Consider the following 113,993-nt stretch of genomic DNA (forward strand, 5'->3'; position numbering starts at 1 on the left):
TCGAATTCAATTTTCATCTCTCTCAACCGACTGTCCATCGAAGTGACCAAAGCAACGGAGTGGACATGCCAAAGTCCATAAGGATATAACAACAGAGTATTAAATTGTTGTTAAAAAAACGAAATGATTAACAAAACAATTGTAAACTTTTTTACAATTTGATTAACATTAATGGTAATTTAATTGCTACTGATCAACAATTATTGACATTGATATGGTTAACATGTAATCGTGTCCATCATTATCAATTACGTGATGACCAATCTAATTATTAACTAACTGTAAATTTAATTCATTCAATAATCTAAACAATTGGTTAATGATTAACTGATTGTCTTATCCATCAAATATCAATTAAAGTTAAACACTTAACAATCATGCTAAGAATTTACAATTAATGATCTAACCAATTGAGATTATAATTTATTGTAAACAAAAATTATCCATTAAAAGCAAATGTTAATTTCTCATAAATTTAATTATCCATAAATTAGATTGAGGAACAATTAATAATCCTCTAAATGGATTAGCGTTGATCGAGAAACTTTCAGGTTAATCAACAGTCGCACTTTTATTATGATAATAATTGAAAATCTCTCAACAATCAATAATATCGATTGACAATCAGTTAAATTAATCGTGAGTTTATGATTAGAAATGAGATTAAAAGTTAACAATCAATTTAATCAAATATTAACTGGTCACAATTGAAGGACTAGGAAAAGATGAAAGAGTTGACCCCTTGACCATTGGTCTAAACCCTTTTGTTGTTGATTGTCCATTGTTAATCTAATCACCATTCGTAAACAATTAAAACCAAAGTGATTAAAATCATTTCATTAATCTTTTCAATTTGCGCGAAAAACTTAATTGTCACCTCAACATTTATCTCTTATTAGTTGTATTAATATTTTTACCGATCAATGAATTTTAAATAAACTTGACAATTGAAATATTGTTACATTTGAATGTAATTTTAAACATCATGTTTTAATCTAATTGTAAATAGATGAAGGAAAAACTGTTAACAACAATTAATGGACCCAAAAGATGAAAATGAAATGACTCTTTTTGGATAATTTAATGAACCATATCCAAAGGGAGGATTAGGAGGAGATGAATTGACAATAGTCAACGTGTGTTTATATGTTGTTATCATTTCCTTTTCCCTTTCGATTGTTACAATTTGATTGTTCGTGTCCATTATTCACCATCGACTTTATGACAATTTATATTTACGCATCTAGAACTCGGGTGGGAGGTTTACCCTCCCTCTCTCTCTTAGTGGTAGGCCCAACAAGCTATTGTCCACATTGACATTGATTCAACAACAAGGAGATAGAGAGAGAGACTTTCCCTTCAGAATTTTTTACTAATCAAACTTAATCACAATAATAACGAGAGAGCATAAATCCAATTCCCTAATCCACAATAATTACGAGATTGGACAATATCATTGTCACCATAATATGATAATAATACATGAAGTAATTGACAAGGGAAATGATGGCGAAGATGAAAAAATGATCAACAGGACCACTTTTCGCCTCACTTGGAGGCGAAACTGTCAACCAACAACAGTTAGAACTTTATTCTAATATTATATAACCGAATTTACATCCAATTCTGTACAATTCAAATTCGATTTTTGATTTTCTATCCAATCTCAATTCATCTTTCCAAAGCTCGATCGTCGTAATGTCCACTGGTCACTCTTGGTCATCTCATTGATTAGATGATATTTACTTTTGTTGGTAAATAATGATTATCATTATCATCGTTATAATGATTAATAATGACGATTTAATAATAATCCTGACCTTATATCGGTGACATGTTGATCTATTGATAATTGTAACTTGGTAGCTAATCATTAGGATTGTTAAGTTATCATTAATTTTGTTTTTGTTAACCAATCAAACTTGCTAATAATAATAATCCAACTAATCACAATTAGAACCGCAATTGTAACAGTTAATCAACATGAACAACAAGATGACTTGTTGATTATTATCATTCAGTTTTCTTGGTACTGGTCAACTCCAAGTTTAATTGTGATCTTTTTTTACTCATTTGATATCAAATTTTTGTCTTCAATCATTTAATTGTTGATTTAATGATAATGTGAAAAGTTAATTGTCAATTTAAATCTTGAATTTCTTTTTATGTAAACATTGAATTGATTTTTTTGCTTCTTCTGCTTATTATCATTTGGATGGAAATCAATCAAATGCTTAAATTGTTGGCGTTTCTTTTTTTTCTTACATAATCATGATTAAGATTTAATTTGAAAAGTTGGTTAATTGTGTTGATGTTTCAAGGATAGAATAAGATAATCAAGAGTATTAATTAATTGTCACATTTAAATTCACTTGTTGCTTTAAGATTTACAGGATTACCTTGGAAGTAGATTGAGTTTTTTTCTTCCTTTTTTTTGTGTTGACAATTTTTCGTAGCAATTAACTAACTAATTGCTGATTGTGATTCCAAAATGGGGATAATCACATACAAACACACTAATCTACGTCATTTTTGTCAATTTTAATTGCTGCTTCTTTTGGCATTTAGTTTAGATTAGTTTGTTTTTCTCTCGGTGAAAATTTTGGTTCCAGTTTTTTGTTGATTTTCATTGAAATGTGATCCTTGATGTTACAAGAAATCAAATTTATCCCTTTCACCATCAACAGATACTTTGTTTCAGAATGTAAACAATAACAATTAAATGGTGATAAATGAATTGATTACAATTATCACTTGTAAACATCGGGCTTATAATAACTTAATGGTTGTTAACTGTTACAATCATTACGAAGGGTAATTGACATGGTAATGAGAAATCAGAGTTATCAACACTCATTGGAAGATGAATCTTGGAATTTGTTGGATGATGATGATGATGATGCTTATTTAGCTTCGTCTTGACAGTAGTTGTAACATTCAAATTAATTCTAGTTAAACACAAGGTAAAAATTGTCAAGAAATTTAAGAGATGAGAAGGAGGATGAGAAGATGATGATTCTTAAAGTTGCTATGTTATAAATACTCATCAACGTTGGAAAAGTTTAGCTTCTTAAAATAGACAATGAATTATGAATATTTAAAGTGGTGGAAAAGTTGGTTAGAATAATTTTAAATTCTAAATTCGTATCAACGATTCTCGCTAATTAGATGATTTTTCCTTCAGCTTTTCGCAATTCACCTTTGGTTTAACTTCTTTTTTCATGGTAATTATGTTGATTCAGGTGATGATAATCATGGTGATGAACACTGGCTACCATGGGACACACACTAGTCTCTCTCTCTCTCATTTTTATATACACTGAATCAATTAGCTAAATAATTCATTGAAGTAAAATAATTAACCACCATGAAGTAACCTTTAAATAGGAAGGAAACTAATTAACTTGAGTTTCCTTTCTATATCTTTTCTTGGATCTTCTTCTCCTATTCTTATAATGGTCTTCATATTTATCATATTTCTTCATCTTCTTGAGCTTTTTCCTCTTTATCTCCGTTTTCTTGTTCATCAGTTTTCAATTTACTGATCATTGATGATCATCATGATGACTGTTGCAAAAATGAGAAAAAAAAGTAAACATAGAGTTAATAGTATGTAAATTAATTGTCTGTTGACTTTAGAAAAAAAAATTTACTCACCTTAATAATTTAAATAAGGTAATGCAACAAGATTACCTAATCATTTTTTCTGTTCAGAATCAATCAATTGGTGATCGTGATTCACCCTTTACAAGTTCAATTAATTTGAACATTTTCTAAACTCAGTTGTAGATAATTGCATCAATATTGATTGTTGGTCATCATCATTAGCACTTCTCCGGTCAATTCTTGACTGTATTCCCTTTAAGGTTGATCTTTTTTTATAATCAAAATCTCATCCGCCAACTCTCAATGTGTATCGAGATTATTAGTATTACAATTATTATCATCATGATTGTTATTATTTGAACAATCAGTTGATGGCCAATAAAGGAGCCAAGAAGAAGATGAGAGAAAGAGAGAGAGAGAAAAAAACAAATTTCCAATTTGTGATGAGGTTTAATTGTTGTTGCTGTTGAAAGACTAATTGACCTGGTTAAGAAGACGATCCGTGATTTTCCCTTTGATGGTCCATCATTTATATGTATATAATATTAGTATTTTCTCTTGGCCTTTCTCTATTAGATGTTGATCATATTGATGATGAAGAAATGATGAGAAGATGATCTAAAGAAAAGGAGAGAGAAATAAAAAGATTTCAGTTATAAGTGACCTGCACCAATTAAGCCAATCAACCAATGAAACTGGTTGGCTCTTTTAAGAAATGAATTGGTCTATTGTCATTAAATACAATTAACAAATTGTAACAAACAAAAGACTTTCTTTGGAAAAGTGATATCAGTTGACATACATTAAGATCCATCAACAGATGAAGGAAAAAAAAATCCAATCTAAAGATAGTGAGAGAAAGAGACAAGTTGATGTTAAATGTAATGTTTGATGTAAACATTTAGAGATTTGATCAACAGACAATTATAATCATCAATATTGATTAAAATAACAATACCTCGGCAAGAAGGTCAAGTTTAAAAGGGATCACATTGATATAATCTATTAATTTGAATTACATATTCTAAATAGAATTTTTTGTTTCTTCTATTCTCCTTACATGTTTTCTTTTCTCTTGTTACCAAAATGGATGTTCTTTTGTTTATCTTCTTGTATGGATCTGTAATTTAATATAGACAATAATCAAACGTTCAATCGATCAATTAATATAATCTTACCATTTAAAAGAAAAAATAACAGAAATCAAAAAGAAAATAAATGAGATAATTAACAATCAACTAATAATAACCGTTAATAGAAAAAGATAATGAGACAACAAAAAAAACAATCACCAAGGCCTAAAGATAAATCCAGACAAACATCAAGCTGCCAATCAGGTAACCAGGTAAGAAGAGATAAGATAAGAAAGTTAATCAATTAGAAATAATCAATGTGAACAAGAAATAAATTGTTTACTTACCATTTAATTAACAAACGTAATCACAATCAATTAATTACTTTCACATGAAGAGATTAACTAACATTTGGCTCCAATTTTTCTTCAAAATTCGAAAAACTAGTGACATCTATCGACCGATATTCTAACCATAATTCAAGAGTTTCGATTAATTAAGATAATCGAATGACCTTAATTAAGAGCAATTAATTATTCTATTAGATGAATAATCTTAGAACAATTTGAAGTGATTAATACAATAAATCAATAACATTGGAATTAGTGATGAAACATTTGATCAATTCCAATTTTTCCAATTGTTAAGACTAATTAATTATCTTAATTAGTTCAACCATCCAAATAATTGATGGAAAGGTTAATTCAATTGTTAATTATATTCTAATTTGATTTGATTTGATTGATTTTTTACTTTTACAATATTGATTAGAAGTGAGGGAATTAATTATGATCAATATTTTGGTGAATAATTTTTGATTGAAAAGAAGAATTTAAATTGTTGAATTGATCTAAATTTTTCTTCCATTAAAATGTTACAATTAAAATGAGAAAATGTTTTCAAAAAAGGAGAAAACAATTACGATTGGAAAACTAATAAGGAGATGATTAGTGGTTTTGTCGATCTCGCAAATCAGATGATCAACTTCGTGATTGGAATAATCAACTAATTGTTTGTTGAGAACGAAAAATCAGTTAATTATTAATGTTACTTAATTTTGTTTCTTTCACCATTACGATCAATTGAAATTCAACCAGAGTTTCCCAAAGGAATTACATTCATAAGATTCAAGAAGTAATTTCCATGAACATGGTTACAAGAAGATTATTCAATTTCCATAATTACTGAAACTGGGAATTAATCATCATCATCATCATCTCATCTTCCTCTTTCTCCTCTTTCTTTTCATCCTCTTTCTTTTCTCTCCTCTAAATAAGCAGAAAGTGTTTACCATTTGTTGGTTTGTCTCTCAATCCATGTAACCTTTTTTGTTGTTTTCTTTTCTTTTTCGCAATTAAATCAATTGAAACAAATTCTAATCATTAATCAAACTCTTTCCTTCACCATCTTAACCATTGATGTAACCATCAAATTCTGATTAAATTCTTTGACTGTGATAACAATTAATTCTGATCAATCATCATTCTCATCATTTCGGTTACATGATAACCTTTTGTTGTGGTTGTTGTTTTGGAGATTAAATTATCTCCAGTTAATCCGTCCGTTAATCTAGTTCATTTTTCTGTCTAATTGTCGATTAATTAAGTGTCCCCAGTGTTTGGAGAATCGAGTGACATCAAATCAATGGCTTTTTAATTCTTCCAATCGGAGAAACAATTGATTTCCAAATGAAATTGCATTTTCCATTTTGATTGGAAAAAAGAAGAAAAAAAAATTCTCTTCTCTATATCATCTTGATACATAATATATTCTAAATGAAAGTCATTCGAGTGATTCGTTCATTTGGTCATCTTGGTTGCCATTCACATCTATTTTCAAGACAATTACTAAATTGTGGACATAAGTTGATTTCTGTTAATCAATCTGCTTACTATAAGACTGGATCTTTTTTAACTGAGCCCAATGGGGTGAAGACTTTTGTTGATCTTCTTGGTTCTCGGGAACAGCAAATGTTGATGCAAGAATTGTCGAAACGTCGGGAATTGATCTTACCTGTAAACGGGGATTCTCAGCCCGAAAACAAAGTGATTCCACCGAATTTTAAACAAATGAGTCAAATTGCCTTCCATCAATCATTACCTTTCATTGGTTTCGGTTTTCTTGACAATGCAATCATGATATTGGCCGGTGAATATATTGATACAACTCTTGGAGTTACTTTAGGTAATATCATTTGTTTGCTTTTTTTTATATAAAAGTCTTTCATTTAATTGTTGACATTGTGGAATGATTTTGATTGTCAAAATTTACATGAATGAGAATTGAAGATGAGATTCTATTTTGTTTTCTCCTTCAATAATGTTAAATATATTGAATGATATGACCAGCAAGATGTACATTTGTTTGTGTACAAATGTGTTTATATATATTTACAATTAGTTGATTGTTGATTGTGGATTGTTTTCTCTTCCTTTTCTTTCATTTGTTGATTGTTCTCCAGGTATTTCAACCATGGCTGCTGCTGGACTTGGAAATGCTATTTCTGATGTTGCTGGAATAGGATCTGCCTGGTATGTTGAAACACTGGCCAATAAAATCGGTGTTGCTTATCCTAAATTAACTCCAGCTCAGACTGATATGATGCGAACTCGATTAAGCGTTCAAATTGGACGAGCGGTTGGTATTTTGATTGGTTGTATTCTTGGTATGTCTCCATTATTATTTTACTCCTCAAATGGTAATAACTCAAGAGAATCAAAGGAAAATCTTGACTCCACCAATCAAAAAGTAGAAGATAAACCAAATTAATGAGATGCAAAGTCACCAGAAGAAACTGTTGGATGTTCATGAAAGGAATCAAATTATTTTAAAATCATCTATTTGCAGCTTGTAATTATTTTAAACAAAATCTCATTTGCTGGATGAATATGAGAACGAAATTAATGAAACCAAAGACAAAACCAATCGCAAAGCATCAAAACACCAATTGAAATGATTTATTCCATCACTCGCCCAAATTTTACCGTTAATCAAGGTGACAATAGGCCATCCACCCAATACCTCATATGAAATTCCTTGGAGGATAATCATCATCTCATCATCATTTCCTTGTGAAAATTAATATTATAATTATTCTATATCGTAACAAATCAACATGCACATCAATTATTAACAATTAAGACCATCCGCTTACTGCGTCCAATTCATCGCCTGTTAATTAACCATTTCCACAATTAGACGTATCCTTTTATTGTATTAATTTGCTTTAATTTGGTTCACTTTTATTAATAGTTACGATTCCTCGTCTTCAGCTTCTTCCAGTACATTTCCTTTGTTCTTTAGAGCTAAAATAGGAGGAAAAAAAATTAGTATTATTATTAGCTGATCATTATAATTGTTATCATATCAAATTAATTCTCAATTTATTATTCATTCATTATTATTGTTGTCAAAATTATGATTATATTGGTTAGATTAGAAGGTATTAGATTAATGATACGAAAATCACATCTATGAGAGTGTATTAATTAATGTGTACTTATCATTATGCTAATTGTTATTACTATAAATGACTATCATCATCCTCATCAATCAATAATATGCATTTTTAACTCTTGACTTTCTCTATTGTATTTCAATGTCAAACTTACATTTAAAAGCGTCCGGATGTTGTTGATAGTATTTCTGATTAATAAATTTAGTTCTTTGATGAATATAATCTAAATCCTCTCTCATTTGTTTCAATACACGACCAAATCTGCGAATCTCTTTCATTGCCATCTCGTAACGAGCCGCTGAAAGGGCATTACAATTAACCAGCATTTCGTTTGTCTTTTCAAATCTCGCCAATCTAAAAGAAATAGGAAAAAGAAACGATAATTAAACGAAGTTCAAACGTCAATAGATGCCAATCTAATCATCAACTGATTCATTGAATTAATTAAAATACCGTTGAATCATTGTAAATAGAGTAGAGAGAAACCTTGAATTGTTAACATTAATTGTAATGTGATAAAATTGTGAAGAGAAAGAAAAATTTTCTATTACATTTGTACAACATGTTGAACTTGAGTTTTTGATCTAGTTAATTTTTCCTTATCTTTGTTAAGCAATTAAATGTTATCCAATCATAATGATGGTAATTATTACTACGGATACGTTGACAAAGTTAAATATCAAGACACTAATCAATGAGTGGGAGTAATTAAAATTACATCACTAAAGTGCTGAGGTGCAACCAGATAGATAAAAGAGGAAAGAGCAGATTAAGAGGAAATATCCACGTCTTTAGAAAATAAAAATCAGGGCCATGGTGAAAGTAATTAGAATAAAACATATTGTTACAATTTAATCTTATAGATTAACCATTTACCAGATTAAAGGGATAAAAAAAATGATTAAGGTGAAGAGCAAAAAGGAGAGAAATATAAAAGAATAACCTATCTCTCATTTAATGAACACTAAATGTTCATTAGCTAGAGAAATAATAAAATGATTTATTATAACCATAGAATAAAATTAATCAAAACCTAATTGTAGAATTTGGTAGTTAATTAAATGACAATAAAAAGATGAAAGTAAAGGACGAAGACAAAGATATTGAAGCGAATGAAAAAAACAAAATGTCTACTTACTGATGTCTTTGTACACGATTGATTTCATTTAAATCTCTTTGGTCAATTAGATTTAACAGTTTACCGATGAAATCTTTTTTTCCATCAGTTAATTGTTCACTGGATTGTTCTTGTGAATTTTTATCATCCGATGGCAAATCCATGATAATTAACTCACAATAAGAAATTAAATTAACAGTCACTTTTTAAAATCTCTTTTTTAGTGTTGACAAATTTGGAGAGAAAAGAAAATTGAAAAGAAGCGCCAAAAACAAATGGAATTAAAATATTCTTTTTGAGGAAAATTTTAATTGTGACAATTGGATTGCGAATTTTGGTGAATTAGTTGATTTTTTGGTCTATTTGTTTTTCTGCGAATTTTTTGTTTGTTTGTTTCGATTTTTTGTTTGTTTGTTTGTTGGACGGTAAATATAATGAACGAAAATATTTGATTCTCATTTAGATAAATTTATTAAATTAAGATTTTATTTTTAGCGTATGTGGATGAGAGAGTGTGTATAAGTGTTGGGGGAGAATTGCCGAACATAGAGAGACTTGGAACAAAAATTTTGTTAAGTCTTTTAAGTTGTTACATATGTTTTGTTTGTTTTACTGTAAATCTGTACTCTGCTGATTATTACTGTTATTGTTTTAACCCACCATCCATGATGAAAGCAAAAAATATCTAATTTAAAAGATGATTAGAAAACGAGTAAACCCTTAATTTCATCGTATAATACTAATACGAAAGCTCCACCGGTTCCTCTTAATACATTTGAAAAAGCTCCTCTGAAGAAAGCTTTTCCTCCCTCCGATTTGTAGATCTTTCCCCAACAATGGGCAGTGCTCTTGTATGCTCGTTCTGCAGGAGGTAAACCACTTTGCATCATCATTCGTCGACGAACAGTGTCAAATGGATAAGAAATTATACCAGAGACTGTAGTTACAGCTTGGGCAATAAGCCATGAGATGACAATTGGGGTCTTCTTTGGGTCAGGTAACATGCCCTTGGCAGTATCGAAGAAACCAAAGTAAGCAGCTCTAATTTATTGGAAACAAACAAAATAATTTTCATTAAAACAATTGATAATTAAAGGGGAAGAGAAAAAAGAAAGAGAGAGAAAAAGAAAGAAAAAAAACTTACCGGTAGATAATAATACCTTGTACAGAGACACCAAAACCTCTGTAAAGACCCAAGTAACCATCAGATTTAAAGGTCTTTCCAATACAATCAACCAATCCTTTGTATTGTCGAGCTTCATTACCTTTACCTACATCAGCAGCTAATCGAGTTCGAGCAAAGTCAAGTGGATACACAAAACATAAAGATGTGGCACCAGCAGCTCCACCCGAAGCTAAATTACCGGCAAAGTATCTCCAGAATTGTTTATTCTTGTCTACACCACCAAGGAAAACTTGCTTGTATTTATCTTTAAAAGCAAAGTTTAGAGCTTGAGTTGGAAAATATCGGATAACATTGGCCAAATTTCCTCTCCAGAAACTAATGAAACCTTGTTCCTTTGGAATTCGAATAGCGGCATCAACAATACCTACAAAATTTTTAAAACAAAATATTAAAACAAATAAATTAACATCAAGGAATTAATAAAATTGAAAGGAAAAAGTAAATCCCTTCATTTCTACATGAGGATAAAGAGTAAAAGCTAAGAGGAAAGAGCAACGTAATGGTCTTCTAATTACCAGCCCTAACAACCTCATATCATTTTATTCTAGTAACATCCTGTTATCATGCATCTACCTTGACGTAGACTCAACCAGTTATTGGAAAAGTCTGACAGTCACAACTATACGAATTATATAAAAATGATAAAATTTGAAAAAACTTACAAATTAACAGAGGTCAAATTAATAAATTAACAGATTATACAACAAATCAAATCTAATGATTATTAGAGTAAAAAATGAGGAGTGATACAACTCAAGGTCATAGTAACCTCAGTTTAACCTATTGATGAATCTACCCTTTGATCCAAATTGTAATGTTAAAAATAGCAAAATTTATCGACTAGAATATGGAATAATATCACAAAGGTTAAAAGCTTAAAAAGGTGAAGGTTATTCTTCAATGATAAGAACAGAATCAGAATTGTCTAGACAAGAGCAAGAGAGAAAAAGAAACACAAAGGGGACAAGAAGAAGAAAAAAAGAGATGACACGTATTAACAAAGAGAAAGCAAATAGATAAAATTATTTCTTAATTGTTAAAAAAAAGGTAAAAGAGAAGTTAATTAGAGTAACAATTAACTACTTACCCTTGTATCGTTGAGATTCAGCAATTTGTTTAGATGAATGTTGAACCTGAAGAAGAAGCTTAATTCTTTCAATTGGAGCTACAGCAGTTTTGGAAATGGCAGCAGAAATACCACCAGCCAAGAAATCCTTGGCGAATCCGGACATATCGAACGACATTGCGACTAATTGTTCTTTAATTGGACCTAAATTAACAATTAATGAGAAATTAGAAAAGGGAAAGAGCAAAAATGAAACCAATTGTTTCCTCTCTCAACAAACTCAAACTGAATAAATGTTAATTCAGTTAAAAGGAAGAGACTCACAGGAAGTTGATCGACAGCGAATTCTGGTGACAAGAAACGAAACTCAAATTCTAAATTCTATTTGATTTTTTGTTCTATTCTCTTTGTTGAATTGGGAAACAAATCTCAAGGTTTAACACTCGTTGGCTTAAATTCAAAGATAATTAACTAAACCTTGAATTAGCTCTTCATTTATTAATTTCTTATTCCGTTATCTTTACTCTGGAACAATTTTCATCTTTATCTTCATCTTTTTCATCTTCTATTATTTGTTAATCTTTCTTGGCTTTTCCATTTCTCATTTGGAGGATCCGCTTTTTTTTTCTCTTCCTTTTTGTTTCTCTCTTTTAATCTTAATGTTAACCAGATGATGTGATGTGACATGAATGGGTTATCTTGCCAAAAATTAGAAATGGTTCCCCTCAAGTTCATTGAGGATTGTTCCAATTATTCAAGAGTCATTCAAAGTTATACTCAATAGTAGGAATCAAATGTGTTACTTGTATTTATATATTTTTCTAGGTATCATTTGGAAATCAATGTTAATCATGGAACGAGTGAAGAGTAAAATATTTGCTCTCTTTTTTTCTCTAACTAAATGAAGGTAAACTCAATTAGGTGATGTTCTTAATATCAATGGTGAAAAGAACAAATTTACAGGTAAATATGAGAAGATAATCAGTGAATCATGGACTAAATATCACTTCAGTTGAACCAGTCGCTTTGGGAGCAAGAAATGTTCAAAATTACTACTTGATGGATTAACCGATTGCGGAAATGAAGTGATTGTTTCAAAGTGTCAAATTGGTTCAATTGTTTGCACCCTTAGGTTAGGGTAGGTTAGATTGGTTAACAATTGTAAGAATTAATTGTGTAACTTACTTGGTGTTTCTCTGCTAACCAAATATCTCGGATCGCATAAAATGTAGACCTTGGAATGTTGAAATACAAGATGATCTTATCTTCAGGTAAGTAATTCTCGTAAGCGGTAATAATTGACCTTCTCTTGGCACTTGTTATTAGCGAATAAGGTGATTGACAACTATGGTGACGAGTTAACAGGTTAAGAAAATGATCAACCATGATTAACTTGAACAGAATCAAATCAACAGTTGTAAAGAGTAAGTAGTTGTTACCACTTCTCTAGTTAAGAGTAGTTATCACTGGTTAAGAAAAGAAACACAATCAGATGATTTTGCTCTTTCCAACAGGAGAACCTCAACGGATACCAATTAATTGCTTGTTGGAACAATTTAAACAGTGGAGAAACAATTTAATCAAAGTTACTCTGTCTAAGAACGAAGTTGGAATAACATCTAATTGTTTGAACGCTACGGTTTTTATTTGTTTCTTTTCTACCAGTCAACATTTAATTGTTTCTTTTTCAAATTAATCCGATTGTAAACAATCCAGTAAATCCTGAGAAAAGAAACAATTAACAATCCAATGGCCAATCAACGATCTTAAATAAACAATGTCGACGTTTCTAGACATTGTTTTACTTTTTAAGATCTACTGGTAATTAGAGATTTAAGAATATGGGAAGTTCAAAGTGTTAATTACCTTTCGAAGTTTAAATTATCCCAGCCAATCAGAGATTCTCATTAAATAGAACAGTTTTTTTTCCTTCTCAAATCGAGTTAATTGTTCTCTTCATGGAATCACAATTGTTTTCAACTATTTACAAGGTAAAAAGATGATTATGATTATCTGATGATTAAATTTTGTAATTCGAGAAGTTGAAATGAAGGAAAAACATTACATTTAATTTCTGATCTTTTAGTTAATTTATTAAATATTATTTCACTTTTAAAGTATTTTGGATGTTTTTAAATAGTTGTGTATGTGTGTATAAGTTTAAGTGAATTGAAACATGGTAATTCTAAGAGAATAAACTTCCATAACTAATAAACAATGTTAAAGGTGAATTGGAATCTGATTTTAAAAGGTTAATTGTTTCGTTTCTTTATGTATGGTTTGCAATCTTTAAACGTTTTTCTTTCGGTTTAAAGCTGGAACACATATTCTTCTTTAATCTGCTGATTGTTACTATTAACCCACCATCCATGATGAAAGCAAAAAATACCTAATTTAAAAGATGATTAGAAAACGAGTAAACCCTTAATTTCATCGTATAATACTAATACGAAAGCTCCACCGGTTCCTCTTAATACATTTGAAAAAGCTCCTCTGAAGAAAGCTTTTCCTCCCTCCGATTTGTAGATCTTTCCCCAACAATGGGCAGTGCTCTTGTATGCTCGTTCTGCAGGAGGTAAACCACTTTGCATCATCATTCGTCGACGAACAGTGTCAAATGGATAAGAAATTATACCAGAGACTGTAGTTACAGCTTGGGCAATAAGCCATGAGATGACAATTGGGGTCTTCTTTGGGTCAGGTAACATGCCCTTGGCAGTATCGAAGAAACCAAAGTAAGCAGCTCTAATTTATTGGAAACAAACAAAATAATTTTCATTAAAACAATTGATAATTAAAGGGGAAGAGAAAAAGAAAGAAAGAGAGAGAGAGAGAGAGAGAGAAAGAGAGAGAAAAAGAAAAAAAGAAAAAAACTTACCGGTAGATAATAATACCTTGTACAGAGACACCAAAACCTCTGTAAAGACCCAAGTAACCATCAGATTTAAAGGTCTTTCCAATACAATCAACCAATCCTTTGTATTGTCGAGCTTCATTACCTTTACCTACATCAGCGGCTAATCGAGTTCGAGCAAAGTCAAGTGGATACACAAAACATAAAGATGTGGCACCAGCAGCTCCACCCGAAGCTAAATTACCGGCAAAGTATCTCCAGAATTGTTTATTCTTGTCTACACCACCAAGGAAAACTTGCTTGTATTTATCTTTAAAAGCAAAGTTTAGAGCTTGAGTTGGAAAATATCGGATAACATTGGCCAAATTTCCTCTCCAGAAACTAATGAAACCTTGTTCCTTTGGAATTCGAATAGCGGCATCAACAATACCTACAAAATTTTTAAAAAAAAAATATTAAAACAAATAAATTAACATCAATCAATTAATAAATAGTAAAATTGAAGTGAATTACAATTTCTTAACCCATTTGATACAACCTTAATTTGGGCATTACCCAAAATCTTGATACTCGGCAATTTAAATTTTTATCTAGGTTTAAATTTTCTTCCTTCTATTCTCTTTAATTCACCTGAAAACACTAAATTACCTAAAAATATTTACAATAAATATTTAATTCTAATTATGTAATATAAATATAGCTCAATAAAAAATTGACCATTCAAGGTCACAGTAACCTCCAATTTAACCTAGACAAAAGCAAAGAGATGGTGAATAAGCAGAGTGAAGGGATAATATTACCCAGCAACCAAAAAAAAAATAATTAACTAAGACTGTAATAATTAGAAGAGAAAGGGTCAGAGTAAAGGTCAAGTAACAATTAACTTACCCTTGTATCGTTGAGATTCAGCAATTTGTTTAGATGAATGCTGAACCTGAAGAAGAAGCTTAATTCTTTCAATTGGAGCTACAGCGGTTTTGGAAATGGCAGCAGAAATACCACCAGCCAAGAAATCCTTGGCGAATCCGGACATATCGAACGACATTGCGACTAATTAATTGAAATACCTAATTCACCGAGAAGAAAAAGGAAAAGGAAAATTAAATTACAACCGGAGAGAGTTGAATTTGACAAGACCAAATGATTAGGAACAATTTATTTTATTCAACAGAAAAAACCTCAACGTCTCTGTAAAGGTTAAGTGGCTCCATCTTATTAATAGAATAGAAAATCAGAAAAAGAGAACAAATTTTTGTTCGAATTGTTCACTTGGCTTGTTTTCTTCACCAAATAATTAACCAAGTTCTTACCTTTCGAAGACAACAAGATAATTAGATAAAAACAATTAGATTTAGTTAATTTAATTCTTGATTAAAAATTAATAATTAAAAATCAAGTTGAGTTGATTCAATCTCCATCTTTCGGTCAACAATTGAACAATTTTTTCTTCTACAAATAAGTGTCGCCATCTCGTAGAATCGATTGTCTATAAAAATCAAATTCGTTCACGATTAAGTTTTAATCTCAAACAATTAGTTAAGTTTATTGTTTAATTTGTATTTAATCAGCTTTATTTAAGTTTTAAAAGTTCGGTTTTGTTAAGGAAAATGCAATAAAATGAATAATTGTTCATGTAAATCTTTTAGAGTTCAAGGTAAGGTTCAGGTCTTTTGGTAGTCAAGCAAAAAAACAATTAAAATCATCAAAAATATCGGGAATATCAAACTACCAAGGTTAAAGGTAATAAAGTTTATCTTGAAGATCATCACTTGGTTTACTTTGGACATATTGACCCATAAGAAAGGCCAATTTATGAGCGTACTGGGGAAAAGAAGAGAGGAAAAAAATGAGATTAATTATTGATATCGATTGATAAAGTAATTAGATTTGGTTAATTTTCTTACCTGACACGGAGCAGGGACTCTAATTGTCGCTGGAAAGTTATAGTAAAGATGAGTTAATTTGTAGGATAATCTTTGAAGTTTATCTGGTCCAAGGCCACATTCGTCAATAAGTGAAATGTAATGTGTCGGGGTAACGGTTCCTTGGTGAACATGTTGAGATACCAAATAAAAGTCATAAAATTGTCGTCGGGTGACCGTGTGATCGATAACTGACCCAGGCGGTGGATTGGTCATGTTACGTCCAGATAAATGCATAAGTTTAACGTTGACTCGTTTTTGGACTACAACAAGAGTGATCTTTGGCATTTCTAATTTTAATTCTGGTAAAGACTCAATTAAACCTTTAATCGATTCACCCATTTGTGGAATCTCGTAATCACGAACTGTCGCTAAATCCCCATCACCAACACCATCACGATAGATGAAAATTTTGCCAGGCATATACTTATTAATATCCATGTATCTACGAATGGCAGCGACAATCGCACCTCCAAAAGTGTTGACAATTTCCTCACGTCGATTTTGAAAGTAACAACGGGAATACCATTGGGTCGCATTTTTATTCATCGATGAAACAACCCCAACAACTGAACGCGCTTTATTGGACGGATCGTGATAGGAATCAAGGCCAACGTACATGGTAGCCGCTAATGGCATTGCAACGGACCATAATTGACCACCTTGTTTACAAGCGATTTGCATGGCGATGTTGATGCAAACTGATCTAAATTTGTTTGGTGTTAAAGTGGCCACTCGAACCACTTGGGAAGGTATTCCCAGGTCAATGCAGCAAAGTTGTTTAATTGCCGCGTATCGATCCTCTCGTTGTGAAGATCCTGGAGTCATGACCACAATTAACTCAGCGCTTTTATCAACCTCTCTAAGTGTCTGTTTGTATGTGTTGGCGTGGTCATCTCGAAGTTCAGTTTTTCGAGGATTGTCAAAAGAGAAACCCAATTTTCGAGCAACTTGTTGTAACATTTTCAAAAATTCATCGGCTTTAGCTCGATCTCGAGCATTGTAAATGAAGTACCAACGTTTTATCGGTTTAGATGCCAAAATGACAGCGTCTTTAATTTTCATTCCCCATTCTGCTTTATCACCCGCTGAATGTTCAACACCATTACCAAAGGTCAGCTTTTCATATCCAAATTTACGAGCGTAAGTTTCAAATGGCCTGGCATCAATTTCCATACCCCAATCGGTGAGAATTTTTCTCGAGGCTTCACAAGAATTTGCATGCTGAATAAAATCAACTAATCGTTTATATTTAGCCTCAGGCGATATCTTCGTATGTGTAGCCAAATCTTTCATAACCCGATGGTCAGAACGAATATCATCAGTAAGTCCAGTTAAATATGACAACTCAGGTACCAAACAAATAAGAGGTGATTCCTCCTTTAGACAAAACAATTAAACAAAAAGAAACAGACATAATTAGAAATCTATTATTAATCAATCATAAATCAATGAGTCAAGGTAAGTTTATGATATCTGCTCATTAAATGACTTAATAGTAGAAGCAAAGTAAATTATGATTGGAGAGAAAAAGCTATTAGATTAAAGGTCATCGTGGTTAATTAATCTCAACAACAGAGATAATTAAGTCAGAAAGAGAAGAGAGAGAGAGAGAGAGAGAGAGAGAGAGAGAAGAGAGAGAGAGAGAGAGAGAGGATAACAATTAACTTCGTAAACAAAAGATATTGAAAGAAAACATTCTTGAGATCAAGTTGATTGTTATAATTAACTGATTGTAGAACGAGATACTTACGGTTTGATTTCGCCTTGGTTTTGGTCTATGGAGGAGTAAAGGTTGTTTTCCATCTTTGATATCGACGCCCCAATGTTGTCGGAAATAATCAATGAAAGTGATCTCTTGACCTTCTTTCATGGTGAATTTGGATGAAGGGGTTCGAGTAAAGTCAATGTCGTCGATTCGATAGGCACGGTTATTATATCGAGTTAGAACAATCGCTCCGACGAGTAACTTGTTTGCTCTTATAGCAAATTTCGAAGGATCGTCTTGGAAGAGTTCGTGTAACATTTCACGGGCCGTTTTCTTACGAAGAACCCGATGGGCAGTGTCCACGTTAAGCATAAGTCCACCATCGTACTCTTGGATCGCACAAACATAACCAGGCCAGACTTCTAGTTTATGGGCTGGAACATCAATCTTACCGGTGGGATTATAATGGTGCATGTTTAGTTCAACCAATTGCATCGCTCTCATCACCTTGTTGAATAGATTGTTGTAGAAATTAACTAATTCTTCAGTCGGAGGCACTTTAACATGAGTGATGGTTAGAATGACGGGAATTTCGACCGCTGGATTAACGGTGGAAATGATGCAAGGCTCTTCTTCCAATCTGTGAGGAAGGAAAAGATTAGTTCCAGTGAAGTTGGAAATAGTTCCAATCTTTTCTTGAACTTCAGGAGAATTTAGAATTTTTCTTCGCAAGGTTATTGAATCGATATTCGGCTCGAAGAAAACTGCGTACAGGTGAATTTTTTTCTTGGATTTCACATTAATCTTCATATAATTTACAGCGACTTTAAATTTCTCTCCATCCTGGCCAACAACTTTGTTCTCAATTGGTCTCAAAGCCGAAGGAACTGGTGGACCAGCGATGGATTCGGTTGTAGTTGAAGAGACCGAGGGAACTGGTGATCGAGATCCTCCTGATGCTGGTGAAGAATCACCCGTTTCACTTGCCGCCGAAGATTGAGCTAAACTTGACTTCGGACTTGATTTCGGACTTGATTTACTGCTGTCACTAGTCTGAGTCGATGAATCTTCACTTTCCGATGGTTCAGGAGATTGGGATCTCGGAGTATCAGGTGGAGTCTTTTTGATGAGAAATCTATTAAATTTACCACGAATTTTAATATTCCGTTCTGGACTATCACCTCGAGATCCAGACGGAGACGAAGGCGCAGCAGGGGAATTGGAACCATGTGAATCGGTGTCAGAAGCTGAAGCAACAGATTGTTGTTCCGATGGAGGGTTAGAGGCTTCTGACTGACCGGAAGCAGGAGTTGACACCTCGGAGTCCGAAGTAGATTCAACCTCTTGTTTGGAGGTCGATGCTTGGGGTGGACTTCCTAGTCCTTGTTTCGCCTCTTCCTCTTCTCGGGCTTGTCTTTGCTGCTCAATTTTCAGCCGCTGAAGTGTCTGAAGGAGTAACTGTTTGCCCCCTCGGCCACCGGGTTTTCCTCGTCCAGCCATAGATGAGAAATGACACTTAACGAATATAATCAAAGTCCGATGGTAGAAAAAAAATGGAATCAAAATGGAAAAACAGGCGAAATCAAAAGAGATAATATAAAATCCGAAAGTACGAAGATTAAAAATAAAGGTAATGTTAACAAGTTCAAAAAAAGCTAAAAATAAAATGCAAATTTAATCAAGTGAATCTATTTATAGAAAATCAGTGGTGCCATCTACAAAAAGATAACAAATAAAAACAATGATTGATGAGAGATAAAAACAATTAGCAACAATTAATCAATTGGCTGAGCCATTTTAAGCGTTTCCATTTGAGAAAAGTTTTGTTCTTGCTGGTCAGAAGTTGGTAGTTGATTGGATGGAAGTGGTAGATTAAATGGATTGGAGTTAATGTTTGACAAATCATGATTGAATAAAAAATTAAGAGGAAACATATTGGTGAAATTGTTGATTGGATTAAAAGTAGGAAATTTAGTTTGATTCAATTGATCAATGGTCACTTTTGCTGGTACCAATAAACCGGGAAGAATTGAATGAACTAAACCTGACCCATTGGCCAAAAATTGATTATAACCAGGAATTGCAAACCAGGCGACATTATCACGATCCATTTCATCATTGATTGTCTCATCGGGTGAATTGTTGAATATGTTGAAAATACTTGACCATAGTGAACCGGAAGACTTTGCATCGGTCATGTTGGGCCGAGAAAAGAGTAAAGTGGGTAAATCCGTGAAATCAACTATTCTAACTGCACTAGGCCAAGGTTCGGTTGGGGCTGATTCGGAAGGTGAACGATCAGAACGATGACTTGGTGGAAATAAACCGCCACCAACTCTTCCCCCTTGACCAAATCTATTTAATCCACTTGATGATCCAGTTAATCCAGCTAATTGCGCTAGAGTATCAAGTCCAAAAATACCAAGAGTAGCAGATGATTGATCAACAACCACTGAAAAGATAAAAAGAGTTGAAATAAACAATTTAAATTGATGAGACATAATTAACAAAATACAAAATAGAGTGTAAAAAGTAAGTGTATAACAGAAGTGGATTCAAGATTGTCTTGAGTAAACAGTAATCGTTAATCAAACACATCCATGGATTAAATAAGCAAAGAAACCACTCACCAATTAAGCTATTGCTTTTCCTACATGTTTACAGAGGGAGAGAGAGAGAGAGAGAGTAAAAAAAGAGGGAGAGAGAAATTAAATCACAATTGACCTTTGAAATGGTCAAAAAAAAAATATCCCATGGGGAGAAAAATTTTTCATCTCAATTTGTACTCCAATCCAGATAAAGTTGCAAGGGTGAATTAGCGAAATGGAGGTTAAAAATGAAGGAAAATCAGATGGGAATAGATTTCCCTTTGGTCAATCTCGTGATGAAAGAACAATCAGCAAAAAAAAAACCATTGACATTGGTCACAATCTATAAAAAAGAAAAGAACAAAAAATACAAAAGAGAACAAAAAATCACAAGAGAAAAGAAAATGATTGATAAAAAGAAGATGATGATTGGATGTTCAACTTTAAACAGAGATTAAGATGGAAATTCTTTCGATAACCTTGAAAATCACTACAATTCTACAAAAAAAACTGTTCACTAATTAATCTAATTGTTACATTAATTCTAATTAACAAAAGGTAAGTTAATTAATTACCACTAATTATGTAACTCTAATTATGTAACAAGAAAAGCGATCAAAATTAACCGGTTACTTTGCGTTGTCATGGTAACCAAATGAATCCAACCCAATTCATCTTGGTTACCGGTTGTTATTCAGTTGGAGTTTAGTCATCGTTCATTGCTGAACATTCAGTGTTTTATCTCGTAACTTTTATTTCTCAGAATTTTGTATAACTTTTTCTGAAATAACATTTCTTTCACTTTGTTGATTCTCTCAGAGAATTTTGTTTTCAACTCATCGAGGAACAAAAGTAAAAGAGAAGACTTTCAACATATTGTGTAGATAGAACCTTTTAAATTCGCTTCTTTTTGTTTGTTCTATTCTCTTTTTTGGTTTCTTTTGTTTTTTGTTCGAATTTCTTTTTTTTATTTGTGTCTTTTGTCTTTATCTTAATTTCTTTCGTTTTTTTTCTTCTTCGATGTCGGAAACAAATTTGGCTCAATCATCTCGATTTCAAGTTGCCAAAGTGACCGGTGGTGGTGGTGATCTTAAAAATGAAGATGGTCAACCTGGTGAGGAAATTGCTCTCAATGGTTACGATCATACAAATGGACATGATGCCGATTATGATGATAAATACAATCATGAAGATGATGATGATGAAGAATATGATGAGAATGGTGATCGTGTAACCTCTTCACCGACTCATTTTAATCATCAAAGTTCAGTGGATTATAACAACACCCATACAGTTTATGACACTAAAAATTTGAAAAGCTTTCGACATTATACCAGGGAAGCTCTACCAAGGGTCGACCATTACAGAGACATGAATTCGGTTCATGGACATATGACTCGGCCAACATTGGATGAACTTCATGGCTGTGAAATTTCATCATTTCATGATTCAACCAAGGTATCTAATCATTTAACCGCCTTAATTTTTTTACTTACTTTTCCCTTTCTTTTTAAAAAATTTCATCTCTTTTCATCACCGTGAGAAAAGTATCAACCCCAAAGGTGTGGTATTTTCATATAGATACACTTAATATCATTACTATCGATGTTAATAATTTCTTATTGATTATATTAACCATCCCAATGTTAATACATGTATTAATATTTATACTTTCATCTTTTACCTTTGATTCCGAAGAGAAAATCATTTTTTCTCTCTCTCTACATTAATCATCATCATCTACACATCATCACCATGGGTTAGGCAATTTAAATGTATCATTGGTTTCACATTGCATTTTAACCATTACATTTGAATTGAGAGAGAAATTAAATTCAAGTAATTTCCACTTTATCTCCCACAATTTCATCATCATCAGGATGGGTCTTGATAAGATGATGAGAAATCAATGTAATTGTAAATGATTCACATAGAGTTCAGGTCAACGACTACTAATCCATAGGTTAAGAATAAGAAGAAAAAAATTATTCTTTTACTAACATTAGATCTACGTGATGAATGATTTTCACAGTTTGTTAATATAATATTTATATTAAATCAACATGATTATGATGATGATGATAATCATCATTCTTGTGCTATTACTTTAAAAAAACCTTCAAGTGGGCAGTGAATAGTTGGTGATCATTATTTTCATTTCCATGGAAAATCAAACACCATGAAACTGTGTTTACTTTTCTCGTATTCAATGATTATGATGCTTATGATGATGACGATTTTTGAATAATTGTCTTTTCATGTTTATCAATTGTCTAGTAATTACTTAGAACCTAATATTTACTCTGATCACCAAAACCGATTGATGTTTAATCATGAACATAATATTCATCATAATGTTTCTCTCTCTCTCTCTCTCTCTCTCTCTCTCTCTCTCTCTCTCTCTCTCTCTCTTTATCTTTTCCGTTTCCGTTACACATTATTTTCTCAAAATAATACATTCTCAGGTTCAAGATCCTTAGCCAATCCAAAAATAGTAAACCTATGAATAGATTATTATTTCTAGTTAATTGTTGTCCTTATTTAACTGAATTAAGAGAGAAGCAATTTCACCAATCACTCGAACAGATTTCCTATCACTTCAAGAAAGCAATTAATTAATCTATTAATACATTATCATGTATCATTTGAATTGTCTCCTTTGCATTTTGTTTTCGTCGTTACCCTTAGGTTATTATTGTCAATTGATTGTAACAATTAAAAAGTAATGTAAAAACATTTTAAATCATTTTAATTACTCTTAATTGTTAATATAATCAATAATTTAGAGGCCTCGTTAACTCTTTAATATTTTCTCATCTTCCTATGCAAATAATTAATTTTCCTGTTGATTAATTTAGTTTATTAACTACTTGTTATTACAATTAACTTGTTGATGATGAGAATTTCTTGTTGATTTTAGTCAAAACTCGTTCTGTTTTTTTATAGTTATTCATCAATGATCATCATTAACCATCACCATCATTCAATTAACTTAATGATTTGTTTTACTTTCACTTGATTGTTGATTAAAATCTTAAATGATTCAAAAAAAGGTTAAGCTAATTGATAAATGGCAATGACTTGTATTGAGCTATTGAGTTGATTTTCCAGGTCTTCCCAGGCCATTGCCATTGATTGATTAGCTTGATAATGAACTTATAGCTTCTAATTTCATCTTAACTAATCACAATTAGTGCCTGATTTAAACCATAATAATTGTTAATTTGCTTACATCTGATTACAATAATCGAAACTTATGTTTAACTTTCTCTCTCAATCAATTATGTCTTTTCATCACTAATCATTAAATGATTGTATCTCTCACTAGTTAATCACCCATCACATCCTGATATTATTACAAAAACTTGTTTAACCTTGGCTAATTGTTATGATTAATAATTAACAATTTACTATCAAATTTCAACTCTCTAGTGAGGATTGTACTAGTAAAAATTGAAAGAAAACATTTCCATTCATTGTTTACTCAAACTTTCACATAAATCTTAATAGTAATTTTGGTTTCAGATCAATAAATTGTTAATCACTCGCAAAAGATAATCATGTTAAGATGATTATTTAATCATAATATTTTAAGTGTAAACATGGTTAATGTAAAGAAAATATGAAATTGGAAAAGGGAAAAAGCTTGAGAAAGCAAAAAAACCAATGGTAAAAAACTTATTCATTGAACATGAACCATTGTTTTGAAGGCCATTACGAACATTATCATGATTAAGATGATGAATATGATGATGAATATGATGAAGATAATAATTTTTTCTCTTTTTTCATCCTTCTATTCTAGCGGAAAGACCGGAAATCATTGATTTCACCGGATCCTGGAGAATCGGCTGTTAAATTTGGTTGGGTTAAAGGAGTTTTGGTTAGTTGATTGTTTCATTATCCAAATCATGATTAATAAACTTTTTCTTAATCGATTTGATCATCGTCAATGATTTTATTGTTGCGGTTTTATGACATTAAGGTTAAAAGTTTATTACCTGGACACTCATTCAATCACTAATAGTCACTGATTGACATTCATTCATCCACTATGATAATCTCTCTCTCTCTCTCTCTCTCTCTCTCTCTCTCTCTCTCTCTCTCTCTCTCTCTTCTCAGGTACGATGTCTAGTAAATATCTGGGGAGTTATGTTGTTTCTCCGTCTCTCATGGGTAAGTCTCGAAAATTGTTTCATGTTTTTGTTTACAATCATTAACAATTTCTCCATATTTCTAACATAATTAAATCTCTATGTTACCTCTTACCACGCACACACAATATTTAGATTCAATTTCCTTCCTCCCTGTATCTCTCTCACTTACTCACTCTCCTCCTCCCACTTCCACCTCTTTCTACCCTTTTCTCCATTAACTTTTTGGATTCAATTTTATCATTTTTTCCTCTGTCATTTATTGATTTAGGTTGTCTCTCAAGCAGGAATAGGTTATGCTAGTTTAATTGTCCTCACTGCCTCACTGGTCACTGTTATCACAACTCTTTCAATGTCCGCCATTTGCACCAATGGTGAAGTTCGTGGTGGTGGATCTTATTACATGATATCCCGTAGTTTAGGTCCAGAATTTGGCGGTTCCATTGGAGTTATATTTTCAATAGCAAATGCTGTAGCTGTTGCCATGTATGCAATTGGTTTTGCAGAAACAGTTTCAACCTTGTTAAAGGTAAATTTCATCTTATTCATAAATTTTCATCTTAATCACATTTCAATCAGCATGTGTACTACAAATTAATCAACAAATTCAATGTTATCCAGTCATCTGTTTGCGTAAGAAAACATTGAATGTTTATCATGACAATTTTGTTTATAAACAAAATTGTTGACAAATTGAGATGGGGGGATGACAGAAATTAACATTTACTCGTAAATTGTAAATTAAATCATCAGTGTCATTGATCAGTTGATCAAAATTAACATTAATAACGATCTCATTTCGTCCTAATGGCAATTTAAAGCATCAAACTTGTGACCGATAAGATTGAAACCTTGACTGAATTTGGCATCAAATTAGAGTAATTGATCAGCAAATTAACAGTTTAACGATAATCTATGTTTTGATTGTCATTATTATTATGGAAAAGTAAACAATATGAGCAATTACAATCACAATTACTCTCTTAACATGAGTGTCAACAATTAGCTTGACATTCATTTAAACTGTCAACGTACATGTATCATTTTTTTTACTTGATTTTTAATCAACTAGATTCAGACAAGTTCTTTCATCCCAGTCTGTCATTTAATTAATTATCTGTTATTTTTTTAATCATTTAGGACAATGAGATTATATTATTTGCTGATGATATAAACAATACCCGCTTGATTGGCTGTCTAACGGTTCTCGTTTTATTGGGCATCGCACTGATAGGTACAGAATGGGAAGCTAAGGTAATCAAATTTAATTATTAATTTAATTGTGCTACCAATTTATCTTACTATATAAATAGACCCAAATTTGTCTGCTATTCATCCTACTCGCGGCAATGGCCAATTTTGTCCTCGGATCATTTATCCCACCCGACGAGCAAAAACGTGAACGAGGATTTGTCGGCTATTCGAGTAAGTGACCACTTGATGTTAATTAAAATTAACCAGTAATTCATTAATTAAGTTTAATCTCTTCACTTTCAAGCATTGATTAGATTTATGCTCTTATTAGATACAATCTATTGATTGTGTTAATAATTAATTTATGGATTATTTTATTTGTTCAAATCCTACAATTTATGGTTAACCTTTTTATTACTTTTTTTTGCTTAATTATTTTGCAATAAGATTGCAACAAATTGATTGCAATCCTAGCAATTAGCTGAGACTATTAACTTTACTAATCACAATTAAGTTTATTGACCTAGTCCATCAACTTAAAACTTGATTGAGTTTTTGTCCTAAGCAACTTACATGTATAAGTTAATTATCATGGTACATGTAGTTTTAATTAATTCAATTTTTCTAACGCCTTAATTTTTGATAACTATTAGTATTGGGTAATTAAATTTGTAATTGTTATTCAAATTAGCTTATTGATTAACTTTTTGCAATTTTAAATGAGTGGATGAAAATTAAACTAATCACCATCTAAAGTAAATCAATCAATTACAAAAAATTAACTATTGTCATAGTTATAATTGTAATAATTGTCTTGATGATGTTTATGAAACTATTTCCATATATTGAGTTAATTGTTCCGTAAATTGCATCAGTTGATTTGTTTTTCTTTGTAAATTGTTAACAATTGACGTTTTCAAACAATTTATTTTGACTCTTAATCATTAGATATGAAGGTTAAAACCATATGATTCTGTTAATTGTAAAACACTTAAAGTATATCATATAAACGATGTGATTGTCTTTTAAGGTCATAAATTGTTACAATTAATCAACTGATCGAGCAATTGTTTCTTAAAAGTACCAATTAAATGTTGGTTAATGATAAATCGTTAAAAATCAATACTTGAACTCTAACTTAATTATTCTTGTAAACTAATTGATTTTCTAATTTGATTGTTGATCATCAGATGAACTGGTAATCAAAAACTTTGGTCCTGATTTTCGAGGTGAAACTTTCTTCTCAATATTTGCCATCTTCTTCCCGGCGGCAACTGGAATTCTTGCTGGTGCTAACATCTCTGGTGATCTTAAGGTAATAAATCAATTTCACTGAATAATTAGATGATAATTATTTCCCCATTTAATTGCGATTTAGGATCCCCAACAAGCTATTCCTCTTGGTACCATGTTAGGGATCGTCATAACATCAGCATCTTACCTTGGCTTTGCCTGGATCTTTGGTATAACAAGTGAACGGGAGGTTTTATCAGCCAATGGAACGGCAATTTTATTTGATGGTAAACCTCAAGGACTTCACCATAATTACAATATGATGGCACTTATATCTTTGTACAGTCCACTTATCACGGCGGGAACATGGGCTGCAGCGCTTTCCTCAGCTTTGGCAAGTTTAATCAGTGCACCAAAAGTTTTCCAAGCTCTTTGTAAAGACAGACTATTCCCTTTTATTCATTACTTTGGCAAAGGCCATGGTAAAAATAACGAACCTCGTCGTGGTTATATCTTAGCTTTTCTTATTGCCCTCGCTGGTTGTGCTCTTGGTGATCTAAACGTAATCGCACCAATCATTTCGAACTTTTTCCTATCAGCTTATTGTCTTATCAATTTTTCCTGTTTCCATGTTTCGTATGCTAAATCATTGGGTTTCCGACCTTCTTTCCGTTTCTACAATATGTGGATCTCACTGATCGGTGCGATTCTGTGTCTCGTAGTTATGTTTATCATCAATTGGTCTGCATCTCTGATCACCTTCATCTTATGCTTTGCTTTATATTTTGTGGTTCTCTACCGTAAACCAGGTAATTACAACTATTATAATCATCAGAATAAGTTTAATCCGACAAATCAAACAAAAAAATGATCAATATTATTAATAGACCATTTGAAAAGTATCAAGTGACAAAACTATCGTGTTGAATTACATCAAAATGGAAACCATGGTGAAGACAAATTACTCTGAACAGTGAAACTATTAATATAAAGATTAGAGTCATTAAATTGTTTTCGATTGTTGTTAAAGATTAAGACGATAATTTTGATCAAAGACGATCACAATTGTCTAATAATAATCGTTGTGAAAATAGTTGAGCTAAATTCAGTTCTCATAGACAATAGACTTTTTTGTTGTAAATTTATCTTGAACACGAGACTTTCTACCTTTAAAGTTTACTTCCCTGATCCTCGTCATTATCATCCTAATCATCACAGACAATCAATAAATTGTTGATTGAATGTCTATTAATATGTTACATGTTAATACTGACAGTTTTTGTCTTGTTTGTTGATATAATCTGTCGATTCTGTTAAAATATTTTGTTTTCCTTATTGTTATCATTGTAAATTGAACATTCTCTTTGATTTGATTATCTAATTTGATTCAATTAACATTCATTGATTATCTTGATTTGATTTAGATGTCAACTGGGGCTCATCAACTCAAGCAGCTACTTACAGATCAGCTCTTCAAACAGCCTACAAACTTAACCTTATTCCGAATCACATAAAAACTTATAGGTAATTGCAGATAATCAGTCGATCCAATTAAATAATAATTCTAATTGTTTGAATCTCTATTTTCAGGCCACAAATTTTAGTTCTAACTGGAAATGCTTATGCCCGACCTCCTCTTGTTGACTTCAGTTACCAAATAATCAAAGATATCGGACTTATGATCTGTGGTCATATTGTTCAGGTAATAACCAGGATGACAATGATTAATTGACTCGTAAATTAACTAGATTTAATTACTTGATGATTAGCCTCGATTGAATCAAAAATCACGGGAAAATTTAACACATCAAAGCAACGATTGGCTCTCGAAACGTAAAATCAAATCATTTTACACTTTGAGCGATGATACATCCTTTGTATCAGGAGCTAAATCAATGATCCAGGTAACATTTAATCAATCAAATTTCCCATAAAATATTTATTAACCAATCGATCATTTAATTACAATTTATATTAGTGCACGGGAATCGGAAAGCTAAGGCCAAATACTGTCATGCTTGGTTATAAAAACGATTGGCAAGACTGCAATAAACAAGAGTTATTTGAATACTTTTCTGTAATTCAGTAAGTTGAATGATTTTCTTTTTCTTGATTAACTAATTACAATTTAATCTTAATGATGATTTATTTTTCTCAGTGAGGCTTTCGATAAACACATGGCTTTATGTATTCTACGACTTGAGAAGGGATTAGATCATTCAAGATATGGAAGATTATCTCATGCTGTTGATAATAATATCGATGAAGATAAACCATTGAAAGCAATTAAAGTTGATAAGAAAATTAAGCCAAATGATGTTGAGAAAGGTGAAAGTTTACTCGCAGCCTATGATTCAGTTACATCTCAAAGTAAGTGAATCATGTTAAGAACACAATTTACTATTAAACAATTAATCATTGAAGGTTATGATGATCAATTGATTGAAATTTTGTTCCTCTTGTAGCCAACAGTGGCGATAGCTCGGACGATGAATCACCTTTGGCTACTAATTATGATGATCAGAAAGGTGATATTAAATCAGCTCTTTCTGGTGATCGGGATAATGATGAACAATCAGTTATTTCGAAAACTATCCTATCAACAATCAATCAATTCCAACGAAAACAGAAAAAGTCAACAATTGATGTTTGGTGGCTCTACGATGACGGTGGACTTACAATGTTGATGCCTTACATTTTATCCACTCGGAAACAATGGTTGGTTTTTTTTGTTTCTTCTTTGAATTGAAACTCAGGGAAAGAAAAAAAATCATTTCGAACAATAAAATCTATTGATTGAATTTAATTCAAAAGATATATCATCAAGATGACATTAGAATTATGGATCAATAGAGTTGATTGTTCTCATCAATAGTAATTTTTTTCTTTCTCTTCTTATGATTTTTTTTTCTTATTCTAATTGTTTTGATTTGATGTTTGTATTAATATTTTTTTGTAATTTCTTTTCTAGGTCTGGATGTAAACTTCGGGTTTTCGCATTAGCCAATAAAAAAGATGATCTTAATCAAGAACAGCGTAACATGGCTGCTCTTTTGAACAAATTTCGAATTGAATATTCTGATGTTACCGTTATATCGGATATTGTTCGTCCACCAGCAGAGAAAAATCGTCAAGCATTTAACGAGATGATCTCCAAATGGCGGACAAAAGATCTAGATGAAGAGCCGATAAAAATGAACGACTCTGGGAACGACGTTAGCAGCGGCGGGGACATTGATGGAATCAATGTTTCGATATCCGATTCTGAATATTTAGCCTTAAAAAACAAATCGTATCGTCATATTAGACTGAGAGAGCTTCTTGTTCAACATTCAATGGATGCATCTCTCATCGTTATGTAAGTAGTAGTATAATAACAATCAGTTGATTACAATTAACAAATTGACTTATTTTCATAGGACTCTTCCAATGCCTCGCAAGGGAACCTGTTCAGCCGCTCTTTATATGGCCTGGTTGGAAACACTAACAGCCGATATGCCGCCTTTCCTCTTAGTCCGAGGAAATCAAACAAGTGTCCTTACATTTTACTCTTAAGACTTAATTTTCATGTAATTGAAACTGAATTGAGAGTGGAAAAGGCTCAGATTCAGCTACCTGTAGACTCCTTTTGTTTCTCTGTTTACATTTTGTTTTTTTGTTCGTCATTTATTTTAGTCCTTTTCCCTCTTTCTCCTTCTCATCTTCCTTTTTTCTTCATCCAAGTATCTCCTCAATTCTTTGGCAAAGAGAGATACGTTTACTCTCTTTTATCTTCCATTCTGACTTTTATCATCATCATTTCTAATTTGAACTGGGCTTTTATTTTTTCTTCTTTATTTAACTTTCATAAATCTTTCATCTCTTTCTTATTAGTCATCTTTTCCCACCTTATCTCTTCCACATCATCCAAGTTAACCACCTACACACCAATGTTTTCAGAATGAACAAACTAATGGCCTGAAAAAGGAAACCACCCTCAATCAGGGCGATTATTGTAATAGAAAAACAAATGAACAGCTCGATGTGAACAATTTCCCACTCCTTTGCCTTATCATCCTGAAGATGATTCAATTATCATCAGAATGAGCCTTCCAAATCCAATTGGCCGTCGTCACCACCGTAAAAACCTTCCAATGATTCCGGAATCAATTTTCTTTTCTATTTTCTTCACGTATAACCAGATTTTCACCTTGACCATTAAGTGGACCAATTAACTCTGATTCGTAGGATAGAATAAGCTGATTAATATAAAATTTCAATTTTTTACTCTTTCTACAACCTTCTTATCATCATCACATCATCTTCTTCCCTCTTGTGGGTTAAATTTGGGGTTAAATTGACAATTTAATTAGCGATCAAAACAAAGGACAACAATTTCATCACCAAACTTGTTAACGCACCAAAATTAACTTATATCTTCATTATCAACGATACTCTTAATCAGTAGTAGATCTGATTTTATAATTAGATTATAATTATTATTATCTAAACGTAAATTAAGCTTTAATCATTGATTTGATTCTTCCTACTATTCAAAACAAACAATAACCACACTCAACTAATAATAACAAATTAAATGCATTCAATGAATCAGCATTTGTAAACAACAACAACAATTTAAATACGAAAATTTAGCGCGTAATCAATTGAACAATTAACAAATTATCTTTCAATTGTAATTGCAAATGATGCATATAAAAAGTTGACTGAAAATGATTAAAAAGATTTTCTTTATTCAAAATAGAAAAGAAAAAGTTGAATCATCGACAATCAGTTAATTGTTGATCATTTATCCTTCATTAAAGCTGCAATGTAAATCCAAACAGATAATAAATTACAAGGATAAGGATGAAGATAAACAGCCAAAGCAAAATCGACCTTTCGATCAGTAATCAAATGCAGTCCCGTCGCATAAACGGCCTCCGTTACCGCCTTCTCACTTGTATACGGCATATTCAATGGAAACCCGATCATCTAATTGAAACAATTAACAGTTAATTAGTTGTAAGAAAGTTGAAAGAATCTCTGATTACCTTATGAACAGTTAGAATATCTTGAAGCTCTTGAATTAAATCATTCTGTTGAAGTCTCCCGAGCTTTTTTTCCAACCTGTAGGGTTAATTGTTGATGGAAAAAGAGATTAAGTGATTAAGTTAACGATTTAAATTGTGGAATTACCTTGGAAGGATTTTGCGAATTTGTTGAATTGCAGTTCGATTGAAAAAAGTTCGAGATTTTTTCCTCCATTTCATTAAACTTTCACGAAGATTTTTCTCTAAATTGTTTTGTAATTGTTTTATGAATTCTTCGTCAATTGGTTCGTAATCAAGAATCTCGGACTGTGTAGGGATTAAGAAGATGGATTAAAATAAGGTGGAAATTGTTAATTTCTAATTAATTACTTGGATTGAAATCAGTCCTGGGCTGGGAAATTTACGATTGAATAAAGGTCTCCAACAACTGGATTTAGTTACATCATAAATCAATCGATTGGGATGATCTTGTTTCTGGATATTTGCATAGACCTGGATTAAGATTAAGAGATTAAAAGATTAGCTGTAAAAGGATTTTAATCTACTTACATTTTCGGAAGTGAATATGGTTCCAATTGCGTTGAGAGGAATGTAACTGTCACGAATATTATATTTCTCCCCTGAAATCGGGTTCCAAATGGACGGTTCTTGACCAGTGTATTCCCAGACGATTACATAAGCCGTTAATCCTTCCGGTATTCCAAATCCAAGGATAACTCCGGCTCTTTTGCCGAGATAGAGGAAATAGTTACACAATAAGATCGCGTGTTCCTCTTCATCGCCGATCAGCATTTCGAGAAACGAGTCACAAGGAATCCAAATGTCCTCAGTTCCAGGAAGTGCCAGATTATCAGGTATCGAAGGGATTAGTGATACAAATCGCGCTAATCGGTACATGGCCTCATCAGCGAGAGAGATGTTGGTTAATAGGCTTTCGGGAGGTTTAATTGGTCTAATATAACGAGTGATTAAGACGAATTGTGCTTCGAGGTCAATTGCGAATGCACGAATCGCTCTTGAAGGAAATTCCGAGCGACAAGTTAATTCCCACTTTCTACCATGAACTAATATCTTCTCAGGCTCTTTTGAGTCACACTGAACAATTGAAAGAAAGATAAATCAATTAATCGTTACGATTACTGAACTTTAATCAACTTACTTTGAGTGTTAATGGTTCTGGAAGTTGTAATGTCGGATCAATGGTTAGAAATAGTGTCAGGTAAGTGTTTGGTGCTGACGATGATTCCGAGGACGAAAGATGTTGATTCAATTTGTAGAAACGAGAATCGTACTCGTAGCCTAACAGAACGGGCGGAGTGTTCAATTTAAAGGTACCTTCGATTTTCGAGTTGAGATATAGAGTTGAAAATGGAATCTTTAATGACCCTAACCAGCGTCGTTCTAGTCGCTGGACTTGGAGCGAATCGGAGTCAATTGGAATCTCATCGAATAAATTTAGATAAACCCAATCGTTAATTGTTGTTAAACTTGAAGGACTAAAATCATCATTCGGTGCTCTAGATTTTCAAAGGCAAATTGTTGGTGATTAGTTGATTTTTAATTAGGAGTTTCAGTTAAATTATTAGAAACAAATCGATTATAAAATTGTTCATTGTTTAACCTACTTTAAATTTAATGAAAGTGTCTCATTCCAAGTTGGTTGAGCTCCGTAGGCAGTGTTGGTCCGGTCAATTTGCCGCTGGAAAACAACTTCGACAAATGGACTTACACGACTTTCGTAGGTCAAATCTAGACGATTGAAAGAGATTCATTAAGAATTGGATTTTAAATTGGATTAAATTTTCCTTATAAATCATTTCTTTCTAATTTAATGATCTATGATTTATGATTTAATGATTTAATGATTGATTTGATTCTAATTGAATTGGGATCGAATCGAATCGAATCAATTAAATTGGAATTGAATTAAAGGCCATTTGTTTACCTCCAAATTCAGAATTAACTTTGTTCTGAATTGTTGTCGGTGATTCGGCCAACTGTTGGTTCTCAATTCTAACGGGGACATTGAACGCGTGCATAATTGTTATGATCAGTTTGACTTGACCATTTCCGGCCAAAGGTCCAGAGATTTTCTTCCGCTCTTTTCGAGTTGGATGAAGAGGTCGACGGGAATGTGATGGCAAGAAAAAGTGGAATCCAAAGCTCCTGTGAAGGGAAAAGAAGAAACAATTAACTAATTGTAATTTCCATTTAGAGAAACTCTCAGATCATAACTTACAATCCATGAGAATCTGGTTCAGCGACGATATCGTCCCAAGTTCGAGGCCGGTCGATACAACCTTCCGATTGATTGACCAATTTACTTCGAATTTTAATCAAAATTTTGAGCGCTTTGTCTCGTTTTGCTTCAATTCCTTTCGACAGTCGAATCGATGAATCTTTAACTCCAATCGAATCATCGAATATAGTTAATGGTATTTCTCGTTCTAAAAGTGGAACTGAAAGTCCAGTGAATTTATCGTGTTTACTTGCTCGAAGTTGGATCAACTTGAATCGAGGATTATTTTCAATTTCTGATTCATCAACGAATTGAAAGCTTTTCATCAATAAGGTTGAACTTTTCATTCCATTAACGGACATTTGACCATTCGATTGGTCATTTTTCTTCATCAATTGTTCATATCGATTGATTGTTTTGAACATTTCAATATTATCGGGATCATTTGGGTCTAAAAGTAAAGAATTGGTCTTCTCCTTGATTCTGTTAATTTCATCGATCGACAGACAGTCTAACTTAACATCAATTTCCTTTGAAACTGTTTCCGGTGCCAAGATTGTCCCAGAATCATCAATTGACCAAGCGCAATTGTAAAACAATTGACCACAACAATCAGTGAAAAGCTGCTGCTCTTGGGATGTTAATTGTTGATCAGATTTTTGATTAACTTGAAAATTTTCCTCAATTAAGTTTAAAGTTTCTTCTTGAGGTAAAGTGACCGCATCAGGCCAAGGCAAGGAACCGCTGGTCAATCGGGTCACTTTTGCTCCTCCCTTTTTCTCCCACAAATGGAAGGTCATCTCTTTGGGCTCCTCCGTAAGGTCAACAGTGAATCTTTGATCCCAAGTGACCACAAAATTAGGATCGGGTTCTTGTTCAATTGTTTTACTACGATGGATCCCGTTCAATTTGATCTCAAGAAAATACTTCAATCGTTTCATTGTTGACCTGCGTTTCTGTTCATAGGCTGGACAATCAGGACCAGCTGATAGTTGATTGTCAAAGGTTAACTTTATCTCGGTGAACTTTGGCTCACCAGGTACGCGGCCATCTAATAGATAGGTTTGATCGGCGATTCGTTGTCTCAGTTCATCTTCACCCGTTGGCTTATCGGGTGGTTTTGGTTTCACATGTTCGATTGAACCTTTCGAATTGAGTCCATTTTCTTTTCCCATAACAATTATCTCATCGTTCGGACGCTCATCGTCTTGATCACTTTTTGGCGATCGTCGGTTTGACCTTTGCCAACTTTTCCATGACCTTAGATCACGTCGATAATCAGCTAATAACTTTTCATAAGTCTCTTTGATTATTGTCCATTGTGACTGAAAATCTTCATCGACTAAATTGTTCCAATTGATTTTCTCTTCTTCTTCGGACAATTGGTTTGCTTCTTCCTTGTAGGTCAGTTTAACGGTCGTCGAAGAAAACCTTGAATTCGCCTTTTCTCTGTCAACTCTTCCCACGTACTCAACAGTTCGAGTAAAATTGACCTGAAGGAAGAAAGTGCCACCCGACGAGAAGCAAATGTTTCACTTAATTGTCGACGATAATTGTTCAACCTGATCCATCGTTGGTTAGATTGCAGATCGACCTCAGATTGTGATCCGTGAACTGAATCAATTGATTCAGTGGTCGTATTGATTAGCGACACTTTGAGTGAGTTAATTTTACGATTTAACAGAGTAATTGTTTCGTCGTTAATCATTTGATCATATTTACGATATAATTTCAACAATTTAGAAGTCAAAAAGTTTTCATCTCCAAAAGCCCAGTGACCAGAAAACTGTATCGAGTTTAAATTGAATATTAGTCGGTACTTGATCGCTTTACCTTTTTTATGGGTCTTGATAAAGTCACTTTTGGACATTATCGGTTGAACGGAGTATAAATTGTCGTCAGTTAATGATGATGAATTGACAATTTTAATTGTATCAAATAAATTTATCCAAATGGTGAAATATTTCCAAAGGAAATCAAAGAGAGTTTGAAATTTCCCCTGGAACCAAGATAGGCCAGAATCGCGATAAAATCGTTGGTACAATTTGTTGATGTTTTTCTGTGACATCGTTTTAGGACCAGGATTACAATAGAGTCCATCGCCTCGAGGATTATAACCTTCACCTCGGCCGAATCGAACGTGATCAGGTACAGGATCGGTCGATGTTTCTATCAACAGCCGATCTTCAGTCTCCTTTCTAACGGAACGTGATCTTATTTCAACTTCGGCTCTTTCACATATGTGAAGATCTTCCGTCGATGCGAACAAATGTTTGACCAATAATTTACCGCTTCCAAAGTCTTCGTTCAGGTCATCTGAATCCTCGTCTTTCAATTCTTCCTCTTCTTGATCAACTTGATTCTGGCCATCGGGAATCGACGATGAAAGTGATCCCGTTGAAGGGTCAGTTGTAAGTATAGATTTTGTCTTGACCGATTCTGGTGATGATTTGAAAGAAGAAGTGAAAAAGTTGTAACTTTCATCGGGTGAAGGATAAACCAAATGATTAGCGGCCAATTTTGACCTTGGGTCAAGCAGAATGGCCAAAGATGTCTGCCAATCTTTACGACCCTTTAATCGTGATTCAATTAAATTGGTTAAATCATTAACATCGTCTGAATGTTTTCCAGAAAATGGACTTGATCTATCAACCGATTCTTTGACAGTCTTGATTCGTGATCTGATTCGAGTCCGAAAAGCGGCCGATATTGTCTGATCGAGCAACGGTGTCCCAGTCCGACTTCCGCCTCCAAATGTTGCAGTACTTGACCTTGAAGCTGTGGGCGAATCTCCGTCACCACTGATTGTTGAATGATGATCAATCCTAAGAGGTTCAATTGATTCAGTTTCATTGTAATAATAATCATCGGTAGATGATAATTTCTTGGTTGAATTGGTCACTTGCGCTTGTCGTCTTGGTGCCGATTTTGACCTGGAACTGGTGTAATCATTGGTTGGAATTGTTGGTAAATCGTCAATTTGATCGGTAAAATTTTCGATCTGAATTGAATCCTCATTGTTATCCAATTTATGGCGATTACTAAATATTGATTCCGAGTTTGATTCCTCTGAAAACATTGTCACCAAATGAATACATTCATCGGGTAAATTTGGAACAATAGAAAATACAATTTAATGGTTGATAAAAATACAATCAGAATTAAAAATAAATAGATTTGAGTAATCAACTATATTCCTTTTCAGATCTTGAAACTATTAATATTTTCTTGTGTATACAATTAAGATTTCAAGTTGTAACAACAAAAGTTGTCATGGTGACCTTTGTAAATGTTTTCCTTTCCTCAGATTGACATTTTCCTGATAAATTCAACGCAATTTAAGGTTAATCAACAGTTGGACCAATACTTTCAGCGGTACTCAGATCATTTGTATTGCTAAATTGATGAAGTAAAATCCAGACGACGATTTTATTGAGAAAACCACCAAAACTAAATTGTAGAGTGAAAATAATGTAAGCACAAAGAAAACCAACAACAACGTCGAGAATATGATGTCTTCCCAAGAATATTCTTGATAAACAAACCGAACCAGCCCATATCCAAACCAATAGTGATGAAAACGAATCGCTGTTTAATAAAAGGGCAACATAAATCGCTCTGGAAGCATGACCTGAGGGCATCGAGTGTTTATCCACCGAGGCGACAATCATTTGATCTTCTTGATTGGCATAACTTGGTCTACGTCTTCTAGTAAGAGCTTTAGTCACCGCAATGGTTATCAAATCGAGTAACAAACCAGCCAACAATTGGGCCAACAGTTTACTATTAGGCCAAATATAGATCGCAATGATTACCCCGACAAACCAAGGGATTCCGTGGCAGGACCACTCAAGGGCCGATAAAATGAACCGACAATTTTGTCCTTTGGGCCACAATTTAAACATTCGATAGCTCAACGAGATGTCAATAGATTTTAATCTCTCCATAATTGAAAGAATAATTTAAAAGTAACACAATAAAATTAAAACAAATCGTTCAAAAGAAGCAATCAATTGAAATTAAGACAAAACAATTGAAACAAAATCAAAAATGAAAAGAAAAATTTCAAATCAGATGTTCGGTTGCTAAGCAACCAGCGGATTCGGTTATTAAAATGTAAACAGAGTTTATTTTTTCAATTAACTGTCCCACTAATTTAATTGCTCCAGTTTGTTAATACTTTTAATTTTGATTCTTATTGATAAATTTAATTAGTTTTCTATTCTTCTAACTGTCTTGGTTGATGGATTCAAATCTGTAATCTATTACATCAAAATCCACCGGTAAGTTACTTTTGTTTTTGTCAATTTCTATTCCAAAAAAAAAGCTGAAAAAATTGTTCCTAGTTGATTGGATTAACTGTTATATTGTTGATTTTAATTGCAGGTGTGATCAGTGAACATTTATCAGTTAGTTGAGCTTTCAAGTTGCTTCCTGATTTTTAAATTGAGAGATTAATCGATGAGGTTAATCCTCTTGTAATTCTGTTCTGTTGTTAACCTTTAATTTGGTTGTTTTTTTTCTCGGTGATTAAGTTTACAGATTTGATCGTTGATTAAAATGCATTCGAATGTTAAATTGATTGTCTACCATTGTCTTGGAATCGTGCTTTCTACTGTGGCTTTATTCATTTTGAGTCCTATGGATAAAACGGCTTCTCCCGTTGAACGAACCTCATTAGTTGCTTGTTTCCTGTTAATCTTTGAACCAATTAAGGTTCTTGCTGTTGGATTTATTGGTTATAAAGGAAGAGAACGAGATAAATCACCATTGGCAGTTCTATGGGATAAGGTGAATTTCTGAATCAATTCAATGCAAACAGAGTAATAAGTTAATCCAATAAAAAGTTATTCTTTAATTTTCTTTTCTATTCTATTTCCAGAGTTATGTATCCAAGAACCTGAGTCATCTTGCCCTTAGCCTTTTGTGCTTAACAATAACCGTTACTTTTGTGATTCTATCATTAGGAGGACCATTGGTCAAGTAAAAGAATCTGTTAATATTTAATCCACTATATTTAACTAATAGAATTTACTTTTGTTTTTTTATATTCTAGTGACTTGGATCAGACCTTTTTCTTGGCTTTATCCATCACATTCATCTCTGTCTTACCAATATTGGTAACTGAATCTTCATCATCTTCATTATCTTTATCATCATTTTTAGTGAGAGTCATCAATTTCCTCTTCTCTTCATCAACTAAATTAAGTCAATGGGACTCTAGTTTTGCCATGAATCTTAAACTGATCTCGTTATTTTCCTGGTTTGGAGCTTTTCTCCTTAAATTAGATTGGATTGTACCTTGGAAAATTTATCCAATTACATCTTTAATGGCCTCTCTTTATGGTTACCTGGTCGCAAGTCTTGTTAATATTGTTCTCATCTCAGTTAGATTCTAATCAATATCATCTTAGAGTTGATAGTTAAACTATATTTTATCTTAATTTGATGCAACAATTATGATTATAAATTATCAACCAAAATGATAGACAAAAATGTGTAGGCCAAACCAAAATTGATCAATCATATTTTGGTAGTTTTTACACATTCATTCATCGAAATGTAGTAACTATTAATCCAATATTCTCATTGTCCCTCTTGATTGACAATCATAACAATCAACAACTAACACACTGTAAATGATGATAACAGCAGCAGCAATTAACGAACTCAAAGGAAAACAAAAATCAAACAAACCAACTGACCAACTCTAAAAGTAATCACGGAAAAGGAAGCAATAAATCAGCTAAGGAAAAAAGTGGATTAACAAACGTCCTTAACAATAATTATTGTTAATTGGTAATCAAATTGGATGACCACGCAACAATCAACAAATGATGAACACGGTACTGGTCATTTTATCATCGCCGACGCAATTTACCTTCAAACAAATTACAAAACAATCGAGATATGAAAGTCTATTAATTAAGCCAAATGATGGAGATGGTTAAAAGGGTCATTAATTAAGACTCTTGAAGGTAAATACATTTTTTTATTGGTCAATTATTGTGGTCAGTTAAGAGACTAGTACACAAATAGTATCTTCGATGGCCCTGTCTCCCTCTCTCACTTGCTCTTCCTCTGTCCATCATTTTTACCTGTCAGGTTAAAGTGAAAGTGGGCAAGGTAAGGGTGGACATTAGACCCTTTGGACGTCATAGACAAGAGATGAGGATGATAATGATGATGAGGATGATTAAAACGAATGCAGATTCTCCTGTTGAATCACTAAATAAGTTTTGCTTATATTAAGTTAATCAAACGTGAGAGTTGACACTTATTATCAATTGACCAACTTGACCAATCAAAAAATCAACAAAGTTTTTCTTTCGATCCCATTGTCAATACTAATTAGTTAATTTTTCTCTTTTTATATTCCTACTAAATTATCATCGCCTGTTAATTATGGTCAATCAAATTAAAACTATCACCTCGTGTTTACCATTTCTGTTGATCCTTCAAACTTGGTTTCTAGTAAATGTATCAGGTTAGTATAAAGTTTAATTATTTCAATTGAAAAATCAATAATATTTTAATTGATACCATTTACTGATCCATTGATTTGAAAAAATAGATGTTAATTGCTCATGTGATTTAATCAAATATTGACTTTTTCTCTCTTAATGTATTTACTCATTAATAATGGTAAATATTTTCTTTAATTTTTAATTGTTTCTTTAATTGTTGTTCTAATCCAGGCAATAAAGTACATCTATCGGATGGAGCACTGAAATTAATCATTAGGAGCTACGTTAATGATTTATTATCAAAGTATCAACCGGATGACAATTTAAAAGCTCACCTTCATCAGATGAGGTAAATATAATTGCGTTTCCACAATTAGTGATTAAATTTGATTAACTAGTTTCCCGATCCATTTCCAATTTCAGTAATCACGTTGCTAATCATCCGGCTTTGTACCAGAAACGTTTATACATCGGACCCGAAGCACCAACAGTTGATCCAGAATTGGTTAGTTTATTAATCAATATTCAATAATTGATTTTTTTTTCCTTAAATATTGCCAATTAATTGATCGGTTATTTATCTCATCCAGGAAGATGATCATTCGCGATCGATGATGAGTAAACGAAAAGTCCCTAAAGAGGAAAGTCCAACGGAGCAATTTCCCTCTGAGGAAATTTGTCCAACTAATCGTCAGTGGGAACAATTAAATAAGACTCACGATCTTTATGATAATGAAGTTGAAGTGATGCAAGAAGAGGGAATGACTCAATTCATTTATACTTATCGATGCTCCTCGAAAACAGGTAAATAAAACAAAAACATTTCGAAACAATTAACTGATTGTTTACCTTTTTTCAGCTTCATCTTGTGTCGGAATCTCACCTTTATACAACTCCGAGTGTACGGAGCGTAATGGTTGGGTTTATATGCTGTACAAGAAACCGGAGGACGAAGCACCTCAGTGGGGCTACGTGGCCGCTCCTCATCATTGTGCTTGTAAAATTCAGCCCAAAATTGAAGTAACTGTACCATCCAGTGAACGCTAATATCGTTGATCGTGTTGGTTGTCGCAAATCACATGCACTGATTACAATTAATTCCTGTTAAATTGCTTAAATCCTCATGTTCATCACTTGCTGTTTGATTTCCAACCAAATTAACTAAACATAATCATCGTCATCATTTCATTCATCTGATTTTAATCATCATAAGCAGTTGGGAAACAATTCCAACGACAATAATCAACAAATCAATATCTTAACAGTCCAACGTTTATTAAGCTCAATTTGGGCTCAATAATCATAATTGAACAATTTATGTGACAACCTAAAAGAAAGACCTAATTACCAAATCAACACAGACAATCAACAATCAATCAGAAATCACCAAAGTCTCAAAACGATGTATTAATAATAATAATTTTCTCATCTCTCTCTTTCTCTCTGACTTAATTGTAACAATCAAACAGAACTCTAAATACTATTATTTCTAATCAACAACATAATAATCAAATATGAAGATGTGATTAACAAATCAAATCGTAATTGTTAATCACTTTCATTTATAAATCAATCTAATTGCAATGAACAAAAACAAATTAAATGAAAATGCAATCAACAAATATTGAAATGATTGATAATTTTAATAACTGATTGTGATTAACTTTGATGATGTTTATTATCATTGAACTGGTATATTTATAAATGACAATTAAATGAGCTTGTGCTCAATTGTTGCCATGACAACGTGCTGAACTTGCTCAGCATTGAGGTTATTTGGGATGAAGATAATTTTAACTCCCACTGAGAAAACTGGGAGTGAGAGAGAGAGAGAGAGAGAGAGAGAGAGAGAGAGAGAGAGAGAGAAATAGACAAGAAGATAATTTATCTTTCAATTACTCTGTCTTTTCATCTGTCTACAGAAACCTTATCATCCTTTATCATGAAGATGATAAGTTTCATCATCAACTCAGTTGAACTTAAAGTAACGTCAATGTAACAAGAGGAGGAAAACCGGTAAACTGATTTGATTGTTTAGATTTATAACCAAACTTATCTTTTTAATTGTTTAAAGTTAAATCAGTTGTAATTAAATTTGTGCTCCTCATCAGTGAAAACAAATCATCGTTAAAATCAACAACAATTTCAGTGAGAAAAACAATTAGTGATCAACAATTAAATTTAATGTTTTCATTTGCAAGCAAAAGGTAAACATATGATTGAATTGTAATTTATTTTCTGATTTGTTTTAATTAAAATGTAATTGTAATCGTTATTTATAAAATGATTTCAATTAATTGTTATCAAATCCTTGGGATTATCAACTAATCAGCAATTTAAACGTTACAATCAAGAAGTAAAAACAAAGATACTAATTGATTATCTTTTTCCATTGATACAATTAGTTAACTATCTCACTGCCCAACAATTAAATTGGACCAATGACAATTTACTGTGACAATTTAAATGTTCAACTTGAACGATTGTAATTGTATAATCATGTTAATCAATTAATCTTTTGATTAATTATCGACAACAACTTTAATACGTCAACTCGTTAATCTGAATATCATAATAATAAAAGTTTGATTTACTAATAGTAAACAATAAGGAAAAAGATAATCAAAAAGCAACTAATCTAACATCTTCATCTTCATCCTCATCCTCCTCATCCTCATCATCCTCATCCTCATCATCTTTAGCATCCTCCTCTTGATCCTCATCTCAAAAATAAACAACCAATCAACTAGTGAAAATCATACAACCATAAATCATTTCAGTCTGGAATCGACTCACTAATATTACAATCATCAGATTTTAATACAAAACTCAACTTTTCATCCTTCCTCATCATCCTCATCATCATCACCATCATCATCAAAAACAACAATTGATTAATCTCGTTCTTGTAAATGGCAAAAATTGATTACAATTTAAAAGTGAACATCAACAAATCAAATTGTTAACCAACAAAAAGATTGACCCTCAAAAACAAACTGAACAATCAAATGAACTTTAAAACAGCAAAATCAACAATCTAACCAATTTAATAAATTAATTTCTCTCATTAAGTCAACAATCAAACGGAACAATTAAGAAAAAAGGCCTTAATTATCAGTTGGAAATCGATGAAACCAAAAAGGGATCTTTGAATCTTCGTTCGGGACAATACAATCATCGCCTTCGAGTGAGTGTTCAGTGTGTTTGTGATTCTCTGTGTTCTGCCAAATGACCACTTCAACTACGATTGACCAACACCATTGTGATTGTTAATTGTTGGTCGGCTTGGTCAGCCCACGATATGAATAATATCCATGTTTCTCAAGCGAGCGATGAGGTATTATAGAGTATGGATCTATTCTTGTAATTTAGCTTTATTCACTTCGACATTGGTGTTTATCATACTCTCTCTATGGATCGCCAGTGATTTTCACTTGTCGCTATTTCCAAGTGTCACCTTTTACCAGCCATCGTTCATCTATGCCTACATGGCGCTCACCCTTCAATCGGGTATCCTCCAGGTAAGAAGATCAATTAATTGCTCTCACAATTAACCTTCAAATTGTGAACCATTCGGTTCCTCGATTAACCCGGTTGGTCTTATAATTACATCTCGACTCATCCAAGGGTCAGTTCCTTATGAACAATCAATCAATTGGTCAAATTGAAACATTTCCCTTTGACTAATTGTCTCAATTTAAATGAATTAACTGTAAATTGTTTCAATATAATTTATATGGTTTGATGATTTACTATTACATTGATTTGGTTTCTCTATCATTGACTTTTTTTATTTGATTGTTGACTGAAAGCAATCAAGTTAAACAATTTGTTTGATACATTTACTTGATTAATTGATGACATTTTAAATTGTTATTATTATTATCATTGGTTAATTGGGATTGAATTGATTATTGTTGGCTTTAAACCAAATTCATTGATTTAATAACAAATTAAAAGTTTTACTCTTTGATTGTGATCAACAATTCATTAATCATACTTTTCATCATCATGTTGAAAATAGTTATCATCAGTTAATCATGATGATAATCAGCATTATTTTCAATTCCAATGTTGTCTAAATTTTGTCAATTTGCCATTGAATTTATTTTTAATCAACGACAATTAGCTAATCATTGACAAATATTTTTTCCTTGGAAAAATTTATTTTCCCCAATAATCACATAAGAATAACTTTTAATTCAATTGCCGATTATTAATCTACTATATTAACAGTTAATTGTTTACAATAATCTTACATTGTAGTTAACTAAATGATTTGTTATTTTCCAATCCTCATGAGAGGTTAATTGTAACAATCAACATTGGAAAGGGTTGAAAATTATACCAACATGATCACTATCACCACAATTAGATGATTATTATTACTTGTAAAGCTATTATTAAATTGCTATCATTAACTAAATTGATTGTATAACCTTAATTGTAAATGTTATCTTTACTCTCAATGGTAATTAGTTAATTGTTACACATTGAGCTTATGTTTTATTATGTATCATTAAATATCAACTGTAATATTATATTGTGATTACTTTTGATTGTTAGGATTGAAAAAAAACTTCACAACTCAGATCATAACAATCAATTGATTGGCGATGATGAAAAACCTAAAAATAAATCAATCAGCAATCAATAAATTGCTATTATTAGTTTTCTAACATGAAACAATCAAATGTTACCCTTTGATTGGTGAATGTTAAACTGATATTAATGATTGTTGTTGATTGGTAATGATTAAGATAATCATGTAACTGAATAAGAACCATGTTAATCTTAAATTGTTGGTGAAAGTTGTTAAATTGTTTGAATTGATTTGTTGCTAATTAGAAAAAAATTTTTGCTCGATAATCACAATGAGTTTTTTTTTATCGTTGTTCTTATGCCAGGATTAGTTGATCATATTTTTTGTTTTCTTTCAACTTTTCATCCTCATCTTCTTCCTGTAATCTCATCTTCATCCTCATCCTCATCATCACCATCTTCATCTTCATCTTCATCCTGAGGATGAGAATTCAGGATGAGGCAAGAAGAGAATAGAAAAAAATAATATTCTTTTTGTTTTATTTTCTTTCTCTCTCTCCAAAAGTAAAACGATCTTCGTTCATGAGGAAACAGAGAAGAAGATGAGGAAGAGAAGACAAAGAAGACTAATATAGATTGTATAGTAATTCATCTTTCTCTGGGTCATCAGACATCCTCCTCCATCATCATCATCATCATCATCATCTTCATCACCATGACTCTTATCCACACCTTTCTCCTTCCTCCAAACCATAGATCAACCCAAAGTGACTTGCACCGTCTCTCCCACCTTCAAATTGACATGATAACTATTCCTGTCCCTCCTTTCATCATCACCATCCTCATCCTCATCCTCATCATCCTAATCCTCATCTTCACCTTTTTAGCATCTTTCCACTCCCCCACCACCAGCAATGTCTTTAAATGTTTAAGAAAAAAACATTTTCCTCTCCACGATCAAGATGAACCAAAATGATGATTCTAAAAAAAGGTGACATTTACCTTTGTATATGTTTACTATTCCAGGATGATGAATGATAAACAGATCAATATCTCCATCATCTTCATCCTCATCCTCATCATCATCATATTATCATCTTTCAATACGTTTCATCCTTATAAAATGCTTAAGGTGGGAATTGAGATGCAGAAATATATAAATATGAAATGATGAAACTCAATACTTTGCAAATCAATATCATCAAATCATTTCCATTGCTTATATTTAATAAAATCTAAATTGTTTTCAATTTGATTGTAACAATTTAGACATATTGATTGTTGATGATTTCGTTTTAAATTTTGCATTAAATTATTGACTTTTCTTTTGGCTATTAACAGTTATAATTATAATATAAAACTAATGATTAGTTTAATAACAGTTGAATATTAATTACGAGACAATAATAATATGTAATTAGGTTAATTGTTTTTACGTTCACTTTTAATTGTGATAATTTATTTCATCTTATAATGAATTCACTTAAATTATTAACATTTTTCTTGTAATATAATTATCAAGGTTAATTGTGACCAAAAATAAATATCTAATTGTTATAATTAACTGGAATATATAATTAAAAGATATCACTTATCTTGCTAATCAATGAGATATTTATTTTCTTATATTGATTCAATTAGATTGTTAATTAAACACTTATATTATTATTTGTACTAACAATCAACCTTTAATTAAGTTGTCAAGGGTAACCAGACAATTTGATTATCAATTAACTGATTATTTCAGCTTAAAATTAACCCAAATTTAAATTGTTTCTCAAAGTGCTAATCAAATTAAAAGTAAATCAATAAGAGTAAGAAAAAGTGATGAGATGAGAATCAAATTAACTAACAATCTAAAATTGACAGAATATGAGAATGAAAGTTATAACAATTAATAGAAATGGTCAAGAATCAAGATGAGGGTCAAGAGATGAAGATGACCAATGGTAATCAATGGATAGTCGATGGTCAAATGGTTAATCATCAAGTCACGAGTCGTTAACAATCAGCAGAAATAAAGTTAAATCAAACTTATTGTTTACTTTTTTTCTCATTGATATTTTCACCATCTTCGTCCATTAATATCAAATGTTTATCCTTTTTCATATTAAAACTAACAGAATGTAACTTATCATCATCATCATCATCATCATCATCATGATCATCATCATGGTTCCAGGAAAATGATAATAGATCCTGAAAAGAAAAGGAAGAAAAAAAAATTGTATAGATATAAAAATGAACTTCTATTGGTCATCTCATTGTAAAGGGTCAGTTACTAATATCTATTAGATTATTGATGCTGGAAAGATGAGGATGAAGATGAGGATGATGATAATGATGAAGAATAAATTTTTGGACCATCTGAAGATTTATCATCACCATGCAAAGCCATCAGTCATCCCTGATGAGTTAACATTCATGATACTGATTTTTTTCCCATGAAAAAGGATAAAAGTTAAGAGATTGACTTTTCCACTTTTTCCTCTTCTTCCTTCATCACTTTGACCATTGCCCAGTATATTTTTATGGTCACATCTACACACAGATTAAACTGATAGAACTTTTTTCTCTCTTCCTTTTCATCCTCATCATCTTCAGTTTAATATCAACATTGATCAACAATAACCAACAACCTTCAACTCTTGATGACAGTTAACCGTTTGAATGGTAACCCATTATTTTTATATTCAGTCTGTGACTTTTTTTTACTTCATATTGATAACAGTTCCCTTGGAGACTCTGATAATCAATGATGATGACGTTGGATGATGATAATAATAGTAAATGATGAGGAAGATGATGGAAGATGATAATCAAATTTGTAACTTTGTTAACGTTTGCAAAAGATGCTAATACTTTGCAATCCCATTATAATTTACTATTCAATAAGTTCACATGATTGGATTTTTTTTCTTCCTTTTTCTTATTCAATTATTAACCAATTAAATTGTGAATGTAACAATTAACTGTTTACCTGTTGTCGGGCATTAATCAATAAATTCATTGTTGAGAAGAAGAAGAAAAAAAAAGTTAACAATCAATAATCAAATGTAATGAGAAGAGGGATTAAGATTAAGATTTGGTGACGGGAAAAATGATTATAAAGGTGAGAAGATGATGAGGAAGACAAAGGTTAAGAAGATGAAGATGAGCAGGAGGATGAATAGAAAATAAATCCTTCATCATTTGTTTGAACCTTCAGGGAGTGAATTCAGGGAACGATATATAATCTGTTATGTTGAATGAGATTAAAATTGTCTCTGGAACATTTTATTACCTTTAGATTAGGTTTTAATTAGCTTATTGATTGTCATTCTTACCTTGACAATCAGGTATTTTTTTAAGCCTCGACTCATATGAAGTTACCTTTACCTGAGACTTTTATTGATCCCGTTTAAGAATTGAACCGAAATTTCAATTACGATTAACCTTTGATGCAAAAGTAGTGATTGAAATTCAGATTAACCAGTTAATTAATTTTACTATCGAAATTGTCTATTCAATTGTGAATTTTTCTGTTGGTTTTCAGGAGATTTTCATGATTAGATGAATTCTTATTCCATCTGAGTTGATAATCACTTTTTTCTTCTGTTTATTCAGTGGACAGAATTGGAATTAGAATTGGAATAGTTTCTCATCTAATTGTTTACACTTTTTTTTCTTCTTTTTTTGTTTGGGTGTGGGTAAGAAAATCTCTCTCTCGGTGTGCAAGAGAAAGAGAGAGAAAATTGATCTGAAAGTTCTGACAGAATTGAGGTTAATCGAAATTCAGTTGAGGAGCAACTTTAACCTTTATCATTTTTATCAATCATTTTTAGAACTTTTCAGTTCGAAGAGAAAAATGAAACCAGAATACGAAAAGAGAGACAAGTGAAACCTAGAAAGTTGTTTGTCTAAAATTTCGTGGTTCCTATGATTTCGTTATCATCATGTTGATGATAATCATGATGATCATGATGATGAGCATAATCTCAGTAACAATAACAACAAAACTATCAAATGATTTTCAATGATTGTTCATCTTCAAGGATCAAAAATGTGTGTGAAAAAAATACTTTCACCATGGGATCAGTTTTCCTCTTTCAATAACAATAATCATCTTTATCTTCATCATCAACAACATGATCAGAATCATCATCACCCAGTCTACATGAGGTTTTCCACCAAAAGGGAAAAATTATTATTAGAAAAGCTTTTCAATTCCAAGAATCAGAATCAAATGATGATCTCAGGGCGAAGATAGTTGATTTGTTCAATATCAATTCATTCAGGAGATTCAGTTAACTGATAATCAATTTTGATTACATTTTAACTGTAAATTGTAGCAATCATATAATTTACCGTTATTCATATTCATTGGATCACCAATAATGAGAAAATATCATTCCCATTGTCAGGGTGAATTTTTCAGGTTCCATTGAGAAGGTGATGAATTACTCTGAACAAATTGAAATTCATCATGAAATATATTAATAAATTCAATTGTCATGACAACTCATTTCCAGATGACTTATCATTTAAATGTAAACAATATCAGCGCCATGATAATTGATGAAATTCAGTAATTGAGTAAAACTGAATTGCATGTTAATCATTATCATGATGGAGGTAAAAAAATTTCTTCCTGTAAATGACTTTGATTATCTGATTAAATTTGATAATCTAATATACAATTAACATGAGAATGACAATGATTTATTATAACAATCAGTTAAATCAACTTGAACATCTAACTGATTGTCAGAATTTACGTTTTCTTTGAAATAAATAATAAGAGAGAGGAAAAAAATTCTCATCAATAGTTTAAGTTTATCTTTCGAGAGAAAATTGTGAAGACAGAATTTCAGAATTATCTCTTCATGATGATCATTATTATTACTATTCAATTTAATTTCTCTTCTTTCTTGTCATCATCATCATCATCTTGTTTTACATCATCATCAAGAAGATTGAAAAGTCTCAAGAGGAATCATCTACATGAGAATCTTGAGTTTCATCTGTTGTTATTATCTCCATGAATTGGAACCAGAATTTTATCCTGAACCGAAAACAACTCAAGTTGTTCTCTCTCTCTAAAAAAAGGTAGCATGATTATCATGAAGATGATGATAAACAAGGATGATAAATGAAAATAGAATGACAAAAGTAAAGAGGAAATGAAATGATAAACAATAACAAGCAAAATGTAATCAGTTTATAATCAGAATAAATTGTTTCATTTCATCAACTGAAATGGATCATAAATCAATAGTTAATTGTGACCAGAGAAAGTTAATTAAAATAATCAATTTGGATTTAAATAAATGTTACCATCGGATTACAATTGAATTTGATAAACATTCAATTTAATTGTAATCAAAATCTGATGGAAAATTAAATCTAATAATAAATTGATTGAATTTTGTTTCTCTGCTAAATGATTAAACATGAAAGTATTAATAAATTAATCAATTGGGATTCCAATTGAATTGTTATATTTTTTTTCAAGGTAACAATTTAAACCTATTTTGATTATTTTTCTCGTGAATTTTAAATTGTCATCATGATAAACAATTTAATCAATATTCAGAATTTTAAAATTGCACCTGAATATTTATCATGAATAATACAAAATGTTAAATTAATTTCTGAATAATAATGATAATACATTTTGATTACATGTTAACCAGATTGTTAATTGTTGATTAACAATTAACTGAGAGTAAGATGATTAATTTGCTGATGATGACCATTGTGATCAAGATGATTGTTACAATTTCTAAATCACTTGATTCATCATCTTCTTTAATCATCTTTTTCTCATCATTAAGAAATAATAATAATTTTCTTTCTGATATTATCATGGATTTTCAATGGTTTCAATCAATTTTTCATGATAAGCATAATAAATTATCAAGAGATTGACAGGAAAATGAGTTTTTCAAATGATTATCAGGATTGTGATGTTAATATATTGATCATGATCATCATGTTAATCATAGTATCATTAAGATATTATCTCTAACCAGAATATTACATTCAACTTCAATTGCATACAACAAATTCATCATGTATTTATAATGATTATCATGACGATCATCTTCATGATGATCATCATGAGGATTTCAATGAATTGAAATGATATTAAAGCTCCACAATTGAGAAAATATTATTATTCTGAAATGTAGTTCATTGAAATCCTGATTATGATTTACATTTTTTCCCTTCATTTGATCAATGATTGAATGTCAAATGTTTGTTCATCTAATGGGAAATTGGGTTAACCATGAAAAGTACATCCAATCATTACCATAAATCACAATTTAAATTATCGTCAGTATTGTTATCCTTAAGACTCACTGGTAACACTTGATTGCCTCGGGCTTTTAAATTACTTCTTCCATTAATCAGATCAATCCATGTGATTTTTAATATAATTTTTTCTCCTTTTAAATTTACCACAATTTAACTGCAACATATTTCAGCTTCTTAATCATTATATTAAAATTCGTATGGTTTATTGTTGATTTTAACGTTCATCAATCCAAGCATTTTGAAAGATTCAATCCCAGTCACAATCTCTTTTGATAGATATAAACTATTAGTTGATCATTATGATAATTAATAGATAATATATTGATTTGATTGTGTGTGTGTATACGTTGATTTGTTGATCAAGTTCATTGTTTATTAATAGTTGTCTTAGTTTACTATTAATATTTTTCCCACTTGCACCGAGTTGATTGATTGATTGTAGGTGTAAGTTTATTGTGTTGGTTAGTTAATTGTTGTTGGTCTATTTTTGATTTTTTCACTTCCATTTTGGTAAATTGTTACATTTTCTCTCTATTGTATTACTCATGATCACTGAAAGTTTGATTAATTGTTGAAATAGTGAAGAAAAAAATAATAATTAATAATTCATTGATCATCGTCTACCAACATTATAATCATGATTATTGTTGAGATTGTCTATTTGATCACTTTGATTTTGTATTTAGATACTTTGAGTTAATTGTTGTCTTCATCATCTCATTTGATTTTATGTTTTTCGGATTAACAATTGTATTAGATGTTAACATAATGTTGTTGGTTGATTGAACCTGATTAATGGTTGACAGACCGACGATCATATCAACATCCATTTCTGAGATAATACAGTTTGCTTATCAAATTTCATCCCAATCGATGATGATGATTATTGTTATTGACTGATGATGATGAAGATGGCGAAGCAGAAAACAATGAGATGGTGATGATAATGATCCCAAGAACAGGAAGAAACCATTCACAATGATGGATAAGTTGATGAGAAGAAGATGATGAATAGTAAAAGATTCATGGAGATGAAAATAAAACTTTCACTATTGATTGTTGGTCCAATGAAAACTGATTATCTTCAATTGAATGAGAAGAGAGAAAAAAATTTCTCTTCATCTTTCCATTACTTTGGATGAGTAAACAGAGGATGAATGTTGAAGGATGATGATGATATCTTTTCCATGGGGATATATTGATGAATGATTAAATGTTAACTTGATTTGCAAAAAAAAATACACAAAAACTATTTAAACAAGTAATCAACTGAATTAAGGAAGATATTGTAAGGCCTGGGAAAAGGCATAAAAGTTGTGGATTAAATTTAGAAATTCGAAGAAAAGGTAAACGAATGGTCATCAAGATTGGGATTAAGATTGAATCATTGTATCTTTAAGGACATAAATGAGATAAAATAGTAAGCGCAAGGTTAAAGATTGACCCCATAAATTACTCTCATTAAAGTCAGACTTGTCAGATTTTATGATAATTTATCGTCAGACCCTGAACTGACGGTCATTAATGTCAGACCCTAACCCTGAGTTATGACCTTTATCAGAGTAACCATCTGCCGTGACCTTAAGTGCATGTTCCCTTCCCCTTCCTTTGTTTGGTTTGAGGATAAAGAGAGAGAGAAAGAGTTCAGATTGAAAATAGATCAACATCAGTTTGTTTGACTCAAATTTGGTTTCAGTTTTAAGTCTATTTTGTGCTTTGTTTTTTCAGTTTAATTAAAGTTTGGTTTAAATAGACTAACGTTTTATATTTTCTTTCTCACCTTAATCACCTTAAATCATTTAATCATTTGTTTTCTTTCAACATTAATTTTGTGACAAAATGGAGGTCCCACCGAGAGCTTTCAATTGAAAGCCTCCAGAACTTGTGCTTCATTTAGTTATTTTAATTATTAGTGAAATTTTGTGCTCTTCCTCTTTATACGTGGAGTTCGTGATCATCATTTGTGAAAACAACTTTTGTTATGTCAAGTTATGTGTTAATTAAAATTTTGGTCTGACAACAGACTAAAAAGTGCCACACCCTGAGTTTCTTTGTGTTTTTATCCACTAATTAATTTAAAAATTCTGTTCGATTTGTGAACTTTGGGTAAAACTATCATCGAAAAATCATAAACTGATCAACAATCACCTCTAATTAATCTTTTGTGAACAATTAAGATACTCGGTCTGACTAAGTGAGTCTGACTGGAAAGTCTGACAATATCCAATCGAAATATCTCAACCTTGTGAAAAGAAAAACAATTAACTAATTTTTTTTTTTCTGAATCATTGAGTAAACAAACAGGTTTTCCACGACTAATCGTTTATGATACGATCAAAATCTCTAGATTTTTTAAGCGTTAACTCAATAAAAGATTCACTTGAACGGCTGTTCATCATGAGTGATCATGAAATAAAAGACATCAAACCCAATGTGGTCGCTGTACCAAGGGGTCCAAAGATTGAATATTTCGATGGAAGTATTTCTTCTCAAGTTTTAAAGTTTATTGACAAATTCGAATCTTTGGCCAAATTTTATAATTGGTCTGAGAGTGAGAAACTATCCAGAATCGGTTTATATCTTGAGGATTCAGCTCAGTCCTGGTATAAACAAGAAATTCTAAGCCGGTCTGATGATAAAATAACCTGGTCTGAGTTTGTGGAGACATTTAAAGAAACCTTTTTGCCTTCATCATATGACGATTTTTTGATTGATCAACTCAATAATCGAAAACAAGAACCTCAAGAACCAGTAACCAGGTACATCATCGATGTTAAAGAGTTATGTTTAAAGATCAATAATAAGATGGAAGAAACTGAGATTCTAAGACACTTATTCAAAGGTGTTCGGTCAAGTTTAAAATCATCTCTTTATGCTGCTAAGCCTCAGACCGTCAGTGAATTTCGCGAACATGCGAAAAACCTGGAAAAAGGTTGTCAGACCCAGGGATCGTCTGACGAAATCGCTGAATTGAGAAAGCTCATCCAGGAATTATTGATTAAGAATAACAACAAAAATTATTCAACTCCTAAACACCAGGTTTATCACGCTATGGTGGCTCAACCAGCAGAACGAACGACTGACAATAAGCCAATTTGTTATTATTGTAAGAAACCCGGCCATTTTAAAGCTAATTGCCCAAAACTTTTGGCTAAACATCAACAACAAGGTCAAAATAATGGTGGATTTCTTCCACCTGTTCAACAGCCTTATCCTATCAACCCTTATCCAGTTAACTCTAATTTCCCGAATGGTCTCAATCAGTTTTATCCCCGTCAGACCACATATCAATATCGATTCCCTCCTCGAGCGGTCATTGCTAATAACCCCGGTCTGTACTATGGTCAACAAAGGTTCGTTCCACCTCAACAGTTTCAAGCTAATTATCCACCTCTTCCACCCCCGATAGCCCTAAATCCTCCACCCCAATCAAGTTCAAGTGGAAGTTCGTCAGACCAACCGACTGCTCCTAATTCACGAGTTAATAATGTGAATGGTGAGTCTGATTTATATGTATTCACCGATGCTTGGATTGATGATAAACCAGTTAAATGTATCATTGATTCTGGATCAGCGGTATCAATCGCTAAACTTTCCTCAGTGCCAAAACCGCAACTGATTCGTCACTACGAAGGGCCTCGAGTCCTTTCCGCTAGTGGTCATCATCTTCCTATTCTGGGAAAAACCAGAAGTTTAGTTAAAGTGACTGGTGTTCCGATTTCTTTATGGACAAATTTACTCGTCGTTTCGGACGATTTCAACTATCCTCTACTCTTGGGTAACAACTTTAATCGACCCGCCGGAGTCAAACTGGACCTTGGAAAAATGCAGATCCACCAAACCAATATCACCATGGAAGATAAGTCTGACAATAACTTTTTAGTTAACTTTAATAATTGTTCACCCTCTTTGGGTTATCAACAAGAAAATGATGAGGGATTAGTTCCTCTTGATGTAAATCAATGTATTGTACAAACTGAAACCAATTTTAGGTGTTTAGGTCTGAGACTTGAAACAATTGGTGAAGAGGGTGAAAGTTTTTATTCTCTTGTACCCTCAAACTTACAATATAACCCAGTTGACCCTCTCCCGCATGTATCCAATCCAAGTATTAATCATTTGGAAACTCAGGTTGGTAATCAAGATGATCAGTCTGACAACTATTTATCGTCAGACCATGGTCAAGAAAATGAATTTCCGAGAGAGAAAAAATCTCAAGATATTGAGAAAGAAAATTTAAATACTTTGATATTAGATCATTTGAATGAGGAAGAAAAAGATCAAATGTTTACTCTTCTTCAAGATTTTCTCCCAACTTTGGCTTTCAGCCCTGAAAATTTAGGCCATTGTACTTTGTTTCCTCACTCAATTGATACTGGTGATCATCCACCGATTCGTAGTAATCCTTACCCTCGGTCTGAAGCTGAAAGAAAAGAGATCAATCGTCAGATCGATGAAATGATTGAACAAGGAGTCGTTCGAACTTCTTTTTCACCCTGGGCAAGTCCCATTGTATTAGTTGGTAAACCAGATGGAAGTAAGAGAATGTGTGTTGACCTTAGAAAGGTAAATTCAATTACGAAAAAAGATGTTTATCCTATGCCCAATATTGAAGTAATTTTATCATCTTTAAGAAAATGTTCTTATTTTACTGCTCTCGATTTAAATTCTGGTTATTGGCAATTAATTGTAAAACCGGATGATTGTCAAAAAACGGCATTTATCACTCAGGATGGGTTATATGAATTTATTCGTATGCCCTTTGGTCTCACCAATGCCCCTGCGACGTTCCAGAGAACGATGGACGTTGTATTAGCCGGTCTAAAATATAATCAGTGTTTAGTTTACTTAGATGATGTCATCATCTTTGGAGAGAGTTTCAACCAGTTATTAGAGAGAACCAGAAATGTTTTAAGTGCCCTTCAGACCGCCGGTCTGACCATCAAGGTGAAAAAATGTAAGTGGGCAGTAAGAGAAATGATCTTTTTAGGTCATGTTATTAGTGAAAAAGGGATCAGGACTGACCCAGAAAAAGTTCAAGACATTAAAAATTATCTTGCTCCGAAAGATATAACTGGAATTAGAAGTTTCATCGGTATGTCAGGTTATTATCGGAAGTTTATCCCTCGATTCAGTGAAATCGCTGAACCAATCACTCGCCTGACTCGTAAAGATACAAAATTTATTTGGGGTGAAGCTCAAGATTTAGCTTTTAATAAAATCAAAGAACTTCTGATTTCTGATCCAGTTCTGACTCATTTTAACCCGTCAGACCCAATTGAGATTCATTGTGATGCCTCAGGTATCGGTATCGGTGCTGTCCTTATGCACAAAATTGATAAGGAAGAAAGACCAGTTTGGTACGTGAGCCGACTCTTACACGATGCCGAGACTAGATATTCAACCACTGAAAAAGAGTGTTTGGCGATCGTTTTCGCCTTAGAAAAATTGAGGCAATTTATCTCAGGCCTTCATTTTACTGTATATACTGACCATCGGGCCCTCTGTTGGCTAAAGACCAAACAGAAACTTCCTGATCGGCTCCTCAAGTGGGCCATTCAACTCGAACAATATTCGTTCGATATTGTATATAAAACAGGGAAAACTAATGTTGTAGCTGATTATTTATCCCGGAACCCTGTCAGACCAATGGGACAATTTGTCGAACCATTGGAAAAATACGAAATTAATTTACTCAGCCATGATGATAAAGATATTATCAGCAAACAACGAAAAGATCCCGAATTAAATAAACTAATTAACGCTCTAAATAACCCCGAGGATAATCCCTTGATCCTTTGTCCAAATTTTATCATTAAAGATGAAAAGTTATATAAATTAATTGGAAAAGAGTCAGGCCCCGGTTTAGTTTTATGTGTACCTAAGAAGATGGTAAAGGAAATCGTAGCCTCTTTTCATGATGACCCGATCTCAGGTCATTTAGGTTTTGATAAAACTTACAATAAAGTTAAGAGTCGTTATTGGTGGTCTGACCTACGGTCTGACGTTAAAGATTATGTTGACACGTGTCGTCATTGTCAAGGCAAGAAAGCCGAAACTAAAGCAGCCGCTGGACTTTTGTGTCCAATTAAAGTTGGCGGGCCTTTCGAGATGATAGGCATGGACCTATTAGGACCATTTCCCGTCTCCGGGAAAGGTAATCGTAATATAATTGTAGCCACCGATTATCTAACGAGATGGGCTGAATGTAAAGCCTTACCTAACGGCTCATCACAAGAGGTAGCGACTTTCTTTGCCGAGTCAATTGTTTGTCGTTATGGTGCTCCAAGGAAAGTTTTGACCGACCGAGGGAAGTGTTTTGAAAGTCAGTTCATGGAGAAAATCTATCAAATTTTTGCTTCCAAACACACTAGAACCACAGCCTATCATCCCGCCACCAACGGTCTGACGGAAAGATTTAACAAAACTTTGGCCACCATGTTATCAATGTTTGTCAATTCATCACATTCCGATTGGGACGATTATTTACCTTATGTATGTTTTGCTTACAACACCTCGACTCAGGCCTCAACTAAATATTCCCCATTCTTTTTACTACATGGATTCGAAGCAACGCTGCCTTCGGAAGTCGATCCCGCAACAATGGGTTGTGATAATGCGAGTCAATATGCTGAATTGGTGGAAACGATGTTGAAAGAGAAACGAGAACTCGCTCGAACCAATATTGAGCACAGTCAGGCCGCCAATAAATTACGTTATGATGCTCGACATCGACCTGTCATTTATCAACCTGGAGATAAAGTAATGGTTTATACTCCAAGGCGAAAAGTCGGGAGATCTGAAAAACTCTTACACTTTTTCTATGGTCCATATGTTGTAATTAACCGATGCGGTATAAACACTTACCGAGTTCGAGAAGATAATAATTCAGGTCGGTCAGATATTGTCCATGTTACTCGAATGAAACCCTATCGAGAACGATCATTGTCTCTTAATTCAGATGATGAAAGTGATGTTCAGAATTGGGATTTCATCTCATTTCCAATTGATGAGCCTCTAGAGGAAGATCTAGAATTACAATGGGATCCTAATTCGATTCCACCCGAGCCCGAAATGAATTGGTCTGACTTAGAACCTGTCAGACCCAGCCGGTCTGACGCCCAGATTCCTCTAGAAAGTGAGTCTGATGACGAAACTTTGTATCGCTTCCCGTCACCTGTCCCATCATTAAGTCCCCCACCCGTTGCTCAAGAGATTCGAAGATCTCAGAGAGTCCGAAAACCCCCAAATCGTTTAACTTATTTACTCCATTTATCATTATTATTCTTTATGTTTTTGTTATCATGTGAAGGTGCTTTCATCAAGGCCAATCCTTTAATTTGGCGACCGGCAACCACTCCAATTGTTAATGGTGCCGTCGAAGTTGATGTTAGTGTCAAATATTTTGAACCATGTACGAGTCTGACAGAGGCTTTAAAAGGTTATGATGTTGAACATACATTTATGGAGCATTGGTGTCGTCAGGCTTATGAAACTTCGTTCTTGAAACCGATCTCAAAAATGTGCCCAGATGTTAGGGATATGGTAGAAAGTAAAAATGAAATACGTCAGAAAAGATTTATCATCACTGGTACCGTCTTATTAGCGGTAGCAGCTGTCAGTCTAATCTCTCTGGGAATCGGTACAGTAGGTTTAGCAGTTTCAGCTTCATCTCGATCGGAGATAAATAAGATGAGAATCGAACTAGAAAAACAAGCTGAACAGGTTAAAAATATTTCAAGTAATCAACAAGTGTTCCGAGAAATGTTAGATAATCTTCAGGACCAAATTAAAGAGTTGCAAAAAGAGGTGAATGCTCAAAAAAAATTGTTCGTTAAATTAAAAACTGATATACCTGGTACCTCATTTACCATTGCTAGTGTTGTCTCTAACCTTCAGACCACGTTAATTCAGATGAAAACAGTCAGTCGGGCCTGGAAGAAAAATAAACTAAACCCGATGCTTTTCGATCTTTTGAATCTTACTTTACCTTGTGGTGCTGAATGTCCAATGGAAATGGTTTATTCAGCTGATTGTTATCATGATCCTCCAGCGCAGAGGCTGAGATTTGTAATTAATTTGAGAAAAATTGACACTCAGTCCAAGTTAATGGTCGCCGACCCCTTCACCCTGATCGATTATAATAAAACAACCGGTGAATTATGTAAATTGAAATACACCGGCCCAAAGTACGTAATTTATACACAGGATAAACAATGCGCTACTCCAGTGCATAGTTATCAGTCTGCGGAGACTGACACCATGGTCGTGGTACCTGAACATTCACATTGCACCGTTCCGATCGGAAATAGCTCATTAATGAATTGGCAAGATCATAATTGTGAAATTCGCCCCATTATTCAGGACAGTGAGATAATTCAGATTAAGCCTGTTGACACTCTCAATCTCATTTATTGTCCTGGCCTGACAATTGAAACTTACAATCGACTGATGAGTTGTCCTGAATTCCCATTCCAATTAAGTGCACAGGAAAAATTCACGGTTGGAAAATTTAAATATGAGACTGATCGATCGGCTATAAAAACAAATTTAAAATTTATTCCAGATGCTTCCGAAAAAATTAACTTCCAATTAATGCCTGATCTTCACGAATTTGACCCTGACGAAGTTCTGGAGTCACTCAAGGAACGTTACGTTCAATTAAAAGGTCAATTAAGACCCGTAAATATGTCAGACCCTCATTCATCATTCATTGGCCTGACAGAAATCATCATCATCATCATCCTCATCATCATCATCATCATGGGTCTGATAGTGTTTCAACGCAAAAGACGTAACCATCAGATTAGTATGAAAGGGACGCCGACGATTGTTGAAGAAATTCCATTACAATCAACTGATAAACATGATGTTGGTACAATTACTGGTGAGAAACCAAAGAAAGGGACGAGTCAAAAGTTCTTTCTATTGTCAGTCCTATTATGCTTACCCTTACCTGGACTGAGTCGGTCATTGAATGGTACTAACACCAATGTAATCGTAATTAAATACGGTGATCCCTGTGCTAGTTTAGAACGTCCAGATTCAGAGTATCGTTGTAAACGATTACTGGACGAAACTTTCATTTCTCCTCTTGAAACAATTTGTAACCTTAAACCAGAATTGAATCTTTTAAGTAAAGATTCATTTCCAAGTCTGACTCGAAGACGAAGATCAGAACTTGATGAATTAAAATTGTCAGCCCTTCAGACTAAGTTCATCATTATCAAGGAAAAGATCAAACGATTTTTAGTTGCTTGGTCAATGGGAGAAGTCTCCTATGGGCTATTAGTTGAAGCAGGTCTCGAAGTTTTGGTTAAAAATGATACCAATATGTTAAAATCGAAATTGAGGCCATTATTCTGTATGATCGATCGAAATTGTCGATTAATCACAGTCGGTTATATGGAAACAATTGATCAGACCCCAATTATTTGGCTCTTGTTTACTCTCATGATCCTCCTTGGTCTGATATTAATAATAATTATTCATCGTTATGTCAGTTCTAAGCCAGAGCCGAAAACTCTTGTAAATAAATCAGAGTCCTCATCAAGGGCATTGTATTCTAAGCCCAGGTTTCCTCGATGGGATTTTCCCCCACCACCTTGTATTTCTATTCAATAAGTTTTTCAAATTTAATCATTTTATCCTGGTCTGACCCCATTTTCACCGTCAGACCTTTGTAATTCAAGTCATTAGGCGTTCAGGTTATCAGTTTTACTCATATTTAATCACTCAATTTAATCCCAATCAATATTCAAATAATCAATCACGAAATTCATCATCAATTTTCAAGGTCTGACACCACTAATATTGGGAAATCACCGTCAGACCTCAAATATTCCATCAGATAATATGAAATTAGTATTCGAACTCTTCATAAACATCATCAGTTATATCTCTAATCATCATTAAAGAAAAAGAAAAATTGTCAGTTCTTGAAATTATAAGCGGACATACTCAGTCTGACGGAAAAGACCAGGTCTGACAGCCAAAAATAATTATTTTGATATAATTTATAATTCTTTTCAAGTTAAAATCAATTATATATCCTTAATTTAATTTAATTAATATTATTGGGTATTAAAAACACTGAAATAATCATTAATTAACAGTCAGACCATGAATTTAATCAAATTGCGGTAAAAATAATACATTCCGTGAAAATAGGGATCTTTTAGTAAAAATAGCCAGGATCCGGATCCGTATCTAATATCGGGATCCGATATCGATATCTATTCGGATCATAATAAAGAATCACCTGGAAAGAAAAGGTTAAAGGAAATAAATAGGGAAACAATTTTAATTTAATCTTATTCAAAAAAAAAAGAGAAAATTTTATTTTATTCGAAAAGAAAGAAAAATCATGAAAATCATGTTAATTTTTAGCAATTAATTAAAGCGCTTTAACCAAGCGTTGGTTGCCTTAGTGTTCATTCCTCGGGAATTGTCAATTTGCTTTGAATGATTGTAAGCCAAATGTTCAGCCAAATTTTGCCATCGTTTGGTTTCCTTGAAATTGACCAATTTACCACAAAATCTACATTTTAATTCATTTGGAGTGACATCAAAACCATCCCAAATCCCATAATCCATGTTTTTCATTATTTTATCGTGGAGCCAAGAAAATTTAGTTTGGTTAAGAGACAACAATTTGGTACACAACAAGTTCCGCCAAGTATCCTTATCCAGATTCATGTTGGATGAAAGTTCATCAGAACTTAGTCGTTTGATCACAACAGTTGGTTCTTCGAATTCATCGAATTCGACACAATCTAATAGATTGTTAATCAAGTTATTAATTTCACTCATTATAAAAAAAAACTGAGAAAAAGAAAGAAATAAACAAAACAATAAGTAAACAATACTGAGAGAAACAACTCAGGAAATGGAAGTGACCTGACACGGAAATGGAAGTGACCTGTGGTCAGAGGTTGACCACATAAGTGGCGCCACCTATTGATAAAAGTTGAAACTAATTTGAAAAGTGCGCGAAATTTAAATGGGTCTTAATGGTAAATCAATGGAAATAAAAGAAATCAATTGTTAGTCATAATTGAACGTAAGCGATGTCATCTGGTTATGAAAATTGGGCATTATTATGCAATTGAAGTTGACTTTCACTTTCAGAGACCAAGTATGAATCCAGTATCAGTGTCAGACCATATAATTAATTGTCAGACCCATTGTAAGATTGTCAGACTTACGTTTAGAATTAAGAAAATCAATCGTCCGAAAGGGACTTCGGTCTTTTCAAGGTGGAGAGAGATGTAAGGCCTGGGAAAAGGCATAAAAGTTGTGGATTAAATTTAGAAATTCGAAGAAAAGGTAAACGAATGGTCATCAAGATTGGGATTAAGATTGAATCATTGTATCTTTAAGGACATAAAATGAGATAAAATAGTAAGCGCAAGGTTAAAGATTGACCCCATAAATTACTCTCATTAAAGTCAGACTTGTCAGATTTTATGATAATTTATCGTCAGACCCTGAACTGACGGTCATTAATGTCAGACCCTAACCCTGAGTTATGACCTTTATCAGAGTAACCATCTGCCGTGACCTTAAGTGCATGTTCCCTTCCCCTTCCTTTGTTTGGTTTGAGGATAAAAGAGAGAGAGAAAGAAAGAGAGTTCAGATTGAAAATAGATCAACATCAGTTTGTTTGACTCAAATTTGGTTTCAGTTTTAAGTCTATTTTGTGCTTTGTTTTTTCAGTTTAATTAAAGTTTGGTTTAAATAGACTAACGTTTTATATTTTCTTTCTCACCTTAATCACCTTAAATCATTTAATCATTTGTTTTCTTTCAACATTAATTTTGTGACAATATTATTATTGATCAGATGGATGATTAAGAAATATCAACCATAATTATCTTGATCACTTTACTTTGTCCAATGCGAAAGATTATCTTGATTATAATCAAATCATAAGCAACCAAAGACATTATCATCTTTAACTGGGTAACTTGATAATCCAACCAGATTATCATGTAAAGATAACTGTTAATCAAAATACGTTATGATATTATATGATATTAAATTGTTACTAAATTTGTATATAAATTATTCAATAGTCAATCAGCTCAACGATGGTTAATAAACTTTGTCCTTTGAAGTAAAAATTGATCAATAAATCGGTGGATTTTTTATTGATTCAATTGTAAAGTGGATTGTGATGATTACGATTTATCGATTGATAGTAAATGTTGAATATTCACCAATAGATTGAAAATGAATTAAGACCAATTTTGGGTAAACCAATGGATCCTAATGGTCAATGGTTTAAATTGTTTCATGTGATTACCATTAATTTATTGGAGACAAAGATGAGAGGAGTAATTGATGATAAGAAGAAGATATTTATCTATGGTATCATCTCTTAACATGCAAAGGCCATTAGCAACAATGAAAACTGACCAATCGAGTGAGAATAAGGTACCAACCATAGGCAACAAAACAAAATGAAGGTGTTGAAAGGATGAAGATGACGATCAAGATGAAGATGAAGATTAAAGATGAAAGTAAATACACACATCTTCAAATGGCGATAATGATGATGACCCTCTTCATCCCTGGACCAATGATGAAGACGATGTTTACCAATACATAGACAAAAGCACATTTAAAGTCATTAATCAATTGGAACAAAAAAACACACAAAAGGTTAATGATAAGTAATAATAGTTAACACCACGGAGAGAGAGAGAGAGATGAAGAGTAAGATGATAATAGGAAAACCATTAGATTGTAAACAGCGACAAACAATAGGAAAAGAGAAAAGAAAAAAAAATAAAAGCAAAATAAATGTTCACTTGTAATAGATAATAAATTAAAGTAAATGATTAACAAATTGTAGATTTAAATTGATCTCCAGTTAATCGGCGTTAATTTGACACCAGATTGGAAAAGATCGACTAATTAAAAAGGAACAATTAATTTCTTTTAATCGGATTAACAAATTGGTTACTTTTCGCTTGAGATGAAAATGGTGACTGATGAGTCAACGTTTATTTTTTTTTCTTTTCTAATTTTTTTTCTATTCTCTTTTCTCTCTGTTGTTGTTTTTTCATTTTCTCTTTTGTTTTCGGTTCATTTTGATTCCTTTTTCTTTCTAATCTCTTTTTCTGTGAATAATTCTCATGATAATTGGGTGAATTAAGTTCTAGTTTATTTCCGTGGATAAGTAAATGGAGAAAACAAAAAACTTACTCTCCTTTGTGTGTCCGAAAGGTTTTTAGTTGACCAGCAATTTTTATGTTCCATCTTTATCACTGTTACTCTCTCATTTTCTTGTGACAATTTTCTAATTGTGTGTTTTTCTTGGTGTTGTACATGGTGAAGAGTAATTCTAATGGTGAATCAAGAATCACCGGACTGTAAATCAAATTAATTCTCAACTTTTGGTGAATCATCTTGATTCTCAACCTTCTCTGACAATCTTGGTTTTCCCTTGTCTCTTTTTTGTTCCTGTTTTGGATTGACCATGTAACCAAATCCAGAAATTCTGAATGACCTTAACTTATCATTATCATTCTTATAGTTATTATCATATGTGACATTGGACCTTCATTGGACTGTTGGCTTGATGTTCCAGTTGAAACCACCAAGTAAAATGGAGACTGAAAAGATAATATGATTATATTTCAATTCTAAACAATCAATCAATCATTATCATTCTCACACAATCTTATATCCGATATCTTTTTTTGTTGCTGTTAATCATTTTCTTATTAATCAACGGTAGAGAAAATCACACAGAAAAAAAAGATTAAGATGACCATCAACATGACAAAAGGAGAGAGAACCATAAGTCAAAGTATTAGAATCAATCTAACTGATTACAATATAATAATTCCTATTCCAGATTGACCAAAGTAAAGAGATGGAGAAAATGAGAAATGAGAAAACAAGTTGCAAAAAAAAAGATACAATTAATTTGGACGAAAGCTTATATTCAACTATCCGGAATCAAGAGTGTTGACAATTAACATGATTAACTGATAAAAAGAACCAACAATTTAAATTATCCAGTTCACAAGAGTTTCCAAAATTAACACACTCTGACAAAATGGCTTATCATTGACACCATCTCATCATAATAATAATTTCTACATCTAATCATGATCATGATCATTGTTAATTATCATGACAATTAAATTCTGTTATAATAATAGTTAATCAAACTAATGATTACTATTAGCCAAGAGATAGAGACTTGAACACATACACACACTTGAATTAGGAGGTAAGTTATTTGCCATTGAAAAAAAAGTTGAATTATTCTGAAAATTCATTAAAAAAAATACTCAGACATGATAAACGCTCCTATTATCATGATTCCCAGAATTTAATATAAATTATTTTCACGATAATAATATGTTACATAGTAAAAATATATTACTTAGTTACTTTAACTTTTTGATAACAAAAAAAAGTTATATTACTTGAAAGGATATCCTAACCATCATCATACAATAATCATGAAAATTATCATGAAAACTAATCATAATTTACAGTTAACTGTTAGTATCAAACCTTAAAACTGATAATAAAATGCTAACACAATGATATAAGAAACAAAAAATTCACATAGACCAAAATGTGAGCTTTTAAATTGTTATAATCATCACTCCCTGTTAATTGTATTAACCCATTTGATGAACTAATTTTTTCCCATTACTTTTTTTTCTGGTCAATCTAATTCATATTAACCTTTACTATCCATAGAGAAAAGTAATTATTACAATTACAATGGATGCAATTAGTTTCCACACTAATTACAATTCAACATTAATTATATTAATAATATCTTTCCTTTAATTAATCTTACTACTCTTTCTACTGATTATTATTACAATTTACAATTTAATTGTTCACAATGAGAATCACATAGAATCAGGTGGATAATTAAAGTTGATTTAGAACTTTTTAAAAACCTTTTTTCCCGATTATAATTCTGTATATTTGTTTATTACTGTTCTCACCCTCGAGTTATTACATTAATAAGTGAACCGTTTCGCTGTTGATTATTTGACTTTCAATTTAATTGTTTTCCGATTGTTAAATTGATTGTGGTAAATGTTTAACAACCAAATAGTTGTTTTCATCTCAACCAAGTTGATTTATTGATTGACCCACAAAGACACCTTAACTATTACTGCGCTAACCTATGTTATCATAATAATACATATTTGACATTCATTATTGACAATTGAAGATGAGGATGATGATGATGATGATGATAAGGGAAACATTAGAGAGAAAGAGCAATATGAATGATGAAAAGCTTTTCTTCCCAAATGATGATTGTTCTTTATTTTTTTTTCTTTTCCATAGGTTATTATTATTTCCATACAATTGATGATTAACTCTCTCTCTCTCTCTGACCATAGTACTGACCATTTAAAGATGATTATCTCTTGGTGGTTATTCAGTTTTACTCATTTTCATGATAACTTTCAAATCCATTAGCATTTGCAAGGTGAACTTGTTTATCTCTCTGTTGATTAAAATGATTTATTAAGATAATCTTTAATTACTCTAATGATTATCTTAGATTAGACTGATTCAATTAGTCTACTATTGACTGAATTCATTGATAAATGATTGTTATTTCAACCTAATTGTGCTACTTGCGATTTAATTTGTTGATATATTATAGCAAAATTTTCAATGTTCATCAGGAAATTAAACTCTTAAGGTTAAGTAAATAGCGATTATTTGAAAATCAATTTAATTGCAACCGAATATTTTTTATTGGTCTTTTGGGTAACAATTAAATTTTAATTCGTTTCCTTAATTGTTTGATCATTTTCGTTTCATTGTATTAACACTTATCTTAATTTGATAACTCACGAAATCATCATTACAATTAACACTAATAACAGTGATTATGATTCATCATAATGATGATAATTAACAAATTACTTTATGAAACTGAATTTGTATCAGTTTGTTTGAGTTAATTGTCATCGTGATGATTAATTTAATTTACTGATTTATTATAATAATTTAGTAGTGTCAATTGGTTGTGATGGCTAATCAAATTGTTGTAACAATCAATATTAAATGTTGTTTAAGGTCAATATTTATGACTCTTGATTATGGTTATTATTATCGTTGATGATTAAAAAGATGATGAATTAACTGTTAACTAATCACTAGAATGATGAATGATGATCAGGGATGAATTGATGAGGAAAAAGGGATAAAAATATGAATTTATTTATAATTATCATCAATCCATTGATAAATCATCTTCACCATGATAATCATTGTCTGATCATCAGATGATTATAATCAATATAATCATTATCCCAATTGCGTGACAAGAAACAATCATCAACGTTGAAATAATTTGCTGATCATCATTTGAAAATTTTAGTTCCAATCCAACCAAAAAGTATCAATTGTTTATCCAAAGTAATTAACTTGATTGTGATCCTTAATTGTTGACAAAATCCTTTTCATCTAATACAAAAGACAGAAAAAAACAATTAAAAACATGAAGCTCATGAGGTCTTAATTAGTGTTGATAACAATGATATTAGTGTTTACATATATTGATTAATTGATTGTTGAGATGAAAACAATTGACCTGCAAACAATTAACTGTTACGATGACAAAAAAAGGGTTACAATTAATATTTTAATTGTGTGATCATGATTTTCATCAGGTAAACTAATGAAAATTTTACAACACGAACATAAATTTGATAATAATTATTATCATCTCATGATGATGTTAATTTTATCTTCCTCCTCCTCATCATCATGATTGAGACATGAGCATCCTGAATCCATGATAATAATAATTTCCTTGATTGTTAGTTATTCTGAGCACACAGAATTGAAATTGTAATCAATAAATTAAATGGACTGGAAAGCTGTTTCCAATTGGAGTTATCATTTTCATTCCCATTGAATCAATTGATGATGATTGTTAACAATCAACTAAATAACTGGAAGCTTCGTAATGATGATGATTATAATCAACCTTGATTGGTTAAAGTTAGCAAATAATAGTTAATTCAACAACTAAATGATCAACCAGCTAATCAACATGATTACAGTTCAGAGTGTAAACAAACGAGTGATGTTTATATTTTTCACTTAATCAATGAGATATCATCACCACTACGAACTGGACATCATCGTAATGTCCAGTTCATGATTATTCAGTCAATCTGATTGATATCTTCATCATCTTATCCTTGATATCTACAAATGATAACCAATATCTTGGAGGGAAAACTCCCTGGAGATTAGACTGTTGCTCTCTCTCCCAGTTTCTTTGTTGTTTACTTGGTTTATCTTCCTTTTCATCTTGATTATCATCTATTGAGGGGAAAAATGAACGAAAACAATATTTAATTAGTCGATAGTTAAACACGATGATTAGTTAACTGTAGTAATTGGAAACTGATGAAATTGTTAAACTTACATTTAAGACTCTGGTGATTTCTTGAGTTTCATGAACAAAATGAATTATTGTTGAGAGAGAAAGTGAGAGAGAGAGAGAGAGTTAATACTTCCTGTGGCAAAAAACGTTCCAATTATCATGAAGATATTCAACTATAAGGAATGAATTAAATTCAAACTTCCAACTTCCTTTTTCCATGTAGACTCATTGATCTGAACTTTTTTTTTATCCAAAATGAAAAAAAAACAGTTCAATCCATTTTCATAGTGATCATAAATTCAAAGTTAATTGTGATCAGTAAATACATTAAAAAAGTACAAAATGTAAATTATTTACATTGAACAATTTAATTATACTTCTAAATACACACACATATTGTAATCAGAACTTTTTCATCAAATTAATTGATTTTTTTTTCATTTCGTCAATGATATTATTACATTGATTTCCACAGCAATTTAACAGTTAATCAATATGATTATTTGAAAAAATCTGATTCCATGTGAATCAACATTTTCAACCGACAACAATCAACTTTTATATGAATCAAAGTAAATGAAGTTAATTATCATTATAATAATAACCATTAATAATTTTGGATCGATAAGTGAAAAGTTTTTTTCTCTTTTCTTCACAATTTATAAATTGTGCTCTGATGTTGATTGATTAAAAAGTCATTATAATGAGTGTATGTCAACTCGCTGATTATTAAGTAATAGACACACACACACACTCACCTTGATTCAAATTGTAATCAGTGTTAATTGTTATTTATCCTAAATGTCATTATCATTATTTATGATTGTTACAATTTCTGGTTCATTAACACTTAACAATTTAATGGTGAAAACTTTTATATTCAATGAATTTGCATTCAATCAATTTGATGAAGATGCAAAGGTGATGATTAAAATGAAACCTTAATCATTATCAAATTGGTTAAAGAATTAAAATCGATAACTCAATCAATTTGATTTCTTTCTCCAATGAAACCATCAATCTCTTTAATTCATTACAATGATACAGAGATGAAGATGATAAGGATGATGAAGATCAAAAAGAATCTCTTACATACCTTTTAATAGTAAAAACCTTTTTCCAATCTTCTTCATCATCATGGAAAATCAGCTTTTCATGAATAGAATTTTTTTATTCTCTCTTTCTTTTCCTCCAATGTAAACACTTTGAGTTCATTATCACCAAACATGAGCTTCCATATACTTAAATCTTGATAAATTTTCTTGTTCAATACATTAACTTATTCTGACATGAAAAAAGTTCAGTTAAGTTTTTTTTTCAACTCATTTAATTGTTGCAACTTGTATATGGTTTCCATCATGATTGTTGACTAAATTATGACCATCATGATATCTATGTTTCAATGATGCTTGGTAATTGATTTCATGTAATTTGTTTACTTGAATCTGCAAAGAAAATTGAATAAAAGTTGAGATTAGATATTCAGAGTATCAGCTGATTGTTTACCTTTTCATTTATCAATTAGAGAATTAAAATTTAATCATGAAATTAACACTCTCAGAACTTTCATCTCCTTCATTTTCCATCTTCCTCATCACCATTAAGATCAAATTTCACATCATCATTAATAAATGATCAGTCATTTTCTTCCTTCTTCTTTTCCTTCATATGATTTTGTTACTCGTTTCATGGGAAACTCATGAAGAAAGGTTAATATAATTTCTGGTTGTTTAGTGGAAAAATTTATCAATGATAAATTTACTTCTCGTTGCTTCCCTTTAGTTGATTTAATCTTCTATCTTGACTTCCCAATCTGCATCCTTATCCTTTGGCTGGAGATAAATATAAACCATCGTCACGATTAATATCAATAATTTCCAATCCAAAATCTCGCATATTATGTTTTGTTTTTCTGTTGATCTGCCAATTTGATCTGAGACACAACAAGAGAAAAGGATAGAAACGATAAACCAACAAAACTAAATTAAAATACAAATTAATTGATCCAGAAAAATGTCATCTTTTTGTTTACCTTGTGAGATTGATTGGATTAATGTATCCAAGAAAACGATGTCATTTATATTTGATGGTGAATGAACAATGATGTGATGAAAAGACTTCATTGAACAAGATGAAATAATATTGATGATGATAATGATACTCTCTCTGTGCGTAGATGTTGATTGTAATCTGGTTAAAATGTAATGATTGACTAGCTCATTTATCTTGGTGAAAAAAGTGTTGGTTTGAAAGCAAAAAGTGTATCAAGTTGCTGCTCATCATGTAACGTATCATGTTGTTGGTGAAATGACTACATTGATGTTTGGTTAATCACCATAAGAGTAAACTGAATACAAGAGTTTACCATCAACAAAAATGATCCAAACAACAGTAACAAATAACAATACCATAAACAACAACAACTGGAACAGTTACATGAACAGGAAACAGAAAAAAAATCCTTTCCTTTTCCTTTTTACTCCTCTGTCTGTCTTAGGAAATTTCTTCATCTCCAAGTCTTCATCATTTTCTTGGGCCTTTCCTTTTTCATCATCATCCAATTCTGGTCTTGTTACGATTCACCATGTAACCCTTTTTGTAATATTGTTAATGGACGTTAGAAGATTTGACGTGTTAACCAAGAAAGATTTTTTCTCTCTTCATCATCACTCTTTTCCTTAATCATCTTTCATTGTTCAGGTCTTTTTCCTTATAAGATTTTTCTTCTTTCTCCTTGGATAGCTGAGTTCAATATCGACCTTGATACAATGTCAATCAATGGAAACAAAAGAAAAGCATTTGCATGATAAACTGGAAATCCTTTTTTTTTCTTTTCTCTTTTGGTCTTTCTCGTTATTCATTCCTTAACCTATGGTAAGCTTGAAGTAGAATCACAAAACGATGATGATGATGAAAGAATAGGCTGAAAATTAAAGAGAATCAAGTTTCAGCGATCTTCTTGTTGATCAAATTTGATTGGTGCATAAAACTGTCATTATCAGCGATAAAAAAACAGAGAATCCAAAGAAAATTAGACAAAGCTGATTATGTTGATGGTTGATTGTGATATGTTGATGATGATGATGATGATAATGGGATACCAACTTGAGATTTAACAGACTGCAACATGAAAAAGTGACGTTCATTTGTCCAATTAGTAAAATGATATTATCCAATCTTTTGTTTAATTAAGTGGAGAAATAATTAAAACAAAAGATTATCATGATATTCAGTATTAAAGAGAAACCAATTCATTATCATGATTATGTTGTGACGTTTTTTTTTGACCATCGCGTGATTAAGTGACTTGGGTCAATCTCTCATAAGATTTGTCACCATTTTGTGTCAAGCAAATAAAATGAAAGAGAAAATAAAAGATTGGATTAGAATAAGACTGAAAATGGAATAACAAATTTTGGATAAACTTACACGCGAAAAAGGCGACAAAACGATTTGTACAAAATCCAATGGTTAATGAACGTAACAATTAAGGAGATAGAGTATTAAATCTGATTACTGGCCACAGAGTTTAAATCCAAACAATTAGTTAATGTTCAATTTCAAGGATCAGGTGAGTTGGTGTTCAGGTAAAGATGAGATACATTAACCATACACAAAGTAATCTAATTAACATGGAGGCAAAAAGGGAATCAATTAACAAAGAAGAGAAAAAAAAATAAACAAAATGGCGACAGTTAATGTTGATATATTTAGAAGACACAAAAGAAATAAATTACTTACCTGGTTGTTTGTTCCCATGTAATTCTGACAATTTATCTCCTTGATTAGTAGACGACATTTAATCACAATTAGAATCACTTTGATTGAGAAAGAGTTAAATTAACAAGATGAATGTCCAGTCGTTTTCATGGCTCATCACACACAAAGGAAAAGAAAACAACTTACCTTTTATCTTTGAAAATCGTTGTTTAATTAAAGATGAAATTCGTTAATTGCTAATAAGCTGATTGTCTACATTAACCATTGGCTCTTAATTGGGAACAAAAATTAACAATTTCATTTGGAAAAGAACAAAAATGAAAAAAGAATTAGAACAAAAAAAAATGTTCTTTTCTCTTTGACAGTTTTTCTCTTTTTCTTTGTCAACATGATCACCGGTCATTGGAATATCATTTCTCCTCAAGTGTAGATAAGAATCTCAATTGTCATTATGTCAATTGTTTTCTCTTTAGATTTGATTGTTTCGTTTTCACCGATCAAACTGTTTACTAAATTGTCTCTTAATTGTCTCAAGATATGATTTATCTTCATCTTCTCCATCAAAATGATTAACTCATCGTCTCCGAAAATCCTTCAAGTTGCTTTACCAAATCAACTCTTTTCTCATCATTTTAATTTCATTTCTTCCTTCCATCTTCACTTATATTCCTCCCTATCTGTTACTTTTGGTGTTTCTATCTTTGTGTCACCATGATCATGACGATGATGGACATAAGGATGAAGGTAGAAAAAAAAAGAAAAGAATAATCAAATTTATCTATTATCATTTTCGGTGATGTGTTAACCTCTTTTCTTTGACACCCCTTGGTAACAACCTTTTGACTCATCGTTTTTTTGTTTCTCTTTTTCCTAATCTGATTCCTGATAAATCAATTGTCAGAATTGAATCTATGGAAAATTATCTTCTCTCAAGGTGTGGTTATTATCATTAATTTTCTAAATGTTCTGGTGTGACCAATGGTGATAAGTTTCCATCTTCTAAAGCGAATTGATAACATTAGATGAATTTTTCTTTTGTTCTTCCAATGGTTTTGAATGTGATTCCAAATCGATATGATGATTGGTGTGAGTGTTAATCAAGTGGAAAGTCAATTTGTTCTTGTTTTTTTTACCCAACTGATTCTCATGTTAAAGATTCAGATGAGATTATCGACAAGATAGGAATCAATCACGTTCTTTGGTTTTTTATTAATATTCTACTTTGTTGATAAGAATATTCTTTCAACTTGGTTTTCTATTGTATGTGTGAATCTCCAGGATGTGTAATTTTCCTTTGGCAGTTGTTTTTTTATTTTCTACAATTCAACAATGGATGACAAGGAGAAGAGAAATGAAGGACCCAGAAAGAGGACAAAAATGGATGGAGATCATATGATGGAAAAAGAAGAGAGAAGAACAAATAATGATGATGGAGACAAAAAGAGAAAAATTAAACTTTAAGATGGAACCAAGAGAATTTCAAGTTTCAATGGTTTCTCTCTCTCTCTCTCTCTCTCTCACTCACTCACTTTATCTTCTTCCATTCAATCCACCACCAAATATCCATGACATGATGATTATTTCTTCATCTTTCTTTCAACCCGGTGCACCATCTTCATCTTTAGAAAATCATCTCTGGCGATGGGAGAAAATTTTTTTTCCATCAACAGAATAATCAACTCAAGCTCAGGAAAATCTATTCTTCTTTTAATATTTTCCTTTTCTTTTCCATGGTAAAGACAAATTAGAATGATTATCGATTGAGACTGATTTGGAATCTTCTGTTTGTGTCAGAGTCACGTCAGTATATTCAGTTGAATAACATAATGGAATGAGAATTGAGATAATTCAACATGTTTATTTATCTGTTTTTTCATCTTCTCTTGTTTATCATTCACTGTTTTCTCTGGTTCCGAAATAATCAAGGTAATCTAGTGAAAATCCATGGAAATGATTCTCTAATAACCGTCCAAAAATAGAGAAGACAAAATGCTAAAGAGTATTGATTATATCCAACCGAATTATAATCATTTACTCTTACCATTGTGACTATCAGACAATTAACCAAAAATAGACTTTAAGAGTTAATTGTTTGAACAACATGTTGATATTATTATTATTTTCCTCAGTCTTTTGTCAACGTTTCATCAAAAGAATTGATTAACTTTCATCTTCTTTCATTACTAATCAAAGATTTCATGGAAAATCATTTGATTGTAAGATTAGATGAAATTATAATCATAATTTATTTCACTTTCTTCTCAAAAGTCACTACAATAATAAAGCTTTTGGATCAATTATTATCATCATAAGGTTAGTTAATTTTCTTGATAAATTATTAATATAATTTCAACTCATTCTAATCCATTGTTTTTTTTATTACAGCCTCATTTTCATCATAATAACAATCAAAATGATAATTGTTGATGAGGAAACATCGGAATCGTCAAGAGAAGGAGAAAAGAAAAAGACAAAAGAGGAAGTTGGAAATACTCAGTATGGAATATGAAGTTTATCCTTACGACAAGAGGGAGAGAGAGAAAATTAGAATGGATTGATGGAAGCAGAAAGAAGATGAAGAAATTATCATCCATTCCCTTGGAAATAATGGAGTGAATTCCTAGAATGAGATGAAGGCGAAATCAGATTCACCAGCGATCCCAAAGTTCATTTCCTTGAAACAAAAGGAAAAGTGTTGTATGTCAATAGATGAAGAAGAAGATGAGGATGGAGATAAAGAAAAGTTAGAAATAACATCATCTACAAGCAAACAGAGATTCTGTTTATCTTTACCTTTACTCTGATTCTTTTCTCATTTTCTTCAGGAAGATGATGATTAAGATGATGGAAGATGAATAGGAAACCTCGTTAGTATTCAATATGTTCACTGACTATTGGTTAGAATAGGAATTTACATGATATGAATAACCTTGTCATCTCTGGTATTTTTATCAACTCACTTTGAATATCGTTTTTCATATAAATATTCATACTTTTTATGCTAATCTAATTCCTAGAACTCAACGTTTTCCTTTTTCCTCTTCATCATCATCATCATCATCATCAGAAATTAAGCCTGTCATAATTAGTTAATCACTGGTTTATTTTTTTCTTCTTCATATAAACTAAACCCAAATACTATTTACTTATTCATTAACCAAAATAACTCATTTTTTCATTTACTATCATTTTAAATAATATTAACATGGAAACTGATAAATTGTTGGAATATGATTTAGTTACAATTAGTTAGGAAAATAATCCAAATCAATTTTTATTTCCTTTGGAATTTTGTTTTCCATTTGATTGTTTTTATTTCCAAATCAATTTCAAAGTTCCAATTATTCTCAGGTTACTGAATCTATTCTGAATTTTCAAATTCTACATGGATAATGTTTCATATTCTGTTTTTTTTATTCTTTTAATTCCTTCATTATTTGTTCAATCAAAGATTGACTTGATTTCTATTCTGTAGATTCTCTGGTTAATTTGATGATTTTGTGGTTGCGATTTCAGGGAAAATCCTGAGGATGATTATCGTGATTCTCATGATGATGATGTTCCAAAGATCCAGTGAAAGTCATGGTGGTTACATGTTCATCTTTATCATCATCATCAGCAAAATAAAAGATGATGAAAACAAAAGACCTAAATTATTATGTCTCTAATCTGATGATATCATGAAAATGTAATCAGGTAACCGAAATGATGGTGAATCATGAGTAGGAAGATTGTGATGGAAAATAATGTTAATCGTTGAAATTGATTGAATTTCGAATTTAATTTAATTCCAAATTGGACTAACAATTCAAGTCCATCGTCATCAGAGATGAACAACAATTGAAGAAACAATTTATTGGATTAAAAAGGATATAAATTAGCAGAGAATTGCTTGATTGTAGAGAATCAATAATCACGAGAAAAGAATCAAGTTAATTGTGATTAACCAAAATTCTTTATAAACTTTTTGACAATTTAACAATCCAAACAATTGGAACGAACTTAAATTTTTAGGATTTCGATCAACTAAATCAATCAATTTCCACTATTTTGACATTCATCTGATTGATTGTGAATTTAAATTGATCAAGTTGACAATCAACACTTGGACCAATTTATTGTTTGGTCATCAAATTGTTAACCTAATTGTTTGAAATGAGAAAATCGTCAATTTTGTCTTGAGGACGAAATTTAGATTATCAATAATTTGCTAATCTTTGGATTAGAAATTAAAAGAAACTGATTAATTGTGAATCTTCATCAACGGATTAATTTAATCCTTAATTGCTAAAGAGAAACAAAAGAAAAGTAAATGATAAGTTTTCCCAATTGTGATGATTAAATGTTGTTCAATACAATTGATGATCAAGATTATCTATCGCTCTCAGATTATCAACTAATCCATTAAATTGTCAACATAAAACAATCAACTAAATGTAAATTGTTAACCATTAACTATGAATAAATTGTTAACATGATATTTACAAATGTCGACTGACAATTTGATAAATTGTCTTTGTCTCAATGAAAAACATTAAATCATCATGACGATCAAGTTAACAATATCACATTTGAATTTATAAAATCTCATGATAATGATGATAAACATCATGAGAATTGGAATGAATTTATTATTATGAACCGAAAAAAAGAAAAAAAATTTAGAATTTGAAACTTTGAACATTCGCGCGCTTCTTTTCCCGGTCATCATTTTAATCTCACTTTTCAAAGTCTGTTCTTTATTATCAACACAATTAATTAACTGTTTTCTATTCTAATTAATTTAATGGTTGGTTAAATCAACAAATTCTTGTGATGTTCTCTCAATACCAAAGGATCAGACGAAGAGATTATCTTCCATGACTCTAGTTGATTGGAGATTAACTCGTTACATGTTAGGCCTTTGATTTGTTTCTCGCTCTTTAATCAAAGTTAATTGTAATCGATTATGAGATCATCTTTCTAATTGTTTCATGTTCCATCTTAATCCTGTCAATTTTAACAGTTAATCTCTTTGGGTTTTGCCTCTGTGTCTCACCAACAAATTGCAACTTCAAACATCAGCCTTTTCTATACCATCGTTTAAATATTCACAACATTTAATGGCTTTCTTTTTACACCATCGCCATTTTGTTTTTTTTTATTCTTTTCTCTAACTTATTGATACCTTATTATTAGGTAAGAGAAAATGTTTTAACATTTTCAAGTTACACTTTCCCATCATCATCATCATCATCTATCCCTTCAAGGCTCTCAATCTAATGTTTATATCATCCTTTTGTTAACGTTTTTATTTTTACCTTTATTACAAGTATAACCATCATCATTATTATCCTTCATCATCATCAACCTTTCAAATATCAACATCATCATCATCTTCATCCTCATCAACAATAAATGATGTTTCATAAGCGACAAATCTTGATATTTACAGAGACTCTCCAACTGATTTACCAGTGGTTTCGTCTCTCTACTGTATTAACTTGTGATTCCATTATTATGACCTGAAGCAATTGAGACTCTGTGTATTTTATGTACACCATTTTGTTTCAATTAACATCAAATCATCCTCTTGATAATCTTCTTAATAATTTGTATTGAACTTGAGTTTTGGTGGTGAGAGAGAAAGAGGATGTCACTCAAATCTAGTGTATCTTCAAATCACCTGAGATTCTGATCGTTGATGTTGATGTTTGAACTTTGATTTTCTTGAGATTTTTATGTTTCCTTTTTTTTCCACTCGTAATTTATATGGTAAATTGTTTTATTTGATTACCATCATTGATGTTGAGTTAATTGTTCCTTCTTGTTTTCTGTTCTTATAAAAACAATAGATGTCATGAAAATAAACATTTACCTCTCTCTCAGGTTAAATTGTATTAAGTAAACAAAATGTCTAAAAGTGATAAACAAAAGGTAAGAAATTAAGTTTAAGAGGAAAGAAAAAATTTCATTAAGATGAATCAACAACTAATTAAATTAAATTTAGATCATTGTTTTTGTTTATCTTTTCTTTTCTCCATGTCATTTGCTCAATTCTGTTAATTGAAAAGATCATGGGAATAAATCAAGTTAAACAATCAGAATTTAAAAATCATACTCACAGAAATAAAACAAAAAAGTTACTTAGCTTAACTTTGATGATAAATGATTAACAGATGAACTAGAAACATCTAGTACATGTAATTGTTGAAGTAAACAATTGAGAAATTAGGTTGATTAATCTGAATACTAGTTAATTCAATCCAAGTGAATTTTGATAACCATAAAAAAGTAATCAAATATTATGATTAACTCAGAAAGAGAGAGAGAGAGAGAGAAAGGTTAATAAGTCAAAGGGTAAAATCCAATGTTAATTGTAGACCAACTGGGAAATTACTTTGATTTTTTCCTCTCCTTTATCGTTGATACGTTGATTGCTTATAAATCGACAATTAATGTTAATTTGGTTCATTTTTCTCTCCATTAAATATTGATTATCATCTTTCTTGTTATATTTTCCTCCAACAGGCAATCGGATGTATGGGTGCTAATCGCATGAATGAACGTCTTCTGGGACTTTATTGGCAAATATTATTAGTTTTACTAATTGGAGATATTGTTGTTGGAACAATTTGGCTCTTCCGTTATAATTTATTATTAACTAATCTACGATCTGATCTCATTTATCGACTTGACAATGATTATGGCTTTGATACAGATTTCCAGGTAAAGAAACAAACACCTTCCTATATAAATGAAAACAAGAGAATAGAATTAGTTAAATTTGTATAAAAAAGGAAACAATTACTTATACATGTTGTCCAGTATAATTGTTACAAATAGAAGAAGGGAAAACAGTCCAACAATTAGTTGAATTTATCTCAATTGAGTAAATAATTAAGTAAATATATTGTTTTGTTTGTTTTTCCCAATTGGTTGTTTCCTAAAAATCATTGAGTAAATTAATTTGTTGAAGGAAAACATAGTAACACTAATGTTAATTAACTTAATTACAATTTGATTGATGAAAAGGTTAACATATTGTTGTTGCTATTAGTTGAAAATTAAACAAAATTTAATCATGAAAGTGAAAAGAAAGAGAAAAGTTAACCAATTAAAACAACAATCAATTAACAAATGAGAGGGAAAACAAATGAAAATGAAACAATAAAACTAAAAGAGAAAACAACAAATGAAAAGAAAGAGAAAAAGAAAGAGTAACCATGGAAACAGTTGATTGGATGAATTGGTCACCAAGGGATTGGAGAAAAAGTGAAAACGAAAATTGTTGTTCAATTGTAATTAACTTTTCCTTTAATTTATTCGTAATTTAAATTTTTTATTATTATTTTCTGTTAATTACATGATTGATAATCGAATTGTGATGCTTTTGTGTTTCAGGAACTTTGGGATCGAGTACAAAGTGAACATCAATGTTGTGGTATTGATACGCCTTATGATTACAATGTGACCCAATGGTTTGAACGGGAACATGCAACTTATGAAGGATCACCGTTTCTTGTGCCACAATCGTGTTGTGCCTATCACCAATTCCCGTTAATTGAAACAATCGATGGTTCCAGAGGAGTAGATGAAGGATTAGGTAACAATAATGGAATTGGAACAAGTCCTAGTGCCATAAGTGATGTAACAATTAGTAAAGAAGAGATTGATTCAAGGTCTTCTACATCCAAATCTTTACAAGACAATGGTGATACTAATGCTATCGGTGGTGGTGGTGGTGGTGGTGGTGGTATAAGAGGTAGAGGTAGAGGTGGAGGTGGAAATGGTGGTGATTCATTTTTAACTTCTAGGACCACAAGTGCTGATTGTATGGATAGTTATAGACCCGAAAATATTTATACCAATGGTTGCTATGCCCAGATACTTGAATGGTTACAATCAAGTGTCGATTGCCTTTCGGTTTGTGGATTTTGTGTGATAACTTTTCTTAAATTGTGTTTCGCTTTCATCTTACGTTATGAGATTCGTGAGATGATACAGAAAATTAATTTAATTAAAGGCGATAAAGAGAGAAATGATTCAACTGCCCTTCAAAATTTAGAGGCTTATCTTCCAAGGCCGTCCATTCAGCCTGATCAACCTCTTCTCTCCAATCAATCACCTCACAGCCAAAGTAATAATACTAATAATAACACTACGAATATTAATATTGATAATAGTAATTCTAATTCTAATCCTAATCCTACTAATAATAATACTAATTCTAATAATGTTAATAATTCAAATATTACTATTACCGCCAATAAGCGTAATCGCATCTCTACAACTAATCAATCTTCATTTAATAGTTCAATTGGAAGTTATGTAAGCTGTGGTGGTGGTGATTCTACAACAATTAACATACCAAGTCGACAATCACCTCAATCAATTGGTACCCTTGGTATCACATTTTCATCTTCATTAACAACATCACCTCCAACCAATAGATTGATTATCTCAACAACAACAACAACAACAACAACAACGGTAACAACATCAACATCAACATCAAAATCACCAATGTTAATTAGTAAATCAACTAATAAACAGTCAACTATTGTTTCTACAACAAAAACATCACCAACATCACCAGTAACCTTAATTACAACGGTAACTAATTGTTCATCTGGAGCTGCGACTAATATTTTACCACCAACTTCATCATCAATTGTTAATCCATCACAATTGCTTGGATTAATTAGTTTACCAATAACTGGTGATAATAAATCTAATAATAACAAAAGCAAGTCTTTCAATAATAGTAATAATAATAATACTAATCAAGTTGTGGTGACCAATTTTTGATTAACACACTTTTCCCACAATTAGTTAATAATATTCAACAACGAAAAATGGATTTTCATAATTATCAGCTAACAGCAACTTGCATTTAATTGTTACCGTGACAATTTCAATTCAACTTGTTCAATTATTGTTATTTAATCAACTATTTGGGATGGAAATCAATTAAATCAATCCCTGTTTGGTGAAAGAGAGATTGAGAGAGTGAGAGAGAAAACAAAATTAACACTATCATAATTGTGAATGATTTTTTCTCCATCATATTAATTGTCTTCCTTTAATCAAATTGATGAAAGATGAAAAAACCAAGGAAAAAGTGTTGACGACAATTAATTATTTCCAAGAGGAAACAATCAATCGATGTTAATTGGCGACGATGGAGATGATTAAGGATCGACTTTGTTTTTTTATGGTTGGATAATCAAGTTACAATTTAAATTAATCAACTAACGGAATCAATTGATTATTACCAGTGATTGTTAACAAACTCATTCTCTCCCTTGTTTAATTAAATTTTTTATCATGAAATCATTTTGTATAAATTGTAGAGCAAATTAAGAAAAATTGAAAACTAATTCTAGCTCATTGTATTATTCAAATGTTAATTAACAAGCCTAAAGCCTTTGAACCATTTAATTCAAAGGATGATTGAAAAAAAATCAATAAATTTACGATGACAATTAAACTTACTGATTTACCTTTTCATTCAAACTTAACAGATAACTTTTGGTAAGATAATTAATGTAGTTGCTCAAAAGTGTCACACTTGACAAGATTTGATGGTGAGCATTACCTTACTAATTACATCTTACTAGTTAATTGATTAATTAGTAAATCTCTCTCTCTCTCTCTCTCTCAGTGGCCGATGAAAAGTCTTCCGGTTCCATGAACAGCATCACAACAATTTACCTGTAAAGTGAATTAACTATTGGTAGAGATAAACTTTTCTCCATACAAACATAAACAAACGCATCATCGTCAAACCCGGAATTGCTATTGATCTTCATCTTCATCTTCATCTTCATCTTCATCTTCATCATCCTCATCTTCTTGTTCAACTATTCAGGTGAATGTAAAGAGTAGTTGATTTGATTTGATTCCTTTAATTGCTGAACAAGAACAACACAAAATAACTGAATCACCTCTTTCATTGCGACCTTTGCATCTATCATAAGTAATAGAGTTTTTCTCTCTCTCCTTCTCTCCCTCACTCTCTCATTATCTCCATCATCAGATTAAACACCATCATCATCGAATTGATAATCGGTATCAAATACAAATTCATCATTTACCTTTAGGAATCGTTTGTTTATCTTTGGGTGCCTTTTGTTTTCGCGTGAAAATGAGTGTCCATTTATCGTGTTCATCATCAAATTTGATGATTTTCATGTTAACATTATTTTCGGTTGTTAATTTAATCGGTGCCAATTCTAAATTAATTCCTGGTAAATCTCGAGAAACAATTAAATTGTCATCGTCCGTTTCTCCATCTTCAACATCGTCATCTTCCCTTTCGGCCGATGAACGGGTTCTCTTAAGTCAATCACACATGCAATTCACCTTTGACCTGATGTCGTCCATCGTAATGACCGAAGCTTATAATCCCAATTCAAAGCTATTACAATCAATTGTTTTCTCACCTTTAAGTATCCAATCAATTCTGATGATGGTTCATCTCGGTGTCAAGGGTCGCACTCGAGCTGAAATCGCTTCCGCCCTTCATTTGGACAATTTCCTCACCTCCAACGGGATTAATACAGTTAACGGTTCATTCATAAGGACTCATCAAATTTTCGGGGAATCAGTTAATTCACTTCTAGATGACGATGAGATAATTAAATACTTTTCTATGGCTAATCAAATTTTCATCAACAAAGATCTAAATGTCAACACTAATTACAAAAAAGCTTTACAACATTATCATGATGCGACTTTACAATCAATAGATTTCAATTCCAATGGTGTGGTTGATGTAAGTTCACCATGATAATCAAATCAAATCAATTAATCAACTTAACTTTGACTGCAATTTTGTCACCAAATGATTTGGAAACACAACAACGTTGATTATTGAGGAAATCATGTTATTGTTGATTGATTGTTGTGATTGAGTTTTTTTCTCTCTCTTGATTGTTAAACTTTCTTTTTCTTTTTAATTGCAGAAAATTAATGATTGGGTCACCAAAACAACTAAAGGAGCAATTAAAAAGTTTCTCAGTTCACCAATATCTCCATCAACAGCTCTCGTTGCATTGAACGCGCTCAGTTTCAGAGGTGATTGGTTATATAAATTTGACGAACAGGAAACTCAGAAAAATTCATTATTCCAATTAACTAATGGACAGAATGTGAGAGTCTCCATGATGGTCGGTAAACTACCGATCGCATTTGGGGAAATTAACGATGGCCGATTAAAAGCATCGATCATTGAGCTTCCATACAAAACTCAACGATTAGGACTGTTCATGGTTCTGCCGTTGGAAGATTCACCGAACGCCCTTTTCAACCTAATGAGGTCACTTAATTCAACGAGTTTCACCCAATTAATTGCTTCCATGAAGAAAAGCAAGAAAGGCGATGAGGTTAATGTACGAATTCCCAAGTTCGACATATCGTCCAAGCCCGATTTAACTACGATTCTCCGTTATTCTCTTGGTCTAAGATCAGTTTTCTCGGGAGGCGAAGCCGATTTCACTTCCATGTTTGATAATTCATCTTCTTCTTCTTCTTCCTCTTCATCATCCACATCATCATTATCGCCAATATCGTTGAGTCAGTTCACTCATCAAGCCGTCATGTCGATCGATGAAAATGGTTCAATCGCCGGAGCCGCAAGTGCCACTTTAGTTGAACGGGTCGGACTTTTCAATGGACCTTATTTCGAGGCCGATCGACCTTTCATTTTTTTCCTTACCGATAAACAATCAGGTCTAATTTTGTTTGCTGGCATTTTTGCCTCACCAAATTAATCAATCATTCATCACCTGACAATTAACTTATCGCCATTCATATTCATGAAATTCATTATCATCCCATGAAAATTATATAATATCTGATCTCACCTTTTCTTCATGGTTTCTCCTTGCTGATTAAAAGACAATTTAATTAATCGTCTTAATCCTTGATCATAATTTATTCACATGAAATTATCACTTAAACGCTTCATCATGATTGTAATTAAATGAAGCTGGGAAATCTTAATTGTTGTTAAAACTATTAATTATCTAAGAGAAATATATATTCATGAGATTATCATTTCTTTCATCACTAAATCATTGGATTATTGTTAAAAATATGTTTGATTTAGATGAAAATTAAACAAATTAAAATGAAATTTATTTTTAGCTGGAAAAATATTTAATTCAACAAAAATAATGATAATCATAATTAACTACAAGGTTATTAGGTTATCAAATTAAAGGTTAGATTAATATACCTTTAGACTCAATTTGATTAACGGTCCAACTGATCAGTCAGATTAAAGGTTGAGTTGCCTCTTAATTGTGGCTAAATTGCTGCATTTAAATGACAGAAATGTTAGTTAATTTGTTTGTTTTTATAAATCATCAAGTCACCGACCTGGTCCAGTCTGAGAAGAGCAAGAAAACCAAAACCTAACAGGATCCAAATTAAATCATCTTAAATGGTCACTGATTAACTTGATTAACCAACATTAGAGTAGTTTAATTGAACACAATCAAGTTTAGATTGATCAAGATTAATTACAAGTTGGTCGACGATAGATTTTGTTTTTGTTTTCTTTCAGTTAATCAACACAATTTTCATCTTAATTCAGTTCAGTTTATTTATAATCTAATTTGAAATTCACATTATGTTGACCAATCAAATGATGACCGGTAAATGTTATCATTACATTGTCATTGTTTTATTGATTGTTTTGTCTTCCAATTGTGTTAATACACTTGATCTTGGTGAGATTCTGATTCCTGGACAACAATCAATTCTGTTCATGGAGCAAGATTTATCATTGGAACATCGGAAACATGATAATTGGAGGATTATCTCAGTTCATCTTAAATCTAAATCAATTTCATCTTCGACAACGATAACATTTGGAGGTTCCAGTTATCCATCTTGGTTCCGATCGATCGATAAGTGTCTCAAATGGTTTAATTACTTTGATACCAATCAAGTTCTACAATTAATTGAATCCAATACAACAATTAAGTTCATCCCAACGGAGACAATGAATCAACTCTACAGTGCTTGTGATCTATCTGAACGGATTAAAGGTTCATCAGTCAATTCAATCAATCGAAATGATCAAGAATCTCCTTTACTGGTCAATGGTCAGTTAGATGAAACTGATCGAGAAAAAGTTGATAGATTGTTGAAAGAGAAATCGAAACAATTTAAAAAAGTTTTAATTCGTTTCCATTACAATGAAGATGATGTTAATTCTGAGGTAAAACCACTCGAAGGTATAATTGTTAATATTTTACCTGGAATCGAATCTAATTTAACTAAATCAAATCAAAGTGACCAATTAACGATTGATTATTGCAGAATTTATGATAAAATTAATGTAGAAAAATATTTAACCATCAATCCGAAAACACCAACAATTAACTTAGAATCAAGGTTTATAGAGATTGTATCAACTCTATGTCGAGATGCTTTAGATTTGATTAACGTGCAAGAAAATTTATTCAACGATCTAATTGTTGGCCAACAATTAAAGGAAATTAATTTTCTCGAAGTTGATAATGAAAGTTGGAAATCAAGAGGAACTCGTAACTTTTTAATTCGTCTCCATACCAGATCAAAAGCTCGTCCATTTAAATGGTTAATCAACAAACCCGATTATCTATCCCAATGGAGTTTAATTGTTGATCATTGTGACATTTTCTCAAATCCTGATTTAGTTGATTTATTAACAGTGAAAGAAACTTCATCAACTAATCATAACAATCAACTGATTGATCGACCAACAATCAAATATCTTCTCAATACCTGTGATTATGTTAATATTTATCAGTAGTTAAATCAACAGTTGATGTAATCATTTTGTTGATTGTTGATGGGAAAAGTTAATCATAAATTGTTGCCAATTAATTGCTGAGATGATGATTTCTCTGTTAAACAAATTAAATTGTAATTCCTTGAGTTTGTCCTTGATTATCAAGATTCACTTGTAACTTTTTATCGTCATCAATTATCTTAGAGATTTAATTTATCTCTCATTCAATTAATTAAAGTTAATTGTAAATAAAACGATGACGAGTATTTTGATTGAGATTGTGATTAATTCAAGGATAACTTGAATAAAGAGTAAATCACAAGCACATGATTTAGAAACAATTCTTGATAGTTGATTGTCAATAGTTGTGATTAGTTGATTGTTTTTCTCGGGATAGATGAACATTATCAAAAAGTTTATAATAAAGTTTTTAACAACAATTAATTAGATAAATTGTTATTAATATTGATAAAAGAATATAATTGAATCAACCTCAGAACTCTTTGTATAATAATCAGAAATGACAATAACAATTATAAGATAATTGTTATCAATTAAGGACAAAAGGTGAACACAAGGGTAACACATAAGGAGGATAAATTGTTGATGATTAAAGAGGAAAAGAAAATAATTATAACAATAACAATAATAATAATTAACAGTGGGAATAGTTAATAAGTGATGATAATAACAAATTCGTTGTATCTTTTTGATTGTTTCTGCCAACCGATTTAAGTACAATTTGAATCGTAGAGACAATCTAATAATGTACCAATGGTCCAGGCTTGAGTATGACAACTATCTGGACAATGGTCACCATTAGAATTGGTTAACTCTGGAAGACCAAACCATGGATTTGACTCGATGGCACAATAGTGTTTCGATAAAATTTTCAACAATTTAACAATTATAATATTCTTATCATTTGTAAATGAGTAACTGGCACGTAAGAAATAGCCCATTGGCCAGAGCCATTCTGGACCTTGATGATAATTAAAACCATGAGCAACTTTCGGATCATCTGAATCGTTTGAATTAAAATAATCTCCTCGGTAATTCCAATCACTTGGATCAAGAGTTTTAATTCCAAGGGGACCAACAAGCGTCTCTTCAACTAATTTCAGAGCTTTTTGAGCTTTTTCTGGTGTGAACATTTCAGGGGCCACTGTCATGGCGACCAAAAAGTTGGGTCGGAATTGGAAATCTTGCCATTTTTGTGTTGCTCCAAATGAATCTTTGTAAATCTCCCGACGATTAACCAATGGATCTTGTGAATCGGGTGACACCCAAAAGTGAGGTTCAAAATTTGCATGTATCCTATCAGCCCACTCTTTCCAAGTCCAACTTGCACCAAGAGAGGTGACAGATTGATGAGGATATTTACCCAATTCCCACATCTCAGCTAACCAAGTGATAACTGATTTACTAAGTCCAACCAGTTCAACGGCTGAACCATCACGAGGTGTTGCTGGTTTACCCCGATTTCCCGCTTTATCGGATGAGCCCATTTTGTCCATCCAAGTACCACAGTTCCATTCATTTCCACCATAGACAAATCCCGTCTCTTTGTTAACACCCACTCGAACATTAAAACCTTCATCGGTCATATGAGCATCAATATTGGTTCCAGCATCTCTTTCTCGGAATTCAATGCCCTCAAAGTGTCGATTAAGAGCTTCTTGCATAACCTCATGAAGAGGTTGAGTAGAATCACCGGTTAACACCGCAACAGAATCATCGGTAGGGAAAATTCGTCGAACTGGTTCATTCATAATTACATGACCATTTGGAACAATTTTAGAATAATCTTTGATGGCTTGAAGCCACCACCAAACTGCATCTCGACAATTATAACGAGCGTTTGTTGCTTTATCTAAGAGATTAGGAATCAAACCATGTCTAAGAACTCCAGCAAATCCTAAGATTATGTATCGAGCTTCATCAAAACGACCAGGAATCAAAAGACATCCTCGAATGGCGATAAAAGTATCACGACCCCAGTTTCGCATGTAACCTGATACAAAATGTGGTAAACCAGCAGCAATAGTTGGAGCTCGAGGTCGGGGAATACCACCGATAGTGATAACTGGTGGTTTGGGTTCAGAAATATCATCAGCAAGAGGTGGAAGTGCTGAAGTTTGATTAAAGCCAACCAAAGATAAGCTTCCAAAGATAAGTGCTCTTGTAAATCCATTAGGATTGACAACAGTTTCGGCTAACACATTCCAGCATCTTTGTACTGATGCTGAGTAAATGGGTGTGATGATACCGTCAAAATAACGGGGTCTCAAATAAACAGGTACATCTTTCAAAGTGTCAAAAGCTTTTTTCAACCAATTAGACAATTCAACAGTAGATTGACGTTTGGATAAACGATTAACAATATAATCAGGTAACCAAAGACCATCTCGAAGGTTATTGCAGATTGGATGTCCAAGGTCGTTCTTAGTCCTGATATCTTTCCAGTAATACATAAGACCTAAGAAGAAAAAAAAAGAGAATGTGATAACTTGTTATCCCTGAAATTTTATCTATTTCCCTTTTATCTCTCTCATGATAAAATTGTTACAATTTTACATAAGATTTATGAGAATCATTAAGTATATTATACCTGCAAGGCCACAGTAAATTAGATTGGTAAAAGCAGGAATATTGTAAACACCACCACCGAATTCGTCCTTTTCTTCTTGATCCGTTCGGAAGAGTATGAAATTAAGATCATCCAAAGTGAAACTCGCAAATAGTAAAGCTAATTCATCTTTACAATGAGCCAATCGTTTCAATGAATTTAAAGCGTTAATATGTTTAGCCTCTAATGAGACATCAAAACAAATGACAGATCCAGGAGAGAATTGATTAAATTCAATCTTATTGTTTCCATCTTTAGATTCAACTCGAACCATATCACTTTCGGTAAGTTTAATATCTTGACGAACGGCGGCCTTCATGTTTTTCAGGCCATTAATGTAATGAGAGGCTTTATGAAACTCTTCATAGTCTCCAACTAATTTACCTTCAAAGATAATCTTGTTAAAATGACCAGCAACTTGTAATGGTTTAATGTACCCTGTTTCCCATGGTTTATCTGGTTTATGGAAACAAGTTCGAGCAACTAGAATAATTGATTTGTGAGTATCTGGATTGTGTCGGGTAAGAGCAACAACATCATAATTAACTTGATCAACAAAAAGCTCAGAATAACCTTCAATAGCAAGTTTCTTGTGTAATTCATTGAGAACCTTTTTAGCATGAGTTATACCATCGGAATAAGAAACGTGCTCATGTCCAGGAGAATCGGACCAAAATGCCCATGGACGCCATTCGTTGACAACGTGAATATGATGGGGTACAAGTTCATCATAACCCCGACTAGAGCCGATAGCGGATGCAGACATGGCCACCATACTGGCCGAAGCAAGATAATCAAAAAGTGAACGTTTATCGATTGGACATTCATTGTCATGGGTCATGTCAAACATGATCGCATGAGACATTGAAGGTATTAGAGGGGTTGGATTGATTTTCTCAAAAGCTCCGACAGGTTCACCGCCATAACGGTGAATAAACCGACCAAGTTCATGTGAATCTGGGGCAGCAAGAGATTCACGTATTAAAGAGTTGATTCCAAGACGATTAACAAACAGATTATCCGTCTCTTCAGATGAGGTAAAAAGCTCAGCGATTACGTAAAGATTTGGTCTGATCTTTCGAGCAGCGTCCAACATGTACTCGGCAACGTGTAAAGGTGTCGAATGGCAGTTATCTAATCGAACACCATGAAAAATTCGAGCAGTTTCTTCAATGTAACTTTTCATGTGATTCCAAAGGAAAGGACAATCTTCATAACATTCACCGAAACGAAGTTTAACCGAATCACCCCAGGCAATAAGTTCTCGTCTCAGATATACAAATGAATCGGGAGCGGCAAAATTTCTCAATGGATCGTAGCCCATGACCCAACCATTGTGGGCAAAAAAGTAAGAACAATACTTATCATCATACATTGCTTTCTCTTCTTCTTCCAGAGTTGCCCTTTCAGGCCCGTAAGTAGTAAAATATGGCGTTAAAAGTGGATCAGTTCGAGAGACGAATCGTTTCCTTGGACCTTGTGGGTCGAGTCTTTCATATCGAATCTGAGCAATTGCATTGGTAACAGCGGCCTGAATATGACCATGTATTTGCTTTCTAATTCCTTCATTAAGCTCCTCTGCTTTGGGCTTTAAAAGAGCGGCTCTTTCTTCAACAAGATCTTTTGTGATGGCACTTCGACTGACATCCCAAGCGACCATATTTAAAGAGGTATGAACCTCGAAACGTGATCTTAATCGACGATACTTTGGATCTTGGATAACGTTTAGCTTTGTAACAGGTTCGGGAGTTTTTTGAGGATAAACTGTACATTGTGCAATTTGAATTAGACAATGTTTAAGATCCTCAGCAACACGTTCAGGTCCAATCAGGTAAAACTCTTCGATGTTAAGTAATGGAAGATAATGTTCCCAAATGATTTTCTCAATAATTCTTAAATCATTTTCACTGTTAACTTCACTTGTAAGTCCTTCATCAGTCCATTTACCGTTAATAATGTCTAATGAAAGATGCCAAAACATACGATCCAATAGGTAAGCAGGTCTAAGATGAGGTGAATTTTTTAAATTGTAACAACATTCTGGATGTTCAAATATCCATGGGCTCTCATTGGCAGTGTGATTTAAAACGATATCGGTAATTGATAACATTGACCACTCTTTTCTCATGTATTCAACAAGATTAGCTACATGTTCAAAATTATGTTCCGGGTTTTGTTGATTGTGACTGAATTTTGGATTCAAGGTGAGTTGATCTTTGATTGAATAAGCTGATTGAGAAGCACCAAGTGATTGAATCGGTGTAAAATGTATCATATTGTATCCACACTTATTTGCCACTAAAAGTCGTCCTTGCCAAGTTTCAAAGGTACCCAATAGTTTACTTAAAACGGTTTGACAAACAATTGAATCTAATCGGATTTTCTCATTCTCTTTACCCACTTCGAGAATTGGTTCAACCAAAATGTAACCATTACAATTTATCTGTGCATCATCCTCTTCATCTTCAGCGATAATAAAATATTTATACGATCCTGGTACAGTGAATTTCAGGCTTACATAGGAACTTGAGTCTTCAGGATCTTCAATCCATCGATGATGTCGAAATTTTAATCGTGAGAATGTCACATTGTCTTCCGGATAATTTGAATAAAGCCTTGTGTGTCGGCCCAGTAGACTAGGTCCTAGACAAAATTTGATGACCGTTCCTATTGATGGAAAAGAAAAACACAAAATAGAACATAGAAAAAAAATTGAGCAGAAGAACCAACGAAATTGAAAAGTATATAAGGTATCCAAATGGAGAATCACAAACACAATCATGATACAAGGTCATTGGAGCATAAAGAGAAGGTTAAAGATAATCCACCATGGAAATTGAGTCATTTAGACAAGATAATAAGATTGAAAGCAACGAAATTTCATCTCTTACCTTGAGAAACACGAAACAAAGTCCTCTCAAGATTTTGTGCAGCTTCAAGTCGTTTAATCTTGATTACGGGTTCATCGGTGTAAACCACAAGTGTTGGATCCATTTCGGGTGCAGGTAAAACTTTAGGAACCTTAAAAAATCGATTGATTATTGCACTAAGAGAGAAGAAGCGAAGAAAATCATCAATGACAATGGTGACAAAAAAAAGAAAAGAGAAAAAACCAAACACAGAGAATAGAAAATATTGAAAGAAAACACAACCACAAATAGAAAATCACCAACAATAATCAATATGGAAGAAAAAAGAATACACTAGATTTTCTCACAAATAGACAAGAAAAAGAAAGAATTAAATTAAATTAATTGTCTGTTGTGAGAAAAGAATCAAATTAAACTCTTGTTAATTTAGATAATTAATTGTTGACGAGAAAATTGATTCTGAAAATAAATTAACAAGAAAAGAAAACGAAAAAAAGAAAACAACTTACAGCGCCATCGCTCTCAGGCAGTCGAACATTTTTTTCCTCTCAACAGGAATTGTCTTCTTTTGTAACACTTGAATTGGGCACTTGAGCTAATCGACCGGTGCGAACCCACTGACAACAGATTCTTTCAGATTTTTCAACAGTTTTTGATTATCAAGAGTCTTTGGTTATCTTCAAGTCAACAATAAATCTTATCCTTATCTTGACCATCACTTTTTATACATCAAATGTTGACCTTTCACTTATGTTGTCACCTTTTCGTTGTCCAATCAATTTGAATTTCAATTGTGAGGGAACAATTTGTAAGTAATTTAATCTTTACTCTTTCCCTCTTTTCTCCCTTGAGAGGAAATTATTTTTCTCTTTCTTTTCTTGTGTTTTTCTTTTTTTCAAATTTATTCTCTTTTTTTTTGTTCTTTTTCTTCATCTCCCCATTTACCATGATTGTCAACGAGTCAGATTGATTACACTCTCTTTAAATGGTAAAGATGAGAGACATTGGAAAGATGAAGAGGGAGAGAAAATAACAAAACAATTTCTCTTTGGCTAAAGAGAATTTCTATAATTTTCTATTCTATTCTATTTCATAATGGTCGCCATTTGTGTGTCATGTGTTGATGGCACTTTCTCATCTCGTGGACAAGGAAATAGAGACATTGTATCTGTATTGATTATGTGATTTCCTATCCGTTCACAATCAACTCACTCAAACAGATTGAAACAAATGTTAAGGAGCCTTAGGTAAACGTCAACAATTAAAAAAGCTAATCTAAGTGAAGTTAATATTACATGTGATTATCTTTTTCCTCGCGTAAAAAAAGGTTAATCGTATTAATTTATAGATTTGCCATTTAAATCATCCATTTTCTATGATTGTACTTGTTTGATTGATTCGATCTACTAAGATTGATTAAATTTCTTAGACAACAAATATTAGTGACGTTAATTAATATCTTTAGTTTTCCAATATTACCCAACATGTGATCACTACAACATCTCAATTGTTCACCAATTAACTTTAACAATTCAGACAAACAAAAAATCCGCTTACACATCCTAAAATCTTCAAGATCAGATTAACATTCAAATCTGATGAGAGATGAGAAAATCTGATTGATAATAATCTTAATTATCCAATTAATCAAAAAATTTAGTAACTTTTATTTACCGTTACTAGATTTTTCTTGAGTTTCTCTCTCAAAATCAATCATAAAATCAAACTGATATCATTGAATTCATTCATTTTTCATAGTTATTAACTAATCTCCCAGATTTAGATAATCGATTCATGAGAAATTCAAACTGATTAATTAATTTCTGGAAGGAAAATACGATAAAAAGTTCATTTTCTAATTGAAAGATGGAGACACAGTTGGAACATTTTTTGTTCTTTTTTGAGAATTTTTTTCTCTTCCATTTATTGAGAGAGAACTTCTCTTTCTGTTATCTGCTTTAAAGAAAACAGGATTTTCTTTTTTAACATTTATCTCTTTTTTTCTCTTTCGATCTCATCATCAAACGGATACTTCCTTTTTCTGATAACCCATATCAAAACCTCCGAAACAACAACAACAACTTCAACATAGACAACATGATGGACCTGAGAGCTGATTTTTACCAAGTTGAATTCAACCGGACAATTTGGGAGATTCCAGTTAAATATACTAAATTGTCACCAATCGGATCGGGAGCCTATGGTCAAGTTTGGTAAGTTTTGGATTAACATTTACCAATCTCGTTCTATAAGTTGATATATTTATCCATCTTTATTTATTGTTAATTCTCATTGATTGATTGATTTTTTTTTCTCTTCTGTGTTTTTGTTTTAATCTCTTTTTTTTACAGTTCAGCTGATGATTTATCTTTTAGTCGGCGAGTGGCTATTAAAAAGCTCGCTCGTCCTTTTCAATCTGCGATCCATGCCAAACGTACCTATCGGGAATTTAAATTACTTAAACACATGGAACATGAAAATGTGATCGGACTTTTAGATGCTTTTACACCAACAACTACTTTTGACAAATTTCAGGACATGTATCTAGTTACCCACCTCATGGGAGCCGATTTAAATTCAATCATACGAACCCAAACTCTTACTGATGATCATGTTCAATTCTTGGTTTACCAAATTCTACGAGCACTTAAATACATTCATTCAGCTGGGATAATCCACCGGGTAAATAGATGTTTTTTCGTCAACTCTCTTTCCTTCTCTCTCTCTCTTACTAATCCACAAATAAATTACCCTCATAATTTAACAGTTTAAGAGGCTTGTTCTTTGCTCTGATTTCATCTTTCTGTAAACTAGTTTCCATCACAATTAGTTTTCTTTCCGGGTTTCCTACTGTAGGCTCAACTTTTCCAGTGTACGTTGTGTGTTGTTATTGTCACTTTTCCCTATCAAGTATAAAGAAACTCGCAAAATGACAAAGTTATCATTTGACTCGGTGATGAAGTGATTAAGAATTTTGATTCAGTAGTTGTTGGATTAACGCCAGTCATGGATAAAGAATTCAATATAATTTTCGTTAAGAGTTGAACTATTCTGAACATGAACTTTATTCGATCCTTATTAGTGAGTCTGCATTAATAATTCTTGACGTTTCTTTGTCAACAACACACTCGCATATTTGACTCTCTTATTCAATGTCATTGTGAGAATATTTTACTCTCGTGGCGAATCAATTTTCAATAGCAATCAACTGATCATGAATTATAATTGATTGATTGAGAGATCAGAGCAAAAAAATGACAAATCTACCTCGAAGTTTTCAATTTTTATTATCGTCTAACTAATTGTCTTTTTTTGATCTTACGAATTTGTTGATTTTTTGATTTTATTCTCTAGGATCTAAAGCCAAGTAACATTGCTGTCAATGAAGACTGTGAATTGAAAATTTTAGATTTTGGCCTGGCCCGACACACTGAAGCCGAAATGACCGGTTACGTTGCAACCCGTTGGTATCGAGCACCAGAAATCATGTTAAACTGGATGCATTACAATCAAACAGTTGATATATGGTCAGTCGGTTGTATCATGGCTGAATTAATCACCAGTCGGACACTTTTTCCTGGTACAGATCGTAAGTGTAATAGTTGTAATACCATGACAACAAGAGGATTATAATCAAATCACTATTCGAGTTTATTTTCAGAATTTAATCACTGAAAGAGATTCTATCTAAGTATTTAACAGTAATTTCTTTCTTTTTTACTCTTTCTTTTTTTCCATAATCATCTTCTCATCCAAGATTTATTTTAGTTCTTTCATGATAAACATATATTCTTTCGTTACTTTTTTACACTAATCACAACTATCTATTCACATAACTATCACAACCTTGGAACTTGTGTTTGTGTATAATAAGCTTTTGAAATAATCCATTCAAGGCCTTAATTGGTTATTCTATTGCAGTTTCTTTAATATAATTAACTTTGTTGGTCGAAAAAAAATTCTAAGTAAACAAACTTTCCCACCATAAGAACCTGTTGAGAAATCAAATTTAGTATATTAGTTAATTTTGTATAATATTATTTAGCTGATTAGTTAATCACATGTTAATGAAAGAGAAATCCTGTTTCTTAATTGTTGCTGTGTTTATTTTTGTGATTACATTGATAACAATCAAATTGTCTCATATTAATTTTATTGCTCTCTTTCTTTCTCTCTCTCGATCTTTTTCACACATTACCCAATAAAAAGGCTCAGTATTTACTTTTGACGTAATTCAATGAATCAAACTTGATGAACTATTGATTCAAAGAAATTAATTGTTTAATTTGTTTTTCCTCGACAGATATCGATCAATTGCTAAGGATCATGGCTGTTTGTGGTACTCCTGATGATGAATTTATGAAAAAAATTACATCGGAAGAGGCTCGTCGATACATCGCTACCTTACCTCGAATGCCAAAGCGTAATTTCACTGACATATTCAAAGGAATTAATCCAAAAGGTGCGAAAAGATTTTAAATATTTTAAATGCATCGAAATTATGTAAATGTATCATATTTATTTAACTTTTTTTCTTTCTTGTATTTAGCTATCGATCTTTTAGAGAAAATGTTGGCTCTTGATGCCGATCGTCGTCCAACCGCTGAACAAGCATTAGCTCATCCATATTTAGCTCAATTCGCCGATCCAAGTGACGAACCTACTGCTAAGCCATTCGACGACTCTTGGGAAGAAAGGGATATGCCACTTGAAGAATGGAAAAGTATGCATTTAACCTTGAATATTATTGATATTCTTTTCGAAATAATTGACTAAACTTTTTTTTCTTTTTAAACTAATTTTTAGGACTAGTTTACGATGAAATGGTCCGATTTGTACCCAGAAGTTGATATTCAACGACACAATTTATCATCTTAATCATTATCTTCATTATAATTATTATTTTAATTGCTTCACTATTGATACGTTTACCACTTGAAAACATGATCAACGGAAAAGGATAATCAACGGAAATCATTAATTTTATTTGATTCGATACTTTTTATCAATAAGCAAAATCACCTTTACAATCCCCATGACAAATAATTATGTTGATTGTGTTTACCTTTCCCTTTTAATCATAAAAATTATACTCAACTTTTTGTTCCCTCTCTTTTTGTCTCCATCCTTTTCCCACAACAATTAATTAATGATAATTTACCTTTGTAAGATTATCATATTTGTACATTATCCATTAATTAATAATAATATTTAGACAATTAAATCTTTAATTTACCATTAATTATAACCTTGTAAATCTTTAGATTATTGTAGGAAGTTAATTGTAAACATTTTTATTCTGTTGATCTTGAAAAGTTTTCCTTTGACTAATCATCAATCTAATTGTTACTAATTTTACCCTCCAGCCAATGAACTTAAACCCTAATTACCTGAAATAATTAACATCAATTGCATTAATCAGTTGAAATTATTCAAAAATTCAACAATTAGCTGAGTTTGAATTTCAATCGGTAACAATTATAAATTACAGATAAAAATACTTGAATGACGTTGGTTAGACTCGTCCAATTATTTAATTGTAAATTCATTCTTTGTCCAAATGTTTAATTGAATGTTACGAAACTTTGATAATCAAATTTAATTAACATTCAACAACAACAATCAACAGCAATCACCATAAATGGAATCAGTTGATTACTAGGAAAATTTTCCAAACATTTCCGGATTGTTTCAATTTCTTTTCGCAGGAAAATAACAATTAACTATCCCAAACAGAAAAATTAACAATCAAGTTTCCATCAATTAACTTTTATTGTTTATCCAGGTTACAGGAGTTGTACAACAACTGAGTGCGCTTAGTATCGCACCCACCGTGAGGCCATTATACCATTATACCTCATTTACAGGATAACATTTAAAATGTTTCATTTTTCTAGTTTCTTCAATTATCAGTACATGTTGAATAATTTCTACAATTGTTATAAGTTTCTTGCCAATTAATTAGGATATGGACCAACTGTATTCATCCATAGAGCCACTTGATCGTTATCATTATGGTGTCCAAGATGGTTAGGGTTTGGGTTTCATGTAGTGTTCATTCTGTTGATACTGAAGTCGGTGGTTCTTCGTGGCCTCGGGACTGATGGATCCTGCCATTGCAATGAGCTTCGTAGTAGAACCTTCACCGCTCGACATTGCTTAGCATTCAAATAGCCAATATTATGGATACTTTTGTCCCAATAAGAGCAAAGTCATAGGCTTAAAATACTTCATTATTACGATCATTATTTATGGATTGCTTTTCTCCTTCTTTGTAACAAAAAACATCTTTATAAACTACATTAACATTATTAATTGATGGAGTCCAAGATGGACCACTTCGTTGTTGAATACCATCAAAAATATTAGCTTCAACTTGGATTTGAGAAAGATGTTTTTTGAGATTTTCTCAGCACCTAAGAGTCGAAGGGACTCGAGACTTGATTGGAATGAGTTTGCGTGATACTCAATTGTCATATTAAAAGATCAAGGTCATTCAGGTCACTGGTAAAATAACGCGCTTCAAGGTCATTTGATGGTCATTCTATGATTTTCTAAGCTTATTCATCCTGGGTTAAGATTTTACAGTTTGTTGTAACTGTCAATCAGAAGATATTACAGTCCAATTAAAAAGTTACTGAGATTCTTTAATTAACAAAACTTATCTTAACAGTTGACCCTAAAGACATAAGAGCCTGAAAACTTGATACTGGTGTTTTCACTCATACTTTTTTATGGTAATACCTTCAAATGACCTTGATCTTTTAATAGTACAATTGAGTATCACTCAAACTCATACCACTCAAGTCTCGAGTCCCTTCGACTCTTAGGGGCTGAGAAAATCTCAACAAACATGGTGAAAATAGCTGAATAGCCCTGTATATTAAATTCATAAAATTAACACTCGGTTATTAATTGAATAATTATTGATTGATTGAAACTTATACAAATACTTTCATAGAAACTCAATAATTAAATTATTGAAATAAATAAATTATAAATTTAAATTGTTATTTGAAATTGTTCTAATTTTAAGAAAATTTCTGCGAAATTAAATTCAATCCAATTAAATTTTCAAACAAAACTAATTAACAAAAATTATATTAAATTTTAAAATTGAAGGTTTACCAATTGTTTGCTCCCCATTACGATTTTCATCAACTGAAGAGTCCAAAACTTTATCACTTTTGGACTCAATCACATCAATAACATCAGATGAAACTTAAATAAGAAAGAAAAAAATTGTTTAAACAATTGAACAAGTAATCTGAATTTACTGACTTCGATTATCCCTTAATTGTTTGGGCATTATACGGTAGATTAATTATAATTGTATTTGTTGAATAAAAAGGCTGATCGGAAGCTCGAATTCATGATACAGATCAGAAAAGATGAAACAGGAAAATCTGACGACACGAGAAACAGAAAAGATGAAAGAAAGTGGTTTTCAAGTTTTTGAATTTTCGCTTTTTAAGAGCGTTTTTGAGTGGCATTTTTTCAGGGTTTTGTTTCACTCTATGTGTCACTTATAATTATCACAGGGAAAGAAAATTGTTACTAAAACAGGGTAAAAACATGAAAATTATGATGAACTTTCTGATCACATTCGAACTTAAATGACTATTTACAGAGAAAAGGTCGTGAGAATAGCTTTCGTGTCTATAGTAACCGCTGAATCTTTGGTCGTTTGTTATTGTTTTGATTGGAAACATAAAATTAACTGTTGTCTTCATCATCTCTTTAAATTGGTCATTAAAGTGATTTGATTCAATTTTTTTCTAATTAAAATTGATTTCCTCTTATTCGATTCACTTTGCATTTGATTGATTTCTTCCAAGGTAAGTGAACAATTAACAATTTTTCATTTAATTTGAACCCAATTGTTCATCCAATTTATTTTCTTCTTTTGTTTTCATTTTCTCTCTTTTCTTGTCTATTTAATTGCCTTTATTTGTGATATTTGATTACAATTTGATTGAGATTGTGTTTTGTTTTATTTCTTCTCTTATTTCATGGATTGGAAAAGAAAAATTTATTTTTGTTTATTTCAAGATTTCCACTTGAAGTAGAATTTGAGGTTTGACAGTTAGTTTTCTTTCTCTTCTCTCTGTCTTTTCTCTTTCTTTTTTCTCTCCCTCTTTTTATGCAAATTTGTGTCTTCTAATGAACTTAATTATTCTTGTTCTTGAATTTATTCCATTTTTTATTCTATTCTTCATTGTAGAAAACACCAACATGAGTACCACTGAATCAGTAAGTGAATCAAATTTTTAGCTTTTTTTTCTTTCATTCGAAAAGAAAATATTCTCTCATTTTTTTTCTTTATTCTTTCAGCCCAAAAGTTTGGAGAAATGTCTTCAGGGTTGGAGATGTGTTCTTGTTCAGGCTTATCCCTTAATAACATGGGACAAACCCTACTATCCATACATTTTGAGCGGGACAATTGCGACCATTTTTTTGTAAGTTGACAATTACTACAACAATTGAATGAAAATCTAACTGTAAATATCACCTCAGGATCATTTGGCTTTCCAATGCAACCATTTTGACAACATTTTCACTCATTGGATTGATTGTGACAATCGCTGATTATGTGGTTCCACTTATCTCAACTCACTATTTGGAACCTCGTTTCTGGTAAGTTGATCAACTTGATTGTTTATTAGTTTTTTTTTGTATCGAATCAAATAATAATCTTATTTACTCTTCTTCTTTTCATTTTATGTAAATTTGATACAATTTTAGGCAAGATTCGGATGAAGAGAAATACAAGAAAATCGTATATCACATTTCTCAAGGAAGTCAAACTATTTCATCTTTCATTAACTATCTAAAGGATCTGAAAAGTTCAAACTCAAAGATTTATTTCCCAATATTGTTCATCTCTTTAAGTTTCTCTGCATGGATTGGAAATTTAGTCAACAATTTACTTCTGACCTTTATAATGGTGAACTTTATCGTTCTCCTGCCTGGTTTACGACATCATGGATACATAGACAAAGCCCATGAACAAGTCAGGGGAATCTTTGCCAAAGTACTTGGAGGATCCAAAAAGAAAGACTAAAGAAAAACAAGATGAAAGTAAATCAAAGTTTAAGGAAAAACTTTCAACAATTAAGCATTTACATTGGTATTAATAAGCTGATCATTATTCATTCAATTGCAAGCACCATGAATACACCTACATTTTGATTCTCAATTTGAAAAAAGCGGAAAACACAAAAAAAAAACGAAATTACTTCATAATTGTAACATTTAATCATCTCTTAGATTTAGATTTATCTTCATCACTCTGAACAAATTACGATCTCCCAAAAGATGGATGATTATTATTAGTTTATAATCAACATACTTTAAGCAAAATTATCTCAATTATCCAAAAATTGCTAAACAATTTAAAGTCAAAACATTTTGTAAACATTAATCATTTTACTTCATCACCAAGACGATTAATTATATCGTCATTTGATACTCAGTCCAACAATTAAGAGCCTGATGGAGGAATCGAAGAGATTAATTTAATCACAACTTGGAAATCCCTTCCAATTGGATGGTTCGTTCATCGACATTTTGATGAGCTTCCACCATAAGAAAACCCGATCATCAACAATTTCTCTTCCTCATCACTTGAAATGATTTAATCACATGGAAAAGCAATTAATTTCTTCTTCTAACTGTATATTATATTAATATTTTCTTTTCATCATCCCTGCGAGTTCAATGATTCCATGGCGAAGAAGTGGAAGAATAAGAAATTCTATTCTAATGTATCATTTCTTTCTTTCTCTCTCTCTCAATTGTTTCTACTAATTTAACTAGATCTTTTTCTTTCTTTTTTGTTACCCTGTAAAGGAATTAATTTACTCTAAGTACATTAGCTCATTTCGAGAAAATCAAAATTCTCTTTGATTAGCTGCCAAAATCTTCACGAATCTTGACTTATTCCCAATTTTTTACCTTCTCATTTTTTTCCTTTCGTTTTTTGCTCATACACTTTATATATACACTTGATTCTTGTTCCATCATGAAGATTATATATATTCACTTATCGTCATCATATTATCATCATCTACACAGGGAGCACATAAACACTACCTTAATTAAAACCATTTAAACTCATTCAACGTTCACAATTTAAAACCATTGTCACTGCTACTTAAAAGTAACTTGTAAAGACAACATTTTACATTGAATAAAATTATACCTTATGCTTGGTATTGGAATTGATTAATTAACCCACTTGGAACAATCTTATTGGTTGTATTTTTTATTGGGTTTTCTTTTTGTCACCAAATTAGACAAAATTATGAAAAGAAACACAAAGATATGAAAAACTAATTATCCTCTGGTAACTTGATCTCTTGATGTCTTTTTGTTGATCCAATTGATTTACACTTCAAACCACAGATGAAACCAACTCCATTTTGTAGTCTATTGGCAAACAATTATGGTTATTGAACTTTTAAATTATCTCCAATAATTAAGGATTGTTATTGTTTCCAAACAATAGAAATTAATTAGAGTCTTATTAACACAAATTTAACAAATAGATTGAAAATCATAACAATTGACATAATCTGTTAGTAGCCCTTCACACTAATTGTAATTAAAGGTCAGCTCAATATGATCCATCTTTGGTGAACCAATTAAGACCAATTTATAGTAATTATAATGTAAACAATTAACTAAATCATTAGGCCTGACAAAGCTGTTGACTAAGCAGTTGTTTACAGTGAAGAAATTGTTTCTTTAATCACCATTGTAAATCAATTTACAAACTGTCGATGGATTTAGAATGGTCCTCGAAGAATTAACAATTAAAGAAATAGAAAATAAACTTGGAATTCTCAAGTGAGCTAATTAAATTAATTTAATTAAGAATTAATTAGTTAGCGCCATTTGTATGAATCCATTGTTTCTCATTTAGATGTTTACTGTTACCGTTAGATGGAAGCACTTTTTCTCTTCTGCGCATGCGCAGTTTGTGAATTCGCCTTTGGATTTTCGTTATTTTCACTTTTCGTTTGTTACAATTTTTTCTTTGATCAACTGAAAACCTTTTTCAACTGTGTCTCAACGTCCTAAACCCTACTATCATGGAAGAAGTGATTAAAATCCACAACGTCTTCACGAAGAAATTCATCTTCCTTTTTAGTGGAAAGAGGAAACTCAATGACCTCAGCCACGAAAGATTATGGAATTTTGATGTTTGGTATAAGGAAGAAAATGACAACCACCACTTTCTCTTCCTTTCTGGTCCGATCATAACACCTGATAATCAATCTTTAATGCTTAAACTCTACAACAATGGATACAAACTATCCGTCAACAATTGGCATAACCACAAACGTAAGATTATATTCACCAAACCCCAATTCAACGAATTTTTCAACAAGTTTTGCTGTTCAACAAATGAAGACTTTATAATGGTTCGCTGTCCTAATTCAATGGAAATAATAACTCGCTCACAGCCACTTTTGGATATTTTCTGTAAAGAGATTGATAAAATGTTATCATTATGATACCTTTTTCTATGGTTACTTTAATTCACTTTCGAACAAACTTACCTTTTCTTTGAACCAACTCAAAATATGAAATAAGATAAACTTCTAATTGTACAATCTAATTTGAATCATGACCTTAAACATAATGTAAATAAATAAAACTTTTAAAATCAAATCAAATTATCTTGGTATGAAAAGAACATCCTTTTATTAATTGCCTTTTTTAACCCAAAATTACCGTACAAAAATCCAAAGACAAAATTTTTCAATCTATTAAAATGAAATGTAATTATTTTTTAACTGTTATTCTTTCGAATGGTGATCATCCAAGAAGATCTTTTCGAAAACGTAATCGTAACAGGATAATCCTTGGTTCACTTTGATAGAGGTAGTTTCACACTCACTAATATTCTTATCATGGACGAAACAACAATTTACGCAATAAAAGCCTCGGCAAGGTGGAATATGCTTAATTGAACCACAAGCATAACAGCGAATAACTTTATCACAAATGTGGGGCAAGGTCGATCTCTTTTTACAGACCCAACACTGGAAATATCCAATATTGTTAAACAAACGTATCGTCTTTCCTCGTAAGATCTCCTTCATCCCTTTTTTATTAATATAAATATAATAATAAATAATTTAAAAGAGAAAATAAAACAGAATAAATTAATAAATTAAACCCCCTCATTATAAAAGAGATAAAATTTTTAACTAAAACCCTGTACTTACTTTTCTTCAAAAGTATTCCCAATGCTTCACCAGAGACTCGTATGAATAATAAGGTGTTATCATTGAATCTTTTCTCTTCCACCAGATAAAATTCTGTATCAGACAGACCAAACACTCCAGCCAACAATGATACAAATCGACTGCTTGTCAAACCTAAGTCGCTTTTGTAGCAACAAACCTCCAACTCCTTGGCCTCGCTTTTCACAACATCATCTATTAACACATTATCCTCACAAGTCTGCTGAAATTTTTCAATCATCGAATTGTAGACTGTAACTTGAATACCACCTGTAACTACACAATTGAGTGAATCAACAGCAATTAAAGCGCAAATAGAATCGTCTGCATTAATCCGTGTCAAGAATAGTGGCAAATTATTCCGGTGTTGGCGAAAACGTGGCTTTATCACCCATAAACCATAAACAGCAGCAGAATTCACTTTCACTTGCACATTCATTAACAAATCCATCATAAATCAATAAAATATACAAATTCAGAAATCACAAAATTAAATAAAGAAAGAAAAAGAAAATAACTGAAAGCAATTGATTAAAGAAGAAACAATAAAGAGAAAAGAAATGAAAAATCATTTCCGGTTTGTAAAGGGAAATAGAAACACAATAGATGGAACCACTTCTCTCCTTGTACATAATTAATTGATTCAAAACCGGAAATGACAAGGTAGCCATTCTTTTTTAGTCAAACTGGTAATCGAGCCGACCCAAATCAGACCGAAAAAGTCTAATTTCATCATGATCCTCACGTAATTCGTGGGGTACCTCAAGACAAATACAACTCACATCCTTGAACTGAACTCGAAGCACATTCACAAGGCCAATATTAATGGTCTTTAGATCATTTTTTGAGAAAAAAGGAAAGACCTCCTTCACTTCAATCTGATCGAATATTGGGACTCGTCTACCCTTGAAGATCAGAATCATATTGACCGTACCAAGGTAACTCCTAAACTCTTTAGTAATCGACATTTTTATTTTGGTCCATAATTTACTAGTTGATAACACAAATTCAAAATCAATTATCGACATCTCAGCTAACCCAGTCGGAGCCATTACCACAAATCTAAATAGATCATTGGTTATCCTTGTACCAAAAGGAACATAGAAGTAAACATGGAATAAATTTTCTTTTACGTCAATAGAAGGCATTTTCTTTTCAAAAATCACTTAATTACAATTAATTTTCCTCTAATTATAAGAGTAAGAACAAATCTTTATAAATGAAATGAAAGAAAAAACAATTGACTTTTATAAAAATGAAAAAAGAAAATATTTATCCTCAAAATTTTTTCCCTTCACCAACACTTAGGATTAATGTAACTGAAACAGCGGGTCTTTTAAAAAATTCGTCTTATCCAGATTGAGAACTTTATAGTCATAATCGATTCTTTCCAATGCTCTTCTTAATTGATTTATAAATTCTGGACAATTAACTGAATAAATTGTATGACCAGTATTACCACAGCCACCGCAACTCATCTGCTCAAGCAAAACAATTTTACAATTAACTCCATGATGATTTCCCAAACACTTGTAACAACGAGCTGATTTGTGACAATCTTTCAGATTGTGACCATATTGGTGACATTTAGTACACTTTCTTATGTTTAAATTATCAAAAAATAAACATTTAGATCCAAACAAAATCAAGTAATTTCTTTCTTCTTCCTCCATCCTCTTTCTAATCTCTGGGTCTATACTTATCAGCACGAAGAAATGTTTCTCTCCTCTTAATAAAAAATCGATCTCAAATCCACCTTTTTCCAACACCCGCTCCGAGGACCGTAACAATTGTTCAAAGGTACTTGAATAAATGGTTGAATCATCAAAAAGCCTTCTTGGTACAACTAATTTGATCATTGGCTTCACACATTTCTGCTCGGACAGAACAACACCATTTATTTCCTTTAGGTCACTCCTCGCTAAGAATTGCCTACCCATTGTCTCTGATGAAAATAGAAGACGCAAACAGTTGTATCCAATTTCAAACTCTAGATTTTTTCCTAGAAACTGGCTCACCAAAGCATAAATTGACCGTGGATCCAAATAACGATTATCACGATAAACACGTAACACCAATATGAAACGTTTCGTATAACCAATTTTCAAATCAACTGTAAGAAAATCACCATTAACACTGAATTCAGGAAAGAAAGCAACTTTGGCTTCACCTTTTTTCTCCTTCTCTAATCTAGACGAACTCGCTTGATTCATTTTTACCTTTTCGACAGCCGAAGTCATCTTTTATTAAACTGACAATCGATACTTTAAACACAATGAAATTTTAGTAAACAAAATATTACTTGTAATCAATTAACTCTTATTCACTTTTTTAACTCAAAAGCATAACAATAAAACACCTTAAGGACAACAGACCAATTTAAAACCGCGCAAATTCAAAACTCAAAATCTTTTATAAAAATCTTTATTGTACTTTTATTATTAGAAATAATTTTAGGGCTGCAATAAAAAACCTCTACAATAAACAAGAATTGTGAGGAAAAAGCATCTCCCTTCTTCTCATATTAATGAAATTAATTAATACATTACATAGACAAATCTATGATTAATCTTTTCTAACTCAATCTTCAGATTATTTAGAAAAACCTCACATTTTTTATCATTAGATCCATGTCCCTCCTTTTTACAATTAGAACACGTGAATAGGCCTTTCTCCTTTACGGTACAAGAACGAGACGTATGATTGGCTCCACAATAAGAACAACAAGGAAGATTTAAACATTGGTTTTTACGGTGACCAAATCTACAACAATTGTCACAAATAACTATGGCAAAATGGTCAAGAGCTTTGTATTTTCCAAAAGGAGTCCTTATATATCCAAATTTCTCTTCAATCAACGATCTAATTCGTGACTCCACCTGCACTATTATTCTGTAACCAATTCGGGTCTTAATTGAACTTTTCCATATTACCTTTGCCTCCTTTGGCCAATTATTCCAAACAATTAGTTTCTGCGACCAATCAGTTAAATACTCTTCGAGTGTCTGAGTAATACCAGCAGGAATAATAACCTTTTCGATCCGGATGAAAGGATCGTGAATATCAGGAACCTTCAGCACAAATGAATCAGCAAAACACTCGTCCTCTTCGAACAAACCTTTTAATTTTTCCCGTGAGGCGACATTTTCACATGAGATTTTTACACAAAACTTACCAACTCCCAACTCATTTATTAGCAAGGAACAATCTATCCGATCCAATATTTCTCCAAGATCTAACCTTAGTTCATAACCACGACGATTTTTATCCTTTCCAAAAATCAGCAAAACTGGTAAAAGGTTAAAGTCCTCAACTTTTATCCAAGTATTCGGAATTTTTTCAGAGGAAGAATAACGAATGTAAACTCGAGGAGAAACAACAGCGTCATCCCCTTTATTGTCGACCTGAATACCCTCTTCACCATTTTTCCAATGCTCATACTTGATCAAAAAACTCTGGACCAATACCTTGACGTCATCATCAACTCCCAAATAGTTATCCTCATTCGAATTAAAGTTTCGAAGCACTAACTATCTCGAGAAAATCAGTCTCTCCATAAACCAATAACAGTTGATCAAATAGAACGTCATCACTAAAATCATCCATAACTTTCGATATTATCTGGTAACAACTTTCAAAATCATAAACACTATCATCGTTAAAAATCCTCTCTACGTTATCAGTCGATGGTAGGGAAACAGTAGTCGCACTCCTTTTTCTTTTCGGACCCATTACTATTGGAAGCAAGAACAAAAAACAAATGAAAGAAAATCTTTTAAAAGCAGAATAACTTACTCAATACTTCACAACCAGAGAGGAAGGAGGTTACAATCATGTGCTGCCCAATCTGCTTGGAAGTGATAAATAGATATGATCATAGTTATATTCAACTCAACTGTAAACATATTTTATGCTCAACGTGCTATACCTCTTACATCAAAAGATATAACAAATGTCCTTTATGTAGAAAATTTATTATTCAATTATTTGTGAAAAAACTTCGAAAAATTCAACTGATAACAATCAACTAAAATGAACTTTCTCTATGTGAATGTCCGTTTAAACAACCAAACAACTAATTATCTTGTTAACAAACAAATAACTAAAAACAACTACCTTCTCATTTTAACCGAAATCAATAAAAAATTCACACCAAACTCAACTAATTTGACAATAAATGGAAAAGTGGCTCAATGTCTCCCGGACACATACAAAGTTCTCAAAACCTTCAAAAATTTCAGAGATATTCTAGTCTCATTAATCTTAAACGACCAAAAAACGATCTTTTGGCTCATAGTGATATACCACTCACAAAAATGCAACTTTTCCTTCCTCAACGACCTCTCTAAAATAATAAATGAACTAAAAGAATATCCAATGATCATCATTGGAGATATCAACGCAGAGAGTGAATTATGGTGTAATGAACCTCGAACAAAAAACAACGGACCAGCGGACGATTTTAGACATTTAGAATCAACCTTATCAAATACCGGCTTCACATCGTTATTGGGAAAAAACAGGGAAAAAGATTATACAAGAAAAGGTATTTCAAACTCAACAATTATCGATGTTTGCCTCACAAATATACAAAGAGTTAATCGACTAAATACAATATATAAATTCTATGAATCTACGATTAGTGACCATAGAATCATTAAAATTCATTTCAACTTCAAGAATACTAACAATTACTCAGTTGAAGAAACATCCTTTAGAATCAAACGAATTACATATAAGACCATCGAACAAACTACAAGAGAAATACTAATAGCCCCGATAATCAACAAATTTATAATCCAAAAAGCTAAGAGAACTAAACATAAGAAAATTAGCAAAATGAAAACTCTTGAAATCTTTAAATTAATTAGAAAAGCTAATGATCAAACCCAAATATCGAACATTATTAGTAGTAAAAGATTGACAATTGAAGACTTCCCTAAAACTCACAACAGAAGAAACGAAGTAAAATATTTTCAAGGAATAACAAGTGACGAAAAATCTTTCATCACTAAAATTAATTTCAATTGTTCCTCCTCGTACGCTGATGATTTCAATCACCATAAATGGAATAAGTTCAAAAAAGTTAACATTGATACGATAACTGAGCTAATCGATAACATTTTCAAAACGGGAAAACTCCCACAGCTACTGAAAATAAGTGGTGGATTCCAAATACCCAAACAAGACGGTAAACTAAGAACAATTAGATGTCAATCCTTTCTGGTAAAAATAATCGACAGAATCTTAACCCAACGTTTAAAAAACAAAATAGACCTAATAATAGACGAAAACTTACATTTTGCCTTCTTGGAAAATAAGAGCAGATTGGATTTTCTAATCAAATTCGAAGAGAGAAGAGAATTTTTTCAAAATATATACCTAATAGACATCGAAAAAGCTTTCGATAAGATTAACAGAGATAAAATTATCAAAAAAATCTCAGAAATTCTTGACGAACAATCAACAGAACTAATTAGCCTTTTCTTCGAGGGAAGAAAAACAAGAATGGTCCGGAACAACTCTTTTGAGCTAATCGATGAAGAAGGAGCACTCTTACAGGGGACTTCACTCTCACCACTACTCTTTTGTGTGGGCATCGACGAATTCGTGCGAGAACTTAACCAATTCGATACCGAAGTGTATTCATATGCCGACGACCTCCTTGTTTTGACAAACGACAATATAGAGACCATAACTGAGAGAATGGAAAAGAAATTGGAACCTTTAGGATTAAAAATCAACAAAAACAAAATACAAACGTTACAAGAAAAACAAAGTATCAAAAAAAATACAACAATAACAGGCTTCAATGTTTGGAATAATAATTTAGCCCTTTTCAAAACAAACATAACTAATGAAACCAGAAGAATTCTACGTTCACTTAACATTAAACTCTTCAAACAGATTTTAGCAACTTACACAATTAGTTCTATGGACCATTTGGGTACCGCAACTTTTAGATACAATCGCAATTATCAAAATACAATTCGTAATCTGATATTTAATGGTCTTAAAAAAACATTTATCTCGGCCTATGGTAAACAAATGATTAGCTCATGGTTTGGATACCTAATGGGAATTGAAAATCCAGCGATTAATTACATATCAACTTTGGTTACACATCTAATGGAAAACGAAATGGATACAAGAATCTTTCCCATCTTATCAGAACTCCAACCTACCACGATAATTAGAAAAAGAAATAAGCAATTAAAATTTGTACCCAAAACAATGAACATAATTACAATCAACAAACAAATAGAATTTGTCTGTGTAAATACCAATGAACAACACTTACACTATTTATTCAAGGGAATTAGTACATATTTAACCATTACCCACAACTTCGCCAAGAGCAATCACAATAAAGATTTGCTGATCATTTTGAAAGGCACCAATATTAACCTTCGACCCTACTTAAACAAACTGTCAGAGCTACTAAACATTAACATCGAAATTAGACACTCTAAAAAAACATCCTGTCAGGAAACAAACGAAATAATTAACATCAGGCATGAAGTTGAGTCCTTCGGATCTTTCAAAGAAAAAGTAATTGAGAAACTTAAAAATTACCAACGTATTATTTACGAGAAAGAGGAACCATATTACCTTAAAAAAATGTTTCCGAACAAAAGAAAATTTTTCATTGAAAACGATAACAAAATGAACCCAATCACTCTAATCAAAACAATTACCTTTCTAAGAATCAATATAGGTAAGAGATGCAAATTTTGTGGCTCAACCAATAACAGAGAACATTTAATAAATTGTCACAGAATTAAAGAGATAATTAAAGACTGGAATATGGAAAAATACTACAACTCAAATATCAACAAACTAATAAATTTCAATAAAAAGCATAATAGGCTCGCTAGAGCTGAAGCCGCCAAAAGGCGCAGCTAAGACGTCGGCTATCGACGCACTCTATATGTTCCTTTTTTATTTAATTTTAATTGATTGTTATCAAATTTTATTAATTGTTCTTTGTCTTCTAATTTGTAATTTATCTTCGCTAAATTAACCTCCTGGTAAGTACCTGATTCTTTGTAAGTTTTGTTTTCTTTATTCTGTGTAGCCCAACCTTAGAGAATATTTTTCTCTTTTGTTTACCAATTAGAAATTCGTTTTTATTTTAATTCTATGTGAAATTAGTTATGTAAATTATCACTATTGTTGATTAATCTGATTGTTCCTTCATTTTAATTGAATAGTCACCTTGTCAACTTAATTCATAGTATTAGGGATTAACCTTCTCTGTTCCTTGTTCGCCATTTTCATATTGAGATTTCAATTTTTTACCTTTTCCTTTTCATGTTACTTAATTGTTTCCTTTTGATTTCATATCCAATCAGTTATCTATTAATTTTCCAGGCTAAATATTTGCTTCATCACTTTACCAAGAGACTTTTAAATTGTCCCTAAGGATGAATTGTGACTTTAGCTCATCTTGATTACTTTTCATTTTTTACTTCTATTTATTTTTAACTACTAATTCTATCAACTTGTTCAGTCTCTTTTCTTATTGTGAAGGTTGATCTTCTTGCTTATTCCATCTCACAGTTATTTCTAGATTGCGTGTTCGCTCATTGTTACCAATGTAACCAAATCTTTCCATTGCTTTTAACCTTCTTCCGGTTCCTTCTATTTGTCTGTGACTGCTTAAGATTCAGTCAAAGTAAAATTGTTACACAGAAAGTAAAAGGAAGCGAAAGAGATAATCTAATTCGACTTTTCTTTCTAATATAATAATCCATCTTCTTAAAATTCTTGTTGCTAACTGTTTCAAATTATCTTATTCTTTCAGACAAACAGTCAAACAATGAGTGATCCCGATCTTGTAAGTATTCACATTAATTGTTTGATCTTTTTTTAGATAGTTTTACAATTTCTTTTAAATTTATAACAGTCACGACACCAAACTTTGGAAGATTGTCTCCAGAATTGGAGATGTATCTTGGTCAATGCTTATCCTGTGGTTACTTGGGATGCTCCTTACCATCCATACATTCTTAGTGCTATTGTTGCATTTATTTTCTTGTAAGAAAATCAATTCACAATTAAGAAGAAAAATCGATGAAATTAATTCTCTGTTTCTTATTTCCCCTCAGGATCATTTGGTTATCTCATGCCACCATTTTAACAACTCTTTCAATCATTGGATTGATCATTACAGTTGCTGACTATTTAGTTCCTATTATCTCAACTCACTATTTGGAACCTCGTTTCTGGTAAGTTGACCAACTTGATTGTTTATTAGTTTTTTTTTGTATCGAATCAAATAATAATCTTATTTACTCTTCTTCTTTTCATTTTATGTAAATTTGATACAATTTTAGGCAAGATTCGGATGAAGAGAAATACAAGAAAATCGTATATCACATTTCTCAAGGAAGTCAAACTATTTCATCTTTCATTAACTATCTAAAGGATCTGAAAAGTTCAAACTCAAAGATTTATTTCCCAATATTGTTCATCTCTTTAAGTTTCTCTGCATGGATTGGAAATTTAGTCAACAATTTACTTCTGACCTTTATAATGGTGAACTTTATCGTTCTCCTGCCTGGTTTACGACATCATGGATACATAGACAAAGCCCATGAACAAGTCAGGGGAATCTTTGCCAAAGTACTTGGAGGATCCAAAAAGAAAGACTAAAACAAAACAAGATGAAAGTAAATGAAAGAAAAATTCATGACACAAGAACAACCAGAATCAAGGAAATGATTCTTTAATTATCTCTCCATTCACATTACACAAGATATTTATTCATCTTTAACTCAACTTAATTTCTGTCAAAAGATTTATTATTACCTGTTAAGAACTACAAAGAAACTATTTACTTCCTCCAACAAAATCAAAAATTACATTAGGATTTAATTCAAGCTTCAACCTTTAATTATCCTTGACAAACAATTACGTCCAAGCTTCATGACAGCTGATTTAAAATACTGACCATTTCAACTGATAAGATTATAATTGTAAATGATTGATTAATCATAATGATTAACAAAAGTGATCTCTGGCTACTGATTGAAACAACGATAATTACTAAACCAACAATCTATACTATGTAAACATATTCATTCATCAACATCTTAAATTTCAATTTAAAATTTGATTTTAAATTTTGAACAAAAAATTATTGTTAATCAAATTGTTAACAGTTAATGTTTACCATTGATAGATTTTCCTTTCAAGATTGTTGTTTAGTCTCTAGTGTTGGCAAACATTAACTCTTGTTGAATATCAGATTTTCATCACCGACTTTTGAACGTTAATTTTGTTTCCGCATTAATTACAATTGGTTAGACTCTCGAAACAATTTAACTTGATTGTTGTTCTCAGACAAAACCCTTTGTCGTCTTGCCAAATAATTAATGCCAAATAATCAGGGCGCATGTTAATCAACGAGAATTTAAATTTTCTAAGGTCAAATTAGGGTTAAATCTAATTGTAAATCACTTCGATTTTCAACTTTAATCAATTGATTAAATTTGAATATTTAGACCATTTAATTGTTTAAGGTTCTTATTTAGTTTCAATTGTATCCTAATGATTTCATCCTCTAGTTGTGACAATTGTCCCTACAATTTAATTACAACT

The 113,993-nt window shown here is 31.9% G+C and overlaps 15 protein-coding genes, 3 long non-coding RNA genes and 1 pseudogene across 34 annotated transcripts; 9 read left to right on the top strand and 10 right to left on the bottom strand.

Moving 5' to 3' along the window:
• Positions 1 to 2,226: 2,226 nt before the first annotated feature.
• On the bottom strand, positions 2,227 to 5,092 carry LOC128386018 (uncharacterized). Its single transcript, XR_008324855.1, has 6 exons — positions 5,027 to 5,092; positions 4,785 to 4,932; positions 4,565 to 4,726; positions 4,409 to 4,448; positions 3,658 to 4,224; positions 2,227 to 3,567 (listed from the first exon to the last, which is right to left on the bottom strand). It is a non-coding gene; the product is annotated as an uncharacterized LOC128386018 (long non-coding RNA).
• Positions 5,093 to 5,676: 584 nt separating this feature from the next.
• On the top strand, positions 5,677 to 7,950 carry LOC128386121 (transmembrane protein 65-like). The gene is made up of 2 exons (XM_053345102.1): positions 5,677 to 6,863; positions 7,141 to 7,950. The coding sequence occupies exons 1-2, from the start codon at positions 6,455 to 6,457 to the stop codon at positions 7,446 to 7,448; spliced, it is 717 nt and encodes a 238-aa protein (XP_053201077.1). The 5' UTR covers positions 5,677 to 6,454; the 3' UTR covers positions 7,449 to 7,950.
• On the bottom strand, positions 7,605 to 9,494 carry LOC128386126 (kxDL motif-containing protein CG10681-like). Its single transcript, XM_053345109.1, has 3 exons — positions 9,275 to 9,494; positions 8,291 to 8,490; positions 7,605 to 7,984 (listed from the first exon to the last, which is right to left on the bottom strand). Exons 1-3 carry the CDS (start codon positions 9,415 to 9,417, stop codon positions 7,932 to 7,934), a joined length of 396 nt encoding a protein of 131 aa, XP_053201084.1. The 5' UTR covers positions 9,418 to 9,494; the 3' UTR covers positions 7,605 to 7,931.
• A 223-nt stretch (positions 9,495 to 9,717) lies between these two features.
• On the bottom strand, positions 9,718 to 15,505 carry LOC128386201 (uncharacterized; annotated as a pseudogene).
• Positions 15,506 to 15,891: 386 nt separating this feature from the next.
• LOC128386114 (piwi-like protein Ago3) lies at positions 15,892 to 19,644 on the bottom strand. The gene is made up of 3 exons (XM_053345087.1): positions 18,035 to 19,644; positions 16,264 to 17,661; positions 15,892 to 16,180 (listed from the first exon to the last, which is right to left on the bottom strand). Exons 1-3 carry the CDS (start codon positions 19,487 to 19,489, stop codon positions 16,094 to 16,096), a joined length of 2,940 nt encoding a protein of 979 aa, XP_053201062.1. The 5' UTR covers positions 19,490 to 19,644; the 3' UTR covers positions 15,892 to 16,093.
• Position 19,645: 1 nt separating this feature from the next.
• Positions 19,646 to 20,599, bottom strand: LOC128386119 (uncharacterized). The gene has a single exon (XM_053345101.1). It carries the CDS (start codon positions 20,488 to 20,490, stop codon positions 19,765 to 19,767), a length of 726 nt encoding a protein of 241 aa, XP_053201076.1. The 5' UTR covers positions 20,491 to 20,599; the 3' UTR covers positions 19,646 to 19,764.
• A 679-nt stretch (positions 20,600 to 21,278) lies between these two features.
• Positions 21,279 to 31,881, top strand: LOC128386113 (solute carrier family 12 member 2-like). The gene is made up of 16 exons (XM_053345086.1): positions 21,279 to 22,035; positions 24,383 to 24,460; positions 24,700 to 24,753; positions 25,003 to 25,260; positions 25,872 to 25,985; positions 26,045 to 26,156; positions 27,116 to 27,240; positions 27,304 to 27,967; positions 28,583 to 28,682; positions 28,749 to 28,860; positions 28,928 to 29,062; positions 29,137 to 29,243; positions 29,317 to 29,528; positions 29,624 to 29,876; positions 30,130 to 30,516; positions 30,578 to 31,881. The coding sequence occupies exons 1-16, from the start codon at positions 21,598 to 21,600 to the stop codon at positions 30,711 to 30,713; spliced, it is 3,285 nt and encodes a 1,094-aa protein (XP_053201061.1). The 5' UTR covers positions 21,279 to 21,597; the 3' UTR covers positions 30,714 to 31,881.
• On the bottom strand, positions 31,875 to 37,515 carry LOC128386111 (coiled-coil and C2 domain-containing protein 2A-like). Its single transcript, XM_053345084.1, is given in 10 exon segments — positions 31,875 to 32,132; positions 32,192 to 32,267; positions 32,337 to 32,497; positions 32,561 to 32,683; positions 32,741 to 33,286; positions 33,351 to 33,708; positions 33,817 to 33,940; positions 34,137 to 34,357; positions 34,431 to 35,853; positions 35,856 to 37,515. Coding segments are annotated over 10 exon segments (4,875 nt in total). The 5' UTR covers positions 37,510 to 37,515; the 3' UTR covers positions 31,875 to 31,943.
• Positions 37,516 to 37,540: 25 nt separating this feature from the next.
• On the bottom strand, positions 37,541 to 38,473 carry LOC128386124 (polyisoprenoid diphosphate/phosphate phosphohydrolase PLPP6-like). Its single transcript, XM_053345107.1, has one exon. It carries the CDS (start codon positions 38,375 to 38,377, stop codon positions 37,775 to 37,777), a length of 603 nt encoding a protein of 200 aa, XP_053201082.1. The 5' UTR covers positions 38,378 to 38,473; the 3' UTR covers positions 37,541 to 37,774.
• Positions 38,474 to 38,559: 86 nt separating this feature from the next.
• LOC128386123 (uncharacterized) lies at positions 38,560 to 40,193 on the top strand. Of its 2 annotated transcripts, none has more exons than XM_053345104.1 (4): positions 38,560 to 38,713; positions 38,966 to 39,221; positions 39,313 to 39,413; positions 39,487 to 40,193. In XM_053345104.1, the coding sequence occupies exons 2-4, from the start codon at positions 38,991 to 38,993 to the stop codon at positions 39,827 to 39,829; spliced, it is 675 nt and encodes a 224-aa protein (XP_053201079.1). In that variant the 5' UTR covers positions 38,560 to 38,713; positions 38,966 to 38,990; the 3' UTR covers positions 39,830 to 40,193. The 2 variants fall into 2 exon arrangements, with proteins under 2 accessions (XP_053201079.1, XP_053201081.1); XM_053345106.1 differs by having other exon boundaries at positions 38,576 to 38,713; positions 38,973 to 39,221.
• Positions 40,194 to 40,280: 87 nt separating this feature from the next.
• On the top strand, positions 40,281 to 42,519 carry LOC128386122 (uncharacterized). Its single transcript, XM_053345103.1, has 6 exons — positions 40,281 to 40,408; positions 40,536 to 40,917; positions 41,129 to 41,246; positions 41,321 to 41,402; positions 41,488 to 41,701; positions 41,757 to 42,519. The coding sequence occupies exons 2-6, from the start codon at positions 40,836 to 40,838 to the stop codon at positions 41,942 to 41,944; spliced, it is 684 nt and encodes a 227-aa protein (XP_053201078.1). The 5' UTR covers positions 40,281 to 40,408; positions 40,536 to 40,835; the 3' UTR covers positions 41,945 to 42,519.
• A 226-nt stretch (positions 42,520 to 42,745) lies between these two features.
• Positions 42,746 to 82,335, top strand: LOC128386116 (DEP domain-containing protein DDB_G0279099-like). 9 transcript variants are annotated; one of them, XM_053345088.1, is made up of 4 exons: positions 42,746 to 43,104; positions 43,303 to 44,418; positions 79,374 to 79,571; positions 80,247 to 82,335. In XM_053345088.1, the coding sequence occupies exons 2-4, from the start codon at positions 44,212 to 44,214 to the stop codon at positions 81,651 to 81,653; spliced, it is 1,812 nt and encodes a 603-aa protein (XP_053201063.1). In that variant the 5' UTR covers positions 42,746 to 43,104; positions 43,303 to 44,211; the 3' UTR covers positions 81,654 to 82,335. The 9 variants fall into 9 exon arrangements, with proteins under 9 accessions (XP_053201063.1, XP_053201064.1, XP_053201071.1 ...); XM_053345089.1 differs by having other exon boundaries at positions 43,600 to 44,418; XM_053345090.1 differs by lacking the exons at positions 42,746 to 43,104; positions 43,303 to 44,418 and adding exons at positions 77,597 to 78,041; positions 78,698 to 78,779.
• On the bottom strand, positions 67,092 to 73,633 carry LOC128386127 (uncharacterized). Of its 5 annotated transcripts, none has more exons than XR_008324870.1 (8): positions 73,050 to 73,633; positions 72,885 to 72,961; positions 72,249 to 72,766; positions 71,176 to 72,132; positions 70,650 to 71,076; positions 70,240 to 70,588; positions 69,186 to 69,205; positions 67,092 to 69,079 (listed from the first exon to the last, which is right to left on the bottom strand). It is a non-coding gene; the product is annotated as an uncharacterized LOC128386127 (long non-coding RNA). The 5 variants fall into 5 exon arrangements; XR_008324868.1 differs by having other exon boundaries at positions 67,092 to 68,212; positions 68,300 to 69,079; positions 71,176 to 72,766; XR_008324871.1 differs by having other exon boundaries at positions 71,176 to 72,766; positions 72,885 to 72,923.
• LOC128386128 (uncharacterized) lies at positions 79,435 to 79,969 on the bottom strand. The gene is made up of 2 exons (XR_008324872.1): positions 79,660 to 79,969; positions 79,435 to 79,591 (listed from the first exon to the last, which is right to left on the bottom strand). It is a non-coding gene; the product is annotated as an uncharacterized LOC128386128 (long non-coding RNA).
• Positions 82,336 to 82,641: 306 nt separating the features above from the next.
• Positions 82,642 to 84,759, top strand: LOC128386117 (leukocyte elastase inhibitor-like). The gene is made up of 2 exons (XM_053345098.1): positions 82,642 to 83,622; positions 83,813 to 84,759. Exons 1-2 carry the CDS (start codon positions 82,993 to 82,995, stop codon positions 84,617 to 84,619), a joined length of 1,437 nt encoding a protein of 478 aa, XP_053201073.1. The 5' UTR covers positions 82,642 to 82,992; the 3' UTR covers positions 84,620 to 84,759.
• Positions 84,760 to 87,071: 2,312 nt separating this feature from the next.
• On the bottom strand, positions 87,072 to 92,782 carry LOC128386112 (glycogen debranching enzyme-like). Its single transcript, XM_053345085.1, has 4 exons — positions 92,640 to 92,782; positions 92,152 to 92,306; positions 89,243 to 91,927; positions 87,072 to 89,110 (listed from the first exon to the last, which is right to left on the bottom strand). The coding sequence occupies exons 1-4, from the start codon at positions 92,666 to 92,668 to the stop codon at positions 87,363 to 87,365; spliced, it is 4,617 nt and encodes a 1,538-aa protein (XP_053201060.1). The 5' UTR covers positions 92,669 to 92,782; the 3' UTR covers positions 87,072 to 87,362.
• Positions 92,783 to 92,797: 15 nt separating this feature from the next.
• LOC128386118 (mitogen-activated protein kinase 14A-like) lies at positions 92,798 to 97,372 on the top strand. Of its 2 annotated transcripts, none has more exons than XM_053345100.1 (8): positions 92,798 to 92,938; positions 93,096 to 93,457; positions 94,223 to 94,343; positions 94,482 to 94,812; positions 95,485 to 95,719; positions 96,434 to 96,592; positions 96,680 to 96,853; positions 96,937 to 97,372. In XM_053345100.1, the coding sequence occupies exons 3-8, from the start codon at positions 94,228 to 94,230 to the stop codon at positions 96,978 to 96,980; spliced, it is 1,059 nt and encodes a 352-aa protein (XP_053201075.1). In that variant the 5' UTR covers positions 92,798 to 92,938; positions 93,096 to 93,457; positions 94,223 to 94,227; the 3' UTR covers positions 96,981 to 97,372. The 2 variants fall into 2 exon arrangements, with proteins under 2 accessions (XP_053201075.1, XP_053201074.1); XM_053345099.1 differs by having other exon boundaries at positions 93,096 to 93,377.
• A 2,435-nt stretch (positions 97,373 to 99,807) lies between these two features.
• LOC128386125 (ADP-ribosylation factor-like protein 6-interacting protein 1) lies at positions 99,808 to 102,365 on the top strand. Its single transcript, XM_053345108.1, has 5 exons — positions 99,808 to 99,968; positions 100,355 to 100,383; positions 100,465 to 100,589; positions 100,648 to 100,767; positions 100,876 to 102,365. The coding sequence occupies exons 2-5, from the start codon at positions 100,366 to 100,368 to the stop codon at positions 101,192 to 101,194; spliced, it is 582 nt and encodes a 193-aa protein (XP_053201083.1). The 5' UTR covers positions 99,808 to 99,968; positions 100,355 to 100,365; the 3' UTR covers positions 101,195 to 102,365.
• An 8,905-nt stretch (positions 102,366 to 111,270) lies between these two features.
• On the top strand, positions 111,271 to 113,450 carry LOC128386132 (ADP-ribosylation factor-like protein 6-interacting protein 1). 3 transcript variants are annotated; one of them, XM_053345116.1, is made up of 5 exons: positions 111,271 to 111,418; positions 112,195 to 112,227; positions 112,297 to 112,427; positions 112,499 to 112,618; positions 112,727 to 113,450. In XM_053345116.1, the coding sequence occupies exons 2-5, from the start codon at positions 112,210 to 112,212 to the stop codon at positions 113,043 to 113,045; spliced, it is 588 nt and encodes a 195-aa protein (XP_053201091.1). In that variant the 5' UTR covers positions 111,271 to 111,418; positions 112,195 to 112,209; the 3' UTR covers positions 113,046 to 113,450. The 3 variants fall into 3 exon arrangements, with proteins under 3 accessions (XP_053201091.1, XP_053201092.1, XP_053201093.1); XM_053345117.1 differs by having other exon boundaries at positions 111,322 to 111,436; XM_053345118.1 differs by lacking the exon at positions 111,271 to 111,418 and adding an exon at positions 111,693 to 111,987.
• The last annotated feature ends 543 nt before the right edge of the window (positions 113,451 to 113,993 follow it).

The sequence above is a fragment of the Panonychus citri genome, unplaced genomic scaffold (assembly GCF_014898815.1).
Source record: "Panonychus citri isolate SS breed McGregor unplaced genomic scaffold, ASM1489881v1 Contig00063, whole genome shotgun sequence".
Taxonomy (NCBI): domain Eukaryota; kingdom Metazoa; phylum Arthropoda; class Arachnida; order Trombidiformes; family Tetranychidae; genus Panonychus; species Panonychus citri.

Excerpts from the sequence above, each read along its gene's own strand:
- LOC128386114 (XM_053345087.1), bottom strand. The coding sequence starts at position 19,489 with ATGGCTGGACGAGGAAAACCCGGTGGCCGAGGGGGCAAACAGTTACTC. Across the intron at positions 17,662-18,034 it reads AACCAAGGCGAAATCAAACC|GAGGAATCACCTCTTATTTG; the intron begins GTAAGTATCTCG and ends TTTTGTCTAAAG. Across the intron at positions 16,181-16,263 it reads GAGTCCCTGCTCCGTGTCAG|TACGCTCATAAATTGGCCTT; the intron begins GTAAGAAAATTA and ends TCTTTTCCCCAG.
- LOC128386117 (XM_053345098.1), top strand. The coding sequence starts at position 82,993 with ATGAGTGTCCATTTATCGTGTTCATCATCAAATTTGATGATTTTCATG. Across the intron at positions 83,623-83,812 it reads ATTCCAATGGTGTGGTTGAT|AAAATTAATGATTGGGTCAC; the intron begins GTAAGTTCACCA and ends TTTTAATTGCAG.
- LOC128386123 (XM_053345104.1), top strand. The coding sequence starts at position 38,991 with ATGCATTCGAATGTTAAATTGATTGTCTACCATTGTCTTGGAATCGTG. Across the intron at positions 39,222-39,312 it reads TGGCAGTTCTATGGGATAAG|AGTTATGTATCCAAGAACCT; the intron begins GTGAATTTCTGA and ends TTCTATTTCCAG. Across the intron at positions 39,414-39,486 it reads TTAGGAGGACCATTGGTCAA|TGACTTGGATCAGACCTTTT; the intron begins GTAAAAGAATCT and ends TTTATATTCTAG.
- LOC128386121 (XM_053345102.1), top strand. The coding sequence starts at position 6,455 with ATGAAAGTCATTCGAGTGATTCGTTCATTTGGTCATCTTGGTTGCCAT. Across the intron at positions 6,864-7,140 it reads AACTCTTGGAGTTACTTTAG|GTATTTCAACCATGGCTGCT; the intron begins GTAATATCATTT and ends ATTGTTCTCCAG.
- LOC128386126 (XM_053345109.1), bottom strand. The coding sequence starts at position 9,417 with ATGGATTTGCCATCGGATGATAAAAATTCACAAGAACAATCCAGTGAA. Across the intron at positions 8,491-9,274 it reads AATCGTGTACAAAGACATCA|ATTGGCGAGATTTGAAAAGA; the intron begins GTAAGTAGACAT and ends TATTTCTTTTAG. Across the intron at positions 7,985-8,290 it reads ACATCCGGACGCTTTTAAAT|CTCTAAAGAACAAAGGAAAT; the intron begins GTAAGTTTGACA and ends CTCCTATTTTAG.
- LOC128386122 (XM_053345103.1), top strand. The coding sequence starts at position 40,836 with ATGGTCAATCAAATTAAAACTATCACCTCGTGTTTACCATTTCTGTTG. Across the intron at positions 40,918-41,128 it reads GTTTCTAGTAAATGTATCAG|GCAATAAAGTACATCTATCG; the intron begins GTTAGTATAAAG and ends GTTCTAATCCAG. Across the intron at positions 41,702-41,756 it reads TCGATGCTCCTCGAAAACAG|CTTCATCTTGTGTCGGAATC; the intron begins GTAAATAAAACA and ends ACCTTTTTTCAG.
- LOC128386116 (XM_053345088.1), top strand. The coding sequence starts at position 44,212 with ATGTTTCTCAAGCGAGCGATGAGGTATTATAGAGTATGGATCTATTCT. Across the intron at positions 44,419-79,373 it reads TTCAATCGGGTATCCTCCAG|GCAATCGGATGTATGGGTGC; the intron begins GTAAGAAGATCA and ends TTCCTCCAACAG. Across the intron at positions 79,572-80,246 it reads GCTTTGATACAGATTTCCAG|GAACTTTGGGATCGAGTACA; the intron begins GTAAAGAAACAA and ends TTTGTGTTTCAG.
- LOC128386118 (XM_053345100.1), top strand. The coding sequence starts at position 94,228 with ATGATGGACCTGAGAGCTGATTTTTACCAAGTTGAATTCAACCGGACA. Across the intron at positions 94,344-94,481 it reads GGAGCCTATGGTCAAGTTTG|TTCAGCTGATGATTTATCTT; the intron begins GTAAGTTTTGGA and ends TTTTTTTTACAG. Across the intron at positions 94,813-95,484 it reads CAGCTGGGATAATCCACCGG|GATCTAAAGCCAAGTAACAT; the intron begins GTAAATAGATGT and ends TTTATTCTCTAG.
- LOC128386112 (XM_053345085.1), bottom strand. The coding sequence starts at position 92,668 with ATGTTCGACTGCCTGAGAGCGATGGCGCT. Across the intron at positions 91,928-92,151 it reads TTTGTTTCGTGTTTCTCAAG|GAACGGTCATCAAATTTTGT; the intron begins GTAAGAGATGAA and ends TTCCATCAATAG. Across the intron at positions 89,111-89,242 it reads AATTTACTGTGGCCTTGCAG|GTCTTATGTATTACTGGAAA; the intron begins GTATAATATACT and ends TTTTCTTCTTAG.
- LOC128386124 (XM_053345107.1), bottom strand. The coding sequence starts at position 38,377 with ATGGAGAGATTAAAATCTATTGACATCTCGTTGAGCTATCGAATGTTT.
- LOC128386119 (XM_053345101.1), bottom strand. The coding sequence starts at position 20,490 with ATGTCTCATCAATTTAAATTGTTTATTTCAACTCTTTTTATCTTTTCA.
- LOC128386113 (XM_053345086.1), top strand. The coding sequence starts at position 21,598 with ATGTCGGAAACAAATTTGGCTCAATCATCTCGATTTCAAGTTGCCAAA. Across the intron at positions 27,241-27,303 it reads ACATCTCTGGTGATCTTAAG|GATCCCCAACAAGCTATTCC; the intron begins GTAATAAATCAA and ends ATTGCGATTTAG. Across the intron at positions 29,063-29,136 it reads GAGCTAAATCAATGATCCAG|TGCACGGGAATCGGAAAGCT; the intron begins GTAACATTTAAT and ends AATTTATATTAG.
- LOC128386125 (XM_053345108.1), top strand. Across the intron at positions 100,590-100,647 it reads ACAATTGCGACCATTTTTTT|GATCATTTGGCTTTCCAATG; the intron begins GTAAGTTGACAA and ends ATATCACCTCAG. Across the intron at positions 100,768-100,875 it reads TATTTGGAACCTCGTTTCTG|GCAAGATTCGGATGAAGAGA; the intron begins GTAAGTTGATCA and ends ATACAATTTTAG.
- LOC128386132 (XM_053345116.1), top strand. Across the intron at positions 112,428-112,498 it reads ATTGTTGCATTTATTTTCTT|GATCATTTGGTTATCTCATG; the intron begins GTAAGAAAATCA and ends ATTTCCCCTCAG. Across the intron at positions 112,619-112,726 it reads TATTTGGAACCTCGTTTCTG|GCAAGATTCGGATGAAGAGA; the intron begins GTAAGTTGACCA and ends ATACAATTTTAG.